The sequence below is a fragment of the Carcharodon carcharias genome, chromosome 8, assembly GCF_017639515.1.
Source record: "Carcharodon carcharias isolate sCarCar2 chromosome 8, sCarCar2.pri, whole genome shotgun sequence".
Lineage (NCBI taxonomy): Eukaryota > Metazoa > Chordata > Chondrichthyes > Lamniformes > Lamnidae > Carcharodon > Carcharodon carcharias.
Window position 1 is genome coordinate 18,429,659 of NC_054474.1, and position 144,179 is coordinate 18,573,837.

The following is a 144,179-nucleotide window of genomic DNA, read 5'->3' on the forward strand; positions in this document are numbered from 1 at the left end:
ACTGGCAGTGAGTGAGGGCCCTGTGGATGTGGCTTGTGTGTGTGTGGGAGTTGGGAGTGATGAAAAGAGTGACTTACCCTGGTGGAACGGAGGAGATCATTCATCCTTTTGCGGCACTGGATGGCTGTCCTCCTCTGCAGGGCATTAGTGCTGACCTCCACTGCCACCGTCTCCCAAGCCGGGTTGGTGACATTGCTGCCCATCCTGCGGCCAGAGCAGGGGTAGAGCACATCCTGGTGGGCCTCCACAGCATCCACCGCTCGCTCGAGGGACCCGTCGATGAAGGGGGGGGGGGGGGGGCGGAGGCTGCAGTCTTTTTTCCCCGCTGGCCATGCCTCCCAGGCAGCGGCGGTGAGCCGATGGCGATGTGCGCTTTGCTGGTGGCTGCCTTTTAAAGATGGCAGCAGTGAGGTGATGGGTGGCGAGCGGGCGAATGAGAGCCCACCCACCAGGGAAACGGCATGTTTTGTGGGAGTGAATGTATAATGAGGTCGGCTTGGAAAGATACGGCACTTAAACCCGCCATTTTCATCGGCAGGTAGGACTCCAGGCTGGACGTCCACTGCCGCACTTAGTGCAATTCTGAGAAAATCAGCCCGATATAGCATTTGTCTTCCTAATTGCTTTCCTTACCTTCATGTTACGTTACAGTGAATAGTGAACAAGAACACCAAAGTCCCTCTGCATGTCAACATTTTTCAATGTTTTGGAGGAGACGATAGTTTAGTGGTAATGTGACTGGGCTAGTAATCTAGAGGCCCAGGCTAATCCTCTGGGGACATGGGTTCAAATTCCCACCACAGCAGCTGGTGGCATCTGAATTCAAATAATAGAAATAATATCTGGAACTGAAAGCTAGTATCAGTAATAGTAATCATGAAGCAATTGTTGTAAAATGCCCAGCATGTTCAAAGCAATCTGCTGTCCTTCTATGGCCTGGCCTACATTTGACCCCAGATCCACCGTAATGTGGTTGACACTTAACTGCCCTTTGAAATGGCCTAGCAAGCCACTTAGTTTAAGGGTAATTAGGGATGGGCAGCCAATGCTGGCCTTGTGAGTGATGCCCACATTGCATAAAATAATAAATTACAAACTCTCACCTTTTAAAACGTATTCTGCTTTTCCAATGTGGTTAATTTCACACTTCCTCATATTATCCTTCATCAGTCACTCAGTTACCCAATAACTTCACCAGCCTACTTCCCTTTGCAGCTCCTTTACATTTGCCTCAAGGCTTACTTTCTCAGATCGTTTTGTATCATTAGCAAACTTGCATGAATTATGCTTGGTCCCCTCATCTAAGTCATTGATAAAGATGGTAAATAACTGACCTCCAAGCTCAGCTATTTACTGCAAGCTTACTGCATTCCGCTAATTACACCCCCCATCCCATAAATGATCTGTTTATTCCTCTTCGCCGATTTCTGCCCTTTAACAAATCCTCAATCTATTATCCCCATCCCAAGAGTCCTAATCTTGAATAACAGCCTTTTGTGTGGCACCTTTTTGAATGCTTGCTGAAAATCCAAGCATACACTACATCCACTGATTCTCCCTTTTCTACCTTAGTAATTGCACCCTGAGAAAACTGTAATAGATTTGTCAATTAGAACTCTTCTTTCATAAATATGTATCTGTTTAACAATTCTGCCATTTCCTTATTCCCCATTATAATTTTCCTGTCTCTGTGGCACCAACATTTACTTTCGCTAATCTCATCCTTTTACATACTTGTAAAGCTCTTACGACTGTTTTTTATGTTTCTTGCTAATTTAATCGAATATTCTATTTTCCCCATCTTTACCAAATTCTTCGTCATTTTTTGCTGATTGCCAGTCCTCAGGTGTACTAGCCATTTGGCAACATTGTAAACCTCTTTTTAAAAAAATGTAATACTTATCCTTAACTAATTTAGATAACCAGGACTGTAGCACTTTTCCAGTGGAGTTTTTATTCCTCAAGGGAATGTGCATTCATTGAGAATTATGAATTATTTCCTTAAACATTTGCCATTGCTTATCTAGCATCACATTTTTAAACTAATTTCTGAATCTACCTCAGGCATTTTGGTCCTCATAGCTCCATAATTGGCTTTGTTTAAAGTCATGACCTTATTTTTAGATGTGATCACATCATTCTCAAATTTAATATGAAATTCCATCATTTTATGATCACTCTTTCACAGAGTATCCCTTACTACATGCTAAGGAACTAATGCTACCTCATTACGCAACACTAGGTCTAAATTAGTTGTTACCCCACATATTGTTCTGGAAAATATCTTCAACGTATTCCATGATGAGTCCTCCAAGATACTTTTGCCAATTTGGTTTTCCCAATCTATATGAAAATTAAAATCCCCAATGATTATTGCATTAGGATCTGTCCAACATTGCGATTACAGTTAGGGGGCTGATAAACTACTCCTACCAGCTTTGTTGTCTTTTGTTACTTAGTAACTCCACCCAAACTGATTCTGCATCTTTGTTTTCTGGGCTAAGATTCTTTTTCCCTACTGCCTTCATCGCATCCTTTTTTTATGACAGCTACCCACCTCCCTTTCCATTCTGTTTATCTTTTCTAAAAGCCATGTACTGCACCCTGCAATATCTAGTTCCCAATCTTGGTCACCTTGCAATTACATTTCAGTAATGGCTACTAGATAAAACCCATTACCTCAGTTGGTGACATCAGTTCAACTTACCTTGTGACAAATGTTTTGTGCATTCAGGGATAGCATCTTTAATTATAACATTTTACTATTTTTCCTTCCTGTGGCCTTCGTTGCTAATGGCTTTTCACGGTTGCCAATCTTTCTAGTCTTTCTTGATGCAGCCTGTTTGATTTTACCTAAATCGTTACTTTGCTTGACGACTTGACTTTTCTCTTAGACTTTTAAATTTACCCTGACCTAAATCCTTGTTCAAGGTTGGAGTGACATTTCAGTATGTTCACATGTTTCCCAGGCTTTCTGAACCTCCTTGCCTGTTCAAGCAAGATAACACAGGGGCTGATTAAAACTCTACTGCAATAGGCACTCAGCACTCACAGCTGCTTTTGCTAAATGTTTACCTTCTATACTTTGTAAGTTTTACATATAAATTAGGAACAGGAATAGACCATTCGGCTCTTTGAGCTTGCTCTACCATTGAATAGCCATTCATGGCTGATCTGATTGTAACCTCAACTCCACATTCCTGTCTACCCCCGATAATCTTTCACCCCCTTGCTTATCAACAATCTGTCTACCTGTGCCTTAAAAAATATTCAAAGATTCTGCCTCCACTTGCTTTTGAGGAAGAGAGTTCCCAAGGCTCACAACCCTCTGAGAGAAAAAAATTCTCCTCATCTCTGTCTTAAATGCGTGACCCCTTATTTTAAACAATGACCACTAATTCTAGATTCTCCCACATGGGGAAATATCCTTTTCACATCCACCCTGTCAAGTCCCCTCAGGATCTTATATGTTTCAATCAAGTCGCTTTTTACTCTTCTAAACTTCAGTGAATACAGGCCTAGCCTGCCCAGACTTTCCTCATAAGACAATCCACCCGGTTCCAGGTATTAGTCTAGTCAACCTTCTCTGAATTGCTTCCAATGCATTTACATCCTTCCTTAAATAAAGAGATCAGTACTGTACACAGTACTGCAGATGTGGTCTCATCAATGCCCTGTCTGACTGAAGCATTACCTCCCCAATTTTGTATTTAATTACCCTCACAATAAACAATAACATTCTATGTGCTTTCCTAACTACTTGCTGTACCTGCATACTAACCTTTTGCAATTCATGCACCAGGACACCCAGATCCCTTTGCAACAGAGCTCGGCAATTTCTCACCATTTAGATAATATGCTTTTTTTATTCCTCCTGCACAAATGGACAATTTCACATTTTCTCACAATACACTCCATTTGCCAAGTTTTTGCCCACTCACCTAACCTATCTATATCGCTTTGTAGCCTCCTTATGTCCTCTTCACAACTTACTTTCCGACCTATCTTTGTGTCATCAGCAAATGTAGCAACCATCCCATCCATCCCTTCATCCAAGTCATTTATGTAAAATGTGAAGAGTTGAGGCCCCAGCACTGGTTCCTATGGCACACTGCTCAATACATCTTGCCAACCAGAAAATGACCCATTTATGCCTGCTCTCTGTTCCTGTTAACTAGCCAATCTTCTGCCCATGCCAATATGTTACCCCCTGCACTATGAGCTTTTATTTTCTGCAATAGCCTTTGATGAGGCGCTTTATCAAATGCCTTCTGAAAATTCAAGTATAGTACATTCACTGGTTCCCCTTTATCCACAGCACATGTTACTTCTTCAAAGAACTCCAATTGGTTAAATCTGATTTCCCTTTCACAGAACCATGTTGACTCTACCTGATTACCTTAAATTTGTCTAACTGCTGTTATAACGCTTTAATAATAGCTTCTAATATTGCTCCTATGACAAATGTTAAGCTAACTAGCCTATAACTTCCTGCTTTCTGTCTCCCTCCTTTTTTGAATAAAGGAGTTATAATAGCTATTTCTCACTATAATGGAACCTTTCCGAATCTAGAGAATTTTAGAAAATTAAAACCAACGCATCAACTATCTCCCTCACCACTTCTTTTAAGGCCCTAGGATGAAGTCCATCAGGACCCAGGGACTTGTCAACCCACAGTTCCAACAATTTACTAAGTACTACTTCCCTGGTGATTGTAATTTTCTTGAGTTCCTCCCTCCCTTCCAATTCTTAATATACAGTTATTTCTGGGAATGTTACTTGTATCTTCTATAGTGAAGACTGATGCATACATGAATATACATGAACGTTCATCTACCCTCACCTTATTTTCCATTATTAACCCCCCAAACTCACTTTCTATGGGACCAACACTCACTTTGTTAATTCTTATCTTGTTAAAATATCTGTAGAAACTCTTATCTGTCTTTATATATCTAGTTAACTTTCTCTTTTAGTCACTTTTTGCTGTTTTTGTATTTGGTCCAGTCTTCTGACCTGCCACCCATCTTTGCGCAATTATATGCTTTTTCTTTAAGTTTGTTACTTTTTTTAGTCAACCACCGATGTTGGATCCTCCCCTTGAATTTTTTCTTTCTTGTTGAAATGTATATATTCTGTGTATTCTGAAATGTCTCCTTAAATGTCCACTACTGCATCTCTATTGATCTATCCCTTAACCTAAATTGCCAGTTCACTATCGCTAGCTCTGCTTTCATGCCCTCATAATTGCCTTTATTTAAGTTTAAAGTATTAATCTTAAACTTACTCTTCTCTCCCTCAAACAATGTAAAATTCAATAATATCATAATCACTGCTACCCAGGGGCACCTTCACTATGAGGTCATTAATTAATCCTAACTCATTGGGCAACACAGGATCTAGTATAGCCTGCTCTCTCGTTGGTTCCAGGAACATGCTGTTCTAAGAAACTATCCCAAAAACATTCTTTGAATTCCTCATCTATGCTACCTTTTCCCATCTGATTTTTCTAGCCTATGTGTGGAATGTGTTATGGCGTGGCAGATGATGTGCACCAGGCAGGCCAAATCCACAAGTGAAACTTGGCCACGCTGTCACAACGGTTTTGCAATTTGTACTTATTATGAGAAAGTGTGTGCACTGAATTCAGAAGTAATGAGCCCAATAAGACCTTAAGAGATTTAAAAAAATTAAATTTAAATATTTATTAACAAAAGAAAAGATTTTAAGTACATATATAAGACTACTATCACTTAATGTTGTAACAAATCCTAAAAATCCTAATTAATCTGACTCCCAATTACACAACCCCCTTTAAGGCAACAGTCCAAAATAGGTTTAAATTTTAAAAGCAAACCAGCAAGTTACCATGGTACCCATTTGACAGTGGAATTCCCAAAGGCTTTTCTCCAACTTTAGTTACTGGACAAGCAGACTATGCACAAATGGCTGGAGGTTTCCCAAAGGCTGTTTCACACACTCCTGTTAGATCTTACATGACCACTAACATAGCCTTTCATTCTCTTTTATGAATGTTTCTCTCTATTTAATCTGTAAATTCCATTATTCCATATGTCTTTGGAAATATTCTTTTCCCATAATATAAAAACTTTTATGTTGCTAATATTGTCAGTAACCTTTGGGAAAAATAAATACACTGCTTGGTCTTGCTTACCTGGCAAGTCGTAAACATCCTAACATCCCTTTGAAACCCAAACAACCCGTTCACTTATTCACCTGGCAGCTGCTTACTTGGATGTTCCAAATGACATGCTAAAACAACTCTGAAGAAGTCATATGGACTCAAAATATTAACTCTATTTTGTTCTCCACAGATGCTGTTAGGCTTGTTGAGTTTTTCCAGCATTTCCTGTTTATGCTGAAACTGCATATGCTCGGAGCAATGCACAGCATTGGCAGGAAATGCAACCACATCAGAGAGGGGAGCTGCAGGGAGCAGAGTAGAGAAGGCAGCAGCAGAGTGTGGCATCAGAGCAAAGGAGCCCACAGGGGACACTATCCATGATGGTATACAGGCAGAGGCTGAACTTAAAAGACCTGCATTTATAAAGCACCTTTCATAATCACCAGACAACCCAAAGTGCTTTACAGTCAATTAAATACTTTTGAAGTGTGGTCACTGTGGTAATGTAATAAAAGCAGCTGCTAATTTGTGCACAGCAAACTCTCACAAACAGCAATGTGATAATGGCCAGACCTGTTTTTTGTAACATTGATTGCAAGAAAATATTAGTTAGGACACCAGGGATAACTCCCTTGGTCTTTTTCAAAATAGCGCCATGGAATCTTTTATATCCATCTGAGAGGGCAGACAGCACCTTTGTTAAACACCTCAGTCAAAAGACAGTACCTCCAACATTGCACAGCTCCCTCAGTACTGCCCTTGGAGCGGCAGCTTAGATTATTGTGCTCAAATCCTGGAGTGGGACTTGAATCCACAAACTTTCCAACTCAGAATGCTACCATTGCACCACAGTTGATACACTGAATTTCCTTGACATGTTGGAACAATTATGTCTCAGGAGACTCAGGGTTGGCACATCAGGAGATGGCAGACAACTGCAGCCTCTTATGAAGAAGACCGACTCCTCCCTGGGCCTGGTGATGAGCCGTTACCAGTGACTGTCAAGGTGACCACTGCCATCATCATTTTTTGCCTCCAGACCCTTTGAAGGCTTTGTTGGAGACTTATTCTAGGATCTCCCTGTCAGTGGCCCACAAATCCATAAGACTGGTGATTAACAAATTGTTTGCCAGGGCTGGCAATTATGTAAACTTCGCCTGTAATGACACCAGTCAGAATGGGTAGCTGCTTGGGTTTGCATCTCTCGTTGGATTTCCACAAGTGCAGGGTGTCTTCGACTGCACAAACTCAACAATGCTGGCACCACCACCCACCCCCCATGAATCAGGAGTATTTGTCAACTACAAAGTCTCCCACTCCTTAAATGTGCAGCTGGTGCACAACCACACAAAGCTATTTCTGCAGCTGTGTGCAAAATCGTGCTGGGGAGCTGGTTTGTTTTAACCTAGTTCAATCAGTTCCCTGGTTTTCCTGGCAGGTGTGGCATGAAAACTAAAACTCGCCAACAGGCCCAACCTGTCCAAAGGCCCAGCTCTCACCCCCACACACCACCCCCCAGGCCCGACTCGCACCCCCACCCCACGCTGACCCTCTCCACCCCAAGGCCCAGCTCAACACCCACCCCATCCCCAACTGACCTCAACCACCCACTTCGTGGCCCAACCCAAAACCTCCCCCTCCCCCAAGGCCCGTACCAAGCGCCCCACCCAAGCCTGAACCGATTCCACCATCCCCAGGCCCCACCTGACCGACCCCCCCCCAAATCCCCCCCCCCACCCCCCCCGGTGCAAACACAACAGTCCCCCAAATGACAATGCTCAACTAACAACCACCCCAGTCCAACCCAACCCCCTCCACATGTGGACTCTCACCCCCACCACCCCCGCCCACAGGCCTGACTCTAACCATCACCAACCCCCACAGGCCTGACTCTCACCCCTCGCACCAGGCTGGATTCTAACTTTTCTGGTTCACAGCATCTAGTTCCACATAAACGGGGGTCTGGCCTCTCTCCCTTCAACAGTTGCCCTCGATGCTGGGACTCGGGGACGTGCTGCGCTCTCTGGATCTTGCGCTGCCCGAGTCGGAAGATTGGGTGAGACAGCATCGAATAAAATTTCGGGTAAGAAAGTAGGTATGGAGCGGCAATCCGACTCTGATCGCTTCTCCGAGGGAGTTCAGGCCCACTGTGTCCAAACTGTGCAATCAAGAGCTAGCGTGTGCTCCCACTTTCCAACTCTTGGCCTGTAGTCCCCTAGGGGACAGCACGTCAAGGTATTAATCCAAGTCAGGCATATCCATATCCTAGTCTTTAAACAGGATGAGGGTTTCTGGCTCTACCGTCCTTTCAGTGAGTTCCAGACCCCCAGCATCCTCAGGATGAGAAGAAAGTTACCCCTCAGCTCCCCTTTTAATCCTTCTACCAATCTCTCTAAATCTAAGATAGAAGCAAAATACTGCAGACGCTGGAAGTCTAGAACAAAAACAAAAATACCTGAAAAAACTCAGCAGGCCTGATGGCATCTGCGGAGAGGGATACAGTTGATGTTTCGAGTCCTTACAACCCTTCATCAGAACTAAGACACACAGAAATGAGATGAAATATAAGCTGGTAGAAGCGGGTGGGACAGGAGAGCTCGATAGGGGGCCAGTGATGGTGGAAACCAAGAAGAGATTGCCAAAGATGTCATAGACAAAAGGGTGTTGACTGTGGTGATATTATCTAAAGGATGTGCTAATGCGGACATAAAGGGTAGAAAGCAGGATGAGCAAGTGGCAGATGGCCCTAGTGGAGGTGGGGTCGTGGTTGGGGGAAGGGATCGAAATGGGCTAAAACAAGACCAAGAGTTTTTCCAGATACTTTCGTCTTTGTTCCCTAAATCCCATCTGCTGACCGAAATCAATATTCAGCTCACTCGGCCGGCCACTCGCTTCAACCTGGCGGAGAAACCCCGCAGTGCAAGCAATGACATTGGAAGTCCCTTCGCCGATCTGGTAATGTTTGAAGGCAGAAATTATACTTCCGGGTTCGCCCTCTGCCCCGCGACCAAATGAAACGTACAGGAAATATAAGCGCACTTTGAGATCGGTACACAAGATTGGGAGGCGACGAGTCGCGGATTCATTAGAACAAGGGGTGCGGTCTTTCTCGGTTTCTTGAAATTGAGATAAGCACGTCCGGCTGGCATTAGTCACTACTTGGAGCTCTTCTGTACGCTGCAATTCCACTGCTGCTTCGGCTCCCGGAATGGACCTGAAAGGGAAAGTTGCGTTGGTGACTGGAGCTGCCCAAGGAATTGGGAAAGCAATCGCTGAAATATTGTTGAAGAACGGGGCGAAGGTAACTCTTTTATGTTTTCCGAAGATAAAAAGCGCAAAAAAAGGGAAAAAAAAAACCAACAACAACTGCTGATGCTGGAAATCCAAAAACAACGGAGAGGAACAGCACAGTTAACGCTTCGAGTGCGTCCGACTCCTTCAACAGACGGGCTGGAAACGTCAACTGTGTCCCTCTCCGCAGAAGTTGTCCGACCTGCTTGAGTTTTTCCCCAGGTATTTTTGATTTTCTTTAGTTTTCCGGTCTGAAATTGGCCGTTTCTGGTCGGGAGACTCGGTGCCTGCCCGCGCGGTTTGTGTCCGGAAATGCGCATTTATGATAATTGTCATGTTTTCCTCTGGAGCTATAGTCGAGCGTGGCACTAAGTTGATCCTGGTTTTTTGGAAATTTACCGATTCGAGTTGTGGATCAAATCTGCCCACGTCCAAGGAATCATGTGGAGTAAATATCACAGAATCAGAGAGTGCAGAAGAGGCCCATCCAGTCTGCACCGACACCTGACCTACCTGCCTAATCCCATTTACCAGCACTTGGCCCATAGCCTTGACTGTTATGATGTGCCAAGTGCTCATCCAGGCACTTTTTAAAGGATGTGAGGCAACCCGCCTCAACCACCCTCCCAGGCAGCGCATTCCAGACCCTCACCACCCTCTGGGTAAAAAAGGTTTTTCCTCACACCCCCCCTAAACCTCCTGCCCCTCACCTTGAACTTGTGCCTCCTTGTGACTGACCCTTCAACTAAGGGGAACAACTCCCTATCCACCCTGTCCATGCCCTTCATAATCCTGTACACCTCGATCAGGTCGCCCCTCAGTCTTCTCTGCTCCAACAAAAACAACCCAAGTCTATCCAACCCCTCTTCATAACTTAAATGTTTCATCCCAGGCAATATCCTAGTGAATCTCCTCTGCTCCCCTTCCAGTGCAATCACATCCTTCCTATAATGTGGTGACCAGAACTGCACACAGTACTCCAGCTGTGGCCTCACCAAGGTTCTGTACAACTCCAACATGACCTCCCTCCTTTTGCAATCCATGCCTCGATTGATAAAGGCAAATGTCCCATATGCCTTTTTCACCACCCCACTAACGTGCCTCTCTGACTTCAGAGATCTATGGAGACACATGCCAAGGTTCCTTTGTTCCTCAGAACCTCTTAGTATCATGCTGTTCATTGAATACTTCCTTGTCAAATTACTCCTTCCAAAGTGTATCACCTCACACTTTTCAGGGTTAAATTCCATCTGCCACTTATCTGCCCATTTGACCATCTCGTCTATATCTTCCTGTAGTCCAAGACACTCGACCTCACTGTTAACCACCCGGCCAATCTTTGTGTCATCCGCAAACTTACTAATCCTACCCCCAAATAGTCATCTATGTTGTTTATATAAATGACAAATAATAGGGGACCCAGCACAGATCCCTGTGGTATGCCACTGGACACTGGCTGGCTTATAGTGGTAAACTTTTAATTTTAACTATAAAGTAAGACAAAATTGCTTAATTAGAATATTAAAACTAAAACCAGTTTGATCATTTATTGTACAGTTAAATCAGTGTTCAATCATTTAATTGACCTAAGGGATAAAGTTTAAACTGAAAACAATTGATAGTAACTCTAAAGGGTTCTGAATTTTTCTGTAAACTACAATCTGAGATATATTCATAATAACAGGTAATAGTAATACCCACCTTCCATGGGTAGGTTCCAGACGATACCTGAGACTGCGAGATTAAGGCCAATGTAGGGGACCCCCGGCCATTCTAGGAGGGTTGGCGACCCTAGTTTGTCCACTTTGTCCCATTCGCTTCTGAGGAGGCCTTATATTTGTGCCATCTCTAAAACCATCCCTTACTATGTCTGCAACATCATTTGACTTTAACCCCATCTCAGCTTTTCTGCTGCTGAAGCCCTCATCCATGCCTTCATTACCTCCAGACTTGACTATACCAACACATTCCTGTGGTCTCCCATGTTCTACCCTTCATAAACTTGAGGTCATCCAAAACTCTGCTATCTGTGTCTTAACTCACAGCAAGTTCTGTTCCCCTATCAACCCTGAGTTCATTGCCCTGCATTGATTTCTGGTTTTGATTTTAAAATCCTTATCCTTGTTTTTGAAACCCTCTATGGCCTCGCCCCTCCTGACTGACCTGAGTTCCCTTTGGTCACATGAACTGACCCAAGCTCCCCTCGGCCAGGTTGACTGAGCTGAGCTCCTGTCGGCCACCATTAGACGTAGGAGCAGAGGTAGGCCATTTGGCCCATCATGTTTGCTCTGCCATTCAATGAGATCATGGCTGATCTGATAATCCTCAATTCCACTTTCCTGTCTTTTCCCCATGACCCTTGATTCCCTTACTGATTAAAAGTCTGTCTATCTCAGCTTTGCATAAACTTAACGACCCAGCCTCTACAGCCCTCTGTGGTAAAGAATTCCACAGATTGACTATCCTTTGAAAGAAGAAATCCTTCCTCATCTCTGTTTTAAATGGGTGAACCCATAGTCTAAGATTATGCCCTCTGGTCCTAGATTCTCCAAAAAGGGGAAACAATCTCTCAGCATTTACCCTGTCAAGCTCCCTAAGAATCTTATATGTTTCAATAACGTCACCTCTCATTCTTCTAAACCCCATTGAGTACAGGCCCAATCTACTCAACTTCTCCTTATAAGAAAATCCCTCCATATCTGGGATCAACCAAGTGAACCTTCTCTGGACTGTCTCCAATACCAGTAGATCTTTCCTTAGATAAAGGGACCAAAACTATTCATAGTATTTTAGGTGTGGTCTAACTAGTGCCTTTTATGGTTTTAGCAAGATTTCCCTATTTTTATACTCCATTCCCTTTGAAATAAAGGCCAACATTTCATTTGCCTTCCCTATTACCTGTTGAACTTGTACGCCAGCTTTTTGTGATTTATGCACGAGGACCCCCCCAAACTCCTCTGTGTGCAGCTTTCTGCAGTCTTTCTCCATTTAAATAATATTCAGCTCCTCTATTCCTGCCAAAGTGCATAACCTCACATTTTCCCACATTATATTCCATCTGCCAAGTTTTTGCCCACTCACTTAACCTATCTATATCCCCCTGTAGACTTTGTGCGTCATCTTCACCACTTGCTTCCCCACCTATTTTTGTGTCAACACTTGACGATAGTGCATTCACTTCCTCATCCAAGTCATAAATATATATTATAAATAATTGTGGCCCTAGCACTGATCTCGTGGCACTCCACTAGTTACAGGTTGCCATCCTGAAAATGCTCCCCTTATCCCAACTCTCTGTCTTCTATTAGTTAGCCAATCCTCTATCCATGCTAATATGTACAACTCCCAACACCATGGGCTCTTATTCAGTGGCCTTATGTGCAGTACCTTTTTGAACACCTTTTGGAAATTAAATTTATTACATCTACTCGTTTCCCTTTATCTATCCTGCTTGTTAACTTCTCAAAGAATTTTAATAAATTTGGTCAGACATGATTTCCCCTTCATGAAGCCATGCTGACTTTGCTTGATTATATTATGCATTTCTAAATGCTCTGCTATTACAGGCTTTATAATAGACTAACATTTTCTCAGTGACAGATTTTAAGCCAACTGGCCTATAGTTACCTGTTTTCTTTTTAAATAAGGGTGTTACTTTTGCAGTTTTCCAATCCTCTGGGACTTTTCCAGAATCTAAGGATTCTTAGAAGATAGCTACTAGTGTATCCACTATCTCTGTAGCTACTCCCTCTAATGTCCTAGGATGCAACATATCAGCTCCAGGGACTTATCGGCCTCTAGCCCCATTAGTTTCCCTAGTACTTTTTCTCTAGTGATAGTTACTTGTATTTATTTCCAAACCCCTGTCCCCCCCCTTCCCCCTTGATTATTTAGTATTTTGGAATGCTATTAGTGTCTTCTACCATGAAGACTGATGCAAAGTATCTATTGACCTCCTCTGCCATTTCTTGGTTCCCTATTAGTATTTCCCCAGCCTCATTCTCTAAGGGGCCTATGTTTACTTTGGCCTCTCTCTTCCTTTTCATATATTTAAAGAAGCTCTTACTGACTTTTTTTTAACTTACCAGTTTACCCTCAAAGTTTACTTTCTCCCTCTTTATTTTTTTGGTCATCTTTTATTGGTCTTTAAAACCTTCCCAATCCTCTGGCTCACCACTAATCTTTGCCACATTGTATGTTTTTTCTTTCAATTTGATAATATCCTTAACTTCCTTGGTTAACCATGGTTGGTTTATCCCCTTTATAGAATCCTTCACTGGGATATATCTTTGTCGTGAGTCATGAACTATTTTCTTAAATATCTGCCATTGTTCATCAACTGTCTTTTCTGCTAAACCCCTTCCCCAGTCCACTCAGCCTGCAACTCCAGCATTCTATTATAAGTTGCACTCAAGTGCTAAGCCGCACTAAGTTGGCAATTTATATATGCGCTTAAGACAAAAGGCCTAGCTGAATCACTTAATGAGGCTCGTGTGTCGGCTATGTTTGTAATTAAGCTGCTCTTTCGTTGGAACCCTTGAGAAAACCCTGCTTAAGGCTGGCAACTATAGAATTTAAACTGTAGATTTCAATTTAATGCCAACTACATACTAAGTTAGGTTTGTACAAAATAAAAATTTAGACTTTCTTACCAAACAACTACACGCATTCAGTCCTAGCATATTGACCAGCCCGAGCTGCCCCCGGCCGCAGTCGGCCGGCCCGAGCTGCCCCCGGCCATGTGGAACTGAGATTTTTCTCTTCACTCATTTCAGATTTCCAGCAAATTTTTTTTTTTGAGTCCTTTGGATTGAAACCTTGTTTTGACCTCCTTTAGGTAAGTCTGTTAGATACCAATGTACAAGTTGGTGAAGCAACTAAAGCTGCCTTTGAACAGACCTATGGAGCTGAGAACATTTTGTTTCTTCCGTGTGATGTGACGTCTGAAAATCAGTTGAAAGGTACAGATCCAAACTTTTATTTTAACAATATTACCCGGAATCGTTGAACCTGATTGACTGGTTTCTAAACACACAATCTTGTTTACCAAGGGTGTTATAATCACCTGGTATTGGTGAGCAGTTGGCATTGGGAAATACAGTCTTATATAAAATATCCTTATCTTATTATCAACAAAGAGCATATTATCACGCCTCCACTGGTTTACTAGTTAGATGGGAGAATAAGGAAGAAATTGTTTTTGTAACCAATCAGTTAGAACAAGAGTTAATTTACAACCTGGTGTGGATCAATTAATTGGGAGTGAGATTTCAGCATTCCACCCCCAGTCTGTGATCAGGCACCAGTTGATGCTGCTTCAGGGTCTCTGAGTCTTGCTCTTCCTGGTTTAGGGTCTCAGTGCGCCTGGTTTAAGGTCTGAGGGTCTCAGGATGTTGGTGCTCCTGGATTAGGGTCTCAGGGTCTCGGTCTTCATTGTTTGGGGTCTCGGTCCTCCAGGGTTAGGGTCTTAGGGTCTCAGGGTACCGGCGCTCCTGGCTAGGGTCTAAGGGTGCCATTGCTCCTGGTTTAGGGTATCGGGATGTTGGTGTCGCTGGTATGGGTCCCAGGGTGTTGGTGCTCCTGACCTAAGGTCTCGGGGTGTCGGCGCTCCTGGTTTAAGGTCTCGGGGTGTCGGTGCTCCTGGTTTAGGCTCTCAGGGGTTCGGCGCTCCTGGTTTAGGGTCTCAGGGCCGCAGTGCTCCTGGTTTAAGGTGTTGGGGCATTGGCACTCCTGGTTTAGCATCTTGGGGTGTTCGCGCTCCTGGTTTAGGGTCTTGGGGCATCGATGCTCCTGGTTTAAGGTCTTGGGGCGTCGACACTCCTGGTTTAAGGTCTCGGGGTGTCGGCGCTCCTGGCTTAGGTCTCAGGGTGTCAGCGCTCCTGGTTTAGGGTCTTGGGGCATCAACGCTCCTGGTTTAAGGTCTCGGGGTGTCGGCGCTCCTGGTTTAGGGTCTCAGGGTGTCAGCGCTCCTGGTTTAGGGTCTCAGGATGTCGGCGCTCCTGGTTGAGGGTCTCAGGGTTTCGGCGCTCATGGTTTAGGGTCTCAGGGTTTCGGCGCTCCTGGTTTAAGGTCTCGGGGTGTCGGTGCTCCTGGTTTAGGGCCGCAGGGTTTTGGCGCTCCTCGTGTTGGGTCTCGGGGTGTCAGCGCACCTGGTTTAGGGTCTCGTGGTGTTGGCGCTCCTGGTTTAGGGTCTCGGGGTCTTAGCACTCCTGGTTTAGGGTCTCAGGGTGTCGGCACTCCTGGCTTAGGGTCTTGGGGTCTCAGCACTCCTGGTTTAGGGTCTCAGGGTTTCGGCGCTCCTGGTTTAGGGTTGTGGGTTGTTGGTGCTCCTGGTTTAGGGCCTTGGGGCCTCAGCACTCCTGGTTTAGGGTCTCAGGGTGTCGGCACTCCTGGTTTAGGGTCTCAGGGTGTCGGCACTCCTGGTTTAGGGTCTCGGGTGTCGGCACTCCTGGTTTAGGGTCTCAGGGTGTCGGCACTCCTGGTTTAGGGTCTCAGGGTGTCGGCAATCCTGGTTTAGGGTCTCGGGGCGTCGTGCTCCTGGTTTAGGGTCTCAAGGTTTCGGCGCTCCGGGTTTAGGTTCTCAGGGTTTCGGCGCTCCTGGTTTAGGGTCTCAGGGTGTCGGCACTCCTGGTTTAGGGTCTCAGGGTTTTGACGCTCCTGGTTTAGGGTCTCAGGGTTTTGACGCTCCTGGTTTAGGGTCTCAGGGTATCAGCGCTCCTGGTTTAGGGTCTCGGACTGTCGGCGCTCCTCGTTTAGGGTCTCGGGGTGTCGGCATTCCTGGTTTAGGGTCTCGGGGTGTCGGCGCTCCTGGTTTAGGATCTCGGACTGTCGGCGCTCCTGGTTTAGGATCTCGGACTGTCGGCGCTCCTGGTTTAGGATTTCGGACTGTCGGCGCTCCTGGTTTAGGATCTCGGACTGTCGGCGCTCCTGGTTTAGGATCTCGGACTGTCGGCGCTCCTGGTTTAGGATCTCGGACTGTCGGCGCTCCTGGTTTACGGTCTCGGACTGTCGGCGCTCCTGGTTTACGGTCTCGGACTGTCGGCGCTCCTGGTTTACGGTCTCGGACTGTCGGCGCTCCTGGTTTACGGTCTCGGACTGTCGGCGCTCCTGGTTTAGGGTCTCGGACTGTCGGCGCTCCTGGTTTAGGGTCTCGGACTGTCGGCGCTCCTGGTTTAGGGTCTCGGGGTCTCGGCATTCCTGGTTTAGGGTCTCGGGGTGTCGGTGCTCCTGGTTTAAGGTCTCAGGGTTTCGGCGCTCCTGGTTTAGGGTTTCAGGGTTTCGGCGCTCCTGGTTTAGGGTCTCGGAGTGTTGGCGCTCGTGGTTTAGAGTCTTGGGGCCTCAGCAATCCTGGTTTAGGGTCTCGGGTTGTTGGCACTCCTGGTTTAGGGTCTCAGGTTTCGGCGATCCTGGTTTAAAGTCTCAGGGTGTCGGTGCTCCTGGCTTAGGGTCTCAGGGTGTCGGTGCTCCTGGTTTAGGGTCTTGGGGTCTCACCACTCCTGGTTTAGGGTCTCAGGATGTCGGCACTCCTGGTTGAGGGTCTCAGGGTTTCGGCGCTCATGGTTTAGGGTCTCAGGGTTTCGGCGCTCCTGGTTTAAGGTCTCGGGGTGTCGGTGCTCCTGGTTTAGGGCCGCAGGGTTTTGGCGCTCCTCGTGTTGGGTCTCGGGGTGTCAGCGCACCTGGTTTAGGGTCTCGTGGTGTTGGCGCTCCTGGTTTAGGGTCTCGGGGTCTTAGCACTCCTGGTTTAGGGTCTCAGGGTTTCGGCGCTCCTGGTTTAGGGTCTCAGGGTGTCGGCACTCCTGGCTTAGGGTCTTGGGGTCTCAGCACTCCTGGTTTAGGGTCTCAGGGTTTCGGCGCTCCTGGTTTAGGGTTGTGGGGTGTTGGTGCTCCTGGTTTAGGGCCTTGGGGCCTCAGCACTCCTGGTTTAGGGTCTCAGGGTGTCGGCACTCCTGGTTTAGGGTCTCAGGGTGTCGGCAATCCTGGTTTAGGGTCTCGGGTGTCGGCACTCCTGGTTTAGGGTCTCAGGGTGTCGGCAATCCTGGTTTAGGGTCTCGGGGCGTCGCGCTCCTGGTTTAGGGTCTCAAGGTTTCGGCGCTCCGGGTTTAGGTTCTCAGGGTTTCGGCGCTCCTGGTTTAGGGTCTCAGGGTGTCGGCACTCCTGGTTTAGGGTCTCAGGGTTTTGACGCTCCTGGTTTAGGGTCTCAGGGTTTTGACGCTCCTGGTTTAGGGTCTCAGGGTATCAGCGCTCCTGGTTTAGGGTCTCGGACTGTCGGCGCTCCTCGTTTAGGGTCTCGGGGTGTCGGCATTCCTGGTTTAGGGTCTCGGGGTGTCGGCGCTCCTGGTTTAGGATCTCGGACTGTCGGCGCTCCTGGTTTAGGATCTCGGACTGTCGGCGCTCCTGGTTTAGGATCTCGGACTGTCGGCGCTCCTGGTTTAGGATCTCGGACTGTCGGCGCTCCTGGTTTAGGATCTCGGACTGTCGGCGCTCCTGGTTTACGGTCTCGGACTGTCGGCGCTCCTGGTTTAGGGTCTCGGACTGTCGGCGCTCCTGGTTTAGGGTCTCGGACTGTCGGCGCTCCTGGTTTAGGGTCTCGGACTGTCGGCGCTCCTGGTTTAGGGTCTCGGACTGTCGGCGCTCCTGGTTTAGGGTCTCGGACTGTCGGCGCTCCTGGTTTAGGGTCTCGGACTGTCGGCGCTCCTGGTTTAGGGTCTCGGACTGTCGGCGCTCCTGGTTTAGGGTCTCGGACTGTCGGCGCTCCTGGTTTAGGGTCTCGGACTGTCGGCGCTCCTGGTTTAGGGTCTCGGACTGTCGGCGCTCCTGGTTTAGGGTCTCGGGGTCTCGGCATTCCTGGTTTAGGGTCTCGGGGTGTCGGTGCTCCTGGTTTAAGGTCTCAGGGTTTCGGCGCTCCTGGTTTAGGGTTTCAGGGTTTCGGCGCTCGTGGTTTAGAGTCTTGGGGCCTCAGCAATCCTGGTTTAGGGTCTCGGGTTGTTGGCACTCCTGGTTTAGGGTCTCAGGTTTCGGCGATCCTGGTTTAAAGTCTCAGGGTGTCGGTGCTCCTGGCTTAGGGTCTCAGGGTGTCGGTGCTCCTGGTTTAGGGTCTTGGGGTCTCACCACTCCTGGTTTAGGGTCTTGGGGTGTCGGCACTCCTGGTTTAGGGTCTCAGGGTGTTGGCGCTCCTGGTTTAGGGTCTCAGGGTTTCGGTGCTCCTGGTTTAGGGCCTTGGGCTCTCAGCACTTCTGGTTTAGGGTCTTGGGGTGTTGGCGCTCCTGGTTTAGGGTCGCAGGTTTCAGCGCTCCTCGTGTTGGGTCTCGGGGTGTTGGTGCTCCTGGTTTAGGGTCTCGGGGTGTCAGCGCTCCTGGTTTAGGGTCTCGGGCTGTCGGCGCTCCTGGTTTAGGGTCTCGGGTGTCGGCACTCCTGGTTTAGGGTCTCAGGGTTTCGGCGCTCCTGGTTTAGGGTCTCAGGGTGTCGGCATTCCTAGCTTAGGGTCTTGGGGTGTCGGATCTCCTGTTTTAGGGCCTTGGGGCCTCAGCACTCCTGGTTTAGGTTCTCAGGGTCTCAGCACTCCTGGTTCAGGGTCTTGGGGTGTCGGAGCTCCTGGTTTAGGGTCTCGGGTGTCGGCACTCCTGGTTTAGGGTCTCAGGGTCTCAGCACTCCTGGTTTAGGGTCTCAGGGTTTCGGCGCTCCTGGTTTAGGGTCTCGGGGTGTCGGCGCTCCTGGTTTAGGGTCTCGGGGTGTCGGCGCATCTGGTTTAGGGTCTCAGGGTTTCAGCGCTCTTGGTTTAGGCTCTCAGGGTTTCAGCGCTCTTGGTTTAGGGTCTCGGGGGGTCAGCGATCCTGGTTTAATGTCTCGGGGTGTCGGTGCTCCTGGTTTAACGTCTCGGGGTGTCGGTGCTCCTGGTTTAACGTCTCGGGGTGTCGGCACTCCTGGTTTAGGGTCTCAGGGTTTCGGCGCTCCTGGTTTAGGGTCGCAGGGTTTCAGCGCTATGTTATAGGGTCGCAGGTTTCGGCGCTCCTCGTGTTGGGTCTCGGGGTGTCGGCGCTCCTGGCTTAGGGTCTCGGGGTGTAAGCGCACCTGGTTTAGGGTCTCAGGGTGTCGGCACTCCTGGTTTAGGGTCTTGGGGTGTTGGTGCTCCTGGTTTAGGGTCTCAGGGTTTTGGCACTGCTGGTTTAGGGTCTCAGGGTTTCGGCGCTCCTCGTTTAGGGTCTCAGGGTTTCGGCGCTCCTCGTTTAGGGTCTCAGGGTTTCGGCGCACCTGGTTTAGGGTCGCAGGGTTTCAGCGCTATGGTATAGGGTCGCAGGTTTCGGCGCTACTCGTGTTGGGTCTCGGGGTGTCGGCGCTCCTGGCTTAGGGTCTCGGGGTGTAAGCGCACCTAGTTTAGGGTCTCCTGGTTTAGGGTCTCAGGGTTTCGGCGCTCCTGGTTTAGGGTCGCAGGGTTTCAGCACTATGGTATAGGGTCGCAGGTTTCGGCGCTCCTCGTGTTGGGTCTCGGGGTGTCGGCGCTCCTGGTTTAGGGTCTCGGGGTGTAAGCGCACCTAGTTTAGGGTCTCAGGGTGTCGGCACTCCTGGTTTAAGGTCTCGGGGTGTCGGTGCTCCTGGTTTAAGGTCTCGGGGTGTCGGTGCTCCTGGTTTAAGGTCTCGGGGTGTCGGTGCTCCTGGTTTAAGGTCTCGGGGTGTCGGTGCTCCTGGTTTAAGGTCTCGGGGTGTCGGTGCTCCTGGTTTAAGGTCTCGGGGTGTCGGTGCTCCTGGTTTAGGGCCGCAGGGTTTTGGCGCTCCTCGTGTTGGGTCTCGGGGTGTCAGCGCACCTGGTTTAGGGTCTCGTGGTGTTGGCGCTCCTGGTTTAGGGTCTCGGGGTCTTAGCACTCCTGGTTTAGGGTCTCAGGGTTTCGGCGCTCCTGGTTTAGGGTCTCAGGGTGTCGGCACTCCTGGCTTAGGGTCTTGGGGTCTCAGCACTCCTGGTTTAGGGTCTCAGGGTTTCGGCGCTCCTGGTTTAGGGTTGTGGGGTGTTGGTGCTCCTGGTTTAGGGCCTTGGGGCCTCAGCACTCCTGGTTTAGGGTCTCAGGGTGTCGGCACTCCTGGTTTAGGGTCTCAGGGTTTTGGCACTGCTGGTTTAGGGTCTCAGGGTTTCGGCGCTCCTCGTTTAGGGTCTCAGGGTTTCGGCGCTCCTCGTTTAGGGTCTCAGGGTTTCGGCGCACCTGGTTTAGGGTCGCAGGGTTTCAGCGCTATGGTATAGGGTCGCAGGTTTCGGCGCTACTCGTGTTGGGTCTCGGGGTGTCGGCGCTCCTGGCTTAGGGTCTCGGGGTGTAAGCGCACCTGGTTTAGGGTCTCAGGGTGTCGGCACTCCTGGTTTAGGGTCTTGGGGTCTCAGCACTTCTGGTTTAGGGTCTCAGGGTTTTGGCGCTCCTGGTTTAGGGTCTCAGGGTTTTGGCGCTCCTGGTTTAGGGTCTCAGGGTTTCGGCGCTCCTGGTTTAGGGTCGCAGGGTTTCAGCACTATGGTATAGGGTCGCAGGTTTCGGCGCTCCTCGTGTTGGGTCTCGGGGTGTCGGCGCTCCTGGTTTAGGGTCTCGGGGTGTAAGCGCACCTAGTTTAGGGTCTCAGGGTGTCGGCACTCCTGGTTTAAGGTCTCGGGGTGTCGGTGCTCCTGGTTTAAGGTCTCGGGGTGTCGGTGCTCCTGGTTTAAGGTCTCGGGGTGTCGGTGCTCCTGGTTTAAGGTCTCGGGGTGTCGGTGCTCCTGGTTTAAGGTCTCGGGGTGTCGGTGCTCCTGGTTTAAGGTCTCGGGGTGTCGGTGCTCCTGGTTTAGGGCCGCAGGGTTTTGGCGCTCCTCGTGTTGGGTCTCGGGGTGTCAGCGCACCTGGTTTAGGGTCTCGTGGTGTTGGCGCTCCTGGTTTAGGGTCTCGGGGTCTTAGCACTCCTGGTTTAGGGTCTCAGGGTTTCGGCGCTCCTGGTTTAGGGTCTCAGGGTGTCGGCACTCCTGGCTTAGGGTCTTGGGGTCTCAGCACTCCTGGTTTAGGGTCTCAGGGTTTCGGCGCTCCTGGTTTAGGGTTGTGGGGTGTTGGTGCTCCTGGTTTAGGGCCTTGGGGCCTCAGCACTCCTGGTTTAGGGTCTCAGGGTGTCGGCACTCCTGGTTTAGGGTCTCAGGGTGTCGGCAATCCTGGTTTAGGGTCTCGGGTGTCGGCACTCCTGGTTTAGGGTCTCAGGGTGTCGGCAATCCTGGTTTAGGGTCTCGGGTGTCGGCACTCCTGGTTTAGGGTCTCAGGGTGTCGGCAATCCTGGTTTAGGGTCTCGGGGCGTCGCGCTCCTGGTTTAGGGTCTCAAGGTTTCGGCGCTCCTGGTTTAGGGTCTCAGGGTTTCGGCGCTCCTGGTTTAGGGTCTCAGGGTGTCGGCACTCCTGGTTTAGGGTCTCAGGGTGTCGGCACTCCTGGTTTAGGGTCTCAGGGTGTCGGCAATCCTGGTTTAGGGTCTCGGGGCGTCGCGCTCCTGGTTTAGGGTCTCAGGGTTTCGGCGCTCCGGGTTTAGGGTCTCAGGGTTTCGGCGCTCCTGGTTTAGGATCTCAGGGTTTTGACGCTCCTGGTTTAGGGTCTCAGGGTATCAGCGCTCCTGGTTTAGGGTCTCGGACTGTCGGCGCTCCTGGTTTACGGTCTCGGACTGTCGGCGCTCCTGGTTTACGGTCTCGGACTGTCGGCGCTCCTGGTTTACGGTCTCGGACTGTCGGCGCTCCTGGTTTAGGGTCTCGGGGTCTCGGCGCTCCTGGTTTAGGGTCTCGGGGTCTCGGCGTTCCTGGTTTAGGGTCTCGGGGTGTCGGTGCTCCTGGTTTAAGGTCTCAGGGTTTCGGCGCTCCTGGTTTAGGGTTTCAGGGTTTCGGCGCTCCTGGTTTAGGGTCTCGGAGTGTTGGCGCTCGTGGTTTAGAGTCTTGGGGCCTCAGCAATCCTGGTTTAGGGTCTCGGGTTGTTGGCACTCCTGGTTTAGGGTCTCAGGTTTCGGCGATCCTGGTTTAAAGTCTCAGGGTGTCGGTGCTCCTGGCTTAGGGTCTCAGGGTGTCGGTGCTCCTGGTTTAGGGTCTTGGGGTCTCACCACTCCTGGTTTAGGGTCTTGGGGTGTCGGCACTCCTGGTTGAGGGTCTCAGGGTGTTGGCGCTCCTGGTTTAGGGTCTCAGGGTTTCGGTGCTCCTGGTTTAGGGCCTTGGGCTCTCAGCACTTCTGGTTTAGGGTCTTGGGGTGTTGGCGCTCCTGGTTTAGGGTCGCAGGTTTCAGCGCTCCTCGTGTTGGGTCTCGGGGTGTTGGTGCTCCTGGTTTAGGGTCTCGGGCTGTCAGCGCTCCTGGTTTAGGGTCTCGGGCTGTCAGCGCTCCTGGTTTAGGGTCTCGGGCTGTCGGCGCTCCTTGTTTAGGGTCTCGGGTGTCGGCACTCCTGGTTTAGGGTCTCAAGGTTTCGGCGCTCCTGGTTTAGGGTCTCAGGGTGTCGGCATTCCTAGCTTAGGGTCTTGGGGTGTCGGATCTCCTGGTTTAGGGCCTTGGGGCCTCAGCACTCCTGGTTTAGGGTCTCAGGGTCTCAGCACTCCTGGTTCAGGGTCTTGGGGTGTCGGAGCTCCTGGTTTAGGGTCTCGGGTGTCGGCACTCCTGGTTTAGGGTCTCAGGGTTTCGGCGCTCCTGGTTTAGGGTCTCGGGGTGTCGGCGCTCCTGGTTTAGGGTCTCGGGGTGTCGGCGCTCCTGGTTTAGGGTCTCGGGGTGTCGGCGCTCCTCGGTGTCGGCGCTCCTGGTTTAGGGTCTCGGGGTGTCGGCGCTCCTGGTTTAGGGTCTCGGGGTGTCGGCGCTCCTGGTTTAGGGTCTCGGGGTGTCGGCGCTCCTGGTTTAGGGTCTCGGGGTGTCGGCGCTCCTGGTTTAGGGTCTCGGGGTGTCGGCGCTCCTGGTTTAGGGTCTCGGGGTGTCGGCACACCTGGTTTAGGGTCTCAGGGTTTCAGCGCTCTTGGTTTAGGGTCTCTGGGTTTCAGCGCTCTTGGTTTAGGGTCTCGGGGGGTCAGCGATCCTGGTTTAACGTCTCGGGGTGTCGGTGCTCCTGGTTTAACGTCTCGGGGTGTCGGTGCTCCTGGTTTAACGTCTCGGGGTGTCGGCGCTCCTGGTTTAGGGTCTCAGGGTGTCGGCACTCCTGGTTTAGGGTCTCAGGGTTTCGGCGCTCCTGGTTTAGGGTCGCAGGGTTTCAGCGCTATGTTATAGGGTCGCAGGTTTCGGCGCTCCTCGTGTTGGGTCTCGGGGTGTCGGCGCTCCTGGCTTAGGGTCTCGGGGTGTAAGCGCACCTGGCTTAGGGTCTCAGGGTGTCGGCACTCCTGGTTTAGGGTCTTGGGGTGTTGGTGCTCCTGGTTTAGGGTCTCAGGGTTTCGGCGCTGCTGGTTTAGGGTCTCAGGGTTTCGGCGCTCCTCGTTTAGGGTCTCAGGGTTTCGGCGCACCTGGTTTAGGGTCGCAGGGTTTCAGCGCTATGGTATAGGGTCGCAGGTTTCGGCGCTCCTCGTGTTGGGTCTCGGGGTGTCGGCGCTCCTGGCTTAGGGTCTCGGGGTGTAAGCGCACCTGGTTTAGGGTCTCAGGGTGTCGGCACTCCTGGTTTAGGGTCTTGGGGTCTCAGCACTTCTGGTTTAGGGTCTCAGGGTTTTGGCGCTCCTGGTTTAGGGTCTCAGGGTTTTGGCGCTCCTGGTTTAGGGTCTCAGGGTTTCGGCGCTCCTGGTTTAGGGTCGCAGGGTTTCAGCGCTATGGTATAGGGTCGCAGGTTTCGGCGCTCCTCGTGTTGGGTCTCGGGGTGTCGGCGCTCCTGGTTTAGGGTCTCGGGGTGTAAGCGTACCTAGTTTAGGGTCTCAGGGTGTCGGCACTCCTGGTTTAGGGTCTTGGGGTCTCAGCACTTCTGGTTTAGGGTCTCAGGGTTTTTGTGCTCCTGGTTTAGGGCCTTGGGGCCTCAGCACTTCTGGATTTGGGTCTCAGGATGTCGGCACTCCCGGTTTAGGGTCTTGGGGTTTCGGCGCTCCTGGCTTAGGGTCTCGGGGCGTCGGCGCACCTGGGTTAGGGTCTCGGGCTGTCGGCGCTCCTGGTTTAGCGTCTCGGGGCGTCAGTGCTCCTGGTTTAGGGTCTCGGGGCGTCGGCGCTCCTGGGTTAGGGTCTCGGGGCGTCGGCGCTCCTGGTTTAGGATCTCGGGTGTCGGCACTCCTGGTTTAGGGTCTCAGGGTTTTGGCACTCCTGGTTTAGGGTCTCAGGGTGTTGGCGCTCCTGGTGTAGGGTCTCAGGGTTTCGGTGCCTCTAGTTTAGGGTCTCAGGGTTTCGGCGCTCCTGGTTTAAGGTCTCAGGGTGTCGGTGCTCCTGGCTTAGGGTCTCAAGGTGTCGGCGCTCCTGGTTTAGTGTCTCGGGGTGTTGGTGCTCCTGTTTTAGGGACTTGGGGCCTCAGCACTCCTGGTTTAGGGTCTCAGGGTGTCGGCACTCCTGGTTTAGGGTCTCAGGGTGTCGGCACTCCTGGTTTAGGGTCTCAGGGTTTCGGTGCTCCTGGTTTAGGGTCTCAGGGTTTCGGTGCTCCTGGTTTAGGGCCTTGGGGTCTCAGCACTCCTGGTTTAGGGTCTTGGGGGGTCGGCACTCCTGGTTTAGGGTCGCAGGTTTCGGCGCTTCTTGTGTTGGGTCTCGGGGTGTCGGTGCTCCTGGTTTAGGGTCTCGGGGTGTCGGCACTCCTGGTTTAGGGTCGCAGGTTTCGGCAGCCCTCGTGTTGGGTCTTGGGGTGTCGGTGCTCCTGGTTTAGGGTCTCGGGTGTCGGCACTCCTGGTTTAGGGTCTCAGGGTTTCGGCGTCCTGGTTTAGGGTCTCAGGTTTCGGCAATCCTGGTTTAGGGTCTCAGGGTGTCGGCGCTCCTGGCTTAGGGTCTCAGGGTGTCGGCGCTCCTGGCTTAGGGTCTCAGGGTGTCGGCGCTCCTGGTTTAGCGTCGCAGGGTTTCAGCGCTATGGTATAGGGTCGCAGGTTTCGGCGCTCCTCGTGTTGGGTCTCGGGGTGTCGGCACTCCTGGCTTAGGGTCTCGGGGTGTAAGCGCACCTGGTTTAGGGTCTCAGGGTGTCGGCACTCCTGGTTTAGGGTCTTGGGGTCTCAGCACTTCTGGTTTAGGGTCTCAGGGTTTTGGCGCTCCTGGTTTAGGGTCTCAGGGTTTTGGCGCTCCTGGTTTAGGGTCTCAGGGTTTCGGCGCTCCTGGTTTAGGGTCGCAGGTTTCGGCGCTCCTCGTGTTGGGTCTCGGGGTGTCGGCGCTCCTGGTTTAGGGTCTCGGGGTGTAAGCGCACCTGGTTTAGGGTCTCAGGGTGTCGGCACTCCTGGTTTAGGGTCTTGGGGTCTCAGCACTTCTGGTTTAGGGTCTCAGGGTTTTGGTCCTCCTGGTTTAGGGTCGTGGGGTGTTGGTGCTCCTGGTTTAGGGCCTTGGGGCCTCAGCACTCCTGGTTTTGGGTCTCAGGATGTCGGCACTCCCGGTTTAGGGTCTTGGGGTTTCGGCGCTCCTGGTTTAGGGTCTCAGGGTTTCGGCGCTCCTGGTTTAGGGTCTCAGGGTTTCGGCACTCCTGGTTTAGGGTCTCAGGGTTTCGGCGCTCCTGGTTTAGGGTCGCAGGGTTTCAGCGCTATGGTTTAGGGTCACAGGTTTCTGCGCTCCTCGTGTTGGTTCTTGGTATGTCGGCGCTCCTGGTTTAGGGTCTCGGGGTGTAAGCGCACCTGGTTTAGGGTCTCAGGGTGTCGGCACTCCTGGTTTAGGGTCTTGGGGTCTCAGCACTTCTGGTTTAGGGTCTCAGGGTTTCGGCGCTCCTGGTTTAGGGTCTTGGGGTGTTGGTGCTCCTGGTTTAGGGCCTTGGGGCCTCAGCACTCCTGGTTTCGGGTCTCAGGATGTCGGCACTCCCGGTTTAGGGTCTCAGGGTTTCAGCGATCCTGGTTTAGGTTTTCGGGGTGTTGGTGCTCCTGGTTTAAGGTTTCAGGGTGTCGGAGCTCCTGGCTTAGGGCCTAGGGGTGTCAGCGCTCCTGGTCTAGGGTCTCGGGGTGTTGGAGTTCCTGGTTTAGGGTCTCGGGTGTCGGAAACCTGATTTGGGGTCTCGGGGTGTTGGCGCTCCTGGTTTAGGGTCTCGGGGTGTCGGTGCTCCTGGTTTAGGGTCTCAGGGTGTTGGCGTGCCTGGTTTAGGGTTTTGGGGCCTCAGCACTCCTGGTTTAGGGTCTCAGGGTGTCGGCACTCCTGGTTTAGGGTCTCAGGGTGTCGGCACTGCTGGTTTAGGGTCGCAGGTTTCGGCGCTCCTCGTGTTGGGTCTCGGGGTGTCGGTGCTCCTGGTTTAGGGTCTCGGGGTGTCGGCACTCCTGGTTTAGGGTCTCGGGGTGTCGGCACTCCTGGTTTAGGGTCTCGGGGTGTCGGCACTCCTGGTTTAGGGTCGCAGGTTTCGGCGCTCCTCGTGTTGGGTCTCGGGGTGTCGGTGCTCCTGGTTTAGGGTCTCGGGTGTCGGCACACCTGGTTTAGGGTCTCAGGGTTTCGGCGCTCCTGGTTTAGGGTCTCAGGGTGTCGGCATTCCTGGTTTAGGGTCTCGGGGCATCGGCGCTCCTGGTTTAGGGTCTCGGGGTGTCGGCATTCCTGGTTTAGGGTCTCGGGGTGTCGGCGCTCCTGGTTTAAGGTCTCGGGGTGTCGGCATTCTTGGTTTAGGGTCTCGGGGTGTCGGCGCTCCTGGTTTAGGGTCTCGGTTGTCAGCGCTCCTCGTTCAGTGTCTCAGGGTTTCGGCGCTCCTGGATTAAGTTCTCAGGGTTTTGGCGCTCCTGGTTTAAGGTCTCAGGGTTTCGGCGCTCCTGGTTTAAGGTCTCAGGTTTTCGGCGCTCCTGGTTTAGGGTGTCGGGGTGTTGGCGCTTGTGGTTTAGGGTCTTGTGGCCTCAGCACTCCTGGTTTAGGGTCCTGGAGTCTCAGCACTCCTGGTTTGGGGTCTCAGCACTACTGGTTTGGGGTCTCAGCACTCCTGGTTTAGGGTCTCAGGGTGTCAGCACTCCTGGTTTAGGGTCTCAGGGAGTCGGCACTCCTGCTTTAGGGTCTTGGGGTCTCAGCACTCCTGGTTTAGGGTTTCAGGGTTTCGGCGCTCCTGGTTTAGGGTCTTGGGGCCTCAGCACTCCTGGTTTTGGGTCTCTGGGTTTCGGCGCTCCTGGTTTAGGGTCTCGGGCTGTCGGCGCTCCTGGTTTAGGGTCTCGGGCTGTCGGCGCTCCTGGTTTAGGGTCTCGGGCTGTCGGCGCTCCTGGTTTAGGGTCTCGGGCTGTCGGCGCTCCTGGTTTAGGGTCTCGGGCTGTCGGCGCTCCTGGTTTAGGGTCTCGGGTGTCGGTGCACCTCGTTTAGGGTCTCAGGGTGTCGGCATTTCTGGTTTAGGGTCTGAGGGTTTCGGTGCTCCTGGTTTAGGGTCTTGGGGTGTTGGCGCTCCTGGATTAGGCTCGCAGGATGTTGGCGCTCCTGGTTTAGGGTCTCAGGGTTTCGGTGCCTCTAGTTTAGGGTCTCAGGGTTTCGGCGTTCCTGGTTTAGGGTCTCGGGGCATCGGCGCTCCTGGTTTAGGGTCTCGGGGTGTCGGCGCTCCTGGTTTAGGGTCTCAGCGTGTCGGCGCTCCTGGTTTGGGGTATCGGGGTGTCGGCATTCCTGGTTTAGGGTCTCAGCGTGTTGGCACTCCAGTTTTGGGGTCTCGGGGTGTCGGCGCTCCTGGTTTCGGGTCTCGGGGTGTCGGAGCTCCTGGTTTAGGGCCTCGGGGTGTCAGCGCTCCTGGTTTAGGGTCTCGGGGTGTTGGAGTTCCTGGTTTAGGGTCTCGGGTGTCGGAAACCCTGGTTTGGGGTCTCGGGGTGTCGGCGCTCCTGGTTTAGGGTCTCGGGGTGTCGGTGCTCCTGGTTTAGGGTCTCAGGGTGTTGGCGTGTCTGGTTTAGGATCTTGGGGCCTCAGCACTCCTGGTTTAGGGTCTCAGGGTGTCGGCACTGGTTTAGGGTCTCAGGGTGTCGGCACTGCTGGTTTAGGGTCGCAGGTTTCGGCGCTCCTCATGTTGGGTCTCGGGGTGTCGGTGCTCCTGGTTTAGGGTCTCGGGGTGTCGGCGCTCCTGGTTTAGGGTCTCGGGGTGTTGGAGCTCCTGGTTTAGGGTCTCGGGGCATCGGCACTCCTGGTTTAAGGTCTCGGGGTGTCGGCGCTCCTGGTTTAGGGTCTCAGCGTGTCGGCGCTCCTGGTTTGGGGTATCGGGGTGTCGGCATTCCTGGTTTAGGGTCTCAGCGTGTTGGCATTCCAGTTTTGGGGTCTCGGGGTGTCGGCGCTCCTGGTTTCGGGTCTCGGGGTGTCGGAGCTCCTGGTTTAGGGCCTCGGGGTGTCAGCGCTCCTGGTTTAGGGTCTCGGGGTGTTGGAGTTCCTGGTTTAGGGTCTCGGGTGTCGGAAACCCTGGTTTGGGGTCTCGGGGTGTCGGCGCTCCTGGTTTAGGGTCTCGGGGTGTCGGTGCTCCTGGTTTAGGGTCTCAGGGTGTTGGCGTGCCTGGTTTAGGATCTTGGGGCCTCAGCACTCCTGGTTTAGGGTCTCAGGGTGTCGGCACTCCTGGTTTAGGGTCTCAGGGTGTCGGCACTGCTGGTTTAGGGTCGCAGGTTTCGGCGCTCCTCGTGTTGGGTCTCGGGGTGTCGGTGCTCCCTGGTTTAGGGTCTCAGGGTGTCGGCACTCCTGGTTTAGGGTCTCAGGGTTTCAGCGCTCCTGGTTTAGGGTCTCGGGGTGTTGGTGCTCCTGGTTTAGCGCCTTGGGGCCTCAGCACTCCTGGTTTGGGGTCTTGGGGTGTCGGCACTCCTGGTTTAGGGTCTCAGAGTTTCCGCACTCCTGGTTTAGGGTCTCAGGGTTTCGGCGCTCCTGGTTTAGGGTCTTGGGGCCTCATCTCTCCTGGTTTAGGATCTTGGGGTGTCGGCGCTCCTGGTTTAGGGTCTCGGGGTGTCAGCGTACCTGATTTAGCGTCTCGGGCTGTCGGCACTCCTGGTTTAGGGTCTCAGGATGTCGGTGTTCCTGGATTAGGGTCTCAGGGTGTCAGCGTGCCTGGTTTACGGTCTTGGGGCCTCAGCACTCCTGATTTAAGGTCTTGGGCTGTCGGCGCTCCTGGTTTAGAGTCTCGGGGTGTCAGCGCACCTGATTTAGCGTCTCAGGGTGTCGGCGCTCCTGGTTTAGGGTCTCGGGGTGTTGGAGCTCCTGGTTTAGGGTCTCGGTTGTCGGAACCCTTGGTTTAGGGTCACGGGGTGTCGGTGCTCCTGGTTTAGGGTCTCGGGTGTCGGAACCCCTGGTTTGGGCTCTCGGGGTTTTGGCGTTCCTGGTTAAGGGTCTCGGGGTCTCAGCGCTCCTGGTTTAGGGTCTCGGGGTGTAGGAGCTCCTGGTTTAGGGTCTCAGGGTGTTGACATACCTGGTTTTGGGTCTCGGGGTGTCGGCGCTCCTGGTTTAGGGTCTCAGGTGTCGGAACCCTTGGTTTAGGGTCTCGGGGTGTTGGAGCTCCTGGGTTAGGGTCTTGGGGTGTCGGTGCTCCCCCTTAAGGGTCTCAGAGTCTCTTCATTTTTTGGGGTAAGTCTCAGGCCTGTTTCCTAGGGCAGGAGAACAGGGCAATGACTTGGGTTTCCTTAATGGCTTGGTGTTGAATTCCCTCTGACCACCCAGGTTTACTTGTGGGGTAGGGGAGGATGCTCTTCCTGTTTCCAAGTGTCACTGATCGACTTCCTGTGAGCAAACTCCAAAATTCAGGGTCAGCGAACAAGGTGATTTGATGGCATGGTTCCACATCGGTCCTGGCCAACCACATTTTTTAGGGAAATGATCAGGGGAATTCACTCAATTACTCACATGTATAGAGCGGCCTTGAGATTGAAGCGACTGACGTTGTGAGTTCCACTGAGTAAAGTGTTTGGTGTTGGAACACAGAATTTGCAAATAAGCTCCATTCACTATCTTTTCCAGATTCTTTCAGCAAGACTCTTGAAAAATTTCAGAGATTGGATGTGGTTTGTAACAATGCAGGGATCGTTGATGAGTTAAATTTGGAGAAATGCCTCAATGTAAATCTGGTACGTGTGAATTGTATATCAATTAAGCTTAATTCTATGTAGGTAATAGACATTAATTGACATTTCACTTGAGCACATATAAAGAGACTTTTATTGAGACTGTGGTGTGGTTGAGTTTGGAGGTGAGTGATTCGTAATGTTTCACTCTGTAAGTAAATGTCAGACCAAGTAAAGATTGGCTCCAGTAATATCCTTGACCTACTGATTTTCTGGATTAGAAAAGTGTATATTCCTGTGTAGGTTGCTGAGGTTCAGGGTAGGTAGGCTATTTACTTATTCCCTCACCACCTGATGTACCTTGATCTGACAGGATCTGAGTCCTTCAGGACTCAGTCAGCTCAGCCATGGGCCTAACCACTGCTGACGGACATTGAGATCCTCACACAGAGTATGTTCTGTGCTCTTGCTTTCCTCAGGACAAGTGACCTTCAATATGGAGATATTCTGATCTGAGGTTGCTGGGGATGCTTGTGGAAAATGGAGGGATGGAAGATCTATGGAGTGACCTGCAAGAATTTCCCCTGATCTCGTTGATCTGACAGTGTGACACTGGTGTAAAAGATTAACTGCGATCTTACTGAGTGGCAGAACAGGCTTGATGAGCCCATGGCTTACTCCTGCTATTTCTTATGTTCTTATGACGCTTCATGCAATATGCAATGAATGTTGAGGCCTAGTCTGATGCTCACTTACCATATGTAGAGATCTGTTCTGCCAGTGGGACAGGAAATGCCCATGAATGGTGATGGGGCACTTTGGCATGTTGACTTATAGTTATGATTCAGTTATTATATATCCCCTGGCACCCTCCTGGTCAATTTAACCTTGATAGGAATCTTAATAGGTCCTAGGCTCTTAAAGAAGTGGCTGCAGAGATGTATTCGTTATACTCTTCCAAAATTCCTTAGATTCTGGAAGGGTCCAAGTGGATTGGAAAATAGCTAATGTAACCCCTTTAATTAAGAAAGGAGGGAGACTGAAGGCAGGAAACTGCAGGCCAGTTAGCTTAACATCTGCCATAGGGAAATTGCTATTATTATTATTGAGGAGATTATTGCAGAATAATTAGAAAATCATAATTTGATCAGGCAGAGTCAACATGGGTTTGTGAAAGGGAAACCTTGTTTAACTAATTTATTAGAGTTTTTTGAGGAAGCGACAAGCAAGAAGGATAAAGGGGAACCTATGAATGTGCTGTTCTTGGATTTCCAGAAGGCATTTGATAAGGTGCCAGAACAAAGGTTACTACACAAAATAAGAGCTCATGGTGTAGGAGGTAACATATTATCATGGACAAAGGATTGGTTAGCTAACAGGAAGCAGAGAGTAGGGATAAATGAGCCTTTTTCGGGTTGTTTATGAAGGGACCGAATGTATGGTAACTCAATTTGCCAATGAAACCGAGATAGGTAGGAAAGTAAATTGTTAAAAGGAGGTAGAGAGTCTGCAAAGAAACAGAAACAGGTCAAGAGAATGAGCAAAAATTTATCAGATGGTGTATAATGTGGGAAAATGTGAATTTGTCCACTTTGACAGGAGGAATAGAAAAGCAGCACACTATTTAAATGGAGGGAGATTTCAGAACGCTAAGGTACAGAGGGATCTGGGTGTCCTGGTATATGAATCATAAAAGTTATCATTATGCAGGTAAGGCAAGATTAATAAAGCAAATGGAATGTTGGCATTTATTGCAAAGGGAATGGAATATAAAAGTAAGGAAGTTTTATTGCAGCTGTACAGGGCCTTGCTGAGACCACATCTGGAATACTGTGAACAGCTTTGGTCTCCTTATTTGAGTAAGGATATAATTGTGGTAGAAACAGTTCAGAGAAGGTTTACTCAACTCATTCCTGGTATGAGGAACTTATGAATAAAGGTTGAACATGTTGGACCTATACCCATTGTAGTTTAGAAGAATGAAAGGTGATCTTATTGAAACATCTAAGATCCTGAGGGGATTTGATAGGGTAGGTGCCAGGAGGTTGTTTCAACTTGTGGGAGAGACTAGAACCATGGAACACAGTTTACGAATCAAACGTCTACCAGTTAAAACAGAGATGAGGAGAATTTTTTTCCTCTCAAAGGGTTGTTAGTATTTGGAATTCACTTCCAGAAAGCAGTAGAGGCTGGGTCATTGAACTTATTCAAGGCAGAGTTAGACAGATTTTTGATAGGGGAGTCGAGGGTTGTGAGATCAGACAGGAAAGTGGAGCGGAGACACACCCAGTTCAGCTATGTTCTTATTGAATGGAGGAGCAGTCTTGAAAGGCTGAATGGCTTACTCCTCCCAAGTCCTGTGTTCCTATAATAGGTTTAACTTCCTATCTATACAGGAGCATCCAAAATTATACCCAAGAAGCAGGAGGAAGCTATTCAGTCCCTTGGGCCTAATGTACAAGAACAGGATCTCAAACTTGCTTTGCTATTCAGTTAGATCATTGCTGATCTCTGCCTCAGCTCCATTTATCTGCTTTTGCTCCCTATCCATGGATACCCTTACTCAACAACAAATTATTTATTGCTGTCTTTAAAGATCCAATTGTTCTTCAGTATCCATAATTTTTTGGAGGAAGGAGTTCTAATTTTCAACTGCCATTTATGTGAAGAAGTGCTTTCTGATTCTACCCCTAAATGATCTAGCTCTCATCTTAAGTTTTTCCCATCAGAGGAAATTGTTTCTCCATATTGACTCTATCAAATCCTTTTTAAAACTTGAAACTTTGGGGGAATGGTAGCATAGTGGTAATGTTATTGGACGAGAAATGCAATGGCCCAGATTAATGTTTTGGAGTCATGCATACAAATATCACCATGGTAGCTGGGCAAATTCAGTGGATGATAATCATGAAACTACCAGATTATTATAAAATCCCATCTGGTTTATTGATGTTCATCAGGGAAGGAAATCTGGCGATCTTATCCAGTCTGATCTATATTTGATTCCAGGTTCTGAGTTTTCTCAGAACATAATGTTAAATGTTAGATGTGATTCCACGATTGGACAGCACTTGCTGCACAGTCCCGAGTATTTTAAGAATTACACTAACAACTAGTTTGAAATTATCAGTTGAGTTCACAATGTAGCTCACTTAACATGCCTTCATGCTTAACCTGTCCTCTGGAGGCAAAAGGAACATGTCCAAGCATTGCATTTTTTTTGAATTAAACAAAAGCATGGGGTTCAATAGTTCCCTGGTGCATTCTCCATGGCAACACATGGACCAATTACAGCCTACTTGCCAACCAATTAGCCCCCTTTTCTCATGCAATATAAATTGTTGCTCCCTTTGAAATTTGGCATTCTTGTGTCTGTCCTGATAAGCATAAGACGAAAAGCTCAAGTAGCATGTCTCCTTTTTCAGCAGTACTACTAAGTGACTATTTGTAAAACAATCTTTATATAAAAAAAATAAACAAACCAAGCACCACTAACTTAATATTATAGTTTGTCAAGACTCAGAGTATAAACCCAATTCCCCTTTTACTTCTGAATTCCACCCAAGAGTTCCCTTATACATTACAAGGTCTTGAGGGCTCATTTACTTCTCCTTTTGGAACCAAAACAAGTTTACTACAGCTCTCACAATTTCTGCTCAGTATTTCATTTATATTCTGAGGTATGAGATTTCATGAGGATCCTTCTATTAGCTTTTGGCTCAGTGACCTTCCAACTTTCCTTCAAAACCTCACCACTGTTTTCTGTTTGCAAAGGACAGAGCCCTGCAAATGAACATAGGTAGCTTCTTGCAAGCGTAAGTGAGCTGTATTGTGAGCCGTGATTGGACAACACTTCCAGAGTATGCTAAGAATTACACTAACAATCAGTTTAAGATTATCAGTTGGGCTGACAATAAAGCTCACTTATGTTTGCTAGAAACTACATACATTTATACACAGGGCCCTGTCCTTTGCAAGCAGAAAGAGCCTGTTTAAGTTTTCTTACCTTAAGCCTGACCTTATTAAATAAACACAGGTTACCCTTTAAACTGTAGTCACCGCAGGTCTGTATACCAGTTTCATAACCAAGTGTCTCCATTTACCTGCCGTTTACAATTCAATTCCTAAACTAAAATTTATTTTGTAAAACACATAAATTATGAAATCAGATATTTGTAACAGCTGGAGACCAACTCTGCTTCAATGAGGAGAGCATGTCAGGTGCAGCACCACGCATAACAACTTGGTGAAGCAAAATCAGAGGACTACATGCATACTAAACAATGGAAGCAGCATGTTATAGACCAACAAGCAATGGATCAGACAAAAGCTCTGCAGTTCTGCCACATCCAGTCATGAATGGCGATAGACAATTATACATGTAAAGTGGAGAAGGCTCCGCAAACATCCTCATTCCCAATGATTGGGGGTGCCCAGCTCATCACTGCAAAAGGCAAGGCTGAAGTATTTGCAGCCATCTTCAGCCAGGAGTATGGAGTAGATGATCAATCTCAGCCTCCTCCTGAGGTCACCAGCGTCACAGGTGTCAGTCTTTAGCAAATTTAATTCTCTCCATGTGATAGCAAGAAACAGCTGAGTGTACTGGATAAGACAAAGGCTATGGGCCCTCACAGCATCCCAACGGGAGCATTGGAGATTTGTGCTTCAGCAATAGCTGGGCCCCGAGAAAAGCTGTTCCAGTAGAACTACAACATTGGCATCAATGTAACAATGTGGAAAATTACCCAGATATGTTCACTCCACAAAAAGCAGGACACATCCAATCTGGCCAATCAGCCTATTCATCTACTTTCAATCATCAGCAAAGTGATGGAAGGTGTAATCAACAGAGCTATCAAGTGACACTTAACTCAGAATAACCTGCTCACCGATATTCAACTTGGGTTCTGCCAGGGCCATTTGGCTCCAAGCCTCATTACAGCCTTGGTCTAAACATGGACAAAAGAGCTGAACTCCAGAGGTCAGGTGAGAGTGACTGTCATGAGATCATGGCAGCAGTGTGGCGTCAAGGGCCCTAGAAAATTTGAAGTAAATGAGAATTGGAGGGAAAACTTTCCATGAGCTGGAGTCAAACCTAACACAAAGGACGATTCTTGTGGTTGTTGGAGGCCAATCCTCTCACCCCCAGAATATTGCTGCAGGAGTTCCTCAGGTTAGGATCTTGAGACCAACAATCTTCAGCTGCTTCGTAAGGGACTTCTCCTCTATCATAAGGTCAAGGTGGGAATGTTCACTGATTGCACAGTATTGTGTATCATTTGCAGCTCCTCAGATACTGAAACAGTTTATACCCGCATGCAACAAGACTTGGACAACAATCACTTGGGCTGATAAGTGGCAAATAAAAATTTGCACCATGCAAGTGCTAGGCAATGGCCATCTCCAACAAGAGAGAATCTAACCATCACCCCTTGATGGCATTACTTTCACTGAAGTCCCTTTTGTCAATATCCTGGGGGTGGTTACCATTGACCAGAAACTGAACTGGACCAGCCATATAGATACTGTGGCTACAAGAGCAGATTAGAGGTTGGGAATTCTGCAGAGAGTAACTCACTTCCTGACTCCCAAAGCCTGTCCATCAGCTACAAGGCATAAGTCACGAGTGTGATGGAATACTCTCCACTTGCCTGGAGGACTGCAGCTCCCATAACACTCAAAGCTCAACACTATGCAAGGCAAAGCAGCCCGCTTGATTCGCACCCCATCCACCACCTTCTACATTCACTTCCTCCACCACAGATGCGCAGTGGCAGCAGTGTGTACTATGTACAAGATTCACTGCAGTAACTCACCAAGGCTCCTTCGACAGCACCTTCCAAATCCTCAACTTCTACCACCAACAAGGACAAGGGCAGCAGATGCATGGGAACACCACCACCAGGAAGTTTCCCTCCAAGTCACACAGTATCCTGATGTGGATCTATATCGCCATTCCTTCACTTTCATTGGGTCAAAATCCTGGAACTCCGTTCCTAACAGTACCTACAGCACTTGGACTGCAGCAGTTCAAGAAGGTGGCTCACCACCACCTTGTCAAGGGCGATTAGAGATGGGTAATGAATGTTGGCCTAGCCAGCGATGGTCACATCGCATGAAAGAACAAAAACTTGCCAAGCCTCCTTCAAGAGGACCTTCCAAACCCTGTGACCTCTACTACCTACAAGAACAAAAGATAGCAGGCATATGGGAACACCACAATTTGAAAGTTCCCCTCCAAGTCACATACCATCTTGACTTGGAGGCTCCTTCATAGTTTGTTTGGTCAAAAGTCTGGAACTCTGTACCTAACAGTACCTTCACCAAATAGATTGCAATGGTTCAAGAAGTCAGCTCATCACCACCTACTCGAAGGCAATGAGGGATGAGCAATAAATGCTGGCCTTGCCAATGATGCCCACTTTCCAAAGACGAATTTTAAAAAATCAGTCATTGATAAATATGGTGAAAATTGGGGCCCCAGAACAAATCTCTTGGAAGCACCACTGGTCACATCCTGCCAATAATTTATTCTTACTGTCTGTCTCCTGCCTCCTAATCAATCGCCTGTGCATGTCAATGAGCTACCACCAATTCCAGATTGATTCCACACTACTATTGCCTTATACCTACTTATCATCAGCATTTTGCCATTTTCCTTTAGGTTCCTATTTTTAAATGTTGTTGATCTTTGTTATTTTATTTGTCTGCATGTTATCAGGAAATTATGTCAATCCACGGGTCTGTCTGTCCATCACCCTCTTCAGCATCTTTCCATTGAGGATAAATTCCCATTCTTCCAATTTCCTCCTAAATATATTACTCCAAACCTCAACACATTAACTTAGGTCTGCACCAGTAAGTCCATCCCACTAACCAGTCTGTCTGATTCCACTAACCTGCAGATCTATCCAACTAACCAGTCTGTCCATCCCATTAACCAATCTGTCCATCAAATTCAACAGTCTGTCCCATTCTATTGACCTGTTAATCCATCCACTAACCAGTCTGCCCATCGTACTAACCACTTTGTCCATTCCATCGAACAGTCTGTTTATTCCACTGACAAGCCTGCCCACCCGAGTAACCAGTTTGTCCATCCCATTTATCAGAATGCCCATTTCACTAATCTATCTGCACCCTCCCACAGCATTTTACAGTTTATAGCTCTGCTATTGCCTGAATAAATCTCTGCTCTGCTACTGCTTGAATGTACTCTTGCTGGTAGGACTTGCATATAGTTACATGTATATACCTCTGTTGTCACAAAACTATCATTTTTTCTTAATATTGTTGTAGGCTTACGGGTGTGGATGGTTCTGTCTGTGTGACTGATTTAATTAGAATAGAGACGCTTAGACTACAAAATTGGAAATATCAAAAGAGTTAGGTGTAAAGCAGACTTTTGAAATGGAGATTGATAAGCTAGAGTATAAGGGACAGTAGCTAAGTAGATAACTAACAAGGTAATGAGGGCAAGGTTATTATGTTTATTTTTCCCAAAAGGAGAAAAGGGCCATATTGACAACATGGAAGATTTTTATATTATGAGAAAAGTAAATTTCCAAAGACATGTAGAACAATGGCAATTTATACCTTAAAGAGAGAGAAATATATATGAAGAAGGATGGAAGGCTCTGTGGGTGTGGCCATGTTGCATCTTGAAAGGTACACCATGTAAAGCAGCCTTGGGGAAAAGCCTCTAGCCATTTTAGCAGAAGTCTGCTGGGTCCAGTGACTAAAGTTGTGTTAAAAAGCCTTTGGAATTCCACTGTCGAGTGGGTGTGTGAGGTAACCTTGTTGGATTACCTATTTAAATTTAAAATCTATTTTGGACTGTTGCCTTAAAGGAGGCATGTAGGTGGGAGTCAGGTTAATTAGGAATTTTGGAATTTGCTATATCAAGTAACTGTAATCTCATGTCTGTATTTGAATTCTTTTGCTAATAAGTGTTTTAATTTATTTTGTAAAATCTCTAAAGGTGTTAGTGGACTCATTACTTCTGAATTCAATGCATAAATCTTTTCATAATAAATACAAATTGCAAAACCGTTGTGATAGTATGGCCAAGTTTCCCTTGTGGATTTGGTCTGGCTGGCACATCATCATCTACCACATCATAACAGTGTACTTTACCTCTACCTGTGCATTTTTGTTCTGTTATCTGAATTTGCCTGTTCTTTGGTGATTCCTGTACTTACTGTTTGTATTGCAGGTTAGTGTGATCAAAGGAACCCACCTGGGCATAGAGCACATGAGTAAAGAGACTGGAGGTGCAGGAGGAGTGATTGTTAATATCGCCTCCATGGCAGGTAATCAATAAAGGAACAATTGTTTATCAATGGGCTTTGTTGTAAGTGTTTCATGTGGATACTGGAAAACATCCACTTGGGACAAATTAAGTTTTTAACAAAATAAGTTTTACATAGGATTTACAGCAAGGAAACAGGCATTTATGCTCCATATGAGCCTCCACTCACCTGCTACATCTCACACTGTCATTCAGTTTATCTAGCTACTCTTTAATTATTTTTAGCCTTAGCCATTCTGTGTGGTAGCAAGTTCACATTTGAACCATTATAAGTAAAGAAGCTTTTCCTGAATTGCTTATTGGATTTATTAGTGCCTGACTAATAATTGGCCCCTAGTTTTGGACTCTAACAGAAGTGGAACAATTTTTTTCAAGCCTCCCATATCATAACCCCTTCATCTATCAAGTTAATTCCTCAGTCTTCTCTTTCCTAGAGATAAGGGCCCCAGCCTAAGACTGGATCACAAAAATTTAGGCTGACACTCCCATTGTAGTACTAAGAGTACACTGCCATCTTTCAGATGAGACATTAATCTGGGGTCCCGTCAGCCCTCTCAGGTGGACACAAAAGTTCCCATGGCACTATTTCAAAGAAAGGCAGGGGAGTTATCCTCAGTGTCCTAACCAATATTTGTCCCTTAATCAACAACACAGAAGATACATAGTATCTGGTTTTATTATCACATTGCAATATTTGGGATCTTGCTGTGTACAAATTGGCTGCCTTGCTTTCTAAGTTACAACAGTGACACATCATAAAAGTATTTCATTGGCTGTAAAGTGCTTTGTGACGTCCTGGGTCATGAAAGGCATTATGTAAATGCAATCATCTTTTCTTTCTGCAAGAGAAAGAGTGAAGATGCATTCCCATGTGAACTCCTTCTCTGCATGGGTCTGCTCTGACTGCTGCTGATCTGTGAAATTCTTTTTCTTTCTTGTGATGTGGCTGTCGCTGACAAGGCCAGCATTTGTTGCCCATCTCTAATTGCCCTTGGATTGAATGGCCTGCTCTGCCATTTCAGGGGTCAGCTAAGGGTCAACCACATTGCTGTGGATCTGGAGCCACACATTGGCCAGAGCCCAGGTAAGGGTGGCAGATTTCCTTCTGTAAAGGACATTAGTGAACCAGATGGGTTTTTACAAAATCCATGGCAGCATTGTGGTCACCACTGAGACCAGCTTTCTATTCATTTATTAATTAAACGTAAATTCGACTTGCTGCCATGGTGGGATTTGAACCCTTGCACCCCAGAGCATTAGCCTGATCCTCTGGAATACTAGTCCAATGACATTTCCATGACACCACTGTCTTCCCTTATGAGTGTTCCATTTCGATTGCTAAATAGAGTTTCATAGAATTTTGAATCAGTTAAGCAAACGTGTATTTTATTGATGTACGGTGTCTTTGTATAATGTGGCCTTTCTGTAATGCGATAATAATGGCAACAGGGTGTTTCATGAACACAGGTGAGATGGTACAGCCACTTCAAGCATCGTGCCAACATTCCACTGCCTACAAGAGGCTGGAGCAACACTGCAATCCTCAGTGCATTCGCGGCATTTTGCCTGTATTGTGACAAGGTGCCTCATGGAGGTCAATTTTCACAGTGGATATTGCCTTCATGTGGGAGGTCAATTCTGATTCCGTGCTGCAGTTTTTCCACACAGCCAATCGTTCATGCAAGACAAGTGTTGAGGCCTCTTCATCATACTCAGTCCTCAGTGTCACATACATCCTCATGGCACAGGCATCTGTAACTCTCACTGAAGGATGCAAGGCGGCAGTTCAACTTATCTTTCAATGGACCTCAAACTTCATGAGTACCTTAAGCTGAAATCTGCCTGCCATTCATGAATATGCCTCCGTTTGGAGTCTCTCAGCTTCTCCTGATGCCTAGCATTGTGCTCCCAAAAATGCTGACACTCCATCTAGCCCTTAAGGACCCAGATCGTTAATAATAAAGAGCAAACATCAGGTGAATTGCAGCCTCGCTCTGACCGCATTTCCGGGATATACATTTTCATCCCAACAGAATTATATATGCGCCCAGAAACCGGGCACACCGATGTCATTGTTAATTGCAAATAAGCATTTCGATTGGCCATCTGAGACCTGGCAGAGGGTTAATGGCTGGAGACGCTAGCCAGACCTTATAACCCAGCATTGCATCCTCCCATGTTCACGTCAGCCATAGGGGGCCTCTACACACAACTCCTAGGTCGCACACTTTTAACCACCCAGCAGGAAACGCAAGGACCAACATGTGTCAGCGAGTTCGAAAGCTTAAAAACATGGAGGTGGGAAGGTGGGCACTAATCTTGGGGGTGATGTACAGATGTATGCATGGGCATGAGATAACGCTGTAGGCAGACAGGAGCGCATAAGAGCTCAGAGTTTGAGATTGGAGGTAAAGCACACTTAAGACTGATGGAAAGTACATGCAGGACAATGAAATGTGCGCATCCACATTTCATCATCGAGGATCCACATTGAGCACTCTACAGTGCAGAAGCATCGGGGGACTAAAGCAGCCTCCAGGTTCCACACTCATGACTCAACATCAGATGAACCTCTGGTGCAGGTCTCAGAGATGCCTTGGCCAACCACAAAGTTCCTTGAGGCTGACGCTTCCCTCATGTTGATAGTGAGCACAGAATGGACAGAGACTGTTATGAGATGGTTCTACACACCATAGAGCTGATGCACATGATGGGACATCGGCAAGGGTGAGGGGAAAGGAATTTGTGACACTTGAATGACCATGAGGAATATCAACAGATAGAAGAGGCATACACAACATGAGAAGTGGAATGAGTGGAAATCTATTTACATTTGTGCAACACCATGCAGGTTGTGAACACACATGCAACCTTTGTACTCCTAGTATTAATTTTTCTAATCCTACCACTATGTCTTGGTGCATCCTCGACATTCACAGCTGAGGTGGAGGCAGCTTGCTGACTGCTCTGCCCTGTTGTCTATGATGACCTTGGCGGGCATCCTCTGATAAGACCGAGACTGAAGGGCCCTGGCTTGCTTTGGGTCTCTTGTTGTGGGCAGGTGCACCCTCCTCGGCCTGCGGAGCTGTAGCTGACGGGGTCACAGGCAGAGGGGATTGGGATCAGCTGGACACTGAGTCACCTGGGTGGATGTCCCCAGGGTGTCGAGCTACTGGCCCTCACCCCTATGATTGCCTGAGAGCCCCTGGCTGACTCCTTGAGGAGAAGGTGCATCTGGAGTGAGGTTGAGGTGCCCTGATCCCCTCTCGTTTAGCCACTGATGGATCCCATTTCTGCATAGAGCGATGGATTGCAAATCCTGGTACACATCAGGCCCTATGTCCTGGAAATGTTGCAGGTCTGACGTTTGTTTCGTCCCTGAAGATAATGAAGGTTGGAAGCTTCTGGCAATGAACTTACTGTGGCTCAGTCCAAGCAGGTTTAAAAGCCGATTTCTGGCTTTTCCATTGAAAGTTGTGGTTGAGCCCCCGTAGTGGAGATATAATTCCATAGGTAAAGCAAATTAGCCCCACTGAAGTGAATTATCCCATGGGTGACTTTCTAGTTGGTGTTCTTACTTTTGTTGGGTGAGATGGCTTCTCTCTGTGGTCCTTCTTCTAGATTGTTTGCTCTGGGCTATCCTTGTGAATTAACAAGGTATTTCCTATCATGAGCCAGTTTCTGTTGTGTGACCACAGTATTGATGTTCACAAAAATAGTTTGATGGATTGAGCAAGTGTCATGCTATGGGGATGAATGTTGGCCATTTGTAACTTCTTGTGATAAAGTGGTTTCCTTCATACCCATCTCTGTGTAATTCAATTTGCACACACTAAGGGTGGGAATTTCTGCTCCGACTAAGTGTGGTGGCTGGCAGGCAAAACGGCCCATTTCCCACCAGCTGCGATGGCGGGTTTCCACGCCAGATTGTCTGCTTTTCAGCTCATTAGATATGCATGAACAGGAAGCATGTTGGATCTCGTGGCAGGGCAGGCTGTGATGCATCCACCTCACCCGTGACCCCTTTGGATCATCTCACACACTACCAGCACACTGACTCTCCCACATACTTTGACATCTTTATCTCTTCTCACGTACTGTGCAGCTGGCATTCTCAGCCCTTACACGGGTCCATTTAGCATGCACAGAAGGCAGGCAATGTTATCATCTGCCTTGGTATCCATCCTGTTCACAGTCTCTTCATCTGCCTTGATGCAGGAGAAGATTGCCCACAACAAAATGGAGAGATCCCAACTACCATCTTGATGACTGATAAAAGAAGTGAAATTTTTGATCCTGTAAGAAATCTAAGTGAAAGCAACGTCTCATGTAATCATCTTCTGTCATGTATGTGTGTCTTGTGTGAATGTTGTTGCATTTATATTTCGGGTGTTGAGAAAATAAACGTTTATTCTTTTAACTTAAACGTACGGGAAAACATGTTTTGTGTCTGTTCTTAAAAGTGACAGCATGCAAGGAGTTAAATCACTTCTTTAAAATGCTCCACAAAGGACTCAGTTTTATCCCCTTATGCCCTTATCTCAATGCATTTTGGTTTCCGCACGATGCTGAACTCTTATTTTTCCATAGCTGTCATCTCTGTGCTCACTTCTTTGGGCTGGAGATCTCACCCCATTTGACAGATCCTGTCTCCCACCTCCAGTATTCTCCCTCTACCTGGACCCCTCCCTCGGGCCTCTTACCTGCTCTTGATCTTTTCATTGAGAACTGTAGGCATGACATCAGCTGTCTTAATTGCTCTCACCTACTCTAACCTATCTCTTTCTGAACTTGCTGCACTCTGTTCTCTCAGGTGCAACCCTGACTTTATCAAACCTGCCGACAAGGGTGGTGCTGTTGTTGTCTGGCGTACTGACCTCTACCTTGCAGAGACTAAGCATCAACTCTCAGACACTTCTTCCTACCTCCCTCTGGACCATGATCCCACCACTGAACATCAAGCCATTGTTTCCAGGACTGTCACTGACCTCATCTCCTCTGGAGATCTTCCCTCCACAGATTCTGACCTCATAGTCCTCCAACCCCACATACCCCGCTTCTACCTCCTTCCCAACATCCACAAATAGGACTGTCTTGGTAGACCCTTCATTTTAACCTGTTCCTGCCCTACAGAACTCATTTCTTCCTATCTTGACTCTATTCTATCTCCCTTTGTCTGGTCTGTTCCCACCTACATTTATGATTCCTCTGATACCCAAATCATTTTAACAATTTCCAGTTTCTTGGCCCTAACTGTCTCCTCTTCACAATGTATGTTCAATCCCTCTATCTCCTTCCATTCCCCACCAGGACAGTCTGAGGGCTCTTCACTTCTTCCTTGAATAGAGGCCCAAACAATCCCCATCTGCCAGCACCCTCCTCTGCCTGGCTGAACTTGTTCCCTCATTGAACAATTTTTCCTTTAACTTGTCTCAGTTCCTCCAAATAAAAGGTGTAGCTATGGGTGCCCACATGGGCCCCAGTTGTGCCTGTCTTTTTGTGGGGTATGTGCATCATTCCTTGTTCCAGATCTCCTCCCACGACTCTGCTTTATGTACATTGATGACTGTTTTGGTGCCGCTTCATGCTCTCACCCGGACCTGGAAAAATTGATCGATTTTGCTTCCAATTTCCACCTCTCTCTCACCTTCACACGGTCCATCACCGACACTTCCCTTCCCTTCCTTGACTTCTCTGCCTCCATTTCTGGTGATAGACTGTTATTGCAAGTCCACCGACTCCCACAGTTACCTCGACCACACCATTTTTTTATTCGTTGTACAGGATGTGGGCTTCGCTGGCTAGGCCAGCGTTCATTGCCCATTCCTAATTACCCTTACTAGCGTGGTGGTGAGCTGCCTTCTTGAACCTCCTCATACCCTGCTTCCTGTAAGGACTCCATTCCATTCTCCCAGTTCCTCTGCCTCTGTCCTGATGATACTACCTTCCAAAGTGGTGTTTCTGACATGTCTTCCCTTTTCCTGAGCTGAGGTTTCCCCCACATTGTCGTTTACAGGGCCCTCAACTGTGTGCAACCCATCTCCCACACTTCTGCCCACACCACTTCCCCTCCCCAGAACCATGATAAGGTTCCTCTTGTCCTCACTTTCCACTCCACCAACCTCTGCATTCAAAGGATCATCCTCTGCCATTTCCACCAATTCCAGCATGATGCCACCACCAAACACATCTTCCCCTCACCTCCATTGTTAGCATTCTGTAGGGAACATTCCCACTGTGACATCCTGGTCCACTCCTCCATCACCTCATCCCCTTCCTACGGTACCCTCTCATCAATTGCAGGATGTGTAACACCAGTCCTTTATTGCCTCCCTCCTCACCATTCAAGGCCACAAACACTCCTTCCAGTGAAGCAGCAATTCACTTACACTTTCAATTGAGTCTACTGCATTCGCTGCTCACAATGTGGTCACATCTACACTGGGGAGACAAAACTTCAGCTGAGTGACTGCTTTGTGGAACACCTTCGCTCAGTCCATAAGCATGACCCCGACCTTCCTGCTGCTGGCCATTTCAGTTCACCATCTTGCTTTCATGCCCACATTTCTGTCCTTGGCCTGCTAAAATATTCCAGTGAAGCCCAATGCAAACTTGAGGAAAAGTACCTCATCTCAGATTAGGCACTTAACAGCCTTCTAGACATAACAATGAGTTCAAAACTTCACACCGTGAATGCTGTCCTTCATTTTGATATTATTTTCCCCCAACCTCTACCCCCACAGGGCCAGTCTTTAACTGGTTCTCGTGTTTTACTTTCAGAGAGTGCTGACCCTTGTTCTGCAATCGACACATACTGCTACCTAACCTTTATGCAACTAATGGCACCTGCCTTAGTCTTTAACAATATTATTACCACTCCATTTGTCTTGTGTCCATGACATCCTTGTCAAAGCTTAGCTGAGCTCCTGCCTATCCCTGGTCTCTCTTGCTCCACCCCTCTCTTCAACAGTATAAAACCCATCATATTTTTACCTCTCTTCAGCTCTGGAGAAGCATCATAAGGACTCAACATATTAGTCCTATTTCTCCATGGATGCTGCCAGAACTGCTGAGTTTTTTTTAGCATTTTCTGTTTTTACTTCTTTAAAACACATCTTGTTGCGGTTAGTCGAGAGGTGGAGAAAAGTGGAACTATCTCATGTATCTTCCCTGTCTGTAACAGACCAAAGAAAATGTTGTTAAGGTTGGGCAGTAGGTTTAAAGATAATAGATGGAATTCATTGTCAGTAAGTAATTGTACTTTAAAAATCAAGAGGTAAAGATGAGCCTTTAGAGACCTCAATATAACCCAAGTTAGATAATGTGTGCAGTGTTAAGCTCCACACTGTAGGAAGGATGTTAAAGATTTACAGGGTGAACCGCCCAGATTCACTGGGAATCTGCCTGGTTTAACAAAATACAAATATAAAGAAAGATTGGGAAATGAGACATTTTAATTAAAACAGTGCACAATGTGGCCAATGTGATAGAAATTTTTGACAATATGGAAGGATGGGCCTGGGTATGCAGAAACAGACTGTGTTTCCGATAATTTGAGGGATCATTGATACAAGATTAAACACAAGATTTAGAAGAGGGCAGGAGCAACCTCCAGGTATGTGGCTATAGCATTATCTTCCAGAGTTGGTGGATGGGGCAGAAACTTGCAATATTAAAGCTTAGATTGGAGAGGTCGAGGATAAGGGGTTGAAGAAATTTGAGAAAAGCACAAGTAAATGTGATTAGAACTATTTGTTTGTGTGGAGAGTAAATGTTGACATGGACTACATAGGCCGAATGACCTGTTTCCATGCTGTAATTTCTATGCATTTTCACTCAGTCACTTGTTCTATCTGATGGATTGTTTAATGTTTTTTCTTTGCTGCCTTGTGGTGAACAGGTCTGATTCCCTTTAGCATTGGACCAGTTTATTCAGCCTCGAAGCATGGAGTGGTGGGATTCACTAAATCACTGGCTGTAAGTGTTCTATCATATTGCAAAGATTAATGGCTTCCTGTATAACTAGTGCTGAATTTTCCACTCTCATTGGCAGCGGGCATGTTTGGAGGTGGGAGTGGACCATATGGTGAGAAGGCCAAAAGTTGGTTTTACACGTTGTGAAACCAGTTTGCGATCGTCCACTTCACCTGCCAATGGCGGGTTGCATTTCCTGCTGCCGCACATCGGTAACCTAATTTCAATATTTTAGCATCTCATTATAAGGACTAGTCCTGAGAACCATCCCCCCGCCCCCCCACACTAGATCATTCAGATATCACGCCAACGTGTTTCACAATTGTACATAAGCGACGTGCACCTGGCGAGATTCACTTTGCTCAGGACTTCGAGGTCTGTATGGTTACCTTGCTTCCCTAAAGGGCATTAATGAACCAGATGGGCTTTTACTACAATTGGTAATGGTTTCAAGGTCATCGTTAGACTTTTAATTCCAGATTTTTATTGAATTCAAATTCCGCCATCTGATGTGGTGGGAATTGAAACCCAGGTCCCCAGAGCATTACCCTGGGTCTCTGGATTACTAGTCCAGTGACAATACCCCTATGCCACTGTCCCCACCCACCAGGCCTGACAAGGCCGCCCTCTTCCTGACTGCAGTGTCCGTTATCTTCATGCCCACTCTTTTATACAGTCTGGCTGTAGACTTCGTCAGCTAGCATGTGTCTACAAGGTGTCATTACTTTAGCTGACATAGTTAACACTATCTTGTGACTCCGCCGTGGTTGCTCCACACCTTTATCTTGACATCGCCTTGGACAAAATGGTGTTTTGAGCCAAAGGTCAAACTCCTGGTGATTGTTCTCCTCGAATGCAACTGCTTGAATTAATGAAAGTTTATCACCTTTCCCTTCTCCTGTCAAAGGACCCTTCCTTACTGCACACTGCTGAACTGTTCAATAATCAATTTATCACTTCTACAGTCCTTGTGCAACAAGGATGTGCAGCCAAAGGTCACCCATTAACCTTTTTCAGAACCAGTTCACTTTTATAATATTGTCAAATTTTCCCATCTTGTTTAGCAGCATTTTTCAGTCTGTCATCTTCTATCATCCTTTGCAAATTCTGTACATGAAACTACTAAGTTCCCCATTCACATCCATAGCAAGAATGCTTCGCAATTTGACAAAACAGTTAAACCACAAACTTGAGCAAAACTGCAACAACCAAATAGCAGAGAATAGCTGAAAAAACTTTGCATAAGAATACCTTCCCCACCACCCACCCCAACCTTACATTCCTTTGAGGCACAAAAATCCAACAGGAAAAGTAATTCAACTGTACATAACAAGAGAAGTTAAAGATTCTATTAGAGCAAAGGAAGAGACTTATAAGGGTGCCAAAAAAATAGTAAGCCTGACGATTGGGAGACTTTTAGAATTTAGCAAAGGAGGAGGACCAAAAAACTGATAAAGAAAGAGAAATTAGAAAATGAGAGTAAACTAGTGAGAAACATAAAAACAGACTGTAAAAGCTTCTAAAGGTATATAAAAAGGAAAAGGTTTGCAAAGACAAATGTAGACTCATTGTAGACAGAGACAGGAGAATTTATAATGGGTAATAAGGAAATGGCAGAGAAACTAAACAAATACTTCCTGTCTGTTTTCAAGGAGGAAGATACAAAAATCTATCCAGAACCAAGGGACTAGTGGGAATAAGGAACTGAACAAAATTAGTATTAGTAAAAAAAGTAGAAATTAGTGGGACTGAAAGTTGATAAATACCCTGGCCCTGATAATCTACATCCCAGAATGTTGCAAGAGCTGGCTGTAAAAATAGTGGATGTATTGGTGGTCATCTTCCAAAATTCTACGGATCCTGGAATGGGTCCTGCAGATTGGAAGGTAGCAAATGTAACCCCTCTGATCAAGAAAGGAGGGAAAGAGAATATGGGGAACTACAAACCGGTTAGCCTGGCATCAGCAGTAGAGAAAATGCTAGAATCCATTATAAAGGATGAGATGACTGAACACTTAGAAAATAACGGTAGGACTGGGCAGAGTCAACATGGACTTATGAAAGGGAAATCATGTTTGACCAATCTGTTAGAGCTTTTTGAGGATGTAGCTTGCAGAATAGATAAGCAGAAAAAAATGGATGTGGTATTTTTGGATTTTCAGAAAGCTTTTGACATGGCCTTGCGTAAGGGATTAGTAAGCAAAATTAGAGCACATGCGATTGTGGGTAACATACTAACATGGATTGAGAATTGGTTAATGGGCAGAAAACAGAGTAGGAATAAATATAAAAACAAAAAACTGCGGATGCTGGAAATCCAAAACAAAAGCGGAATTACCTGGAAAAACTCAGCAGGTCTGGCAGCATCGGCGGAGAAGAAAAGAGTTGACGTTTCGAGTCCTCATGATCCTTCAACAGAACTGAGTAAAATTAGGAGAGGGGTGAAATATAAGCTGGTTTAAGGTGGAGGGGGTGGGGGGGTGGTTGTAGGGACCCCCTTTCCATTTCTTCCCCCTGCCTTTTGTCTTTTCCAATAATTTATATAGGTTTTTCTTTTCCCACCTATTTCCATTATTTTTAAATCTATACCTCTTATGCCCTGTTAGCCTCATTTCACCCCACCCCCACTAGAGCTGTACCTTGTGTGTCCTGCCATCCATTCTTAATTAGCACATTCGTTTAGATAATATCACCACCTTCAACACCTCTTTGTTCTTTTGTCTGTGACATCTTTTGATTATCTGCTCCTATCACTGCTTGCTTGTCCCTACAACCACAACCCCAACTTCTCTCCCCCCAGCGCCCCCCCCAACCCACCTTAAACCAGTTTATATTTCACTCCTCTCCTAATTTTACTCAGTTCTGTTGAAGGGTCATGAGAATTTGAAACATCAACATTTTTCTTCTCCGCCGATGCTGCCAGACCTGTTGAGTTTTTCCAGGTAATTCTGTTTTTGTGTAGGAATAAATAGGTCATTCTGAGGTTGGCAGGTGGTGACAAGTGAGGTATTGCAAGGATCAGAACTTGGGCCACAGCCATTCACAATCTATATCAACGATTTGGATATGGAGACCAAATGTAATATTTTCAAGCTGGCTTATGACTCAAAACTAGTTAGCCATGTGAATTGTGAGGAGCATGTAAAGAGACTTCAAGAGGATTTAGAAAGGTAAGTGAGTGCGCAAGGACATAGCAGATGTACTCTTGGTGGGGGACTTCAATATCTGTCACCAAGAAGGCTCGGTAGCACCACAACTGACTGAGCTGGCCAAGTCCTGAAGGACATAGCTGCTAGACTGGGTCTGCTGCAGGTGGTGAGGGAACCAACAAGAGGGAAAAACATACAGGACCTCATCCTCACCAACCTGTTTGTGCAGATGCATCTGTCCATGGCAGTATTGGTGTGAGTGACCACCGCACAGTCCTTCTGGAGACTATGTCCTGTCTTCACATTGAGGATACCCTCCATCGTGTTGTGTGGCACTACCACTGTGCTAAATGGGAAAGATTTCAAATAGATCCAGCAACTCAAGACTGGGTAACCATGAGGTGCTGTGGGCCAGCAGCAGAAGCAGAATTGTACTCAACCACAATCTATAACCTCATGGCCTGGCATATTCCTACTGTACCATTACCTTCAAGCCAGGGGATCAACCCTGGTTCAATGAAGAGTACAGGAGAGCATACCAGGAGCAGCACCAGGCATACTTAAAAATAAAGTGTCAACCTGGTGAAGTTACAACACAGGACTACTTGCATGCCAAGCAGCATAAGCAGCAAATGATAGACAGAGCTAAGTGATTCCATATCCGATGGATCAGATCTAAGCTCTGCAATCCTGCCACATCCAGTCGTGAATGTGGTGGACAATTAAACAACTCGCTGGAGGAGACTCCACAAATATCCCCATCCCAACTGATGGGGGAGCCCAGCACATCAGTGCAAAAGATAAGGCAACAATCTTCAGCCAGAGGTGCTGAGTGGATGATCCATCTCAGTCTCCTCTAGAGGTCCCCAGCATCACAGATGCCAGTCTTCAGCCAATTCGATTCACTCCACGTGATATCAAGAAATGGCTGAAGGCACTGGATACTGCAAAGACTCTGGGCCCTGACAGTATTCTGGCAATAGTACTGAAGACTTGTGCTCCAGAACTTGCCATGTCCCTAGCCAAGCTGTTCCAGCACAGTTACAGCACTGACAAGTACGTGGCAATGTGGAAAATTGCCCAGATATGTCCCATACACAAAGCAGGACAAATTCAACGCGGCCAATTAACGCCCCATCAGTCGACTCTTGATTATCAGTAAAGTGATGGAAGAGGTCATCAACAGTGCTATCAAGAACACTTGCTTAGCAATAGCTAGCTCATTGTCCTCAGTTTGGATTCCGCCAGGGCCACTCAGCTCCTGACCTCATTACAACCTTGGTTCAACCGCAGACAAAAGAGGTGAATTCCGGAGGTGAGGCGAGAATGACTGCACTTGACAGCAAGGTAGCATTTGACCGAATGTGGCAACAAGGAGCCCTAGCAAAATTGGAGTCATATGAACATATATACAAAATAAGAGCAGGGGTAGGCCATTCAGTCTCTCAAGCCTGCTTGGCCATTCGATAAGTTCATGGCTGATCTGTTTGTGTTTCGAGTTCCACATTCCCATCTACCCCCGATAACCTTAGATTCCCTTGCCTAACAAGAATCTAACTGTCTCTGCCTTAAAGTTCAGTGACCCCACCTCCACCACCCTCTGAGGCAGAGTCTTGAAGTTGCACAATCCTCTGTGAGGAAAAAATTGTTCCTCATGTCTGTCCTATAAGGGCGATCCCTAATTTTAAAACAGTGTCCCCTAGACCTGGGCTCTCCTACAAAAGGAATCATCCTTTCAATGTCCATCTTGTCAAGACTATTCAATATCTTATATAATTCAATCAAATCATCTCTTGCTCTTCTAAACTCCAGTGGAAACAAGCCCAGTCTGTCCAACCTATCTTCATAAGACAAGCCCGCTCATTCCGGGTATCAATCTAGTAAATATCCACTGAGCTACTTCCGACCCATTGACATCCTTCCTTAAAAAAGGAGACCAAAACTGCACACAGTATTCGAGATGCGGTCTCACCAATGACCTGTATAACTGAAGCATAACACCCTTACTTTTATGTTCAATTCCTCTCATAATAAAGGATAGCATTTCATTAGCCTTTTTGATTACTTGCTGTACCTGCTTACTAACTTTTTGTGACTCAGGCATGAGAACATCGAGATCTCTCTGCACCTCAGAATTCTGCATTCATTCTCTGTTTAAGTAATACTCTTTTTTATTCTTCCTACCAAAGTGGACAACTTCACATTTTCCCACATTATACTCCATATGCCAGATTTTTGCCCACTCATTCAACTTATCTATCTGCAAACTCCTTATGTCTTCTTCAAAACATACTTTCCTACCTATCTTTGTGTCATCTGCAAATTTAGCTACCATGCCTTCGCTCCCCTCATCTAAGTCGTTGATGTAAATTATAATAAGTTGAGACCCCAGCACAGATCCCTGCGGGACTCCACTCGCCACATCCTGCCAATCAGAAAAAGACCCATTTATGAATACTCTGTTTCTGCCAGCCAGCCAGCCAATCTTCTATCCAGGCTAACATGTTATCCCCCTACACTGAGCTTTTATTTTCCACAATAACCTTTGATGTGGTATCTTATTAAATGCTTTCTGGAAATCCAAGTACCAGTACATCTACAGGCTCCCCTCTGTCCATCACACATCCTATTCCTTCAAAGAACTCCATTAAATTGGTTAAACATGATTTCCCTCTCATAAAACCATGCTGACTCTTCCCAATCACCTTGAGTTTCTCTAAGTGCCCAGCTATAACCTCCTTAATGATCGATTGTAACACCTTCCCCACGACAGACATCAAGCTAACTGGCCTATAACTTCCTGTTTTCTGCCCCCCCTCCCTTCTTGAATAGAGGGGTTATACTTGCTCTGGTCTGATGGAGCCTTTCCAGAATCTAGCAAATTTTGGAAAATTAACACCAACGCATCTACCATCTCATTAGCCACCTCTTTTAAGACCCTTGGATGAAGTCCATCTGGACGTGGAGACTTGTCAGCCTGCAGCTCCATCAGTTTGCTCAGTATCGCTTACCTAGTGATTGTGATTTCACCAAGCTTTCTCTCCCCTCCACATTCTGATTTACAGCTATTACCGGAATGTTTTTTGTAGCCCCTATAGTGAAGACAGAAGCAAAATATTTGTTAATTTCATCCGCAGTTTCCTTATTATCTACTATTAACTCCCCATTCTCACAAACCTAATTTGCAATTGCAGAGGCTCACACTTCTGCCTTCTGGCTCCCCTTCCCTTTCTCAATCGCAGTCACACCCTCCTGTCCCTGACCACTGACCAAATCAGAAGACCCTATCCTATTCTATCCTAAGTGGTGTGACTGCCTCTTGGTATGAAGAATCCAGGTAATTGGATTCCCCTCCCTGATGTGTTGTAAAGTCTGCAGCTCCGCATCCAGCTCAGTGACTCTGAGCCGATGTTCCTCAAGCCGTAAACATTTACTGCAGACGTGTTTACCCTGGATCACAATGTTATCCAGGAGCTCCCACATGCTGCAGCCTTGACACATCACCTGTCCTGCCAGCCTTAATGTGTTTTAAATAATTACTGAAATATGTTAATCACTTATTTATGTTGCTACTTTATATATTTTATTAACTTTACCACAAATTTGTGTACTATTTTAAACCTTAGGGATAGAATAGAACTTACCAGATACCCACCTAGCTCCTTCCCCTGTGGTAGAGCAAGAACCCCTCCTCCTCCCTACACTAAAGAGACCTGAATTTATAGTAAACTGAACTGGGGCTACAGTAACCAGATTCTACCAGTTAGCTAATTAACTACTCAGGTCCTACAGCTGAGAGTGAGTTTATCCTGTCTCAACTGCAAGAGAGAAAGAACTTAGTCTGCTTTCACAGTAATTTCCAGTTACTGCTAATTACAGACTAGATTAGGTTTTAAAAGCAAAATTTGAGAACAAAATTAATGCTTACAACTCCCCCTCTCACCAAACTCCAAGTCTTCCACTCGGTTACCTCAACTGCACTCCGTTTGCCCAATGGGAATCAGAGGGAAAGCTCTCCGTTGGTTGGAGTCATACCTAGCACAAAGGAAGATGGCTGTGGTTGTTGGAGGTCAGTCATCTCAGTTCCAGGACATCACTGCAGGAGTTCCTCAGGGTAGTGTCACAGGCCCAACTATCTTCAGCTGCTTCATCAATGTCAGAAATGGGGATGTTCGCTAATGACTAACACTGTTCAGCATCATAGCAACTCCGCAGATACTGAAAAAGTCCAAATCCAAATGCAACAAGACCTGGACAATATCAGGCTTGGGCTGATAAATGGCAAGTAACATTCACACCACAGAAGTGCCAAGCAATGACCATCTCCAACAAGAGAGAATCTAACTATCGCCCCTTGACAGTCAATGGCATTACTATTGCTAAATCTCCCACTAGCAACATCCTGGGGGTTACCATTGAAAATCAACTGGACTAGCCAAATAAATACTGTGGCTGCAGGTCTGAAGCTAGGAACCCTGTGACTCACCTGCTGACTCCCCAGAGCCTGTCCAGCATCTAAAAGGCACAAGTCAGTAGTGTGATGGAATACTCTCCACTTGCCCAGATGAGTACAGCTCCAACAGTACTGCAGAAGCTCAACACTATACAGGGCAGAGCAGCCCACTTGATTGGCACCAGATTCACAAATGTTCACTCCCTCCACCACCTACACACAGCAGCAGCAGTGTGTACCATCTACAAGATGCACTGCAGGAATTCAGCAAGGATCCTTAGAAAGCACCTTCCAAACTCACGACTGTTACCATCTAGAAGGTCAAGGGCAGCAGACACATGGGAATACCACCACCTGGAAGTTCCCCTCCAAGACACTCACCATCCTGACTTGGAAATACAACACTGTTCCTTCACTGTTGCTGGGTCAAGATCCTGGAACTCCTTCCCTAACAGCACTGTGAGTGTACCTGACCACATGGACCGCAATGGTTCAAGAAGGCAGCTCACCATCACCTTCCCAAGGGCAATTAGCGATGGGGAATAAATGCTGGCCTTGCCAACGATGCTCACACCCCATGAATGAATTCAAAAAAGGATGGAATATAATATGAAAAAATGTGAAGCTACCCACTTTGGTAGGACAAACAGAAATGCAGAATATTTCTTAAATGGTGAGAGCTTGGGAAGTTTAGATGCTCAAAGGGATTTGGGTGTCCTTGATCATATGTCACTGAAAGCTAGCATGCAGCTGCAGCAAAAAATTAGGAAGGCAAATGGTGTGTTAGCCTTTATTACAAGAGGATTTGAGTACAGGAATAAAAATGTCTTGCTGCAATTGTATAGAACCCTGCATCTGGAGTATTTCGTGCAGTTTTGGTCTTGATAGCTAAGGAAGGATATAGTTGTCATTGAGGGAGTGCAATGAAGGTTCACCAGGTTGATTCCTGGAATGCAGAATTGTCCAACGAGGAGAGATTGAGATGACTGGGCCTGTCTAAAGTTTAGAAGAATAAGAGGTGATCTTATTGAAGCATCCAAAATTCTTACAGGGCTTGACAGGATAAATGCAGGAAGGATGTTTCCCCTGGCTGAGGGTCTAGAACCAGGGGACACAGTCTCAGAATAAGAGCTATGCCATTTCGGACTGAGATGAGAAACGTAGAAACTAGGAGCAGGAGTAGGCCATTCGGCCCTTCGAGCCTGCTCCGCCATTCATTAAGATCATGGATGACCATCCAACTCAATTGCCTGCTCCTGCTTTCTCCCCATACCCTTTGATCCCTTTTGCTCCAAGAGCTATATCTAACTCCTTCTTGAAAACATACAATGTTTTGGCCTCAACTACTTTCTATGTTAGCGATTTCCACAGGCTCACCACTCCCTGGGTGAAGAAATTTCTCTTCATCTCAGTCCTAAATGGTCTACCCTGTATTCTCAGACTGTGACCTCTGGTTCTGGATTCCCCCACCATTGGGAACATCCTTCCTGCATCTACCCTGTCTGGTCCTGTTAGAATTTTATATGGGTTTCTATGAGATCCCCCCTCATTCTTCTGAACTCCAGCGAATATAATCCTAATCAACTCAATCTCTCCTCATAGGTCAGTCCCGCCATCCCAGGAATCAGTCTGGTAAACCTTTGCTGCACTCCCTCTATAGCAAGAACATCCTTCCTCAGAAAAGGAGACTAAAACTGCACACAATATTCTAGGTGTGGTCTCGTCAGGGCCCTGTACAATTGCAGCAAGACATTCGTGTTCCTATACTCGAATCCTCTCGCTGTGAAGGCCAACATACCATTTGCCTTGTTTATCGGCTGCTGCACCTGCATGCTTATCTTCAGCGACGAGTGTACAAGGACACCCAGGTTTCGTTGCACATTCCCCTCTCTCAATTTATAGCCATTCAGATAATAATCTGCCTTCCTGTTTTTGCTACCAAAGTGGATAACCTCACATTTATCCACATTATACTGCATCCGCCGTGCATTTGCCCATTCACTCAGCTTGTCCAAATCACACTGACGCATCTCTGCAACCTCCTCACAGCTCACCCTCCCACCCAGCTTTGTGTCATCTGCAAATTTGGAGACATTACATTTAGTACCCTCATCTAAATCATTAATATATATTGTGAATAGTGGGGTCCCAGCACCGATCCCTGAGGTATCCCACCAGTCACTGCCTGAAGGAGAAGAAGAAAAAGAAAAAGAGTCTCTTCACTCAGAGGGTGGTGAAAATTTGGAATTCTCTACTCCTGAGGGCTGTGGGGGCTCAATCTTTAAGTATGTTCAAGGTAGGAATCGACAGATTTCTGGGTAGTAAAGATATCAAGAGGTATGGGGATAGTGCGGAAAAATGGCATTGTGTTAGAAGATCAGCCATGATCTAATTGAATGGCAGAGCAGGCTCAAGGGGTCAAATGGCCTATTCCTGCTCCAGTATCCTATGTTCCTATGGTAGTTGGGCCCCGAACAGCAAACCCTGCTTAGGCTAGGACCTGGGACCTTCTCATCGGAATGTTGAAAAATCCGACTAATATCGGAGAGTTTGTAACACGGCAGAATTTCTGTTTTCAGTTGACCTGCTTTGGGAAGCATGGAGTTAAATTACATGTACTGTGTCCTGGTTTTGCTGAAACCGTCCTTTTGGAAAGTCTGCAATCGTCGAAGGTTCCAGGACAGAAGGAGAAACTGCAGGCAATGGTTGCGATGATTGGAATTGCGACGTGAGTATAACAACAGTCAGAAAGAGGGATTGGTCAGGGTGACCACAGTTCAAACGTCTACATGGAATGTGCGTACAAATAATGTCCACCAGGCATATCTGTGGTCGTGTCCTTGAAGTGACTATGGTTACACAGAATGATAGCTGCAATCTCTGGCATTTGTCCCGGAATCTAGATATTTGTTTTGACGAGTGTACAGGTCCGTTTTGTCAATGATGTGAGAGCAGCTGTGCCAACAACCCCAGGAATACCCACAGTGCTAAGCTGCTTTAACCAGCTGGAATGATTTCTGCTGTTTGTAGGGCATTTAAAACGAATTGGATAGATGTTCAGGAATCCCAGCTTTTTTTTTTAGGACATCCCAGATTGCAGAGGGATTCTTGCACCTTGTCATGGATCAGAGCAGGACTGGAGCATCGATGAAGGTGTATGGCGAAGGCAAGTTTGAGTATGAGGCCCAACCTCTGGATGCTGATCCAGGAACTTGGAAACCTACTGAGTGACCTAATGAATATGAGCCACCGAAGATAATGAAAAGTTCAGATCCGGTCAGAAATAAAATGTTTTACCCTTTAATTGCTGGTGTTGGTGCTTTTGCTGTTTTCATATTGAAGTGTTGGTTATAAATCAAAACTGGTCAATAAACTTCAACATATTATCATTTTGCAGATACTTATAGCAGCAAGGGTGTGCATTAATGATGTGGGGTGAGATATAAATGTTGGCCAGGGCACTGGGAGATCTCAGCAGCCAGAGCAAGTTGTGGGCTGGGCATTTCCCACGGCTCTCCACAGCTAGATGGGGGTTTGGACTGAGAATCAGGGAAGCAGCACCCAACACAGTGTAAGTGTCTGCAATGCATCATCAGACCCCAATTTAAATATAGTCATTAGGCCTAGCCCCTTAAATTGAGGCCTCTTTACACCAGAAGAGTCAGCAAATATTTCATGTGATTTTTTACCCTGTCTACCTCATCGCAACCTTTCAGCACATCTTTCCTATTCCCTTTTCTCCCACGTGCTTGGCTAGTCTCCTTTTTGAAGCATCTAAGCTATTTTCCTGAATCCTATCTTACTTGGCAGTGAGTGTCCACTCTCTTATTAGAGAATTTTCCGCTTTTTACCCTATTGGATTTATTATTAATATCTTGCATTTGTGGCTCATAGTTTTGGACTCTCCCACAAATAGTCGTTTGGTAGCACAGAACTTGAGCATTGCTTAAAAAAAGCGACACGTCAAAGCTTTTCGTCTTGCAGTCATCAGGACACTTCACAAGAATACCAATATAAGGAGAAAACAACAATTTATCCTGTATGAGAAGACAGTGCTGATTGGTTGTCAAACGGATTCTGATTGATAGAGGCATTGCCATGAAGAATGCACCAGTGATGGTGTCTGACAGCTAACTGCTAAGTATTGTTTGAAATTTAATTCAGGCAGCTTGACCTTGATTGGTCAAGGTATTGCATTGAGGAATGAGTCAGCCAATGACTGTCAGTTATTTTGTTTAGCTGAAACAGGTGCAATGTGTGTATATGTTCTTTCTGTCTGCAAAGAACAGGGCCCTGTGTGTACATATAAATGTAGCTTCTAGTACACACACATGCGCCACACTGCAAGCCCAACTGACAATCTTAAAATGGTTGTCAGCGTAATCCTTAGCACACTCAGGATTATTCAGCAAATGTTGTCCGATCACGGAATCACATCTAATATTGAACACTGTTTTAAGTTTTGCAAGCGCAGGCTGGTTGGGTACAATCTGTACCTTGCCTAGTGTGAACAACAGCTGAGACATGCTATTTGATACGCTCCGCTAGTCTTTGGAACAGATGGCCTCCATACCTAGCATCACACAAGCACTAAAATTCATACACCACATTACTCATTTGGGTGATAGGCAGAATGTCTTTTTTGGCTTGATGGCACCCACAGCTCCCTCTGCTCTTGCACCCCGCCAAAATAGCACCGTTTAGATTATGTTGTCTCTCCAACATTGTTTCCCTGAATGGAATTTAATCTGGCTCCCAGAAGTAAGTTGGGTGCTGGGGTCGGGATCCCAAGGACATACAATTGGTAGGGAAGGAAGGGGTGGAGTGCCTGCCTTTTGCGACTCCCTGCAATTCAATCAGGGGCATGGAAGTTTGAGGATGGCCTTCCCGCCTGGAGGCCAATTGAGGCCCTTGAGCCTAATTAAGGGCCACTTAAGGACTTCATCCACCGCCACTGGTAGAATACCCGCTGATTGGCCCTTTGCCACATGAGGCCACCCAGTAAAAGCTGGCGGCATTCCTGTGGGTTGGGGAGAGCCTTCCTGTGGATGAAGCAAGGGCTACCCCCACTGAAACAAGCCCCCCCTTGGTCTCATCAACGATCCAATCCCCCTTGCCGGGGTCTGCCTGACTGGCCTCAGCCAACCCGAACTCCACTTACCTGGGTTCCGGAGACTGGTCCATCTCGCCGGTCCTGGCCGGGTGCCATTCCAGTTGTGGCCACAGCTCCTGGTGACACTGCCAGGACTGAAGAGATGCCAGCCCTCCAATTGGCCGGCAAATCTTTGCCCTTAAAGGGATGGAAGCCCCAATGCCAGGCCGTTAATTGCCTGATGGGCATGGCATCATGTCATGGCTCCCAGAAATGGCTGCGAGTGGGTTGCCCTCTGCTTTCTGGCCTGCCGCCGTGGTCACTGCCACCACCTATAAATTTAGCCCCCTTGGTTGCATCACTTCACACTTATGGCATGTGTAATTTAATGTGGATATGTCTACCAATTCGACCAGCCTGTCTATGGCCTCCTGAAATCTGTTACTATTGTGCTCACTGTTTACTATGTTGCCAAATTTCATATCATCCGCAATTTTGGAAATTGCGCACCCATGTTAAAAGTAAAGCAAGAGAAGCAATGGTCCTAATAGTAACCTTAGGGTATCAACTGCATACTTCTTTCCAGTCTGAAAAACATGTCTTCACTGCTACTCCGTGCCTCCTCTCCCTTAACCAGTTTGAAGCCCATTAACCAACGTCCTTTTAATAGCTTGTCCTTTGACCTCCACAATGAGTCTGTCTGAGATACTTAATCAAATGCCTTCTTAAAGTCCATGCATGCCTTCAGCAGCCCTCTTTGTTACTTAATAAAGTAACTTAATCAGGTTAGTTAGACACAATTTGCCTTTAATAAATCTGTGCTGGCTGGCCCTTATTAACCCATGCTTCCCGCGTGAGAACTAATTTTGCCTTTGACGATGGCCACTAGGGGCAGGATTTCCCGGTTGTCGGACATGCAGGCCTGGGAGGGGCCGGGAAACAGCCCGCCGCCCGCGATCGGCCCCCGACTGCGATTTCACGTTGGCCGGGCCAATTAACGGGCAGCCAGCGTGAGAGGCGCGCTGAGAAGCTCGGCGATGTTGGGGTGGGGTACGGGAGGAGGGCGAGCGCTAAAGCCGGCGCATGCGCACTGAAACACCCCCTGAGGGCGCAGAGCTGTCTCAGGGAGCCGGAGAATCATAGAAACAAAAATAAAGATTTCAAAAATAGGAGAAAAATATCCCCACATGTGACTTAGTCGGATAGCAGGGACATATTAAAAATGATGTCCAAAAATTTCTTTAAAAAATTACTGTTGGAAATCTCATCCTGCCCGTGGATGAGGTCTCATAAAAAATCCAAAACCGGTCTGGCCAATTCGCCTGCCTGCCTGCCAACTGTAAGGTTGGATGGGCAGCGAAGAATGGGTTTCAATTATCTGATTAAGGGCCTTAATAGGCTTCTTAATTATCAGCGGGCGCGCTGCCGACTCTCGCACCCGCCCACCGCCCGAAACATCGCGTGAGTGCGTGATGACGTCGGGACACTCGCCTGACATCATCGCACGCTGTTTTGCGTCTGATCGGGCCAGGCGTGTGCCCGCCCGCGGGGCGTGAAACCCTGCCCTGGTAGTTGTCCCACCATTGACTTTAAATTGATTGGTTTGTAGTTACGGAGTTCGTCCCTCTCCATTTTTTTTTGAACAGGGGTGTAAAATCTGCAATTCTGCAGACCTCTGTCACCCATTCCCACATCCGGCAGGGGGGGGGGGGGGGGGTGGGGGGGGGGGGGTTGAAATATTGTGATCAGAGTTTCTGCCATGTCCACTTGAGCTTCCCTCAGACACATCCCATCTGAACCATCACTTTGAGTGATGCCAACCTATTTACCAACTCTTTTCTACCTAATTTCATCCTGTCCAATATCTCTACTCTCTCCTCTACACCAACCTTACCTTCATCCTAATCTTTTTTGAAGACAGATGCAAAATACTCAAGCAGTATCTTAGCCACGTCCTCTGCCTCCACCAGAAAATTTCCTTTTCTGCCCATAATCATCCCCACCTTTCCCTTCATTATCTTTAAACTTTTATGTTTATAGTTCCCTTCTGTGCTTTTCTCACTCTCTCTCTTTGTCCCTATATATTTTTCCAAGCTCGCCTTCTGTTCTGCCTGGCTTTCGACTATATTCTGTACCCGACTTTTGCCACAAGCCTCCCTTTTCTGTTTTAATTTAACCTCTCTTTCCTCTGTCACCCAGGAAGTGATAGCTTAGGATGCCCATTGGATATGTAGGAGTTTGTGGACAGAGAGACTGTCCCAGGCTGCCACATCTGCAGGAAATGCCTCTGCCTTGAGTCGCTCTGCCTCCGAGTCCTTAAGTTGAACTGTGAGTTAGAGACATTTTGACACATGAGAGGGAGGGAGGAATTTCGACATAATTTTCTCCAAGATACAACCATACCTCAGAGGAAAGCACAGTTGTAGAAAGGGGGGAGTTTGACTGTCAGTCAGCAAATAGAGGAGGTGGGCCTGCAGAAAATGATACTGTCCAACATATACAATATACTTGCTACCTGTGAAGATAAGAGGGACATCTGCGGGGAGGACAGCCATCACGGTAACTGAAGAACCATGGAGGAGGAGGCTGTCCAAAAGGAGGACCAGAGTAGAAATCTTCTTGTCATGCGGTATTCAATAATTAGGAGGATAGGGGGTGTCCTCTGCAGTCCCAAAGGGTATGTTACTTACCTGGTGCTAGGGTAAAAAAAGATCTTGGCATAATTGGAGAGAAACTTGGAAAGGAAGTTGGCGGTGGGTCAGGGGGTCGGTGGGAGGGGGAAGATTTGGTTGTCATGGTTCATAGTGGGACCAATAAGATAGGGCAGAACAGCTAAGGAACATTAGGAGTTAAGAACTAAATTGAAATGCAGGGCATCAATGATAATAATCTCAGTAATTATTACCTGAGCCACATACTAATTGGCAAACAGATCGGGAAGGTAAACACCTGGCTAAAGCAGTGCTGTGGGAAGGAGTAATTCCATTTCCCGGGCTGCTGACATCAGTAGCGGGAGCAGTATGTGTGGCACCTGAACTGGTTTGGGACCAGTGTCCTAGTGGAAAGGTTAAATAGGGTAATAAAAAGGGCTTTAAAGTAACAAATGAGGAGGCGGAAGGGGGTGGGGGAGGGGGGGGCGGGGGGGGGTGGGGCGGGGGGTTGGTGGGTGACGGCTCAGTGAGAAAGGATAAAAATTTTGATCCAAAGATAAAAGAAATTGAGTAAGCACTTACTGTACTTGTTCTGTTATCTATGCCAAGTGAACCAATGAAGGCTGGATTTAGTAATAACTGAGATTATTATCATTGATGCCCTGCATTTCAATTTAGTTCTTAACTCCTAATGTTCCTTAGCTGTTCTACCCTATCTTATTGGTCCCACTATGAACCATGACAACCAAATCTTCCCCCGACCCCCTGACCCACCGCCAACTTCCTTTCCAAGTTTCTCTCCAATTATGCCAAGATCTTTTTTTACCCTAACACCAGGTAAGTAACATATCCTTTGGGGCTGCAGTGGACCTTGTTTGGTTAACAGGAAACTTAATGAGGTAATCTATGTTATTTGTTTGCCAAATAGAAGAACCCGATGAGTGTGTCACATAGATATGCTGAAATGGTATTATGACAGGGAGGATAACCAACAATATCAACTTCAGAAAGTAAAGAAGGAAGAGAATAATGAAATACTTGAGGGTTCAGAAGGTGAGACGAATACTGAAAGCTGTGAAAGAAAACCCCCATTAATAAGATTAGCCAATACAGAGGTGTTAAAAAAAATTAAAAATTGGATAAAATATTAAACCATCTCCCAGCAGAATCTCGGGGTGACGTAATCAAATTTCTAAAAGAATATGAGCCGTGATGTTGAGATAGACCAGGACAACCTTCTTTATGCACAATTTGGATGTGGAAAGTACTCTGCTTATTAAACAAAACCATTTTAGACTGAACCCTGAGAAACTGGCACAAGTCAAAGAGGAACTCACCTTCATGTTGGTTAATGATATAATTGAACTAAGGCAAAGCAGTTGGAGTTCACCAGTTGTATTGGTACCAAAACCCAGAACCATAGAAGAGTAACAGAAGGAGGCCATTCAGCCTATCATTTCTGCACATCACTGGTACTAACAATCAATTTTAGATTTTATTAATTGAGTCTAAATTTCACCAGCTGCCATGCATGGGATATGAACCCCTGTCCCCTAGGATTACTAGTGCAGTGACATTACTACTATGCCACCATCCCCCTTCATAAAACTTGATGGAACTCAGTGATATTGTGTTGATTATCATAAAGTGAGTCACTTAACAAAAACTTATTATCTTATACCACAAATTGAAGATTGCATCACTAGAGTTGGAAACTCTGAGTTTATTGACAAGAATGAATTATTAGAATGATAATGGCAAATGCCACTAACAGATCAAGCCAGGAAAATCTCTGCCTTTGCAACCTCAGACATCCCATAACAATGTAAAGTTATGTCATTCGAAATGAAGAATGTGTCACCAACTTTTCAAAGGCTAGCACATCAAGTTATTAATGGACTGTTGAGCTGTGTTGATGATATCGATGATTTATTGGTCTACTGTGACACTTGGGAAGACCATGTGAAAGACCTCAGTGTATTATCCGAGAGACAACAGAAAGTTGACTCAGTGATACATTTGGTGAAAAATGAATTTGCCAAAGCCAAGGTCACTTATTTGGGACATATCATGGGGCAAGGTTGTGCATTGCCCAGAGAAACTAAAGTTCAAGCAATTATGTACTTTACCGTTTCTAAGACCAAACAAGAGATACTGCAGTTTCGCAGGATGTGTGGCTTTCATGGGACATTTGTCCCAGATTTCAGCACTGTAGGCATTCTATTAACCAGCTTATTGAAGAAGAAAGTCAAAACTGACTGGACAGATCTTCTCAGACTGTCTTCAAGAGATTCAAGGCTGCCTTAATCCATGAGCCTGTGTTGGTTGCTCTGATTTTAACAAACCATTCAAGATAGCAATTGATGCCAGTAATATGGGCATGGGAACCAAATTGTTATAAGATGATGAGGCTAACAGAGTGTCTAGTCAGTTACTTTTTGAGAAAACGTAATCCTTGTCAATGCAAGTACTCCACAGTTGAAAAGTTTAGTAATCTGATGTGTAATGTACCTTTAAGAAGAATGTTATAATGGAAGATCACATGATCTTGGTATCCAATAGCAGAGTAGCGCAGGCTACCTTAGTAGTCAGTAGTGAGTAGTCTAGAGTTAGAGTGTGTAATGTAGAGATGGGGTTTGAGTTGTAAACACACATGTGTAACTGCTGAGTTCCTTTGTAAATAAATAGAATGTATTCCACTTAAGAACTGTATGCTGATCTACTCAGTCTGTGGTACCAACTCGGCCATCCCGATATAAGAGTACAACCCGGATCCATTAGTCCAACTAATCTAGTGAGCAGGATCCAACAAAAAGGAAGCATTAAGCCTTGGTTTGGCTCTTCAGCAGTTTCAAACATACATTTCTGGAAATTCTTGAGAGACTGTGATCTACATGGACCATAATCTATTAGTTGTTATGAAAACCATACTTATCTCATTGGGGAGCGGAAGTTGGGATCTTCAAACTTATTTCAATCTCATTTGCAAATGTGAAATTGTACGTTTTGGTAGGAAGAATAAAAGCAGTATATTATTTAAATGGTGAGAGATTGCAGAGCTCTGAGATTCAGAGGGATCTGGGTGTCCTAGTGCATGAATCACAAGAGGCTAGTATGAAGGTACAGCAGGTAATTAGGAAAACTAATAGAATGTTATCATTTATTGTGAGGGGAATTGAATGCAAAAGAAGGAAGGTTATGCTTCAGTTGTACAGAGCACTGGTGAGACCACATCTGGAGTACTGTGTACAGTATTGGTCTCCTTATTTAACGAAAGATGTAAATGCCTTAAAAGCAGTTCAGAGAAGGTTTACTAGGCTAATACCAGGAACGGGTGGGTTGTCTTATGCAGAAAGGTTGGACAGGTTAGGTTTGTATCCACTGGAGTTTAGAAGAGTAAGAGGTGACTTGATCAAAACCTTTCAGATCCTGGAGGTCTTGACAGAGTAGATGTGGGGAGGATGGTTCCTCTTGGTGGGAGAATCTAGGACTCGGGATCATAGTTTGAAAATAAGGGGTTGCTCATTTAAGACAGAGATGAGGAGAATTTTTTTCTCTCAGAGGGTCATGAGCCTTTGGAACTCCCTGCCAGTGGAAACAGAGTCTTTGAACATTTTTAATGCACAGCTAGATAGATTCTTGATTACCAGAGGGGGTGAAAGGTAAGTATTATGACCAAATTGTACACAGTACTCCAGGTGCAGTCTCACCAATGCCCTGTACAGTTGTAACATGTCTTCCCTATTTTTATACTCCATCCCTCCTTGTAATAAAGGCCAACATTCCATTTGCCTTCCTAATTACTTGTACCTGCTACAATTTTTATGATTCATGTTCAAGGACACCCAGATCCCCCTGTACCGCAGCATTCTGCAGTCTCCCTACATTGAAATAATTTTTCTGTTCTTACTGCTAAAGTGGACAACCTCACATTCACCCACATTATGCTCCATCTGCCAAATTTTTGCCCACCCACTTAACCAATCAGTATCCCTTTGCAAACTCTTTGTATCCTCTTTACAACTTATGTTTGTGTCGTCAGCAAATGTATCAATAATACAGTTGGCTCCTTCAATATATTCATTAACATAGATTGTGAATAGCTGAGGCTCCAGCACTGATCCCTGCAGTGCTCCACTGGCTACAATTTGCCAACCTGAAAATGATCCATTTATCCCGACTCTACGTTTCCTGTTAGTTAGTCAATCCCCTATCCATGCTAATATATCACCCCCAACACCATGAACTCTTGTGCAGTAACCTTTTATGTGGTACCTTATCTAATGCCTGTTGGAAATCCAAATAAACTACATCTTTATCCATCTTGCTTGTTACATCCTCAAAGGACTCTATAATAAATAAATGGTAACACCATTTCTCTTTCACAAAACCATGTTGACTCAGTCTGATTGTATTATGATTTTCTAAATGACCTGCAACTACTTCCTTAATAATGGATTCTAGCATATTCCAAAATGTCAGATTAACTTTAGTTTCCTGTCTTCTGTCTCCCTCGTTTCTTGAATAAAGGTGTTACAGTTGCGGTTTTCCAATCTGCTGGGACCTTCCCAGAATCTAGGGAATTTTGGAAGATTACAACCAATGCATTCACTATCTCTGCAGCCATTTCTTTTAAGATGCTAGGATGCAGGCCATCAGGTATGGGGAACTTGACAGCCTTTGGTCCCATCAGTTTTCCCAGTACGTTTTCTCTAGTGATTGTGATTGTTTTAAGTTCCTTGCTCCCTCCCTACTATTTGGAATGCATTGCCTGATACAGTTATGGAAGCAGGATTAGTAGTAGCCTTCAAAAGGAAATTAGATAAATACTTGAAGAAGAAAAAAGAATCAGGAAGGTGTGGTGTTAATTGGACTGCTTTCCAAAAGAATTGGCACAGAACTGATGTGCTGTATTGCCATGCTTATGATTCCATGATAAAGGCTGAGCAGTTCTGCTTCACCGCCAGTAGGGGGTGCCAAATCCATTGGGATCTCCAGGTTATTGAAACTGATCACATGGCACTGGATCCTAAGCACCACCAAGTACTTTGTCCTGAGCACCACAAGGCAACGGTCCCGAGCACCAGCCAGCACTGGGACCTGAGCAGCACCCAGCACAGTCCTGAGCACAACCCAGCACAGTCATGAGCACTGCCCAGCACTGGGTCCTGAGCACCACCCAGCAATGCATCCTGAGCAACTTAATTTCTGAAGATGGGTCCTGAGCACCACCCAGCACTGGGTCCTGAGCACCACCCAGCAATGCATCCTGAGCAACTTAATTTCTGAAGATGGGTCCTGAGCACCACCCAGCACTGAGTCCTGAGCACCACCCAGCACTGGGTCCTGAGCACCACCCAGCACTGGGTCCTGAGCACCACCCAGCACTGGGTCCTGAGCACCACCCAGCACTGGGTCCTGAGCACCACCCAGCACTGAGTCCTGAGCACCACCCAGCACTGAGTCCTGAGCACCACCCAGCACTGGGTCCTGAGCACCACCCAGCACTGGGTCCTGAGCACCACCCAGCACTGAATCCTGAGCACCACCCAGCACTGAGTCCTGAGCACAATCCAGCACTGAGTCCTGAGCACTGCCCAGCACTGGGTCCTAAGCACAACCCAGCACTGGGTCCTGAGCACCCCCCAGCATTAGGTCCTGAGCACCGCCCAGCACAGGGTCCTGAGCACAACCCAGCACTGGGTCCTGAGCACAACCCAGCACTGGGTCCTGAGCACAGCCCAGCACTGGGTCCTGAGCACTGCCCAGCACTGGGTCCTGAGCACTGCCCGGCACTGGGTCCAGAGCACAACCCAGCACTGGCTCCTGAGCACCGCCCAGCACTGGGTCCTGAGCATGACCCAACACTGGATCCTGAGCACCACCCAGCACTGAGCCCTGAGCACCGCCCAGCATTGGGTGCTGAGCACAACCCAGCACAGACCTGAGCACTGCCCAGCACTGGGTCCTGAGCACCACCCAGCACTGCGTCCTGAGAATCACCCAGCACTGGGACCTAAGCACCACGTAGCACTGGGTCCTGAGTACCACCCAGCACTGGGTCCTGAGCACACCCCAGCACTGGGACCTAAGCACCACGTAGCACTGGGTCCTGAGCACTGCCCAACACTGGGTCCTGAGCATGACCCAACACTGGGTCCTGAGCACCGCCCAGCAATGCATCCTGAGCAACTTAATTTCAGAAGATGAGTCCTAAGCACAACCCAGCACTGGGTCCTGAGCACCACCCAGCACTGGGTCCTGAGAATCACCCAGCGTTGGGTCCTGAGCACCACCCAGCACTGGGTCCTGAGGGCCACCCAGCACTGGGTCCTGAGCACCACCCAGCACTGAGTCCTGAGCACCGCCCAGCACTGGGTCCTGAGAATCACCCAGCGTTGGGTCCTGAGCACCGCCCAGCACTGGGTCCTGAGAATCACCCAGCGTTGGGTCCTGAGCACCACCCAGCACTGGGTCCTGAGGGCCACCCAGCACTGGGTCCTGAGCACCACCCAGCACTGAGTCCTGAGCACCGCCCAGCACTGGGTCCTGAGAATCACCCAGCGTTGGGTCCTTAGCACCGCCCAGCACTGGGTCCTGAGGGCCACCCAGCACTGGGTCCTGAGCACAACCCAGCACTGGGTCCTGAGCACAACCCAGCACTGGGTCCTAAGCTCTACCTAGCACTGGGTCCTGAGCACCGCCCAGCACTGGGTCCTGAGCACCGCCCAGCACTGGGTCCTGAGTACCACCCAGCAATGCATCCTGAGCAACTTAATTTCTGAAGATGCTTCAAATGGCAACCTTCAATTTCATTTGGACAATGCACTGGGCGTTATTACAGGGGAGGGGGACTTTACTGATTACGAGGGAGATCACTGGGCAAGGAGGTTTTCATTGGGCCAGGGGGACCTCTGTGGGTATGAGGGACATTTCTGGATGTGGGGTACATCACTGAGCATGGTGGCAATTGCTGGGCACAGGTTTATAGGGAAGTGTCACAGGAGGGGAGGGAGTGAAGGATTTGCTCTTTGTTTACAAGTTGCTCCCTCTGAACTGACATGTGTTGTATTCCCTGTCACGCATTTCATTGGCTCTGTGGAAAGAGCAAAATTCACCCTGAAATATCAAGGGAATCCCCCCCATTAGGGGCAGAGGGGTTGGGGTTGGGGGTGGAATCTGGGCCAAGGAATTCGGCTGAAGTTTGTTTGCACCAATATTACAATATCCAGAATCATTTTACTTTTCCCGCATAGCTTAAACCACTGACAAAAGAAAGATGTAAGCTATTAGGCTGTGACCTGTGACCCACACACATTATTAAATCTGTTATAACAGGACTTTCCTTCCTCTGTTTTAAGCAGTGGCAGGACCACAGCCCCTAGATAAGAGCGAAAGTATGAGATACCCTGGCCCACGGCACTATCAGTCTCCATGGCCAGGGCTTCAGCACAGGACCAGAGATAAACGGGTGGCTTAATTGTTGAGCAAGCATCACAACAATGTGATCAGTCCGTTTGGAGCAGGAGTGAGTTGCTTGAGGACTGTCTGATTCCTCCACCTCTCATCTGTTTTGTCTTAGAGTGACGCAGTTACTCATGGACATGTTGCTTTAATGCGATTAGAATGACGGTAATGGTTTGCCTGAATTGATGTTTGTGTTTTTTATGAGGTGATGCTGAAGTCAGGGTCCAGCAGCGGGCTGTAAACCCTTAAAGGAATGTTAATTGGCTGAAGATGTGGCCAATCTGGAGCAGCATGAAGCGCCCGTTTCATTTCCATAATTTGAATGTTGCTTGTGTTCTCCAGTGTCAGGAGAGCCAGCTCCTTGTTTAGCTCCATTAGACATCAATTTGGAGAAAATGCTCCCTGGCCAGAATAAATCTGGGTTCCTGGGTTGTGTTTATATAACATTCATTAATATTTCTCCTCAATAAAATGCCAAGAGCTGTACACATTTTATGAATGAAAAGCAAATAACAGATAGTTAGGGAGGGGGCATGTTGTAACATTAAGGATATTCTGAACCTTTTGGAGACAAGCTAAGTCTGTTTTGGCTTCTAGTTGCTGCTGCTGAACACTCTAATATTGAACAGATTTCGGGCGTGTTTCATTATGGGATGGAATCTATATTGACATTTCAATATAGATGTGTGGGTAAAACAGCAAATGAGTAGTGGAAAGAGGGATCACAAAATGTTGCTATTCAGAAAACCTCAGGTAATTGAGTGCAATTTATTTGGTGTAATATTCAACAGTCAATGGATTTTTGAATCAGTGTTCTCTGTATATTTCTTTATATTACAGTCTCCATGGGGGTCTCCACCCACCTTTCAGGACACTTATAAATGACTGACAGGAAGACCACATAGCCCAGTGTCACCTAGTGAGATTATGATTGGATTCTGATACCAGAGCCAATGTGAGGTCTCAGGACAGATGGGCAACTCTTTTCTCCTCCCCTTCGCCCCTTCCCATTGTCCTCTTGTCTTTCCCTTCACCCCCACCACCCCCCCAATCTCCTCATTGCCCCACCCCCCCCCCCAACTTATCCCTGTCCCCCTCATCCCATCCTCTCATCCTTTTTCATTCACCCCCCATCTCCCTCTTAACCTCTCATGCCCGATTCGGGCCAGCAAACCGCATCCAAACCACACATCCTGACTCCCAACCTTGCCTGAGCCCGCCCCTCCCCACCCCCCACTTCCGGACCTTTGACCCCAGCCTTTTCAGCCGCAGACTGATGTTAACAAATGGTGATTTCCCCAATTTCTGACTTTCCACATGATCCGAATGAAGTTTTCTCCATTTTCCAGTCAGGTGTCTCTTGCATTTCAGGGTGTCTGGACACTGGAACTGTGCAAGGCTGCTATTGGTTCGTTAGAGAGATCAGTGAGAGCTGCTCCCTGTCAGTTCTTATCCCAGACACACTTCCTCGAACCCCCAGACACCCCCAACACTCCCCATGTACCTCCCCCAGGTACCTCCACAGGTACCCCCATCAGAAACATCCATTCACCTAACGAAAAGAACCCAAACACTTTGCCAGACATCTTTCCTCCCTGCAGAGGAGAGAACAGTGAAGAAGGATACCCACTAGGACGGACAGAGCAGGGAAGCTGTCATTGTTGCAGTCGGATGTCAGGAGCAGCACCTGCAGATGGTCCTGATGTTAGACTGCACTTTGAGCTCCCAGCTCTCTGCCCCATGGGGTAGATGCCTGAAGCAGGAAGTGATGCCATGTTCGTCTTTTAACATGAGATGACACTGACACAAAGTCCCGTATCGGCTGGACAGACAGAGAAACAGCACCGCCTATTTTAAATGGTTTCATGCACAGTGCACCGACCAGTGAAGTGATTGCTCGCCTTCGACTCCTCCCCATTCTCCCGTTGCAAGGTGCTGTTCGAGCTTCCTGCCTTTTGACTGCTCGCACATTCGCGTGTGGTTTTCTGAATGCTGTACTCAGTCTGTGCATCGACCGAGAGATGGGGGGGGGGGGGCCCTGCCGGTATTAACACTTTGAGTTACTTCAAAACCAATATCTCGTCGTTTGCAACAGCATGCAGCAAAAATATTAATCTTCAGCAACTGTGAATAGGTCAAATAACTTAACAATGCGGAGTCATGTTCCCACACACACTGCACTAATATTGTGTCATGTACTTTGACAGAGGGAAATGTTGGCTGGGTTTACAGGAAGTCAACGTCTGTCAAGCAATCTTAAAGCTTCAAATGTTTCAGATTTATTGATTTCAGTAATTAATTCAAACCCTTCAACAGCACCAATGAGAAGCTTTTAGGATCACAGTGCCTCTGCCATTGCTCACATTACTTTCCTTGCACAATCCACAGCGTGTCTGAACAGGACATTGCGCATGGAATGGAGAGCAATATCCATGAACAGCAGCTCGCGCACCTTCAGCTGCTTTAGGCTCAGTGTCATTTCCTCCCATTGAGACCTCAGTTTCCACATGTACACAGATGACACCCAGCTCTACCTCACCACCACCTCTCCAGACTCCCCCACTGTTGCTAAACCATCAGACTGCTCGTCCGACACCCAGGACTGGATGTGCTGCCATTTCCTCAACTTAATACTGGGAAGACGGAAGCCAAGTGCTTGGTGCCTGCCAGAAAACGCCATTTTCCAGCTACTGACTTCATCCCCCTCCCTGGCAACTGTCTGAGGGCTGAACCAGACTATTCCCAACCTTGCCATATGAGGTGCCCTGAGTTAAGCTTCTGACAACTTATCTGTGCCTTTACTATGACAGCAGCGGGAGTGGGACAGAGAGAGACAAAGCAAGTGACACAAATGGGAAAAGGGTACGAAAGACAAAGGACAATGTGATTCTTATAAAAAGTGGGATATATTAAGCAGGTCATCAAAAACAATATGCAGCTCAAAGTAAAATTACAACAATTATTTGTAGACAAGTGCTTGGAGAAGTAGTCTTAAAATGAAAGAGAACATATTAAAGTGCACAAAATTCATACAGGGCTCAACAGGGTGGTTGAAGGAAGGATGTTTCCCCTGTATGTAGGTCTAGAACCAGGATCATAGCTCTCAGCATAAGAGGTGGCAAGTTAGGATGAAATGAGGAGGAATTTCTTCAGTCAGAGGGTACTGAGTCTTTGGAATTCTCCACCAGAGGGCTGTGGAGGCTCAGTCATTGAGTATGTTCAAAGCAGAGGTCAATAGATTTCTAGACACCAATGAAGTCTAAGGATAAGGGGATCGTGTGGGAAGATGGCGTTGAGGTAGAAGATGAGCTATAATCTAGTTAAATGGCAGAGCAGGCTCGAGGGGCCGAATGGCCTACTCCTGCTTCTATGTTCCTATATTGCACCTGGAGCAAAGTACCAATCAGTGTTAATGGGCCATGGGAACTAGAGAGAGACAGGCTCCAAGATAAACTGTCAGGTTCTTCTCATTGCAAATCTAGATGTTAATTCGTGAGTAAACAAAAGCAACAATCAGTCAGTAAAGGTGGAATATAACAAGCAGGTCATGTGGCTCAAAGCCTGCAAACTCTTGCTACATGTAGGGATCCCATTAGTGTAAAATATTTGAAGGTAATGATCGTGAAAACACTTTACAGTGTCTGTCTTCAACCAACTCCCTATTGACTCACTCCACCCTAACTGAATCTGCAAGTTAAAGCTTGTTTAGCCTTTGCAAGAAATCAGTGAACAGATTAATCACCGATCAGTCTCTCCCTGCCCTCCTGGGTTAGTTATTTTGGGCCCATCAAGATGTAGAATTCTGCAGTCACACAACTGATCTAAGAAAAACTGACCAACAAGTTTCAGAATAGATAGGAACTCAAAACACAAGGTACAATTGAGAACAGACCTAAGATCAGATGCAAGGTCATCAACCTGAAACATGGAGTTGAATTAGCTGAGGTGGTGGTGTAGTGGTGATGTCATTAGCCTAGTAAACCAGGAGCCAAGGCTAATGCCCTGGTGACATGGGTTCAAATCCCACCATGATAGCTGGTGGCATTTAAAAGCCTGAAAGCTAATCATGAGACTACTACCAGTTGTTGTAAAAAGGGGGTTGCTTTAGGGAAGGAAATCTGATGTCCTTACCTGGTCTAGCCTACCACATAGCAATGTGGTTGACTCTTAATTGCCCTCTATAATGGCCTAGCAATCTATGCAGATGGGTAACAAATGCTAGCCTTGCCAGTTATGTCACATCCTGTGAAAGAGTGGAGTAATTTTCCTAACAATTAGGCAGATTCCCTGTTTTAAAGCCAATCCTCAGTCTCACCAGAATTAAAGATAAATCAAGTTTAGCTGCTGGAGTGGGAGAGGTGGCTTCCCAATGATGTGTAGAAGATGGTCACAGACAGTGGTCCACACATAACGTCCTTGAGGTCCTGGGGCAAAAGAACATGGTGCCCTTATCTTCTGCGTGGATCTACTGTCAGTTTGCAGACTGATGAAAATCTGTGACCAAATTAAATTCTGGTGAGATTGAGGGCCATTTTGTTCAGGAACTGGGCCAATTGATCCTTTGTCCCCTTTACTGTCAGGTCAAGCTACTGAGGGTATGGTTTGGAGGGACTGGGACATGTGCCAAAAACTGGAAGCAGTGTATAGTCACGGTGAACTAGAAATTGGGCATATGGGAGTAATGCTGCCTTTGCATTGCAAGTAAGAACCTGGTCATCAGGTGCAGGCACTCTTGGTGTTGATCTGTCTGGTGTAGGTCTGGCCCACACTGGGTTCCTGAGCCATGGTGGTCACTGAGCCATCTTCTGGTTTATCTGGAAATCAAAGATGGACTGAGACCTCAGGACACAAAGTATAAATCTCTTGATAAAGGGGGGTGGGGTTTTGTGGGGGGGAAGTGTACTCAACATCACTCTTCTCCTGGTGGCCATCTTTGTGTGTGGCTGCATTAAGCTGTGTGTAGATACAAACACCAAGAGTCACTATATGCTGAGGTTCTACCTATCCCTGGTGTTGTGTAGAATTGGTCTAGCCCTGTTGTTGTGGAACCCTCCATTCAGTTGGACTGTGTCTCATGGAAAAGCCTGTGCAGAAAATCACCTTTGTCAACAAGTCCATCAGGCAGTGGACCATACATTAACGTCCTTGAGGCCCTGGGGACAAAGGATATGGCGGATCCTGTCGGATGACTGTCAAAGCAGAATGCTTCATCACCACAGCTTTCAAACAAGCACCAAGACGTAGCTTGACTGGTGATGAAAAGGGCCTTACCCATCAGCCCTACCCTTCAAACACATCCGGAGTCTCAGGACTTCTGCACACTGCCCTATGTGATGTACTGTGGTTGTGAAAGGCTCTATAAAAACGCAAGTCTTTTATGTAAACAAATTTGGGAAAAATGCTGTGTGTGAGAGATTAACAGCTAATAGCTGGAGAGCGCTCATCAGTATTGAGCCCAGTCTTTCCTGATTACTTATGTTATCCAGGGAGTTGTGGCTTTGTTTACACCCCCTCTTCCCGCTTTTAAGAATGTACTTAGGTTATATCTGAACTATCTCCTCTTTAAAGACTAGCCCTCATTCTATTAATTTCTGCCAACCAGCCTTTGACTTTAATTTACCCAGGTCAGATCCCTCCTCAATTCAGTGAAACTATTCTAGTTTGCTTCTTATTCTCCATACTAATCTAAACTTTACAATGCTATGGTCCATATTTCCAAGATTCTTCATAATGTACCATTCTACACGTGATCCAATTGATTCCCCGGGACTAGGTTCAGCAATGCCTTCTTCCTTATTGGGCAAGAAACATACTAATCAAGAAAAACCTTCTGAACACACTTCAGAAATTCCCCCCCATCTCTGTCCTTAGCATAATCTTCCCCATTTAATATTGGAGTAATTAAAGTCTCTCGTTATCACTATTGTATACTTGCACCTCATAGTAAATCTTCTCTTCTATCTTCTTCTCACTATTTGATGACCTAGAAAATACACCAAGTAACATAATAGCTCCTATATGGTTTCATAACTCCAGGCAAATAGTTTTTGTCTTTGAACCTCTTTGAATCCTTTGAACCTCTGTAACTAATACTTTCCTTAATCAAAGCTGCTGCTCCTATTTTTTTCCCTTCTTTATCTGTCCTGAATATTTTGTACCCTGGAATATTAAAAATCCAATCCTCCACTCTTTGGAGCCAGGTTCCACCATTGCGCCAAAATCATATTTCCACATATACTAATGCCTGTAGCTCACCAACCTTATTACACATACTTTGTATTTGCAAACATGCACTCCAACTCTAACTTTGACCTCTTTGTATTTTATACAATCTATTTCCTATTTAGGGGGATGGTAGTGACAATTTTATTGGATTTGTAATCCAGAGGCTGCAAAGTTAGTTCAAACCCCACCATGGTGTTGCAATATGCCTTTAAGGGATATCAGCATGATATTCCCCAGTTTGAATTAGGATGAAGCTGACCTGCTACCAGAATTCAAAATGTTTAAACAATGTACAGAGCTATGGTTTTTTTTTGATTTAGGTGAGTCTGAACTGGATAAGCAAGTCATAAAATTCACCTAAAAATTGGGATTGAAGGTCTACACAGGCTGAACACATCAGGATTAGCAGCAGGAAAGCTAAAGGTTCATCAAAAGATATGGACTACATTGGAAGACAGGTTCAGAATCAGGTTCAACTTCCGTATTCATCGACTAGAGTTCATGTCATTTCGAGAACAGACTGCAAAATCCATAGACCACTTTGTCAGCAAATGCAGAGGAAAGGCTACATGAGGAAAGGGAAGTGTGTCATTTGATCCAGTATTAGTTTCACTTTTTCTTTGAGCAGCGCACACACACACACACACACACACACAGACACACGCACACACACACACATACACACACACACACACACACACACAGACACACGCACGCACACATACACACACACAGACACACACACACACACACATACACACACACACACACACAGACACACACACACACATACACACACACAGACACACACACACACACATACACACACACACACACACACACACATACACACAGCTCTGATGCCTTCAAGCTTTATACCTATGTATAACTGTTCTCATGTGGCTAGCCTCAATAAATGAACCCACAACATGTTCGCCCAATCCCTTATAACTGATTGGTGCCTTGTGTCTTATACCGTAAATAGGCCCAAAGTATTATATCATTATAATAACACAATATGGTGATTAGTGGTGGTGAGACGGGGGCAGCAAAATTAAATACAAGCATGACATGGTGGACAGCCTTAGATCATGCTACATGGCATGAGTCGACCCTTGACATTTTGGTTAGACCGCAATGAAGTCACAGTGTTGGTGAGGTTAAAATGCAGTGTGCTGACTGTGAAGGAAAGCTCTGGAGGCAGAGCGCTGAGCTATTGCTCAAGTAAAGAGCTGGTCAGCAGACGGATCCCTTGTGCTGAGATTGCAATGCATAGCCTGTCAGTTCCATGAGTGGGACAGTGTGTTGAGAGGACAAGCAATGGGTAATCTCAGTCGGGAAAGGCGAGCGACCAGGGCGTGGGCCAGATCAATAGCAAACAAGGGGGAGTCAAACAAAAATAAAGTCATCAAAATCGGGCTACAGTAGCTTGTGATTATAGCAGGTGATTTCTGGCGTGGCTGAACAATAAACTGAATAAAAAGCAAGGATGCCATTACTCCATGGTGCGTTCCTGCCACAATTCGTCTTCATCGACAGAGCTTCAGAAGAACACACGAAAGCGGCTGCAGCAACATTCATCCCAGATACTACAGAAGGAGGAAGGTCAAATGGATATTGTCTGAATGTCCATAAAATTCCCCAGTTTGAATTAGGATGAAGCTGACCTGCTACCAGAATTCAAAATGTTTAAACAATGTACAGAGCTATGTTTTTTTTTATTTAGGTGAGTCTGAACTGGATAAGCAAATCATAAAATTCACCTAACAATTGGGATTGAAGGTCCTACATAGGCTGAACACATCAGGATTAGCAGCAGGAAAGCTAAAGGTTCATCAAAAGATATGGACTACATTGGAAGACAGGTTCAGAATCAGGTTCAACTTCCGTATTCATCGACTAGAGTTCATGTCATTTCGAGAACAGACTGCAAAATCCATAGACCACTTTGTCAGCAGATGCAGAGGAAAGGGTACATACTGTGATTTTTCAAATACAGAGCTAGCAGGCAGAATTGTTGAGTTGATGATCACCTCCACTCCGATGGAAGCATTTCAGAAAGATCTGCTAGATAAGCTCAAAACATATATCATCAAAAAGCTACTCAAGGATGGACATAAGTATGAAGTAATCTTCGCAGGTTTACAAAACTTACAGGTCCTAAGTAAACCCAATTGTTGATGCACTCACTAGCGCACCCAAACCCAGCAGGATATGTGGAAGGTGTGGACTTCCGCATGCAGCAAGGAAATGCCCAGCTTTTCGTCAATTCTGCAAGGCTTGTGGCAGAAAAGGCCATTGACAGCAGCAGTGCACTAGAGCAAAGCATGATGCAGTTACAAAGAGCCATGCACTGATCCAAACAGACCATACAAAATGGGTAACTTCAAACAATAAGAATGACCATCCAGTACCCTGTCAGAATTATACACATGAGGTGATTGACAAACCATAAAATGACGATGATGTGCATGATGAGATGAAGAATGGTGAACACATGTTTCACACTGCCAATCTTGTGGCCAACATAGATACATCACTCCAAGATTCAAATTATCTGCCCTAAGAAAGTTGGTAACAATTTGTTATTGGCCAAGACTGATACAGCAGCAAGTGCCAACATGCTACCTCTGCGAATTCTAAAAGACATGTATCCACAGAAGTGGAAGGCCATGGCAAAACCTACTGCTGAGAAAATTTCAGCATACGATGGTTAACTAATTGCATGTGCAAGATCCATAGTATTGGAGTGCAAGTATAATCAATCCTCCTGGGTGTCACAGGTATTCTATGTTGTGGAAACTAAAGGCCCAGTAACTGCAAATCTACCATCTTGTCTTGATCTCACACTAGTGACAATCTGTGGAATCAGTGAGACCTCACAAGGCAGATCAACCTCAGAAACTACTCCAATCACCTCAGTTCATGACCTAACATTGAAATATGCAGAACTTTTTTTCAAAATTGGTAGTTTCAAGGCAGCTGCAACATTACACTTGTAGGAGAATGCAAGTCCATCAATTGATCCACCATGTAAGTGCAGCATCTACATACAAGAAAAATTGAAGGTCAAACTAGACAAAATGGAGAAAGACAGCATCATTAGAAGAGTGCAAGAGCACACAGACTGCTGTAGGTCAATCACGTGTCATAAAGAAGGATGGATCATTGAGAGTATGCCTCAATCCATGATGTTTAAACGCATCTTTGATACATTGTCCTTACAAAATTCCCACAATAGAATAGCTAAATCTGAGATTTCCAGGTGAAAAATTCTTCTTGACCCCTAGTGCCAAGCCTGGTCACTGGCCAGTACATCTCGTGGAGAAGTCCCAAGAGTTTACTACATTTCATACCTCATTCGGATGATAATGCTTTCAACAACTTCCTTTTGGATGATTTGTTAGCCAGGATCTCTTTCAAGCTCACGTAGATTGCATTAGACATACTCTACCAGGATGCATCTGTATCATGGATGATATAGCTATTGTGGGAAAACAAAGCAAGAGCATGACCACAATCTGCATTTACTGATGCAAGTGGCATGTAATAAAGGACTGGTATTTTACAGTCTGAAATGTGACATCAACTTGCAGCAGATCAATTTCTTCAGCTCTGTTTATTCCAGTGCTTGCATATGTCCTATCCAAGTGAAATAGAGGATATGAAAGCTATGCCAGCTCTTCAAGATAAAGACAATCTTCCAAGATGTCTAGGGCCCTTTAATTTCCTGTCTCCAAACATTCCCAACTTTGCTCTAAAATCTCCATTGCTAAGGGAATTGTTGAGAAAGGACGTGCCTTTCCTGTGGCATGAAGATACCAATACCTCTTCGAAGCACTGAAACAGTCATTGTCAGAAACATCAATATTGCAATTTTACAATCCTAGGGACAACTACATTGGAGATAGATGCCTCACTGAAAGGTCTGGGAGTGTGCATATTTCAAAAAGGCAAACCGATTAAATTTGCTTCAAATATCTGTCCATAACACAATCCAACTACTCCATCATCGAGTAGGAAACATTAGCTTTAGTGTTTGGAATCATGTGTTTTCATACCTATCTATTTGGCAAAAGATTTATGGTAGAGACTGACCATAAGTCACTGGCAATGATTTGGCAAAACCTATTGACCTTGCACCGCCAAGATTGCAAAGTCTCTTGTTAAAGATTCAAGGTTACGACTGTGAGATTGGGTTCAAGACAGATAACATAATGGTCACTTCAGATACAATTAGCAGATTGCCTAGCCCAGCGAAAACAGAAAATATTTTCTTTGATCTACAAGTTTCCTTAATTGACATAGGACTTGAAGATGTTCTCCAAATTGACCTGGTACATTTTGTGCAACACCAATTCAAGAAGAAATGCTGAAAGATTCTACATTACAGAAACTGTGGAAAATCATCATCGAAGGATGGCCTGATTCAATTGAGCATGTCCATAAACACGCAAGACTATTTTTGCCTTATAAGGATGATCTAGGCATCTCCTCGGAAGTCATTTTTAAAGACAGGCAGGTCATCATGTCAGAATCTTTATGACATGATATTCTGCAAAACTTCATCACCCACACACGGGCATAGATCGGGTGAGAAGACTCACAAGAGAGACAGTCTATTGGCTGGGTATAAAGTTGTTGTCAAGAAGTGTGAGACATGTCAAGAGCATATGCCAATTCAGCACAAAGGACCATTGATTCCACATGAAGGTCCTACCCATTCTTGGTCCAAAATCACATCCAACCTCTTTCATGTCCTTGACACTGATTTCATCATCATCGTTAACTTTACCAACTACCCCATTATTTGACAATTAAGCAATTCATCAAGCACCACTGTTGTGCACACTCTATGTGCTATTTTCAGTTTATTTGGTGTGCCTAGAGAGGTCATTACAGATAACTGTCTGCAATTTATTGATAAGCCATTTGAGGATATGTGTGAGAAGTAAAATATCAATCACACTAATAATTGTCAAACACAGACAGACTAAGCAAGATCTACACATTGCAACGTTACATCCGAAAGTGACACCTTTAAATGCAACTATTCCATCACCAGCAGAGCTCATGTTTGGCAAACCAATATCACAGTATCTTTACAGTGCAGAAGGAGGCCATTCAGCCCATTGAGTCTGCACTGGCTCTCTGAAAGAGCTCTCCACCCAGCTCCACTCCGCCACCCCATCCCTGTAGCCCTGCACATTCTCTCTTTTCAGGTAGCAATCCAATTCCTTTTTGAACACCCCGATTGAACCTGCCTCCACCACCCTTTCAGGAAGTTTGTTCCAGACTCCAACCACCTCTGGATGAAATTTTCTTTCTGGCACTGACCCCTGAGGAACTCCACTACAAACCTTCCTCCAATCTGAAAAACAACCATTTATCACTACTCTGTTTCCTGTCACTCAGCCAATTTCTTATCCAAGTACCTACTTTCCCTTTTATTCCATGACCTAGAATTTTGCCCACAAGTCTGTTGTGTGGCACTGCATCAAATGCCTTTTGAAAATTCATATACACCACATCAACAGTGTTTTCTTTATCAACCTTCTCTGTTACCTCTTCAAAAAACTCCAGCAAGTTAGTTAAACGTGATTTTCCCTTGATGAATCCATGCTGGCTTTCCAAAATTTTCCGGCACTTTTCTAAGTGATTATTGATATTATCCCAGACAGTAGTTTCCAAAAGTTTCCCTACCACTGAGATCAAACTGACTGTCCTGTAGTTGCCAGTTTTATCTTTGCACCCATTTTTGAATGAGGGTGTAATATTCGCAATTCTCCAGTCCTCTGGCACCTCCCCTGTGTCTAAGGAAGACTGGAAGATTATCACTAGTGCCTCCGCAATTTCCACTCTTACTTCCCTCAGTATCCTTGGATGCATCTCATCTGGTCCTGGTACCTTATCTATTTTAAGTAAAAATAGCCTTTGCAACACCTCCTTCCTCTTGATTGTAAGTTCTTCCAGTGTACCAGTTACCGCCTCCCTCACCTCGGCCTGGGTAGCAAGTTCTTCCTTTGTAAAGACAGTACCAATTTACCTACTTTTACCCATTCTACACTCTCAGAAACTGGAGAGCAACTTTTAACACTGCAAGAAAAATGACCAATGTGCACGATAAAAATGCAGGTACAGAATTGCCAAATTTATGGGTTGGGGCAACAAGTTCACATTCAGGATCTCACAGAAGGTATGTAGCAGCCAGCCATATTGACAAGGAATTGTTCAGAACCAAGGTCCTATGAAGTCATTACACACAAAGGCACAATGGTGAGGCGTAACCGAGGACAAATCAGATCCAGATTCCTGCTTCTCAACCACCGTCCAGTCCTATTGCATCTAGGACAAGATCCCAAATGTAACCAGGAACAACATCCAACACTGTCATGCAATGGTCTAGCAATCCCACAGGTCACTGTGAGCCATTAAAGAAACGTCCGGACATGGTTACCATTACAAGATCTTGGTATACCAGCAGTTTACCTCTATGATTTAGAAACTCATAGATTAATCAGTTCTATATACTCATGTAATGGAAACTAAACATGAACATGTAAATAGTTATACTTCTTTGAAAGGTGGGGGAGGGGGGGAAGTGTCTTTAAAAAGAAAGATGTAAGATGTAATATGCCTTTAAGGGATAGCAGAATGACATCACTAGAAGGGAAATGCGTCATGTGATCCAGTCTTAGTTTCACTTTTCTTTTGAGCAGAGCACACACGCACACACACACACACACAGATCTGAAACCTTCAAGCGTTATACCTATGTATAACTAGTCTCATCTGCTTAGTCTTAATAACTGAGCCTAGAATGTGTTACTCAATCCTTTATGAGTGATTGGTACCTTGTGTCTTGTACAGTAAAGACACATGGCAGCTGGAGGAATTTAAATTCAATTAATTAATAAATCTGCAACAACATGACAGTCCCATTAATAATGATCATGAAACTATCAGACTGGCATAAAAATCCACCTGGTTCATTAATGTCCTTCAGGGGAGGAAATCTGCCATCCTTACCCAGTCCAATTTATATGTGACATGCTTACAGACTCACAGCAATGTGGCTGATTCTTAACTGCCCTCTGCAATGGTCTAGCAAGCCACTCAATTACAGATGGCTTACCACCACCTTCTCAAGGGCAATTAGGGATGGGCAATAAATGCTGGCCTTTCATCTCAATAATTAATTTTTGAAAAAAGATTCAACTTCATATTCACTCAGCGCCCTATTAACCCAACACTGTCATACGCAGTCTGCTCTCATCACAGCCCAATTATTCTTGTCAAATGACAAAAGATTGGCATGGAAACTGGTCACCCTCACATTTGACCATCAGTGATCTGCTTCCTTTGGGTGAGAGGAATAAATAAATTGAAGTTCTTAGCATCATGAAAGATCATGAGAATTCATTGAGGTCCGCAGAAGAGCAAATGTAGAGTCAATGATAATAGAGACACAACCCCAGATGCACTGATCACTTAGTGGGAGTGTCTGATATCTGTTGTATTGTGAGCTGAGGCTTGCTAAGCCTGTGGAGGTCAGTTCAGAAGATGATCACAGTGCCTGAAGACCAGTCAAAAAAATAAAGTGGCATATCAACTGAGACATGATGCTTGGGATAGGGAGAAGTGTTGAAAGGTGAGTCATGATGGCACAGCGATGTTGAAGGTATATCATGCCCAGCTTTCCTTACAGCTTCAAGGAAATCAAGGAAAGGTGTCCCTCGGTGGTGAAACACTCCTTGAGAAATTGGACTTCAGTCACAAGAACCTGTAATCTGTATTAATGGGAGATGAATGATTCACTGTCATATTGGCAATGAAGGACAAATCATTATCATTGTCATAGTAGCCGGCTTGAACTGTATTTTAGTCATGTGGCATCTCTCCCGCTGTCCAGAAACATAAATGCATTAATATGCTTTATACAATACACTTTGCAAAGTGGGTTTGCCTTTCAAAATGTGTTTATTGTCCCACCAATAAGTGGCCAACCATCCAACACACTTATTGGTACTTTGTAAAATTTATAATTGGTTACTTAATGGAATAATGGTCTTTGCAGGTAATGGGGAGGAATAAAATGTGAACGTCATGTTATTCATTACTGTAAGTAATAATGCTTTCAAATAGAGCTGTAATTAGCCTCCACTGAAATAATCAAACACAGATGCCATTGAGTTGAATTAATTGCCATCATGTTCAGCTTGACGCAGGGAGGTACAGAACAGACCTTTCGTTGGAACTAATTCAGTTTGACAGTAATTAAATCTACACTTCGTATGTAGTTAATGGTATTCTTCGAAATTAGTAGCTCCTGTGGATATGCAATTTGAATCCATTCGAATTTTTGAGATTTTATAATGTGTATCTATCTGATTAAACACAGACATTTCCCTTTGGAAAAGATTTATTGTACCAGTATCCAACGTTAACCATTTATAGGTGAACGATCAGTAATCCCTCACAGGTACAAACTGTGTCTGGGTGAACTTAAAGTTGTATGGACATTGAAGGTACAAACTAGATTTGAGCTCAGCACTGACTGTAGCTGCCTCTAAAAATCCTTCACTCCTTCTTTCATCGCCTTCAATCTATCTTCCTGCAAACAATGTTAAGAAGTTAGTTCACACATTTCAATGATTGAGGTTCAGATCGCTGAAATACAGTTTATTGTACAATCTTTATGAATCATTCAAAAAAGTAGTAGAGGATTGATTCAAACAAGTAATATTTGAGTAATTGAGCCGGCCCTTACAAATCCAGCCCAAATCCCTAACACTCAGCCCCGAACCCCTAAACCCAGTCTGAACCACCTAAGCTTAGTCCAAAGCCCTTACACCCAGTCTGAACCCCCTACACCCAGTCTGAACGCCCTAACCTAGTCTGAGCCGCCTAAGTCCAGGTCGAATCCCCTACACACAGTCTGAACACCCTACACCGAGTCTGAGCTGCCTAAACCCAGTTTGAATCCCCTACACACAGTCTGAACCTCCTGAGCCCAGTCTGAACCCCCTACGCCCAGTCTGAACCCCCTAAGCCCAGTTGGAACCCCCTACAGCCAATCTGAACTCCCTACATCCAAACTGAACCACTCCTACACCCAATCTAAATCCCCCACACCCAGTCTGAATCCCTTAAACCCAGTCTGAACCCCCTACACCCAGTCTGAACCCCCAAAATACAGTCTGAACTCCTCAAACCCAGTCTGAACCCACTTCAATCCCTTACACCCGGGCCAAACCCCCTACACCCAGCCTGAACCCCCTTACACCCAATTTGAACCCCTTACACCCAGTCTGAATCCCCCTACACACAGCCCAACCCCCCTGCACCCAAACTTAACTCCCCTACACCACGTCTGACCCCCTTACACCGAGCCTGAACCCCCTGAACCCAGTCTGAAGCACCTACACCCAGTTTGAACCCCCTTTACCCAGGCTGAACCCGTATGCTCAGTCTGAACCCCCCACGCCCAGTCTGAACCCCGTACATCCAGCATGAGCCCCGTACACCCAGGCTAAACCCCCTATACCCAGTCTGAACCCCCTACATCCAGTCTGAGCCCCTTACACCCAGTCTGAATCCCGCTACAACCAGTCCGACCCCCCTACATCAAGTCTGATCCCACTACACCCAGTTTGAATCTCCCTACACCCAGTTTGAATCCCTCAAACCCAGTTTGAATCCCCTACACCAGATCCGAACCCCCCAAACCCAGTCTGAACCCCATACATCCATTAAATTAACTATATCCATCTGGAGGCACTAATCTGGCCCACCAGGCCTAATGCTGCTTCGTTCAATTGATATCAGTGAGTCTACATGTGAGCGACTCTGTGCGTGAGCATGTTGGTGAGTGAGGGTGTCAGTGAGCGAGCGTGTCGGTGAGTGGGCATGTCGGTGAGTGAGCATCAGTGTGTGAGTGTCTGTGTGTGAGTGTGTCGGTGAGAGAGTGAGCCCATGAGTGAGCATATCCGTGAGTGAGCATGTCAGTAAGTGAGCGTGTCAATGTGTGACCATCAGTGTGTGAGCATCAGTGTGTGAGCATGTCGATGAGTAAGCGAGTCTGTGAGTGAGTGTGTTCGTGAATGAGCATGTCAATGCATGAGTGTGTTGGTGTGTGTGTATCAGTGTGTGAGCGTGTCTGTGAGTAAGCGTGCCCGTGATTAAGCATGTCCATGAGTGAGCGAGTCCATAAATGAGCATGTTCGTGAGTGAACGTGCCAGTGAGTAAGCGTATCAGTAAGTAAGTGCATCGGTGAGTGAGCGTGTCAGTGAGTGAGCATGTCAGTGTGTAAACGTGTGGGTGTGTGAATGTGTCAGTGCATGAGCATGCCCCTGGGTGCGCATGTCCGTGAGTGAGCGAGGCAGTGTGTGAGCGTGTCAGTGAGTGAGTGTATCAGTGAGTGAGCGTGTCAGTGAGTGAGCATGTTAGTGTGTAAACATGTTGGTGTGTGAACATGTCAGTGCATGAGCATTTCTGTAAGTGTGCATGTTGGTGAGTGAGTGGGGCAGTGTGTGAGCGTGTCAGTGAGTGACCGTTTCAGTGTAAGCATGTCGTTGTGTAAGCATGTTGGTGTGTAAGCACGTTGGTATGTAAGTATGTCCTTGAGTGAGCGTGTCAATGGCTGAGCATGTCGGTGTGTAAGCATGTCAGTGTGTGAATGTGTTGGTGTGTGAGTGTGTCTGTGAGTGGGTGTGTGAATGAGTGACTGTGTCTGTGAGTGGGCGTGTCAGTGAGCGAGTTTGTCTGCGAATGGGCGTGTTAGTGAGTGAGCGAGTCTGTGTGTGAACATGTTGGTGAGTGAGCATGTTGGTGTGAAAGCATATCTGTGAGTGAGTGTGTCCATGAGTGAACGAGTCTGTGAGTGAGCATGTCCATGAGTGAGTGTGGCAGTGAGTGACTATGTCAGTGAAGTGACCGTGTTGATGTGTGAGCATGTCGGTGTGTGAGCATGTCAGTGACTGAGCATGTCGGTGTGTTTTCAAGTCAGTGTGTGAGCCTGTTGATGAATAAGCATGGTAGTGAGTGAGGCAGTGTGGGAGCGTGTCAGTGAGTGAGTGCATCAGTGAGTGAGCGTGTCAGTGAGTGAGCATATTAGTGTGTAAACATGTTGGCGTGTGAACATGCCAGTGCATGAGCATTTCCGTAAGTGAGCATGTTGGTGAGTGAGCAAGGCAGTGTGTGAGCGTGTCAGTGAGTGACCATGTTGGTGTGTAAGCATGGTGGTGAATGAGCTTACCATGAGTGAGCGAGTCCATGAGTGAGCGAGCCCATGAGTGAGCGTGTGGGTGTGTGAGCATGCCTGTAAGTGAGCGTGTCAGTGGGTGAGCATGTCGGCATGTGAGCATGTCCATGAGTGAGCGAATCCACAAGTGAGCATGTCCGTGATGGAGCATATTGGTGTGTGAGCGTGTCAGTGCATGAGCATGAGTGACAGTGTTGGTGTGTACATGTGTCGGTGTGTGAGCATGTTGGTGTGTGAGCATGTTCCTGAATGAGCGTGTTATAGAGTCATAGAGTCATAGAGGTCTACAGCACAGAAAAAGGCTCTTCGGCCCATCGAGTCTGCACCGGTCAAACAAGTACCTAACTATTCTAATCCCATTTTCCAGCACTAGGCCCATAGCCTTGTATGCCATAGCATTGCAAGTGCACATCCAAATACTTCTTAAATGTTATGAGGGTATCTGCCTCTACCACCCTTTCAGGCAGTGAGTTCCAGATTCCCACCAACCTTTGGGTGAAAAATTTCTTCCTCACATCCCCTCTAAACCTCCTGCTCCTTACCTTAATTCTATGCCCCCTGGTTATTGATCCCTACACCAAGGGGAAAATTTCCTCCCTGTCTACCCTATCTATGCCCCTCATAATTTTATACACATCAATCACGTCCCCCCTCAATCTCCTTTGCTCCAGGGAAAATAACCCCAGTATATCCAATCTCTCCTCATAACTAAAACTCTCTGGCCCAGGCAACATCCTGGTAAATCTCCTCTGCACTCTCTCTAGTGCAATCACATCCTTCCTATAATCCAGAACTACACACAATAATCTATCTGTGGCCTAATCGGTGTTTTATACAGTTCCAGCAAAATCTCCCTGCTCTTATATTCTATGCCTTAGATAATAAAGGCAAGTATTTCATATGCCTTCTTAACCACCTTATCTATCTGTCCCACTACCTTATGCCCATCAAGGTCTTTGTGATGCTTGGTACTTCCCAGGGTCCTACCATTCGCCGTGTATTCCTGTGCCTTGTTTGTCCTGCCCAAGTGCATCACCTCACACTTATCTGGATTAAATTCCATTTTCCACTGATCAGCCCATCTGAACAGCCTGTCTATATCCTCCTGTAATCTAAGGCTATCCTCGCTATTTATCACCCCACCAATTTTCATGCCATCCGTGAACTTACTGATCAACTCTCCTATATTCAAGTCTAAATCGTTTATATATACCACAAATAGCAAGGGACTCAACACTGATCCTTGTGGAACCTCACTGGGTACAGGCATCCAGTCACAAAAACACCCCTCGACCATCACCCTCTGCTTCCTGCCACTCAGCCAATTCCGGATCCAATTTGCCAAATTGCCTTGGATCCCATGGGCTCTTACCTTTGTTATCAGTCTCCCATGCGGGACCTAATCAAAAGCCTTGCTGAAGTCCAAGTAGACTACGTCAAATGCATTGCTCTCATCTACATACCTGGTCATCTCTTCAAAAAATTCTATCAAATTGATCAGGCATGACCTCCCCTTAACAAAACCATGCTGACTGTCCTTGATTAATCCCTGCCTCTTCAAGTGTAGATTAATTCTGTCCCTCAGAATTGCTTCCAATAGGTTCCCACCATTGAGGTTAGACTGACTGGCTCATAGTTCCCTGGTTTATCCCTTCCTCCTTTCTTGAATAATGGTACCACATTGGCTGACCTCAAGTCCTCTGGTACCTCTCCTGTGGCCACAGAGGTATTGAATATTATTGCCATCACCCCTGCTATCTTCTCCCTTGCCTCACCCAACAGCCTGGGATACAATTCATCCAGGCCTGGAGATTTATCTACTTTTAAGCCTGCCGGACCACTTAAAAACTCTTCTCTTTCTATGCTAATTTCTTTAATTATATCACAGTTCTTCTGCCTGATTTCTATACTCACGTCATACCTCTCACTTGTGAACACTGACATAAAGTATTCATTTAGAACCCTACCCACATTTTCCAGTTCCACAAACAAATTACCATTATGGTCCTTAATGGGCCCTACTCTTTCCCTAGTTATCCTCTTACTCTTAATGTACTTGTAAAATAATTTTGGATTTTCCTTTATGTTACCTTCCAATGTTTTTTTATGCCATCTTTTTGCTTTCCAAATTTCCTTTTTAAGTTTCTCCCCTATACATTCTATACACCTCTAGGGCTTCTGCTGTTTTGAGCCCTTGGTATCTGCTATAAGCCTCCCGTTTTCTCTTTATCCAATCCTGTATATCCCTAGACATCCATCCCCCAATTTAGAACTCTGATTTCTGGCCCATCCTTGTCCTTTTCCATAACAACCTTGAATCTGGAGTTATGATCACTATCTGCAAAATGCTCCCCCACTGATACCTCTACAACTTGCCCGGCTTCATTCCCTAAAGTTAAGTCTTCTACATACTGGCTTAAAAAGCCCTCCTGGATGCATTTTAAGAATTCTGCTCCCTCTAAACATATCACACTATGACTAACCCAGTTAATGTTGGGGAAGTTGAAAATATTACCTGCCTATTATTTTTACACTTCTCTGAAATTTGCCTACATATCTGCTCTGACCAATAGTACACTCTCAGCAATGTGATTGCTCCTTTTTTGTTTTTCAGTTCTACCCATATGGCTTCATTTGAGGAGCCTTCGAAGATGTCTTCCCTCGTTATTGCTACACTTGATTCCTTGATCAATATTGCGATACTGCCCCCCCTTTTACCTCCTTCCCTGTCTTGCCTGAAGACCCTATATCCTGGAATATTGAGCTGCCAATCCTGCCCCTCTCTCAACCATGTCTCTGTGACAGCAACGACATCATACTTCCATGTGTTAATTTGCGCCCTCAACTCAAATGCCTTATTTGTCAGACTCCTTGCATTAAAATAAATGCTAACCAATCTTGCCAAGCTCCCTTGTGCCTTAACTGGCCTATAATTTCTATGCCTTCCAGACTCACTTGCTCTCTCTTCTAATTTTGGCTGTACATCTCCCCCTGCTGAACCTCCTTTCAGGATCCCATTCCCCTGTCAAGTTAGTTTAAACCCTCCCCAACAGCACGAGCAAGCCTCCCTGCAGGGATGTAGGTCTCATTCCGGTTCAGGTGCAACCCACTCACCTTGTATAGGTCCCACTGCCCCTAGAAATGGTCCCAATGTCCCAGAAATCTAAAGCCTTCCCTCCTGCACCATCTCTCCAGCGACACATTCATCAGGACTAACCTCCTATTTCTATACTCACTCGCTCTTGGCACCAGAAGTAATCTAGAGATTACTACCTTTGGTGTCCTGTTTTTTAATGTTTCCTAGCTCCCTAAATTCTGCTTGCAGGACATCATCCCTCTTTCTACCTATGTCGATGGTGTAAATATGTACCACGATCTCTGTCTGTTTGCCCTCCCCCTTTAGAATGCCCTGCAGCCATTCAGTGACATCCTTGTTTTGGTATGTCACCGTGTCAGCGAGAGACCATGTCAGTGTCTGTATTTTGGTGAGTGACCATGTCGGTGAGTGAGTGAGCCCATGAGTGAGTGTCTCCGTGAGTGAGTGTCTCCGTGAGTAAGCATGTCTGTGAGTGTGCTTGTCTGTATGTGAGCATGTCCGTGACTGAGTGTATAGTGAGTGAGCGTGTCAGTTAGTGACCTTGTTGGTGCGTGAGTGTGTCAGTGCGTGAGCGTGTCAGTGAGTGAGTGTGTCAGTGACTGAGCGATTCCATGAGACAACATGTCCGTGAGTGTGTGAGTCCATGAGTGACTGTGTCAGTGAGTGGACGTGTCTGTGATTGGGCATCTCAGTGTCTGAGCGTGTCAGTGAGTTAGCGTCTCAGTGAGTGAGCGAGCTTGTGTGTGAGCATGTTGGTGATTGAGCATGTTGCTGTGTGAGTATCAGTGTGTAAGCGTGTGTAATCTGTGAGTGAGTGTGTTATTGAGTGAGTGAGTCCGAGAGTCAGCATGTCTGTGAGTGAACGTGTCAGTGTGTGAGCGTGTTAGTGAGTGACCGTGTTGGTGTATGAGCATGTCGGTGTGTGTGTGTGTTGGTGTGTGAGCGTGTCAGTGAGTGAGTTTGTCGGTGCGTGAGCGTGTCTGAATGAGCATACCAGTGAGTGAACGTGCTAGTGAGTAAGCATAATAGTGAGTGAGCCTGCCATGAGTGAGCCAGTCTGTGAGTATGTGAGTCCATGAGTGAGCATGTCTGTGAGTCAGCTTGTTTGTGACTGAGGGTGTCAGTGTGTGAGCATGTCAGTGAGTGATCAAATTAATAAGTGAGCGTGTTCGTGAATGAGTGAGTCCATCAGTGATCAAGTCCGTGAGTGAGCGTGTCAGTGTGTGAGCATGTTGATGTGTCAGCAAGTCTGTGAATGAGCATGCTGGTGAGTGAGTATGTCAGTGAATGAGCGTGTCAGTGTGCACATGTGTCAGTGTGTGAGCGTGTCTGTGAGTGGGCATGTCGGTGTGTGAGCGTGTCAATGCGTGAGTGTGTCAGTGTGAATGTGTTGGTGAGTGAGCATGTCCATGAGTGAGCTTGTCTGTGAGTGAATATGTCAGTGAGTTAGTGAGTCCATGAGTGAGCGTGTCCGAGGTTGAGCAAGTCTGTGAGTGAATGAGTCCATGAGTGAACGTGTCGATATATGTGCATGTCTGTGAGTGTGTCAGTGAATGAGTGCGTCAGTGTGTGATCATTTCGATGCATGAGCGTGTCGGTCTGTGAATGTGTTGGTGAGTGAACGTGTCAGTGTGTGAGCATGTCCATGAGTGAGTGTGTCATTGTGTGAGCATGTCCGTGAGTGAACGTGTCTGTGTGAGCATGTCTGTGAGTGAACGTGTCAGCGAATGAGTACATCAGTGTGAGAGCGTGTCAGTGTGTGAGCAGATCAGTGTGTGAGCATGTCAGTATGTGAGCGTGTCGGTGTGTAAGCATGTCAGTGTGTGAGCACGTTGGTGTGTGAGCGCGTTGGTGTGTGGGTGATTCTGTGTGTAAGCATGTCGGTGAGTGACCGTGTCAGTGAATGATTGCCTCAGTGAGTGAACGTGTCAGCGAGAGAGCCTTTCAGAGAGTGAGCGTGTCAGTTGGTGACTGTGTTGGTGTGTGAGCATGTTGGTGTGTGTGTGTCGGTGTGTGAGCGTGCCAGTGTGTGAGAGATTTGGTGCATGACCCTGTTGGTGAGTAGGCAGTTAGAGTGACAGTGAGTGAGCCTCTCTGTGAATGAGCTAGTCCGTGAATGAGCGAGTCTATAAGTGAGTGTGTCCATGAGTGAGTATGTCCGTGAGTGAGTGTATCGGTATGTGAGTGTGTCGGTGTGTGAATGAGCATACCATTGAGTGAGCGTGTTAGTGAATGAGTATGTCAGTGAGTGAACATGTCAGTGTGTTAGTCTGTTGGTTTGTGAGATGTTGGTGAGTTAGTGTGACAGTGAGTGAGTGAGTCCATGAGTGAGTGTGTCAGTGTGTGAGCGTGTCCATGTCTGAGTGATTGTGTCAGCGAGTGAGCATATCAGTGCGTGTCAGTGTGTGAGCGTGTCAGTGTGTGTGTGTCAGTGTATGAGCGTGTCAGTGTGTGAGCCTGTCAGTGTGTGTGTGTCAGTGTATGAGCGTGTCAGTGAGTGACTGTCGGTGTATAAGCATGTTGGTGTGTGAGCATGTAGATGTGTGAGCTTGTCAGTGATTCAGTGTGTCAGTGTGTGAGCATGTTGGTGAGTGAGTATGCTGGTGTGTGAGTGAGTCTGTGTGTGAGCATGTTGGTGAGTGAACGTGTCAGTGAGACGGCATGTTGGTGCGTGAGTGTGTTGGTGTGTGAGTGTGTTGCTGAGTGAGTGTGTCCATGAGTGACTGTGTCCATGAGTGAATGCGTCAGTGAGTGAAAGTGTCAGCCAGTGAGCCTTTCAGTGTGTGAGAGTGGGTGAACCTGTTGGTGTGTGAGCATGTCAATGTGTGAGCGTGTCAGCAAGTGAGTGTGTCAGTGTGTGAGCATGTCCATGCATAAGCATGTCGGTGAGTGAGTGTGATCATATCCGTGAGTGAGCACGTCGGTGTGTGAACGTGTCCATGAGTGAACGTGTCAGCAAATGAGCGGTTAGTGTTTGAGTGAGTCTGTAGCAAGCGTGTCTGTGCGTGAGTGACTCCCTGAGTGAGCGTGTCTGTGAGTGAGCATGTCAGAGCATTTCCGAGAGTGAGTGAGTCCGTGAGCGAGTGTGTCGATATGTGACCATGTCGGTGTGTGAGCATGTCAATGTTGGTGTGTGAGCGTGTCTGAATGAGCAAGCCAGTGCGATAGTGTGTCAGTGAGTGAGTGTGTCAGTGAGTGAGCGTGTTGGTGAGTAAGCGTGTCAGTGAGTGAGCGTGTCTGTGAGTGAGCATGACAGCGAGTGAGCCTTTCAATGTGTGAGCATGTCGGTGAGTGACCGTGTCGGTGTTTAAGCATGTTGGTGTGTGAGCGTGTTGGTGTGTGAACATGTTTGTGAGTGACCATGTCCGTGAGTGAGCGTGTCCATGAGTGAACGTGTCAGCAAGTGAGCGTGTCAGTGTTTGAGTGAATCTGTAGTTAGTGTGTCTGTGAGTGAGTGACTCCTTGAGTGAGTGTGTGTGTGAGGGAGCAAGGCCGAGAGTGAGCATGTCAGTGAGTGAGCATGTCTGAGCATGTCTGAGAGTGAGCGAGTCTGTGAGCATTTCGATATATGAGCATGTCCATGAATGAGCATATCAGTGCATGAGTGTGTCAATGAGTGACCATGTCGATGTGTGAGCATGTCAGTGTGTGAGTGTGTTAGCGAGTGACTGTGTTGGTGTGTGAGCGTGTTGGTGCTTGAATGAGCATGGCAGTGAGTTAGCGTGTCAGTGTGTGAGTGTGTCAGTGTGTGAGCGTGTTGGTGAGTAACCGTGTCAGTGAGTGGCCGTGTTGGTGTGTGAGCGTGACAGTGAGTGAGCGTGTCCATGAGTGAGTATATCCATGAGTGAGTGTGTCCGTGAGTGAGCTTGTCAGTGTGTGAGCGTGTCAGTGTGTGAGTGCGACAGTGAGTGAGCGTGTCCGTGAGTATGTCCGTGAGTGAGCGTGTCGGTTTGTGAGCGTGTCTGTATGTGAGCGTGTCAGTGTGTGAGCGTGACAGTGAGTGAGTGTGTCTGTGAGTGAGCGTGTCGGTGTGTGAGCAGGATCCCCAGGCTGCAGTCACAGCACACCATCATTCCTACCATGTCTGTCTAACCTCAGTTATTTACTTCGTCAATTAGTTATTCATTTACTCAACTAAAGTCATAGCAAGTCTCCAAGCTTGCAGACAAGACGAGAGTGACTGGATACCAGCTACTGAAGGCTGTTAAAGGTAGAAAAAGCAGAACCACTTTCCCCCTCTGCACCCAATCCCAGGCTTAGCACTCATTTCTCATTCACTCAGACCTCAGCATCTCACTGTGTGCCCCCATGGTGTGCTGCCTCCTTAGTGTCACGGCAAAGGGCATCGCTGAGAGGGTGCAGAGTATTTTGGGAACTGGGAGAGTAGCGAGAGCAGGAAACAACCGGAAGTTGTGATCTATGTGGGAATAAAGGGCAGATAGAAAGGAGAAGGATTGAGGTTTGGAAGTCAGTTTCAGGAGCTTGGGAAGTGAAAAGGGATGAGTCAGTGAATTAACCTGTGGGGCAGTGTAAACCTGGGTGTACTGTTGGATACAGCGTCCCCTGGACAGGACAAAGTGCACACTGCTTGTCCTGTCTGGGGGGTGGTGTAATCGTGCGGCTGCTTGTCCTGGTTGGATGGATGCTCTGGTATTGACTCCTGCTGTGTCCTCTATTGCAGTTTCACTGGATGGGTACATTACGTAAAAATAATGATGATGTGTTGAAGGCGATTTCAGCACTGGTGCCACAGGGAGGGCCCGTGCTCTGTTGGGACAAGTTGGCCTCTAAAGCCAACCTGTTCGAGGAGGCTGTTCAGAAATATGGGATGGGAAGGGTCTTAGTGACATTCGACAAGTCCAAAGTTATAAGCAGTGTGTATCCAGGGAGAGACCCTTGTAGTCTGGGACCTGTAACTGTCTTACTGCCTAGGGTTGATTGGGTCCCTGAGAATCTTTGTGAGTGAGCCACCTGCTGCTCTAAGTATTGATATTCTAGCTCTGAATTCCTGGCTGGTATACTGGCTTAAAAACTGTCCTATCAAGGATTGGAAAGGTAATGTAGGGGGAGATTTTACTTTGCAGCAAATCCTTTGGAGTGTTTATGGGACAGTGTAAAGGGAGCTTTACTCTCTCTAATCCTTGATCTACTTACCTTGAAATTGCTTGATGGGACAGTGTAGATAGAGTAAGTGCAGTGCTCTCATGACTGTGTCTTACAACACTGAGGCAAGTCAGAGGCTCTGCCCATCATCTTTCAAGCATCCTTGGAAACTGGAATCTCAGGACTGAAGAGATGCCATTGTAATAGCTCCTTTTTTAAAAGGGAAAAGAGAGAGGCTGGGTTACTAAAGGTCAAACACAGCAACTTGCATTTATATAACGCCTTTATGGTGGTCTCAATCTGCTTCACAAGAGCATCATCAAACAAGATTTAACAGTCAGCCTTGGTAGCAGGTTTTGCCTGTGTTTCTACTTTTCAGCGGAGTTTTATAAGTCAGTTTGTGGTTTAGAGTGTTGTGCGGAATCATTACACTAGTTTACACTAGTTTAGAACTCTTCTATTAGGGGCACTGGAGGTGTTCTAAACCCCTGTGAGTTTGTCCTTTATAAAATTCTAAAGAATAGCACCAACAGTAAGGCTAAATGAGCAATGAACCCCTTACACTGCTTCCAATCTATGTATATCCTCCCTCAGGTCCAATCTCACCACTCCCCCAGGCAGCTGCAGCAAGACTTCCTTACTTAAATAATTACTTAAATAATTCAATCCCTCACAATAAAGGGCAGCATTCCATTTGCCTTCCTAACTACTTGCTATACCTGCATGCTAACTTTGAGAGATTCATGTACAAGGACACCAAGATTCCTCTGTAATGCAGCATTCTGCAGTCACTATCCATTTTAATATTCCACTTTCCTATTACTCTCTGCTGTACCATTTTATAAGGACCAGAGCACCCAGAATCAAATCAACCAATATTACTGAGCATCAGTTTGAGGGGGTGCCGGGGGCAGGGGGTGTGGTGTTTTGGTACCAATATGACAAGTAAGCCCAGCACCAACACCGAAGCAGCCAGACTACTGGCTCATCCCAATCTATGCTAGTTACTTTATAGTTGATGTTCAGAGTCGGAGAAGCTTTACTATCTACCTGTTCTACGTATCTGTCAGTTGTTTTCCACGTGTAATAGCATTCGATTCTACTGGTTAGCGATTTCCATGGGAGCTGCAACAGGCAATGAAAAGGTATTTAGAGTTCAGAATAACAAAACAATCCGGTGCATCCAAGACCACCCATCCACCAAGCACAGCTCACCAAGATCCCTACACTACATGGTACAGTGAAAGCATTAAATATAGCGGAGGCTGTATAGATGGCTCTGGAGGCCCAGGGAACCACCTCACTAAGTATCTCTTCCCCTTGTTACGGCAGCAACAATGGCCTTTCCTGTTAAGGCCACCATTTTGTGCACATAGGGCGAGAGGTGCACCAGCCTGCAGAGCAGTAGAAGTTCACACTGTTGGGCTCTATAGATTTTCCCCCAACAGCAAAGATGATCTTTGGCCACAAGAATGATCTCATAACCGAACCCTCCCGACTGACTGCACGCTCAGAAAAATCAGGCCGCTTGTGGGAGCTTCTTGAATTTTGAGCAAATTTATAAAGGCACACTTGCATTTAGATAGCGCCTACCCACATCCTCAGAATGTCCCAAAGTGCTTCCCAGCCAATCAAGTATTTTTATATAGGCAAATATGGTAACCGATTGGTGCACAGCAAGATTCCACAAACAAGATGAATGACCAGTTAATCTGTTCTTGGTGGTTTTGGTTCAGCAAACGTTGAACAAGACACTGTGAGAACTCCATGCCTCCCTTCAAAATCAATGCTGTCTTTCACGCCCAGCCCAGCACACAGATGCAGCCTCAGATTAACATCTCATTCAAAAGGCGGTACCTTGACAGTACGGCACTCCCTCAGCACTGCAGGCAAGTGTGGGCCTAGATTGTGTGCTCAAGTTCTGGAGTAGCAAACCCATAAATTCTGATTCAAGAGGTCAGTGCGCTCCCAGCACAGATCCTGCATGTTGGTGTGTGAGTGTGTCAGTGATTGAGCATGTCAATGTGTGTGTGTGTCAGTGTGTGAGCTTGTCGGTGCATAAGCATGTCAGTGATTGGGTGTGACGGTGAGTGAGCGTGTCCGTGAGTGAGCATGTCCGTGAGTGAGTGTGTCAGTGTGTGAACATATCCGTGTCCATGAGTGAGCGTGTCCATGAGTAATCATGTCTGTGAGTGGGCATGTTGGTGTGTGAGAGTATAGTGAGTATAGAGTATAGAGAGTATAGTGTGTGAGAGTATAGAGAGTATAGCGTGTCGGTTTGTGAGTGTGTCAGTGAGTGAGCGAGTTTGTGTGTAACTGCGTTCATGAGTGAATGCGTCAGTGAGTGAACGTGTCAGTGAGTGAGCCTTTCAGTGTGTGAGCGTGTCAGTGAGTGAACCTGTCAGTGTTTGAGCATCTCATTGTGTGAGCGTGTCAGAGTGTGAGCGAGTTGGTGCGTGAGCCTGTTGGTGAGTAAGCATGATAGTGAGTGGCCTTGTCCATGAGTGAACGATCCATAAGTGAGCAAGACCGTGAATGAGCAAGTCCACCACTGAGCGAGTCCGGCAGTGCACCCACTGACAATTAAAAGGCCTATTAAGGCCATTAAAGGATCAATTAAATTATGGTTGGTGGGCAGGCAAAGAGGCCAAGTGGCCTTTGCACTTTTTCATCAAGTAAAAATAAAAAAATTAAAATTCAATTAATAACATGCCGCTGCTCATGTGACTCTGTCCCATGAAGGGACGTGTTTTATTTTCTTCAATTCTTTATTATGTTTTTGGAAAACTCTTCACACTCACACAGAGCTGCCTCAGGGAGATTCTCAAGCGTGCACATGCATGAAGTTCACACCCGCCCTCCTCCCTCTGCCCGCACAGGCAGTGCTGAGTGCTGGCGCTCTCATTACATGCTGGGTGGCCCAACCCATCCCTGCCGAGCCCACCCAACAATGGTTAGATTCTGCCCCATGAGTGAGCGAATCAGGGAGTGAGCGTGTCCATGAATGAGCATGTCAGTGAGTGAGCGTGTCCATGAGTGAGCATGTCAGTGTGAGACCGTGTCCATGAGTGAGCGTGTCAGTGTGAGACCGTGTCCATGAGTGAGCGTGTCAGTGTGAGACCGTGTCCATGAGTGAGCGTGTCAGTGAGTGAGCGTGTCCATGAGTGAGCGTGTCAGTGTGAGACCGTATCCATGAGTGAACGTGTCAGTGTGAGACCGTGTCCACGAGTGAGCGTCTCTGAGTGAGCGTGTCCATGAGTGAGCGTGTCAGTGTGAGACTGTATCCACGAGTGAGCGTGTCAGTGTGAGACCGTGTCCACGAATGAGCGTGTCTGAGTGAGCGTGTCCATGATCCAGCGGGTCAGTGTGAGACCGTATCCATGAGTGAGCGTGTCAGTGTGAGACCGTGTCCACGAGTGAGCGTGTCTGAGTGAGCGTGTCCATGAGTGAGCGTGTCAGTGTGAGACCGTATCCACGAGTGAGCGTGTCAGTGTGAGACTGTGTCCATGAGTGAGCATGTCTGAGTGAGCGTGTCAGTGTGAGACCGTGTCCACAAGTGAGCGTGTCTGAGTGAGTGTGTCCATGAGCGAGCGTGTCAGTGTGAGACCGTATCCATGAGTGAGCGTGTCAGTGTGAGACCGTGTCCACGAATGAGCATGTCTGAGTGAGCATGTCCATGAGCGAGCATGTCAGTGTGAGACCGTATCCATGAGTGAGCGTGTCAGTGTGAGACCGTGTCCACGAGTGAGCGTGTCTGAGTGAGCGTGTTCATGAGTGAGCGTGTCAGTGTGAGACCGTATCCATGAGTGAGCGTGTCAGTGTGAGACCGTGTCCACGAGTGAGCGTGTCTGAGTGAGCGTGTCCATGAGTGAGCCTGTCAGTGCGAGACCGTGTCCATGAGTGAGCGTGTCAGTGTGAGACTGTGTCCATGAGTGAGCGTGTCAGTGTGAGACCGTGTCCATGAGTGAGTGTGTCAGTGTGAGACCGTGTCCATGAGTGAGCGTGTCAGTGTGAGACCGTGTCCATGAGTGAGCGTGTCAGTGTGAGACTGTGTCCATGAGTGAGCGTGTCAGTGTGAGACCATGTCCATGAGCGAGTGTGTCAGTGTGAGACCGTGTCCACGAGTGAGCATGTCAGTGTGAGACCGTGTCCATGAGTGAGCATGTCAGTGTGTGACTGTGTTCATGAGTGAGCATGTTTGTGAATGAGCGAATCCATGAGTGAGCATGTCAGTGTGAGACTGTGTCCATGAGCGAGTGTGTCAGTGTGAGACCGTGTCCACGAGCATGCATGTCAGTGTGTGACTGTGTTCATGAGTGAGCATGTTTGTGAATGAGCATGCCAGTGAGCAAGCATGTCAGTGTGTGACTGTGTTCATGAGTAAGCATGTTTGTGAATGAGTGTGTCCATAAGTGAGCATGTCAGTGTGTGACTGTGTTCATGAGTAAGCATGTTTGTGAATGAGCGTGTCCATAAGTGAGCATGTCAGTGTGTGACTGTGTTCATGAGTAAGCATGTTTGTGAATGAGCGTGTCCATAAGTGAGCATGTCAGTGTGTGACTGTGTTCATGAGTGAGTATGTTTGTGAATGAGCATGCCAGTGAGTAAGCATGTCGGTGAGCGAGTCTGTGACTGAGCATGTCTGTGAGTGAGCGAGCCCGTGAGTGAACAAGTTCATGAATGAGCGTGTCTGTGAGTATGTGTCCATGAGTGACCGTGTTGGTGCGTGAGCGCGTCATTGAATGTGTCAGCGAGTAAGCGTGTTGGTGTGTGAGCATATCATTGAGTGAGTGTGTCAGTCAGTAAGTGTGTCAATGATTGAGTGTGTCAGTAAGTGGGCATGTTGTGGGTGGGCGCATCATTGTGTGAGCATGTCGGAGAGTAAGCATGTTGGTGAGTGAGCATGTTAGTGTGTGAGCATGTCAGTGCGTGAGCTTGTTGGTGAGTGAGTGTGTCGGCGTGTAAGCATGATGGTGAGTGAGCGTTAGTGAGCGTGTCTGTGAGTGAGCGTGTCTGTGAGTGTGTGCGTCAGCGTGTGTGTGTCAGCAAGTGAGCAGGTCAGTGAATGAGTGTGTTGGTGAGTGAGCATTTCGGTCAGTGAGCATTTTGGGGAGTGTCGCTGAATGAGTGTGTTAGTGAGTGAGTGTGTCAGTGAGTGAGCGTGTCAGTGTGTAACCATGATGGTGAGTGAGCGTGTCAGTGTGTGTGTGTCAGCAAGTGAGCAGGTCAGTGAATGAGTGTGTTGGTGACTGAGCGTTTCGGTCAGGGAGCCTGTCGGTGAGTGTTGCTGAGTGAGTGTGTCAGTAAGTGAGTGTGTCAGTGAGTGAGTGTGTCAGTGAGTGACCGTGTCAGTGAGTGAGCGTGTCAGTGAGCAATTGTGTCAGTGTGCGATCATAAGCTGAATCAAACCAGCTGTTTTGTTGAAGGTTGTTATCTTCCTTTGTGAAATGGAGCAGAGAAGAGATTTGGTGAATACCTCACCAGTTCAGTTATTAACTGAACTGAACAGCCTTGCTGCTGAGTCGTCACATAGAGATTGAATTCATATCTGTGTTTCACATCTTACCAATCCATGTTATTAACCCTCTAAAAACCACTTACTATTTTATATTATCTCTAGTACATGCGTAAATTTGAACCAGCTTAATTATCATTTCATTTCCAGTAAAACGTAGGGCCCAAAACTGAAGCTTTGATCAGAGTCACCATGCCCCCCACTCCTTAGCCCCCACACAGTATGACGCCCCCCACCCCCCCCCACCACCCCCCCCCCCCCCCCCCCCCCCCCCCCCCCCCCAGCTTCCTTTTCCGAACTGCCTGGCTCCCTTACACCCTCTGGCCTGAGCCTCCAATCGGAGGTGATGCTGCCCTGCCAGAGAATTCCCTTTATACCCGATAATGTCTTTTAGGCTCGGGGTCATCTCAGGGTCACCCTGGGATGTTTAGGATTTACAGGACTGCACAGATGAGATGGAGGCCTCACATAACCCTTCCCTATCCCTCTCTCCCTCTCTCTCTCTCTCTCTCTCGTGTCTCAAACCTCCATGTTTCTCCAGCACTGTACACTTTGGCTGATACATCGTGGACCCTGGCCACTGATCCCACAGCACACGGGCTTGACGTTCTCAGTTCCAAACTCAGCCACTATATCTGGATCTTTCTTCTCTGCCCAATTTTGGTTGTTTCACAATTTCAGTGTTTATCTCTAAGTTAGATTGTTCTCATGTAGCTGTTACTGTACTTTACTGCTTCATGCATGAGACATGTGCCCTTTAAGCAAACTCTATGCTCCAGAACTTTCCCCTCAGAGACCTTTGAACTGAATGATTTAGGAGTTGTCGAGATTTTCCCATTCTGTGCAGAAATCAAAGCAACTAATTTAAATGGGTCTCTCAGCCTGGTCTGCAGTTCTGAGGTGTTATAAGTGACATTATCAGAGAGCCTCAGGCAAAAAAATAAACAATTCCTCCTTTACAGCTTAATTGCCAACTATCAGCCCAGTGCAGGGCCCTCCCCAGTTTAGACGGTGCCCTGCTCCTCTGGAGTGGCCTGTCATTTGTGGCCACTTCCCAGGCTCTGACAGAACAGCAGACTGCTCCGATCATTTTAACTGCCATCTTTTACACAAAGTGCCAACTGAAGGCTTCCTTTCAAGACCGAGGCAGTCAGAACTCAGGCTGTGTGGATCACAAGCCCCAGGCCTCAGGCTGTGGTCTCTATGGATCACAGGCCTCAGACTGAGGCCTCTGGATCACAGGTCTCAGGCTGTAACCTTCATGGATCACAAGATTCAGGCTCTGGGTCCTGTGTATCCCAGGCCTCAGGCTGTGAGCTCAATGTGGAAGCCTTAGACCACAACTGGGGTACATGGCCCTGAGGGCCTCCCTGTTTGGGTTATTTTATTGGGTTCCTTTTGTTTCTGCAACAACTTGTAGGCAACAAACATAGCTAAATGCAAATAAGGACAACTGATGTAGAACATGACCAGATTTGTTTTGGCAGGAGGTGTGTGTGGAAACAATTAAATTTAAGAAAGGGTAAAAATCCTATGATATTAATTCATTTTGAAGGATGTGATGCTATGGGTGCATTGTGGGCAGTGATGGAGGAACAGCTAAGAATAAAATCTGGGATATCTTGGAGAAATGCAAGACCAGTTCTGACCAGTATTCTTATTTCCCAGTTTTTAATGTTTTTTTTTTTCCCTTCTGGGAAGTAGATATCCGGTCGGTATATTTTGCGAAATGTCAGTATTATTTGCCAGTGTTTCCCAGGGATCTGTGGCAAACATTTTCATGATTTGGACAGGAATTTTGGGGAAAAAAAATGTAAACTTAGTTGGTGGTGCCAAATTAGGGAGCTGGGAATTGGAGAAATGAACAAGAGACTGGGGGCTATGTAATGCCAATACATCACATTGTGGAGGTGCTGTGGGGAGGCGATGATGTACGTGTATTGTTGCTGGTCTAGTAATCCAGAGACCCAGCCTAATGCTCTGGGGACCCGAGTTCGAATCCCACCACAGCAGATGGTGGGATCTGCAATTGAATTCAATTCAATAAAAATCTGGAGTTAAAAGTCTGATGGTGACCATTTGCTGATTGTTGTAAAAACCCATCTGGTTCACTAATGCCCTTTAAGGAAGAAAATCTGCTGTCCTTACCTGGCCTGACCTCTTCAATACCCTCTGAACAAGGGCAATTAGGGATGGGCAATAAATGCTGCCCTAGCTAGTGGTGCCCACATCCTGTGAATGAATTTAAAAAAATATGCATTTAACATAGTAACACATTCCATGGCCTGAGCCACGTAAGATATTAGGACATGTAATCACATGATCAATCAAAAGTTTGGTTCAAGAGCAAGGTTTTAAGGAGTGCCTTCAAAGGAGGGGAGAGACAGGTGGAGGGGTTTTGGGAAGGAATTCCAGAGCATAGGGCCGAGGCAGCTGAAGGCATGGCCGCCAATGGTGGAGCGGTTAAAATTGGGGATTCTCAAAGAGGCCAGAATTGGAGGAGTGTAGAGATCTGGAGAGTCGTAGAGCTGGAGGAGATTACAGAGATAGGGGGAAGCCAGGCCATGGAGGGATCCGAACATGTGGATGAGAAACTTAAAATCGAGGCGACGTATGCCAGCGAGAATAGGTGGGTGAGCAGAACGTGATGTCCGTCAGGATACAGGCAGCAGAGTTTTGGATGGGCTCAAGTTTACAGAGGGCTGGAGAAGTAATGCTGGCTGGGAGAGCAGGGAAATAGTCAATCTAGAGGTGGCAAAAGTGTGGAAAAAGATTTTAGCAGCAGATGAACTGAGGCAGAAAGGAATTGGATAATGTTACTTTGGTCTCAGTAAGGGAGACCAAGGTCCAAGGTGGGAGTTGGGGTGCGGGTGGGGTGCAGAACACCAGGGCCCATGCACTAGTGGGGCCTGGGCTCACGATACCCAAGGCAGTCAAAGAGACAAACGGAAAATCCCATCAGGAAAGGGTCATGTGCCGTGCCGACGGGCGGTGATTGGCCATGAGGGGGTCACATGCTAGGCAACTTGCGGGCATCAGTTGACAGTCAGTGGTGACGGCGGGGTCATGTATTGGGCAGTGGGGGAGGGGCAGGGGTGGGGGAGGGGTTAACATGTTGTGGGACTATGGTCAGTTATTGGTGGCGACAGGGTTACGCGTAGAGTGCCTCACAGGCAGTGGAGTGCTGGTGGGGTTCAAAAGTTGGATGGGATGAGGCCTCAGGAACTGCCAAGGTTTGAGGAGAGGGGAGGCAGCTGTAGGCCAGTGAATAGCAATGGAGCGGTTGCTGGAAGAACAGGTAGGAATCAGACTGGGTGATATCAGTCACCCCAAAACACGACCAAATTGTGTGAATGGATTCCTGGTTTAGCCTGCTCCGGGCTCACACCATTGCTCCTCCTGCTCTTCACTCACCCTCAATAATTAAAGGGGGCGGGAGGGGCACTGATTAAATGGCCCGGAAACAGGAGAAGGACCAGAGCCCAAGCTGGACCCTGAAGGAGTCGATGGACTAACAATGCTCTTACGTTGGGCTCAGTAGGAGACATGGGGTTAACAATGTTTGTAAATCCAGCCCAATAAAGCAGGATACAACAGGGTAACGATGCTCGTACATTGGACTTACGCCGGGTATAGTGGGGCTAATGATGCTCTTACTTTGGGCTCAGAACTTGTGCTTGATTTGTGAATAAGGGAAAAGGATGTAATCATCCAATCAGCAGCTGTGATTGACTCAGCAGGATGATGGCAAGGGTTCAATTAGTTTTCCTTTAAATTACTGTTCTTTTAAAATCTAATTGTTAGTTTCACATGGGATAAAGAAATAGAGAGGTTTAGGGGTGTGGTGCATTGATTTTGTGTATCTTGTGTTTGCAGTCTCCCACACTCACTGCCTCCTGCACTCGGAATCAATCTCAGTGAGTGTCAATCCATCCCAGGCCTCTCCTCCTGTCTCATGGCTCACTGCTTGGTTTCAGAGATGCTGCTGTTGTTTGCTGGTCTGTGTCAGGATTGAAGCAGACTCGAAACTGGGACAGGATTGCTTCGCTTGGGCCTAAATGGAGAGGTAGCAGAGCGTTCTGTGCAAGAGCAGACAGTCTGACACCAGTCTGATTTCCAGACTAAACACCTCAAACTGACCATTCCCTACTCCCACAAGTCAAAGTGACAGCAGCCAGTATCTGAGGCATGATCAGTATTGTGTGATTCTGCACTTTGTACAAAGAGAGGCCTTTCAGTAACAGACTGTGCTCCTTAAAACATGGGCAGCATCAAATGAGCCTATTAGATGTGGATTGCATTGTGGGGCAAGCACAGAAATTCCAATCATAGTATCTCCATTAGCTGCAGATAACAAGATAGAATTCACTGGGTTTCCTCTGTCCCCTTTCTTTCATTTTCCTTATTACTTATGGGCAGGGACAACAATGAGGGGCTGTGGGTCTTTGGCTTGTGCAGGATTTGTAATCTCCTGCCCTGGCATATCGCTCACTCTGCCTAGTTCAAAGAGTTGTGCATGAGGGGCAGGTCTAAAATTGAGGGTGCCAAACTGCTGAAGCTAGAACACAGGACCGTCTGTGTGCTAAACAGCGCAAACAGGGTGCAACAGTGAATCGATCCCACAACCAGCAGCTCAGGTGCTGCCACATCCAGTCGTGAATGGTAGTGGACAATGAAACAAGGAGCAGGCTCCACCTGTATCCACGGGTGGGAGTGAGAAAGGTTCTGCTGTCATTCCCAGGCGAAGTATATCACCAGCCAGGCCTCCGGCTTTTCCAACAAACCGGAATTCCCAGTGGGGATCAATTCTGGGAGCAACCTGAAAGGTTTATAGAGAATGGCAGTTGTTTAAGTGATTTGCAGATGCCAGCAATTGAATATTTCTTGCAAAACTGTTAAATTAATTATCATGCAAAGCTTTGAAGTAGCTGCGTTTGGGATCCTTAACATTATTCCCAACTTTTACTCAGCAGCTACCAGTCAGCAGTTTCTGGCATACACTAGGCACCAAAATCTTGTTCCATATTTACCACCTCAGTTCAAAACACCTGGATATGTTGCCAACTATTGGAAATAATTGGGATGAAATGGGGTGGTGCTAACTGCGCTGGTGTCTCCTGGGTCACTCACCACTTAAACCCGCTCAAAAACTACCCATATATCAGGGGATAACAATCTTCTAACCCCCTAAACCCTTCACTGCTCTAGAAACTGAAGTTCCTTCCAATAAAGTCCACCATTTATTTGTCTCCAGTAAGAATTTTCTACATCAGAACATTCCCGGGTCTCTGCACTCAGAATGTTTCGACAGCAACCGTTGTTCCCAATGATTGACAGATGCAGTGCGAGTGTTGCTGTATGCTAGTGATCCACTTAGACATTGCCAGAGACAGACCTGGCAAATCTCAGTTCTTTGGAGTCAGGTTCACACTTTGGGTTTAAAGTGTCGCCTATTCTGATGCATCTGTAAAAGGTCAACAAATTTGGTCTAAGTTTGTTTGTAACCAGCTTTATTCTGACGGTATATCTGATCCCTAATATCGTCTCTGCTCTTCCGTGATTGTGTTTAAGCCATAAATAATATAAATGCAGCAAATTCTGATTTCTTGGAGTCATAGGTAATACAGCACAAGAAGAGACCATTCTGTGACAGTCTGTGCTGGCTCTTCAAAAAAGCTCTCCAATTAGTCCCAATTCCTTGCTTTTTTTCCTCTAATGATCCTCCTTCACTTACTTATCCAATTTATTTTGAAAGTTATCATTGAATCTGCTTCCATCACCCGTCAGAGAGTGAATTCCAGATTATAACAACTCACTGCATAAAACAAAATATCTCACCATCTCCCTCTCTGGCTCTTTTGCCAATTACCTTAAATCTGTGTCATCTGGGTACCGACCTTCCATCAAAACCCTCGGTGATTTTATTATTCTATTAAATAACACCCCCCCCCCACCCCACCCCTATCCCCTTCCATGTGTTAGGCGAATAACCCCAATCTTTCTAATTTATCTTAAGCCAACATGTTTGCAAATGGTGAAAAGCTAGGAATAGTGGAGGCCCAGAGAGAGAGTGGTGCCAGTAAACAGAGCTCTGAGGTGTAGTGGACAGGGGAAAAAAAACGAATCAAAGAGGCCAATGGAATGTTGGCCTTTATAACTGAAAGGCTAGAATATGTAAAAAGAGCAAGTTTTCTACAGCTATAGAAAGCCCTGGCAACAATGATCTCTACTAAGAGAGAGTTTAACCACCAATCATTGATATCCAATGGCGTTACCATAATTGAATCTCCCACTATCAGCATCCTGTGGGTTACCATTAACCAAAAAACTGAACTGGGCCAGCCACGAAAATACTGTGGCCACGAGAGCAGGTCAGGGGCTGGGAATTCTGTTGTGGGCAGCGGGATGGTGTTGGGGGGGGGGGGGGTGTTTGAGGGGAGGTGGGTGGGCGAAGGGTGGGGCGCTGCAGACCCCAGCTCACCCCCAAACCTAGCAGAGAATTTTGGGAAAGGAAATGCACTTTAAACTTGTTGTTTGAAGCAATATGCACATCCTCTTTTAAGTGAAGGTGGCTATGTGCATGGTTCCTGGAGGGAGACACATAGCTGGGTAAGCTGCAGAATATCAAACCTCTGTCATCAGGGTTTATTCCAGGGCTTTGAGAGTAACAATTGACACTCAGCCCAGCACTCCCTCCAGCTCATCAGATACTGAGGGGTTTATTGCTTTAACACATTATCAGGTGCAACACATTCCTGTGCCTGTCAATAGCTTAGAGTGTGAGATGTGTAATATTCAGCTCTTGAGAGGCTCGAATTCCTGCTTTATCAGAGCAGCTGCGTCAATGTGTAGGAATTAGCTGCGGCCAATTCCCACTTGGTATTGCAGCATTTCTCCTCTACATTAGAGACGCCCAGGAAGAGCGAGAATAAGATTTATTAACAGGACTGCACCAGTGAATCCAGACAGTATATTAAACAGGCTGCCTCTGCCTAAACTGCTACCAGTAAAATAGTTGCAGAAATAAGAAATTGCACCCTGTCAGTGAATGGATCCTATGTTTAAATGGATGGTTCCACCATCAAATGTCACCTTGTTTTAACTGGAGTCATTTTCGGCTTGAGGTCAGCTGGTAATGGCCTTATGGCACAAACTCCAGGACGTTGGCTGCCATCCAGAGACACAGTCATTCACTTCTGAAATTAAAGCAAGGCCCCTTCTCAATTTAGCTGGATGGGAGAGATTGTTTGGCTCTCGTTAGGTTAAACAAGGGTTTTTTTTTCACCCAGTGTCCTAACCATTGGTGCAAATGACCAGCATTGCTCTCAAAGAGCTCCTGTTGTTGCTTTTTCTTTCAACACAATGGCATAGAATCTCTGTTATCAAATTAACATTAGTTGCTATTTATGTGCAAATGCCACAGCAATTTTAGTCGAGGAACAGGTTCTCGATTAAACATGGAAATCCAGAAGTTGTTGTCCAAGATGCACCTTTCTGTCCTTGGCTTCACCAAACTGACATCTCACTGTCTGTCTCCCCATTGAAACACATTGAGTTGTGTGATGTTGCTGTGTTTACATGGTAGATATGAAGCAAATGGGCCTTAGAAATTTAAGTCGATTATTTCAAATCTTAGGATGTGATGATTGTTAATTACTTTCAAACAATCTCCCTGGCACTGAAAATCGACCTTCTCAAGTGTGGAGTCTCATTCCTTCAGCTTTTAAACATTGTTGAAGATTTCAGACGAAAACTTTAAAATTAGTTTACTTTTTCCCTTTTCTTCCTGATTCTTTTTCCATCTTACTCTCTTAATGCAATCTTTCTTTCATTCACTCTCTATACATCTCTCTCTGTACCTGATTTGATGCTGAATTGATTATTCTAACTTACTTTATCTGGTTTCAACCCTGCACTGTTCATTTCACAATCCTTCTATCTGATTGCTTAAGGAGATGCCCAAATGTTTGCCCTGTAGCAGGCGCTGTATTGTTTCCCTCCCCTACTTACAATTTGCCAGGCAAAATATTGTCAATATTAAATGGTCAAGGACCAAATCTAACTATCAGCAGACACTGTTCATTGGACAGTTAAGGAATATTGGTCCAAAAGTTCAGAAATTCCTCTATTTTGATAACAGTGTAAAATCAGATCGATGCCAAAGTGGGGGAATATTCCCAGGGCTGGTTTTGGAACTGCCTAGGAGATGATTTTAGGGCTACCCCAGGGGGAGGTTTCAGGACTGCCCTGGGGTAGGTTTCAGGATCCTCATTGTGTCTAATTTATAGTAATGGCTTGGTGGTCAAAATTCCCACTGACAATGAGCATTAAAGGGGTGACAAACTGAGATAGTGATCCAATTAGTTTGCATCAGCCCTGAGTGTTGCTGTCCTTTGGTTGGGACTAGTTCTGCTCTCTTTGTCATTGAATGCAGTTGTTGGGGTACCGGGGGTTCTGTTGTTACATCTTTATTGTGTTTTTATCAAAGGGCACCCTGGAATCAGACTTCCTGCTGGCAGCTGTTAAAGACCCTCGGGTTTTGACTCCAGGATTGAACCAATTTTCTTCTCCATTTTGTCATAATTTCCCTGTGATATTCTGTTGTCAGGTTCCCTCTGTTATTTTCAAGTGGAGCATTAATTTTGGGGATGGGGATTGGGGGGAATGTCCCTTTCTCCACTTGAACCAATCAGCCTGCTGACCTGATGGGCAAATTCCTTAAGCCCAGGTTCCAAGCTTTCCAAAGGAGAACTGCTTGAGATGTGGAGAATGAGGAAACTTCATTGTTGTATAGGGAGGTTTGCCTATGTCAGAGCAGAACAGAGTAGGCACGGTCCAATTCTATAAGCCTGCACACAGTTATCTTACAGGACATGAGTGTACAGCACTACTTATGGATATATTGCAGGACATGTGTGCACACACCTGCACATGGATACATCCCAACACATGCATGTACTTGTCTACATTCGGCATGTGTGTACCCAAATCCACTGTCTCCCTCAGCACTCCCCGGCCTCCATCCCAAATCACTCATCTCTTCCCAAACCCCATTTCCCCTCCCTCCTCCCCCCCCCGCAGAAACTTTCCGCATTTCTTAACCCCATTCTCTGTTGTCACGGTGTGGGATGGGGATGGTGCATATCCAGTAACCACATCGATCTGGAGTGGGGGCAGTATCTGGAAAGGGGTGCTGTGGAGGGTGTCTGTGTAAGGAGTGGGGGGTCCTCGGTCAGTGATCAGAGGGAGTTCAGCGTCCAGGGGGAGTGTCAATGTCTGGGGACGGCTCTGTGAGGGTTGGGTATGTGTCCAGCAGGAGGGGCAGTTTCTGGTGAAGGGGAGAGCGGTCAGAGAGAGCCTGGGACTGTCCAGGGGAGGGTCAGTATCTGGGGGGAAGGGGGAGGGTCAGCATCCGGAGGTACATCAATGAACAGTCTCCATGGCAGATTCTTCCACATTGCTAAAACTTTGGACAGAAGTGAATTTCATGCATCGAGTTTCTGACACTGAATCCACTTTAGATTGAGTTGAGTTTCAGGAGCACGAGGTTAGGCTGTGATGTGGCTGCACAATAAGAGAGAGGCTGACAGTAAGCAAGGTGTGAGAGGATTTATTGCTTGTGAAACCAATCGATGTTGCTGACTCATTATTATCAGTGCTTCCTGCATCTACTTCCCATTTTAATCAGGTACAATTGTTTAGCTAGGAATTATTCATTCGTTTCAGTGTCTGGTTTGATGCTTAGAGTTTTAAACCATCAAAAATACTGGCTGGAATAAATAGAATGCTGAATCCCTTTGGGGCTCGCAATGGCTCTGGGGTCGAGGGTTCCTAGTTCCTCAGAGCAGGTCCCAGTCACGGTTATTGGGGGTTTCTGCACTCACAACCTCAGGAATGCCCCCATCCCAAGTACTGACCTCTCCATCTGGTGCCTGGAGCCAGTGACCTGGGTGTCCCCTCACTGCTAAACGTCGGATGATTGACTGCCTCTTGTCAGGCATTCCCGGCTCCTAATGGGGCAAGTGAGGGCCAATGAGATCCAGTGGGGAACGGGTGGGAAGACGTCTTCAACCACTAACCCCGTTCCTTAGTTACCAACTCTGTCCCTCTCCCTAGCAAATGCCTGAAACTGAATCGGGCTGTCTGAAACCTTGACGTACTATCTGACCCCGAGAAATCTTCTGACCCCCATATCATCTCCCTCAAGACTTTCACCTTTGTAACATTACCCATTTCCGTCTTTGCCTCAATCCATCTGCTGCCGAACCCCTCATTCCTGCTGTTGTGACCTTTCGACTCGACTATAAAATCATAGAACGATAGGGCACAGAAGGAGACCAAACACAGGCCTATCATGCCTGCGCTGGCTCTTTGAAAGAAATTTTTAATTAATCTCTCCGGCGCAATTTTACACCAGCAGGACTTTGCTGTCCCGCCGAAATCAATGCAGCTTCGAATGGCTTGCATTTTAAGGCCCCATCACGGCTTTTTCTGCATATCCCTGCAAATTTTTCTTCATCAAGTACAAGGCTAACATTCCATATACCATTTGCAACATGTCAGCTATGTCTCAGTTAGTTGTACTCCTATCCCTAAATCATGAGGCTGTGAGCTCAAGTCCCACTTCAGAGACTTCGGGTGGAATCTTCCATTTTCAGCGGGTGTCTTGCACGATGCCTGAACAAGTGGCGAGATATCCATGCTGACTCGCTGTATCTTCTGCCCATCAGGCAGTTAGGTGGACAACGTCGGACTTTCCTCCCAACTGAGGACCCTGGAGTACGATGCACCGCCCATAAAAGAGCTGCCAGGGGGCCGGGGCAGGGAGTGAGTCTCATGGGGAGAGGGGGTGGGGGGGCCAAGGGGTCGGCAGCAAGGGCAGGGGGATAGCTGTCATTGGCCAGCCCCTGTCCAAGCCCTCAATCAGCCAAGGGTCCCTCCATATCCAGCTGACATACAGCCGACACAGTTTTACCAGTCGTGCAGGCCAAATGTTGGCAGGCCCACCTGGAGCTGGGAAGATTGCAGTGGAGGTAGGAAGAGGCCCGTAAGTAGTTGTTGATTGACCACTTAAGGGACTCAAATGGAGGCGGGGCCGGAGGTCAGCCATGGGCCTTCCCATCCAGAACTTCCTTCCGGTGGAAGCAGGAAGACGCCAGGTATCAGACTAGATGCCAACCCGCCGAATTCTCAGACCCTCTCACCTCCTTCCTCACCACCTGAGGGGGCAGAAGATTCCACCCTTCGGCAGAAAAATCTAGGCTGACATTCCAGTGCGGCACTGAGGGGTGCTGCACTGTTGGAGGTGCCGGCTTTTAGATTGAGACATTAAACTGAGGCCCCATCTGCTCTCTCAGGTGAATGTAAAAGATCCCACAGAGTTATTTCGAAGAAGAACAGGGGAGCTCTGTCTATTGTCCTGGCCAATATTTACCCCTCAATCAATATTAGAGAAATAGGTTATCTGGTTATTATTGCATTGCTGCTTGTGGGAGCTTGCTGTGAGCAAATTGGCTGATTCATTTCCTACCTTACAAAGTGACTACACTTCAAAGGTATGACTTTGGCTATAAAGCACTGTAAAGCTACTTAAGTGTAAGTTTTTCTTTTTCATTTCTGGTTGCTTGCTATACCCACACATTCATTTTCTGTGATCTGTATACAAGGACTCCCAGCTCCCTCTGAATATCAACATTCCCCAGACACTCACCATTTAAAAAGTGCTCACTTCTCTAATCTTCCTTCCAAAGTGAATAGATTCACGCTTCTTCACATTTATATTCCATCTAACACCATTCTTGCCCACTTATTTAAACTGTCCATCTCTCTTTGCAGCCGCTTTGTGTCCTTCTTATGGGTTCCTTTTTCTTTATGCTCCCCTCTTGGCCTCGCTGTTTTCTAGCACTCTACACTTGGCCTCGCCCTTTCCTGTTGCTCCTCTTTCAGCCACGTCCTTTTCAATACTCTCTCCCATCCACCTCACCCTTTCCTAGTTCTCATTTCTTGACCTTGCCCTTTTCACCTCCCTCTTCTCAGTCTCACCCTTGGTGATCTAGATTCTATCTCCAATAGCTTAACAGTCCACTATTGTTCCTAATTCCAACAGAGTTGGTTCTCTTTATGACCCATCATCTTTCTCCAGTGCAACAATAGTTTTTTTGTCATTTGATAGTATAGAATGTAACTATTACTGAAACAAAGAGACATGCCTAAGCTTTTCATCTTGCACTCATCAGGACATTTGCAAGAATACCAATATAAGGAGGAAAACAACAATTTATACTGTATGTGAAGAGACTGCTGATTGGTTGGCAAGTGGAGTTGCCATGTAGAATGCACCCCAGATGGTTACTGACAGTTAACTTCCAAGTGTTGTTTGAAATTTAAACCTGACAGCTTGACTCTTATTGGTCAAAGCACTGCCCTGAGTAATGAGTCAGTGAATGGCTGTCACTTATTTTGCTTAGCTGAAGGGCAAGGTATCAAAAATTTGAACAATAGGTAAAGCTAGCTGTTTCATGCTGCTACTATGCAGTAGCAGCAGGAGTGGTATTCACCACTAACAAGTTGCTGCCGTCAAGCCAAGAAAGCACTTTGCCTATCACACAAATGAGTAATGTGGTATGTGAATTTCAGTGCCAGTGTGATGCTAGGTATGTAGGCCGTACGTCTCAAAGACAGGCGGATTGTATCAAACAGCATGTCCCAGCTGCTGTTCACAACCGGCAGGGTACGGACAGTACCCAACCAGCACCTTGCTTGAAAAACTCAAAACACAGTGTCCAATATTAGATGTGATTCCGTGATTGGACAACATTTGCTAAGTAATCCTCAGTGTGCTAAGATTTACGCTGACAATGAATTTAAGATTGTCAGTCAGGCTTGCAGTGTGGTGCATTTGCATGTACTGGAAGCTACATATATTAATACACGGGGCCCTGTTCTTTGCAGACAGAAAGAACATGTACATAGATTACACCTATTTCAACTAAACAAAATAAGTGACATTCGCTGACTCATTCCTCAGAGCAATGCCTTGACCAATCATGGTCAAGATGCCTGGTTTAAATTTCAAGCAATGCTTGGCAGTTTACTGTCAGTCACCATCTGTGGTGAATTCTCCATGGCAACACCACTTGCCAACCAATTAGCACTCTCTTCACATACAGTAAAAATTGCTGTTTTCCCCCTTATATTGGTATTCTTACGTGTGTCCTGATGAGTGCAAGATGAAAAATTTAGACATGTCTCTTTTTCTCAGCAATAATAGTTTCTCACCTGTTTTTTTTTATCCTTTCTGTCTTTCTTGAATATCTATAGCCAGGAATATTAGCCCAATAGTGACAGATGCTGAGGAGTTTGCCTTTTTTTTGTTATTTGTTCATAGGATGTGGGTGTCACTGGCTAGGCCAGCATTTATTGCCCACACTTAATAGCCCTTGTTCAGAGGACATTTAAGAGTCAATCACAATGCTGTGGGTCTGGAGTCACATGTAGTCCAGACCAGGTAAGGGCAGCAGATTTCCTTCCCTAAAGGGCATTTGTGAATCAGATGGGTTTTTACAACAATCGGCAATGGTTTCATGATCATCATCAGACTTTTAATTCCAGATTTTAATTGAGCCTAAATTTCACCATCTGCTGCAGTGGGATTTGAACCCAGGTCCCCAGAGTATGTCCTGGGTCTCTGGAGTGCTCGTCCAGTGAAAATACCACTCTGCTACCGCCTCCCCCATTGAGGGCTGCAATAACACTACAGCCTTGAGCGAGCCGCTTACATGCAACTCCGGAAAGTTGTGGTGTGGCTGAATGGTCTCCGGGAAAGCCCCCACATCAAGTGTTATTTCTGACATTGGCAGGACTGAGAAACCAGGGTAGAGAGGAGAGGGGATGCCAGCAAGGTGACAGGGGTGTGCTGGGGTCAGGGGTGCTGGGAGGGATAGGGTAGGAAACAGTGTGGAAAACGTGTTCCAAACTCACGACCTCTACCACCTGGAGGTACAAGGACAGCAGAGAGATAGAAACACCACCACCTGCAGTTTCCCCTCCAAGCCACTCACCATACTAATTTGGAAATATATCGCCGTTCCTTCACTGAATCAAAATCCAGGAACTCCCTCTGAAACAGCTCTGTGGCTGTACCTACATCGCGTGGACTGCAGCGATTCAGGAAGGCGGCTCACCACCACTTGTGTTTTTGATTCTTTCCTGGTCTGACATTCCTCTTACCCTGTCTTAAGAGGGCAGCTTTAATGCCCAGGTCAGTGGTGGGGATGTGGCATGGATGTGGGAGGATTTTAAAAGCTTGAAATCAGATAACGCATCCCCTCACAAGGGCCATTACCGATTTTATAGTGGGCATGCGTCCAGTCTTGCAGAAGTCATTATTTTATTTAAATCTCAGTTGAATTCTGCAGCTGGGAACCTGATTTAAATTTTACAGCTGGCTGCGATTTCTAGGCTCTGGAAACCTACAACAAACTAGAGATAGCTGAAGCAACAGGTGGAGTGCTTTGCAATGCACATCTTATAAGCCAGGAATATCCCTTCCCTCTACCACCTCCCACTCAGGCAAATCCATTAATACTGCCCCTCCAATAATGCAACACTCCCTCAGTACTGCCCCTCTGACAGGACAGCACTCCCTCAATTACATCCCTCAAACAGTGCAGTGCTCCATCACTACTGCCCCTCTGATAATGCAGTATCTACTCAGCACTACTCCTCTGACAGTTCACTGGAGCATCAACATGGATTATATAGTCAAGTCTCCCTGAGTGGGACTTGAACCTATCATCTACTAACTCAAAGGAAAGAGCACTACCCCCCAAGCCACAAATGACACCACAGAAGTGCAACAGAAACACCATCACTTCTAAGGCACACAGTAACCTGGCTTGGACATATATCGCCCTTCCTGTATCAGCATGTACCACCTCTTAGTGGAAGTACATTCACCACAATAATAACAACGGTTCAAGAAGGTGACTCACCACAACCTTTTCCGGGAAATCAGGGATAAGCCATCAATGCTGGACTTAATAAGTATCTGTGATATTATTATTTGTATTCGAAAACTTAGGAAAAGGGACAAAATCAACAGGAATGTTTTCCTGCCATCCTGTGAAGCAAGTAACAGGTAAGACGTTTCTTCGATTGTGAATGTCACCTGTCTGTTCCAAATCGCCCGCCCCTCCAAATGTAGCTTCCCCTTTCACTAAAATGTGGAATGAATTGTTTGCTATTTCTCTTCTCGAACCCCTGCGTCAAGTTAATAACCTCGGTAATATCCCCAACCATAACTAGCACACTTTGTAGTTCGTCACAGTACGAACATTTCATTTGTGTGACACTCATTCCTGGTCAATCTTCAGACTGCTTTCTATCTCTCAAATACTTCTCACCATCAGGTATCCAGAAATATAACATTCCCACTGTCTGGTGCATGATCCATATACTTCCTCCCTGTGGTATTCCTGCCTCTCTGAATAAAGCGTAGCATCCCGTTTGCTTTCCTAACGGCACTCTCACATTTCAAAGTCTATCTAGGATGTTCAGCCCACACCCCAGACCAGCCTGTCTGTATCATCTCCAACCCACGTGTCTCACCATTACTTGGCATTGGATTTTTCCTCCTTTTTTTTCCCCCCCTGGGAAGCAGTTATTCTTTGCCTGAGATCAGGAATTGCCCATATGGCAATCGCAGCACATCTGAATATCTGAGCGTTTTGTAGCGCAGCATACAATCCTGCAAGCGCAGAGCAGATGTTCCTGTTACAGCCCCTGTGTTGTCAATGAGCCTGATAATGTGAGGGCTCTGCTGGATTTCTGAAGAAAACCTTTAAGGGATTAAGATTAAAAATGAAGGAGGAATGTTCAGGTTTTGCAGAGACGATTTATGAATCCTTTTATACAATCTGATGTTCCAGATCAGGCCAGAACCCAAGGATCACAAGAAGCCAGCAACAAGAGTAAGGTTTGTGAATGATGATGGATGACTCAATGCACCTATTGATCTAAAACTGCAAAATGTGCTGTATGTTCTCTGTGGAGCCACTTCAAAGAGCAGCCCTTTCAGAACGCTGTCTATACAGCGCCAAATTAAATTAGCACTGTATGAACCAGACTTTAAATAAAGTTTCCTTTTGATAAGAAGAGACGAGCACTCTCCTGGTTATTGCCCCTCAGAGTCTGAATCTTAATGTGAACAAGAAATACGTAGATATGCCTACAGGATGCTTATAGGCATTTACAGCATAGAAGCAGGACATTCAGCCCATCGTGTCTGTGCCAGCCTTTTGCAAGAACCATCAACAACTAATGCCACAGCTCCACTCTCCCAATAATCATCAATTCTAAACTAATCCCACTCTCTCCCCAGAGCTCTGTATCAATTCAAAACTAATCCCTTTGCCCAGCACTGTCTCCACAGTCCTGTATCAATTCAAAATTAATCCCACAAACCCTGCTCTCTCCCCCATTGTCCTGTATCAATCCCAGACTAATACTATTGTCTGCCCTCTTCCATAGCCCTTTATCAATCCCAAACTAGTCCAAGTGCTCAAACTTTCCCCATTTCTCTGTCTCAGTCCAAGACTAATTCCACAACCCTGCTCTCTCTCCTTACCCCTATATTAACCCCAGCCTAATCCTACTGTCCTGCTCTCTCTCCATAACCCTGTATCAATCCCATATTAGTCCTATTGCCCTGCTCGCTTCCCATATCCGTTTCAATCCCAAACTAATCCCAGAGCACTGCCCTCCTCGCATAACCCTGTATCAATTACAGACTAATCCCATTGTTGCCTCTTTTTCCAGAGACATGTATCAATCCCAATCTAATTCCACAACTCTACTCACCCCCCACAGCCTTGTATCAATTTCAAACTAATCTCATTCTCTCCCCATGGCCCCAAACTAGATCTATTGCCCACTCTTGCCCCATGATCCTGTATCAATTTCAAACTACTCATCCTGGTTTTCCAATACTGAACATTTCCTATGAGTTTAGTGTCATTTCTAGAAAGAGGCCTGTTTAACTGGGACCCAATTAATGCCTGTGTGATTGGTCAGTATTCCTGTTGGTTTGAGATGCGCTGTGGTTCTGATGTAGCTAGTTTGGAGCTGGATCTGAGGCGAATGTAGTATAAGGGTTTGGCATAGAAAGGGTGAACATGGAACTGGGTACAGTACCACCAACACCGTGATGAAAAGAAACACGTGACCCATGACATGTCTAGAAGGCAGTCATGTACTCGACAGAGATGTGTGTCGAGGCAAGCATGGAGACAGCTCCTAGCTTAGACTTTATACAGTATATAAGTAGTTAATAGTCATTTACTGTTAAACTATACAAGACTCAGAACCTCTTCATGAGACCTACCGAACTACACACATCTTACAACAGCCAACTATGTACCGGAGTTTTCCATTTCTCAAAGCCTGCAGTTTGTACAAGGGAAAACCTTGTCAGGAAATGGCCTGATGCTTCTGACTGCCTTAGCTTCAACCGAGGCCATCGTCCCTGAAGGGAAAGAAGAACTCTGGCACTGGAGTTTTGGCAGGATACAGGGAGAGAGGAACAGGTTTCAAACATAATGTGATAACTTGGCCAGAACTGGAACAAACCTGAAACTTGGCCCAAGCCATTCAAACAAACTAATTAATCATCAGTCAGGTTCTGCACAGAGCCCGTGTTAGAGAAAGGATTTCAGGTCTGCTTAATGCAAATGGTCTATGTGTATTACAGACTGGAAATGTTTTACTCTGAATCAACTGGTTTAAGGTCTTGCCAGAAAACTTTTACATGTTTACAGTGTAGTTACATATATGTGATGAATAAGGTGACATCTCCTCTGTTTGCAACAAGATGGACAATGGACCACGTTACTTCACCAAACACTCAATACAACGTTCCAATCTGCTAGAAGTACAACTTGACATTGTTTTGCGTTTAAAAAACCCAAGGTGAAAGTCAGGTTAAAGGTAATATTTCCCTCATTAGCAGATGGCTCATCTCATTGCTGAACAGGAGACGATTCTACAATTACTGAAATCATAAAAACAGATAATGCTGGCACTGCTGTCTGCTACTGCCTTGGCCTCAAAGCACCAAACACAAGACATAACCTGTGAAATAAACAACGGGCTCTACAAGGCAGCAGCTAAAGTTCATTTATATGCACCATGAGATAAAGAGCAAAGGCATATCTATACTTAGTGTGGCATTGTGTTCACAGATTATATAGCAATGTACATTGTGATGGCATATTTACACAAGTGTGCAGGGGTGTGGCAGAGGACAAGGGACAAAGGGCACGGGCAAAGGGCAAGGGCAGAAACCAGGACGAGGGCAGGGCAGGATGTCAGACATTGGGAGGGGCTAAAGGTGGGGCATTGTGGGGATGGGCAGGGGAATGGTAAAAGGAAGAGAGGCAGTGAAGATTGGAGGGGAGTTCCATAGCTTAGGACCTGAAAACATGATCACCAATAATAGAGTAATGGAAATCAGGGACTCTCAAGGCACCAGAATTGAATAATGTAGAGTTCTAAGAGGGTTATAGAACTGGAGGAAGTGACAGAGAGGGAGAGAGACACAGAGAGAGAAAGAGAGAGGAGTGAGGCCATGATGGATTTGAAAATAAAGATAAGAACTTGAAAATGGGGGAATGTTGCTTAATCAGGAGCTAATGAACACTTCAGTTCAATGGGACTTGGTGTGAGCTAGGATACAGGCAGCAGGGTTTTGGATGAGTTCAAGTTTACATAGGGGGCAAGAGGCCAGCTGGGAGAGTAGGGTGAGAGTGGAGCCTGGCCATAAGAAATACATGAATGTTTCAGCAGCAGGTGGGCTGAGGCTGGGTGGGGATGGGTGATGTTACAGAAGTTGGACTAGGCAGTCGTGATGGAGAAGCTCAGCTCAGGTTCAAATAGCACATCAAGGTTGCACTCAGTCTGCTTCAACCTCAGACAGTGACCAGGGGGTGGAATGGAATCCAATGCTTAGGAATGGAAGGAATGAAATTGCATGGACCAGAGGCAATAGCTTGGATCTTCCCAATATTTAATTGGAAAGGTGCTCATAGCATGAAAAAAAAAGTTATTTGATTTTCATTTAAATGGAAATGCCAGTTTCATGGGCTGTGTAACACAATATCGTCTATCTAATAACAGTGTGCTGCATATCCCAATATCACAGACCTCACTGCCACCAGCATTATAAAACATCATGTGCATTACATATCACAATAAATCAGTGTATCTTACTTTATATTATAACAGTGAATCAGAAATCTGATATCACAATAGAACGGTGTATTAGATGTCACATTCAAGCAGTGCATTGACAACGTGGCAAGACAACATTGCATCCAATATCTCAAAACAATAGATATCACTGCATCTGACATCAGAGGATAGAATACAAGGCAACTTGAATTTCATGACTGGTGGACCACAGCACGTTAGATTTAGCTTATTTACCTATCTGACTGCAATTAGAAAACCTGCCAATATGAGATATAATGCAGAAAGGTGGAAAATTTATCGTAAAAATAGAGGCCACACAAAACACTTCCAACAAGCTTAATGGTAAGTATCCAAGGGGGATATTTGTTTAGTAGAAGACTCCACTCAAGCCACTTTCTTCCCACTTCTGGCGATTTGAAAATGAATTTATTGGCGGCTGATATAAGCCTGAGCTCCGGGCCCCTCAGCCGTCACTTCCCAACACTACAGCCATCAATTGCTCTGCAGTCAGCTGGGAGACAACGTTTCCACATCTGCCTCTTACGCAGCACTGGCTGCTGATTTAGTAGAGTTTCCAGGTTCGGAATGTAAACCATTTTCCACAGGAATTCATAAGCAAGACATAAAAAAGGGATTTTGCCGAGTGATAGGACAGCCTGTTGTAAACCTCATGCCTGATCTCCAACTCACAGATGCTGGAAGATCCCAAAACGATTGGAGTTTGTGCATTTTTACAAACTATGTAATCTGCAGCTATAGATCTCAAGTGGCATGTTTGAAGTTGGAAAATGGTTTATTTATATTATAATATATTACAGATTGAGAGGACGTTTGGCAAGTAACTGAAATACAAACGGGAGATTATATATAGGGACTCTAAGTGGCAATAACTTGAAATCCTTTAACTTGTATGTATTGCTCTAGAGTGATTGTTAGTGAAAGGACTTAATGTATAAAAACCAAGAGGCCAACAAAAAATTTAAATTCGGAAGGACAAAGCCCAGAAACAGGTGCCTTGGTAGGAATGAAAGTAAACCTTGGTTAAACCCTCCACCAAAGCATGAGATAACCTTCCTGCAAGGTCATTGGCACCATTTCTGGGGTAGGAGGGGCATCCTTAAGTGGGATAGGTTGTGTCTCAACAATTCTGTAACTAAAGTCCTCACGGGAAGGAAAATGAGGGCTGTGGAGGGGTTTAAACACATTTGGAGGGGGGGAGGATGAAACATTAGAAAAACCATAAGGACATTAGGAAGCAAAAGTGAGCCTGCTACACCATTCAAGATCATGGCCCATGTTCCACTTTCCTGCCTGATCGCTATATCCCTTGATTCCCTTTGAGTTCACCAACCTCAGCCCTGAATATACTCAATGCCTGAGCATTACCTCTCTGGGGTAGAGAATTCCAAAGATTCACAACTCTCTTAATGAAGAAATTTCTCCTCATCTTGGTCCTGAATTGCTGACCCCTTATCCTTAGAAACAGTTGTGCACCAAGAACTGGGAGAGTCAAAAAGCACCGGAGTAAAGAATAGTTCAGAAATAGGAGGGATCAGGCAGGGGGCAAATATGAGGCAGTCTTTGAAGTGCATGTGTGAAAATGCATAGCCTGGTGAGCAAGGGTGGTGAGCTGCAGGCAAAATTGCTGGATGGGACTATGATAGAGTGCCAAGAACAGAACCTGGCTCAAAGAAGGGGAGGATATTCCTGGTCATAAGGCATTCAGGAAAGATAGGAACAAAATAAATGAAGCGGGGTGATCAAAGATACTGTTAAGAGTACTGGAGATGTATGATGTCATTGAGGAGCCAAAAAATAGAATCTATTTGATTAGAATTAAGGAACAATAGAGGGTGCTATTGGATTGACCACTAAATTGTGGGAAGGAGATGGAGGAGCAAATTTGCATACAAGTTACAGAAAGATGCAAGAGCTACAGAGTAGTGATAATGGGGGAATTTCAATTATCCTAATATTGACTGGGATTGTAACAGTTTAAAGGACAAAGAGGGAGAAACTCCTGAAATGTGTTCAAGGGAACTTCCTTGATCAGTGTGTTTGCAGCTCAACAAGAAAGGAAGCAGTGCTGGATTTGTTCTGGGGAATGAAGTGGGGCAAGTAGAGTATATTTCAGTAGGGGAGCATTGGAGAGAGATGGATCATAATGTCATCAGATTTGATATAGTTGTGCAAAAGAACAAAAATCAATCATAAAAATACTTCACTGGGAGAGGCTAATTTCGATGAGTTGAAAAGTGATCTGGCTTGGTTGGATTAGAATCAAAAATTGGCAAGTAAAATAGTAATTCAACAATGGGAAGCCTTCAAAGAGGGAATGGTGTGGGTACATTTCCATGAGGGGGAAAGGAGGGACATCTAAAGCTCGGGTTCCCTGGATGACAAAAAGATTACAGCTTAAAATATGACAGAACAAGCAAGTTTAAGACAAATAATAATAAATGCTAATTACTAATACTCATAAAAATACTGACACAAATAATAGTTATAATAATAATTCACCTTAGAGAAACTAGCTGAATACAGGAAGTACAGCGGAGATCTAAAAACAGAATAAGAGGGTGAAGAAAGGGTCCAGGAATAGATAAACAGTTAACATTAAATGGAACCCAAGCATCTTTTATAAACACATGAATAGTAAAAGGATTGTCAAAGGGAGGATGGGGTCAATTAGGGGCAAAATAAAATCTTCTTGGAGAAGTGGAGGACATGGACTGAGGTACTAGCTTTGCATCTGTCTTCACTAGAGAGGAGGATGATGGCAAAATCACAGTTAGGGAGGAGGCAGAAGGAATATTGATTAGGATAAAAATACATAAAGAGGTACAGAAAAAGGGTTTCAGTTTGCAAAGTAGAAAAGTTACCCTGTCCAGAAGTGCTGAATTCTAAGTTACTGAGCAAGTAATTGTGGAAGGTGGTAATTGTGGAAGCTTTGACCACAGTCTTCCAATCCTCCTTAGATATGGAGGTGGTGGCGGAGGACTGGCAAATTGTAAATTGTTACCCCACTGTTTAAAAAAGGGAAGAATGATAAAGCAATTATAAGTCAGTTAACCTAACAGTCATGGTGGGGAAACATTTAGAGACAATAATCTGGGACAAAATTAATTGGCATTGGAAAAAGTGTGGGCTAATTAACGAAAGCCAGCATGGACTTGCAATAGGCAAGACATGCTTGACTAATTTGAATGAGTTCTTTGACAAAAAAAGGAGGATTGATGAGGACAGTATGGTTGATATTGTGTAGATGGGCCATGATTATTAGGATGGTGGGGTTTGCCCTCCTGCCAACTGAGAAGTCGGTGGAGAACACATCACCGGTGATACTGCCTGCCCTGTAGCCACTTAACACTCTAATAAATGTTAATTGGCGGGAGGTATGACTCCTGCCTCTCGCTCCGGAGGGAGTGGCTTCCCATCTCGGGGAGTTGCTGGCCAATCTCTAGACCCTGCAATGCCAGAGGTAGCAGTGGACAGGGACTGGGACTGTAGCTATCCTCAGAGTCTAGGTTCTGGGATTCCAGGACCATGTAAGTTTTGAGGGGTCTCAGGGCAGGATAGGGAGGTAAAGCCCAGCGGGGGTGGGAAGAGAGGGGTAGGGTGTTGGGGGAGAGGCCGGGGGAAGGGGAAACCTGCAGGGTCCATTCCTTTGGTTGCGGCTGGGGGGTGGGGGTGGGGAAGTGGTTCCGATGTTAAAAGGAGGCTGCATGGAGGCGTCTCTACTTGCCACTCAAGGATTGATCAGGGTTACTTTTTCGGGCTTAGACCATAGCCCCGGAAATCCTCCCACCAACCTGAAAATTGAGGATGAGTGGGAAATGGCCCTTAAGTGGTCAATAAATGGGCATTCAAGGGCCTCAATTGGGGCAAGTGTGGGCGAGTCAGCCTAGGCCTTGCCTATCCCAGCGTAAAGCTGCCAAGTGGTTGACGTGGGTGGGAGCCTGGCGGGAAGACCATCTGACAAATTTTACGGCCAGCACCCCTCCACTCCAAACCGGCCAGCTGGGGATCATTTCATTCTGCCAATGGACAAAAGACATTTGACAAAGTACCACAAAATAGATTGATTAGAAAACTTCAAATTATTGTCACTCTTTTTGATATATTTAAGAACATAAGAAATATTAGCTAGAGTTGGCCTCTGGTCCTTCATGTCGGCTGATCCCACTTGTACCCACTGTAAGATTGTGCCATTTGGTTTATATTGTTTCTCTTCATTCTTCCATCCAAAATGCATCACTTTACATTTCACTGAAGTAAATGTTATCCGCCATGTGTTTCCCCACTTCACCAGTCTAAGTCCTGTTGAAGTGTGTTACTATCGGCTTAACTGTTTACAATACTTCTGAGCTTCATGTCATCGGCAAACTTTGACATTATTCATAGATAAAAACAAAAAAACTGCGGATGTTGGAAATCCAAAACAAAAACAGAATTACCTGGAAAAACTCAGCAGGTCTGGCAGCATCGGCGGAGAAGAAAAGAGTTGACGTTTCAAGTCCTCATGACCCTTCGACAGAACTGTTCTGTCGAAGGGTCATGAGGACTCGAAACGTCAACTCTTTTCTTCTCCGCCGATGCTGCCAGACCTGCTGAGTTTTTCCAGGTAATTCTGTTTTTGTTTTTGACATTATTCTCTGTATACACAAGTCCAGACCATTAATGTACATCAAAAAGAGCAGCAGTCCTAATATTGACTCCTGGGGAACACTACCATATGCTTCCCTCTAGTCTGGAAACCAACTATTCTCCACTGCTCCCTGCTTTCTGTCCCTTAACCAATTTCATATCCAATTGTCCCCTTATTCCCAAGGGCTTCAATTTTGTCAACAAGTCTATTATGTGGTACTTTATCAATGCCTTTTGAAGGTCCATATATCAACATCAACTACACCGCCCTTATCAATCTTCTCATTACTTCATTAAAGAACTTAAGCAAATTGTTGTGGACTCTCATAGTCTGAAGAGGCAGCTTTTCATGATCATTGGTACCAGCCACAAATTAACAAGTTAATTACGTTCATGGTTACATAAAAAAAATTGGACCTGGAATAGGACATCTGGTCTTTCCAGCCTATTCTATCATTCAATAAGATCATGGCTAATCTTCTACCTCAATTTCACTTTGCCACGTTATCTCCATATCACTTAGTTCCCTTAGTATCCAAAAATCTATCAGCCTTATTCTTGCATTTAATCAGCAAATGTTCACCAATTGTGATGGTGAAACTTAAATTCAGAATCGGTGGATTGGAAATCAACCGCACTAGCAATCACATTCTTCCCTTTTCGTTTCTTTACCTTTTCTGAATATTCTGATGCCAAAAACCTTAAATTTCCAACAGGGAAGATGAAGAGGATGAAGATGATGAGGTCAATGCAGCTTCAGCTGCTCACATTGCTGTCCAAGTTTTCAAGGATGCCTTTATTAATGCAAGGTTCACTGAGGATGCTCCTGTGAACCCATGTCACAAGCAGATGCAATGACCACTCTTGCCTCCACCACTGCCAATGTCACTGACAAAAAACAGTCCTGTAACAACGCCCTGTACACCCTCTTTTCCACTGCCTTCCTCATGTGCTTAAAGGAAAACACGTGGTCCTCCTCCAGAAGGGCCTATAAGCAACTGCTGTCTTTTGAGGTTCCAGCTATTCCACCATCATCACCAAAAATTCACTGGTTCCACAGTTGGCTTTGGTTTGTAACCGTGAGAATGGGACATTCACCCTAGCTGGAGGTGACAGCCCCACCCACACTGAGATCTCAAATGACCCTGATACGCGACCCTGCACAGCCCCCTTTCCTGAGTCCAGGCAACATGCTTAGATTCCACATGAGTCACGCCAAAGACAGTTCAGGAACCTTTCAGCCAAACGTCGCCTGCACTCCCTGTCATTCTGCCTCCAGGAAGGTGAAGGAAACTGGAGAAGAGCCAGGAATTGAGTGTCACCATCACACAACATGTTGCTTGTGCAAAGGATGATTATTGTTTACTCAACAGCAGAACACTTGGGGTGATTTGGAGGATGAATGCAACAGGAGGAAGTTCATATTATCAGGCATTATACAATGAGTTTTGTTATTCAGTCTGGCCCATTTTAATCCCTCCTGCTGTCCAGCAAAGTGGAAATTGTTCTTAATCTCATGCTTAATATCTTTACTTCTGCTATTTCCCCGTTTTAACACTGCTAATGATTTATACTCCGTGTCATGTGGATCAATCAACACTCTTTCGTATTTTTTCCTATTCTGAAATATTCAAATCATCTCGTGATTAAAGCATCACAAAGGTCATGTCTCAAAGGTCATGTCTCACTAAGTCTGCAGTTAGCATCGCAAAAAAATGGGTGTACATCTGGTCTTTCTCACATCCAGAGTCTGCGAGTGAAAGAGACAGAGAGGCCGGAGAATGGGGGAGCGATGCGGAGACTGGCTGGCTGGTGAGTCAGTGGCTCCAGTTTGCCGATTGTATGGGCTGACTGATAGTAATCACTTCAGATCGGTCTCTTCAAAGCCTCGTGCTTTACATAAGTGTTAATGCTGAATTAACCAGCAGAGTATTAAATGTGATTTTGTATCATGGTCTCTGTCAGCGGGATCTTCTGTAACTGGTTGTGAATATGGCAACCAGTTAGAAAAAAAATAAAGTTTTTCAGACATTTCCCAAATTACAATAAACTGTGGCAAAACAGGAAAATTTGGATGAATCAATGTAGTCACATAACTGAAGCTAAGTTTTACCCATTCCCGTCTGGTACCATAAATCTGCAGTAATGTGCCGTGGTTGTGGATAGTAAATTTAAAGTTAGTCCAGTTTACAGAATGGTTTTACTGGGGGAGCTCAGAGCTGAGGAGGATGATTGAGACTGCAACTGGGACTTTTACAGCAACTATGAACCAGATAATTGCAGTTTCTTGGTAGATCAGAACATGTATATTGCTGACAGAGACATGTTGGGACATATGGCCTAGGTAGCTGACATCGTAGCAGCACTGAAATTCATACACGACATTGGCAGGCAGAATGTCTTTTTGGACTGACAACAGCATCCTGTTAGTGGAAAATACCACTCATGGAGCCACTGCACAGTAGCACTGTGGGACGGCTTGCTTAACTTGTTGTTCAAATTTTTTTTTAGGTACTCTGCCTTTCCAGGATAATTTGAGGTAGACAGGGCACTTTTCAGGTTCAAAAGTGGTGGCCTTAGGCTCATTTGCAAGTTTGCGTAATAAATAGCAAATAATAATCTGATCAGATACTTGGTGACTCACGGAATGGCTGATTGAATCGAACAGCATGTCCTTTCAGTTGTTCTTAATAGGCAGGGTACAGGTCGTACTCAACTAGCCCGCGCTTGCAAAAGCTAAATCAAAACATTTAATTTTAGCTGTGATTCTACAATTGGGCAGCACTTGCTGAACAATCCCGAGTGTGCTAATAGCTACACTAACAATGAATTTAAAATAATCAGAAAGCTCATTTAGGCTTGCTAGAAGCTACACACATTCATATACAAGGACATGTTCTCTGCAAGCAAAAGGAATATGTTCAGGCCTTGCTCCAGTTTTGAATTACCTGGGAACTTGGTGAGCCTACAGTCCCCCATTGCTTTCTCCATGGCAATGCCTCAGCCAATCAGTGCCAACTTGCCACCCTTTTCTACTATCCTGATGAGTGCAAGAAGCAAGGGTTTCAGCAACCCTTGTCCCTCTTTTCAGCAATAACCAAATAATTAATAACAAAAGCTGTTTTCGTATCATCTGTCGAGTAGAGCACCTTCTTTCTGCTGGGATGTATTGATACCAATTCTTTCCTGTAATTTGGAGGTGGTTTTACATAGATGGACAAATGGCTACAATCAGGACATAGCTTACATTGTTTGGGCTTGCTGTAAAATCCATTAACCTGCAGAGAATATTGCACCACAGCTTCACTGAAATTTAATTTAAGTTGAACAAATTAATATTTCACAAACATAAGAATACATCTGAATTCCCTGTTATGATTAGGTACCTTGTTGCTTGCATTTTCTCTCATTCGCTCACTCCAACAGATGATGTTATAAGGACATAAGAACTAAGAGCAGGAATGGGCAATTTGGCACTTTGAGCCTGTTCCACTATTCAAGATGATCATGGCTGGTGTTCAACCTCAGCTCTACTTTCTCACCATGATTTCCTTCATATTCAAAAATCTAATGATGTCTGACTTGAACATACTCAAGAACTAAGCATCCACAGCTTTCTGGATATAGGCTTCCAAAGAATCACAATTGTCAGAGCAAAGAAACTTCTCACCTCAGTCCGAAATGGCCAACCCCTTATCCTGAATCTATGCTACCTAGTTTTTGACTCTCAAACCAGGCCGAAAGAGCACTTCAGCATCTATCCTGGCAATACTGTCTGTACCTTGTATGTTTCATTGAGATCAACTTTCATTCTTCTAAACTCCAAAGAGTATAGGTCCATTCAGCTCAATCTATCTTCACAGGACACACCTCTCATCGCAGGAACCAATCTAGTGAACCTTTGTTGCCACTGCCTCTAAGGCAAGTAGAACCTTCTTTAGATTAGAGACTAAAGCTGTACACAGTACGCCAGGCGCAGTCTCAGTAAATTCCTGTGCAAATCCAGCAGGACTTCCTTACTCCTATACACCAGCACAATTCCTAAAAATGTAATCTTATTTGCCCTTGCAAGGCAATTTCAACATCCTATAGGGGACCATTAATATCACATACATCTGGATAAAGTGCAATGCCTCTGAATATTTCTCCCCAGATAAAAAATTGATTCATGTTCAGGAAACTTTCTTCCCATTCCTCCTGGAAGGTCCAAGTGCCATTGAGACGAGGTTCACGAGCCCAGGAGTTCTCAATACCTCAACCTAGTCAGGAGTGTGATGGAATATCTCTACTTGCCTGGATGAGTGCAGCTCCAGCAACCTGAAGACGCTCAACATCATCCAGGACAAAGCAACTCGCCTGACTGGAACCCCATCCACCATCCAAAACATTCACTCCCTCCACCACCGACACACAGTGGTAGCAGTGTACAGTTTACAAGATGCTCTGCAACAACTCAACAAGGCTCCTTTGACAGCGCCTTCCAAATCCACGATCTCTACGACCCAAAAGGACAGGGGCAGCAGATGCATGGGAACACCAGCACCTGCAAGTTCCCCTCCAAGTCACACACCACCCTGACTTGGTTGGAAATATATCCTTCAATGTTGCTGGGTTAAAATCTTGGAACTCCCTTAGAGTGATACAGCATAGAAACAGGCCCTTTGGCACATCATGTCAGTGCTGGCCATCAAGCACCTAACTATTTTAATCCCAATTTCCAGCAGTTGGCCCATAGCCCTGTATGCTATGGCATTTCAAGTGCTCATCTAAATACTTCTTAAATGTTGTGAGGGTTCCTGCCTCTACCAAACCCTCAGGCAGTGTGTTCCAGATTCCAACCACCCTCTGGGTGAAAAGTTTTTCCTTAAATCCCCTCTAAACCTCCTGCCCCTTATCTTAAATCTATGCCCCTTGGTTATTGACACTTTGGCTAGGGGGAAAAGTTTCTTCCTATCTACCCTATCTCTGCCCCTCATAATTTTGTACACCCCTATCAGGATCCCTCTCAGTCTCCTCTGCTCTGAGGAAAACAACCCCAGCCTATCCAGCCTCTCTTCATAGCTGAAACTCTCCAGCCCAGGCAACATCCTGGTGAATCTCCTCTGCACCCTCTCCAGTGCAATCACACTCTTCCTATAGTGTGGTGTCCGAACTGCACACAATACTCCAGCTGTGGCCTAAGTAGCATTTTATACAGCTCCAACATAACCTCCCTGCTCTTATATTCTATGCCTCGGCTAATGAAGGCAAGTATCCCATATACCTTCTTAATCATCTTCTTACTTACCTGTGCTGCTACCTTCAGGGATCTATGGACATGTACACCAAGGTCCCTCTGATCCTCTATACTTCCTAGGGTCCTACTATTCATTGTGTATTCCCTTGCCATGTTAGTCCTCCCAAAATGCTTTACCTCACACTTCTCAGGATTAAATGCCATTTGCCACTGCTCTGCCCATCTTACCAGCCCATCTATATCATCCTGTAATCTAAGGCTTTCCTCCTCACTATTTATGACATCACCAATTTTCGTGTCATCTGTGAACTTGCTGATCATACCTCCTTTATTCACGTCTAAATCATTAATGTACATGACAAGCAACAAAGGTCCCAGCACTGATCCCTGCGGTACACCACTCATCACAGGCTTCCAATCGCAAAACCAACCTATAACCATCACCCTCTGCCTCCTGCCACTAAGCCAATTTTGGATTGAATTTGCCAAATTTCCCTGGATCCCATGGGCTCCTACCTTCTTGACCATTCTCCCACATGAGACCTTGTCAAAAGCCTTACTGAAGTCCATGTAGTCTACATCAACTGTGCTACCCTCATCTACATCCTAACAGTACTGTGGGTGCACCTACACCACATGGACTGCAGTGGTCCATGAAGGCAGCTCACCACCTCCTTCTCAAGCACAATTAGTGAGGGTCAATAAATGCTGACTGAGCCTGCAATTCCCATGCACAAACACAAAACATGCCACATATATACAAACATGCCAATCCCACACAAATAGAAACATGCCACACACAAATATAAACACTATATACACATAAAAATATAAACACCACACACACACAAATATAAACACCAAACATTCAAAATTGCCATGCACACACAAATACACCATGCTCACGCAAATTACACATATCATGCAAACATACAAACATGCCATGCACACACGTATAAATACACCACACACAAAAACATATCACATAAACAAACACATCACACATGCACAAACAGACTATGCACACACAAACATACCACATACACAGCCAAACACACCACTCATACACACACAAAAATATCACGCACATGCACAAACACACTGTGTGGACATACAAGCACACACGGCATGTAGATACAGAAACATGCAGTGTACTGTACACACAAATATAAACATGTCACACACACAAGTATTAACTTGTCACACTCTGAAACACATTACACACAATCCATGCACAAAACAAACACACCACATGCAGAAACATACCATGGACATACATGAACAGGCCACATACACAAGTATGCCACATGCATACATGACCATGCAACACCCAGAAACACACCTTTCACACAGAAACACACCATACACACAAACAAGTCATGCACACACAAACAAGTCATGCCCACACAAACATGCAACACACAGGAAATCACACAATACATACAGATAAGCACACCATTCACTTACAAACACGCCACACACATAAAAACATGCCATGTACACACAAACCCACCACACAATTAAATATGCCACATACACACAAACAGAAACATGTCACACACACATGCAGAAATGGACCATGAACATACACAACACACACAATAAAACACAATCTTGCTGCATACAGGCATATACAACCTACACATAAAACACAGCATACACATACATAATATTTTCCCTTCTAAGGCCAGAGAAATGAAACAAATTATTGTCTCAGTATATCAGCCATCTCAGGCAGGAACCTGGACTTTAGGTCTGTGCATGTTTCCCACTGCACAACTATACTTAACGTTTACCCACCAGGCTGTTACAGACCCTTCAATAATAAATCTGTGGGTTTGCGAATGGGAAAATTTCTGATCTAAACAATGAGGATGAGTCAGCGAGTAGCACAGGAGAGTTTGATGCAGCAGAGAGTTGTAGCTTTTGAGAACTGTCATAATTCTCAGGTTTTATGTTCCTGATGCACATAAACTTGGTGAAACCCACCTTCCTGCAAAGACCAGCCAGTGAATTTTCATTACCCCTAATTATTTTGCAATCTTGGGACGACTTCCTTCAGCTGGATCTCATCCTCTTCCCTGAGCAGGCTAACCAAAACCTTCAGCTACGTAACCCACATCCTCTAACACCCAGATTGCTTAATTCCACCAATTCCACTCCCACCTCAAGCTAGCTGTTCACACTCCTGTGCATCTGCTCATCAGTTCCAGTGATCTCCAGCCCTAACACTTTGATTGATCATCAACTGCAACTGGATTGATCGACAGCTGACACCACCTCCCCTCACCCTCCTCAGCTGAGTTGCCACACGCCCATCACTCCTTCTTAGAGGTTTAGTGCCTGATTAAGGACCTTGGGACATTTTATAATGCTGAAAGCACTATAAGACTGGAAGCTGTTGTTGTTGATGTTTAAATGTAAACTGTTGCTATTAAAAAAAAACTTGCATTTCTATAGTGCATTTAATGGCCTCAGGAGGCCCCACAGCCCTTCATAATGAATATGTGTCTTCAAAAAATAGTCACTGTAGTAGTAGTAGTAAGGAAATGTGGCAGCCAATTTATGAGCGGAGAATATGGTGGGAAGGCCAAAAATCGGTTTCACAACATTGTGAAACCAATTTGCGATAGTCCACTCAGCCCGTTGATGGTGAGTCACGTTTCCTGCCATCAGATGTCAGAACCTCATTGTAATACATCAGCATATCTTAAGGCCAGCCCGCCGGACTCATGATAACTATGAGGTGCTGAAGTTGGGACTCACCATCAGGGCCTTGCTCACACTGGGGGCATCTGAACAGCAGAAGACGCTGAAGCCCGACAGCAATGGGATCCTGGAGGAACGCACATGCTGGGTAGATTCTCATGGACATGGCTCTGCTGAAAAACAGCTCACGGAAGCTGGAAAGTCACCGTTCATGCTCACAACGGATGACGGTCGAGGGGGTGGGTGAGGGAGGTCTAGGATCGACTGGGAAAGGGAGGTGTGTTGGGGACGTGAGGTTGGCAGAGAGGGAATGAAGGTGTCAAGGGGGGTGAGTTTGGGAGGGGGGGAATGAAACTGTCAGGGGGTTAGGTTGGGGGGGAGGGAGTACGGGGGGAGGAGAGGGGTAACGGGAGAGAAAATGGCAACTGGGGAGGTAGGTGTAAGGGGGCTGGAAGGTGTAAGGGAAGAAGTTCGGAGAGGCGGGGGAGGGGTGCGAAGAGGGGAAGGAGTGCGGAGAGGGGAAGAAGTCCACAGGGAGAAAGGAGTCCGGAGAGGGGAGAGAGTAAGGGTGGAGGAAGAAGTAAGGGTGGAGGAAGGAGTGAGGAATAAGGAGGGAATACAGCTGGAGGAGGAAGTTAGGGTGTCGGAGGGAGTCAGGAAGGAGAAAGGAGTAAGGCTGGAGGAAGAGGTAAGGCTGGAGGAAGAGGTAAGGTGGGAGTAAGGAGTCAGGAGGTGGGGAAGGACTAAGGGTGGTGGAAGAAGTAAGGGTGTCTGAGAGAGTTAGGAAGGGGGAGGGAATAAGCAGGGTTGGGTAAGGGCGAGTCTGGGAGGTGGTGGGAGGGCTAAGGAGGGGGAAGGGGTCTGGAGGTGGAGATGTCCAGGTGAACATGCAAGGGAAGGGTACGATGGGTCCATGACTGCCTCCTGGGGAGTGAACTGAGGGGTGTGGTATGAGGGAATGGTGAGAATGACCGAGGGCAGAGTGAGGTGGTAGTGGGGGGAGGGTGAGTGTTCAATGGTAGTGATAGAAGAGACGGTGAGGGTGATTGCTGGGGACTCAGAGGCAGACACGGACCCTAGGGGTGTGAAGGAGGAGGTCGGGGAGGTTAATGTGAAAGAGGGTGGGATTTTCAGGAAGGAAGTGAATGTGCACGTTCATCTGGACATCCCCAAAAGAAAAAGTTTGTGGCTAGTAGGTCATGGAGGGGAGGTGAAAGGTGATGCCAGGGGGTCAACTGTGATGGGGGAAAGGAAATGGTTGACTGGGGGAGGGTAAAGGACGGGGGAGCAAAAGGAAAACCAAATTAGGACCATGCTGTCCAAATCGAAAGTGAAATGAGAGTCGTGGTGCGTGGATCAGGTGCTGCATGGGGATGTGATCAGAGGCTGGGCGGAGATGCAGGTCAGCTCAGATGGACAACTGAAAGCGAACCCCAGCAGGCAGCATTCAAAATGCTCAGGATATTGAGGTGGGTATGATAGGTGAAGGATCTGTACGCGTGGGAGAGAGTTTGCACGAGGCTCCGAAAGGCCTTGCCACACCCACACACTTCTCCCTCCAGGATCACTTGCTGGGCAGCTGCTCCCTCAGTGGTGACGGAGGACGAGGTTGAAGGGAGGGGGGTCACAGGCAAATGGGACTCGGTAGGAGACGATAGCCTCTGAGATTCCTGAGTGGATGATGCCGCTCCTCCTACTTTCGGGTACCTGGGGGCCCTGGACTGACTCCTTGAGGGAAAGTAGCATCTGGAGGGACGTTGAGGTGCCCCATTTCCATCTCACATTGCCACCGCAGGGACTCACAGATGACTTCCATGATGGAGCGCAGGACTGCACATATGTCCGCTTTCTGCTGGACCAGGGTCTCCATGGAGCCCACCATCCTCCCCGTGGAGACCTCCATATACATACATGTGGGCACCAGTTCATCAGAGAGCAGGCGAACTCACTCCTCCGACGCGTGTGCCACTCTACTGAGGGCTTCCAATAGCTCTGCGTGATGTTCCCCGCCTTCTGTTGACTCTCCAGGATGAGTTGGAAGGCCGAATCTAGAGGTTCATCATCTGACTCGGACGTCACAGATGCCTGATCTTCAGCAGTCCTCCGAGTGCCGGGGAGGCTGCCTCCTCCTGCTGCGGACATGCGCCTGAGTGGTGATCGCCAGATTGAGAACCCGAGCCTGCCCTAGATCTAGGTTCCACTGAGGTGTGTGTCTATGCACTGGTGCAGGGTGTGGGTAAGCACTGTGACGGGTCTTCCAGGCTGCTTATTTCCAGCTCTTCAATGGAGGAGGTGTCCTCTTTGCTGGAGGTGAGGAGCTGAGGGACTGGCTGGCTGAGGGTGTCGATCGCTTGGCAGAGCTCTCTGTGAATTAAAATAGAGATCTTTAGTGCATGGCAGCAGTGTCAAAAGCAGGAGAGGGAGCACTCACATTTGTGTGAGGGAGGGATGATGTGGTGCAGAACCCTCAGGTGGTTGTTCACCACCGACCTCACTGTCACCACAGGCAGGGTCCACGTCCTCACCAGTCAGTGCGATGGCACGCTCCTCATAGTGAGTGAGGGGCCTAATGTGGGCCACTCCACCCCTGGTCTGGGACCTCGCCCTGCTGATGTGAGCAGGCTTCTCCTGCATGGAAACGGATGGAGAGAGTGTGAGAAGGACACACGGCACTGCGTGGAATGTTTATGTGGCGAGTGGAGCCATGGACGGGATGAAGCCGCGAGCTCCAGAGGATATGAGCCTGATGGAGATGTGAGGGTTTGTGTGAGAGTTAGCGGCGTTGTCCCTTCAGTGGATGTGTGATGGGTTTGTGAGTGTGAGAGTTGAGAGGGACGAGAAGAGTGACTTACCTTGGTGGAACGGATGAGACCATTTGTCCTGGAGTGGCACTGAGTGGCTGTCCTCTTTTGCAGTGCGTTGGCGCTGACCACCACTGCCAACACCTCCCATGCTGGATTGGTGATGCCGCTGCCGCTCCTGTGGCCAGAGCGGGGGTAGAGGACATCAGAGCAAGCCTCCATGGCACCCAAAAGGTGCTCGGGAGAAGCGTCATTAAACCTGGGGACTGCAGTCTTTTTGCCTTTTGGGGCCATCTGTCTTCCTTTCAGGAGTCGTGGGCTGGAAGCACTGAGAGGTGTGCACATGACTGGATCTTAAATATGGCTGCCGGCGTGATGAGGTGATGGCATGGTGGGCGAATGAGAGCCTTCCTGCCATGGAAACGGAACATTTCCAAGGAATGCATTATTAATGTGGTGGGTTTGGGATGATACAGCATGAGAAGCGATGCCATGGCATACAAGGCTTTGGGCCTAGTGCTGGAAAATGGGTTTAGAATAGTTAGGTACTTGTTTGACTGGCACAGACTCGATGGGCCAAGGGGCCTTTTTCCGTGCTGTAGACCTCTATGACTCCATTGTGGCTGGTGGGCAAAACCTGCTACCACCCTTTAGTGCAAATCAGGGATGATTCCGCTCACTGGCTCTGCACGACGCACAGCCATGTTATGCCATGGTTGCAGTCTACATATAACACTGGTACCGTGCACTGTTGCAGTCTAAAGGAATCAGAGCAGCTGCTTGGTTAATGAGTATGGTTTATTCGCAGAATCACAAAATTTTAACAGCACAGAAGGAGGCCATTCGGCCCATTGTGTCTGCACCAGCTCTCCAAATGAGCATTATGACCTAGTGCCATTGCCCTGCCTTTTCCCCGTATCCTTGTTTCTATTCAAATAATCATCTAATGCCCTCTTGAATGCCTCGATTGAACCTGCCTCCACCACACTTCCAGACAGCGCATTCCAGACACGAACCACTCGTGTATGAAAACTTTTTTTCTCACATCACATTTGCATCTTTTGCAAATCACTTTAAATCTGTGCCCCCTCATTCTTGATCCTTTTACAAGTGGGAACAGCTTCTCCCTATCTGCTTTGTTCAGCCCCCTCATGATTTTGAACATCTCTGTCAAATCTCCTCTTAGCCTTCTTCTCTCCAAGGAGAACAATCCCAACCTCTCCAATCTATCCTCATATCTGAAGTTTCTCATCCCTGGGACCATTCTTGTAAACCTCTTCTGCACTCTCTTCAATGTGTTCCCATCCTTCCTATAATATGGTGCCCACAACTGTACACAATATTCCAGCTTAGGTCTATCGAGGATCTTATATAAATTCAGCATAACCTCCCTGCTCTTGTACTCTATGCCCCTATTAATAATGCCCAGGATGCTATATGCTTTATTAACTGCTCTCTCCTGCCACCTTCAATGATCTATGCACATATACTCCCAAATCTTTCTGCTCCTGCACCCCATTCAAAATTTCACCCCTTATTTTATATTGCCTGCCCACTTTCTTCCTACCAAAATGTATCACCTCACACTTCTCCACATTGAACTTCATCTGCCACCTATTTGCCCACTCCACCAACTTGTCTATGTCCTCTTGAAGTTCCACACTGTCCTCCTCGCAGTTTACAACACTCCCAAGCTTCATATCAACTGCAAACTTTGAAATTGTCACCTGTACACCAAGATCCAGATCATTAATATATATCAGGAAAAGCAAGGGTCCCAATGCTGACCCCCAGGGAACGCCACTACTAACCTTCCTCCAGCCTGAAAAATACTCATTGACCATTACTCTCTGGTTCTTATTTTTCAGCCAATTTTGTAAACACATTGCTACTGTCCCTTTTATTCCATGAGCAATAATTTTTCTCACAAGTCGGTTGTGTGGCACTGTGTCAAATGCCTTTTCAAAGTCCATGTACACCACATCAACAGCATTACCCTCATTGAATTTTACTGTTACCTTTTCAACGAACTCCAGCAAGTTAGTCAAATATGATTTCCCCTTTAGAAATCCATGCTGGCTCTTCTTATCAACTCATATTTTTCTATGTGACTACTAATTTTAATCCCAAATAATCGTTTCTAGAATCTTGCCCACCACTGAAGTTAAACTGACTGGTCTATAATTGCTGGACTTATCCTTACAACCGTTTTTGGACAAGGGCGTAATGTTTGCAATTCTCCGGTCCTCTGGCACCATCCTTGAATCTAGGGAAGACTGAAAGATTATGGCCAGTGCCCCTGTAGTTTCTGCTCTCACTTCCTTCAATATCCTTGGATGCATCTCATCTGGTCCCGGTGCCTTGTCAACTTTAAGTATCGACTGTCTATTCAACACTTCCTCCTTATCAATTTTGAACCCTTCTAGTGACAGAGTGTCACCGTGGCCTGGGTAACATCTACCTCCTTGGTAAAGATGGATGCAAAGTATTCATTTAATAACTCAGCCATGGTCCCTTCATCCATGTGTAAATTCCCTTTTAGGTCCCTAACTGGCCCTACTCCTCCTTTTACCACCCTTTTACTATTTATATGCCTTTAGAAGACTTTGGGATTCCCCTTTATGTTGGCTGCCAGTCTTTTCTCATAATCCCTCTTCACTTTTCTAATATGCTTTTTTGTTTTCCCTCTGAATCTTCTGTCGTCCTCTTGGTTCTCAATTGCATTTTCTACCTGATACCTGTCATAAGCACACATTTTCTTCTTTATCTTAATTTCAATCTCCTTTTTCATTCAGGGAGCTCTGGATTTGTTTGCCCTACCTTTCCCTTTCAATGGAATATGCCTCAATCTGGAATTTAGGCTGGGCTAACCTATAAAGACCCCCGATCTGTCCATGCAATCACAGTTCCATGATGCGGTTGCAAACTAACTGCTTAATGATACAGAGGTGGCCCTTTCTGATAACGAATGACATAGTTTTGCATTGATTGTATGCCCTGTCACATTAATGAATGAAACCACTGCTTCTGTGAATGGCTGGGTTCTGCTTGATGCAAGGGTTGAGGAACATACGACAAAACATTTGCCCATCTAAAACTCACGCCTTGAGTACACCATAAACCCTAGCATGGGTCTGCTGGGCTGAGAAACCCGTGTCTGTGCTGTAAATACTACTGCATAACACTGCTGTCCCAGTGCAGGAGTTAGGGCAATTTATGCAGCAGTTATGATATCCTTGCCAAACCTTAGTGGAAACAGGTAGATGTTCAAGCAGAGCAGTTATCAGATTCTATCACAGCACATGTGAGTGTCAGCTAAGAATATAGAAGCTTGACACCATCCAAGAAAATGGATCCCGCTTGATTGGCACTCTGTCCAACACTGTAAATATTCACTTCCTCCACCACCGACACACAGTGGCAGCGGTGTGTACTGTCTAGAAGATGCACTCCAGCAACTCACCAAGTTGCACTCCAGCATCCTCCCAAACTCCCGACCTCTGCCACCTAGAAGGACAAGGACAGTGGACACATGGGAACACCACTAACTGCAAGTTCCCCTCCAAGCCACACACCACCCTGACTTGAAACTATATTGCTGATTCTTCACTGTGATTGGGTCAATATTCTGGAACTCCCATCCTAATAACACTGTGGGTGTAGCTACACCACATGGCCTGCAGCAGTTCATGAAGGCAGCTCACCACCAACTTCTAAAGGGCAATTAGGGGTGGGTGACAAATGCTGGCCTAACCAATGACACCCACATCCCATGAATGAATTAAGAAAATACATTATAATGGTCTTTCTGAAGTCTGATCACATTTATCTAATTTGGTGCCTTTGATTCTTCTCTTGAAGAAGCTGCAAGGAAGGAGCCTTACAGTCCTGACCCTGGCTTAACAACACAGAGTTCATGAGTTCAAATCCCACCCTGGCAAGTTGAATTCAATAAATCTGGCAAGTCTTAGGCTGCACCAGAATACTAGCTCACTTATGTCCTCGGGGAGTGTCAGCCTCCATGTCTTTGGAAAATAGGCTTTGAACCCACCACCCCATCTACACATGGCGAGTGTAGCCACATAGTCTCAGCATTAGAATGGTCCGTAAAAACCATTTTGCTGCGTTGCCTATGTCAAAGAACAAATATAAAAAAAAACATACCCAGAAATGCATGGAAGTGAGATCACTAGTAGCTTCAGCTGTGCAGGCAAACACTGATAAGCAAAGCAGGGCAGCTTTAAATCATTGGCAGAAAGGTTGCAAAAAGATTCCCTAGCCTCCCCCATCTGTGCGAAAACTGTGTGCTACAATGAGATGCAGCAAGAACAATAAATCTTCAAAAACAAGAAGCAAACTGAAGCTGATCAGAGAGCCAGCAAAGATCTGTAAAGGGTAGGTCATACCTGATGAATTTGACAGAATTTTTTGATGAGGCGTTTAAAAGTTGTGGACAGGGGAATGTTTCTGGATGTTAATTGTGTTTTTTATTTCCAGAAAGCATTTGGTATAAAGTCTCTCATGGGCGAGTGTTAGCTAAATTTGAAGCGCATGGAATTGAAGGCAAATGATTGACCTTCTTAGGAAATTGGCTGAGCAGCAGAAGACAGAAAGTGGGTATAATGGGCAGGTACTCTAATTGGCAGAATGTGACTGTGTGTTGAGGCCTCAATAATTCACTATTTATTAATAACTTAGGTAATGAGATAGAAATACACATATCCAAATTTGCTGATGACAGAAAAATAGGCAGCATTGTAAGCAATGTAGAATGGAGTATGAATGCAGAAAATTACTAAGAGATGTTGACAAATTATGTGAATGGACAGAATTGTGGCAAATGAATTTTGGTTTGACTAATGTGAGGTCATCTGCTGTGGACCTAAAAAGGATAGGACAGAGTACTTCCTGAATGGTTAAAGGCTAAAAACCGTGAAGGTCCAAATGTTATGAACGGATACAGAAAAATCAAAAAGGCAAATGGAATGCTGGTCTTCATTTCCAGATTAGTGTACAAGGGGGTAGAAGTCATCCTCCAGCTATACAAAGCCCTTTCATTAGACCACATTTAGAGAGCAGTTCTGAGCACCACACCTTAGGACGAATGTATTAGCCTTTGAGGGAGTGCAGCATATACTTACCAGAACGCCGACTGGACTCCAAGGGTTAAATTATGATGGAAGATTACACAAAGTAGGATTGTATTTCCTAGAATTTAGAAGGTTCAATGGTGATTTGATCAAAGTTTAGAAGGTATTAAAGGGAACAGATTGGGTAGGTAGAGAGGAACTATTTCTGCTGGTTATAGAGTTTAGGACTGGCAGAAGAGTCTAAAAAATAAATAAAGCTTTCAGAGTGAAATTAGAAAACACTTCAACGCAAATGGAGTGATAGAAGTTTGGAACTCTCTTCCCAAGTAATAACTGATGTTGGATCAACTGTTAAATTTAAAAATGAGATTGCTAGATTTTTGTTAACCACACATGTTAAGGGACATGGGACAAACACAGATACATGAAAATAGGTTGCAGGTCAACTATGGAATTGGCTCAGCTAATCAGACACAGTTCTGAACTCCAGTCATGTTACGTAAACCTCTTGTATGCAGTCTGTCAGCAGCTTCCAGCTGCTTAAGAACTTCAAGCACCGTTCGATTGCAAACGGGGCACGGAGCTGGTCTGACAAAGGTTTCCACCACTGCCGGAATTTATGGAAATTTCCTCAAATTGAGATTTGCTTTCCTGGAAACTGTTAGCAACACAGGAGAAAGGTACTTGGCATTCACAGAACTGTGCTACTTTGGGCAAAGTTACAACAATGAGCAAGACAGCAACAACATTCTTAAAGCGCCTTTAATACAGTAAAATTTCACAAGGTGCCTCATAGGACTGATTATCAGACAAAGTCTAACACCAAACCACATAAGGAGATATTAGGGCAGGTGACCAAAGGATTGGTCAAAGAGGGGTTTAAGGAGAAAAGAAAGGTAGAGATACAGAGAGGCTTAGGAAGGGAATTCCACAGCTTAGAGCCTGGTTGGCTGAAGACACAGTCACCAATGCTGGAGCGATTAAAATCTGGGATGCTCAAGAGGCCAGAATTGGAGGAGCCCATAAAACTCATGTGGTTGTAGGCTGGAGGAGGTTGTAGAGATAAGGAGCGGGCAAGGCCATAAGGGGATTTGAAAACAGGGGTGTAAATTTTAAAAATGAGGTGTTGCTGGACCGGGAGCTAAGGTAGGTAAATGAGCATAGGGATGATGGGTGAATGGGGCTTGTTGTGAGTAAGGACAGGGGCAGCAAACTTTTCATTGACCTCAAATTCATGGAGAGCAGGATTTGGAGAAATGAATTGGAATAGTCAAGTCTAGAAGTAGCAACTACATAGATGAGGGTTTCAACAGCAGGCCAGCATTTGTTACGGTCAGAAGCTCACCTCAGGGTCAAATCCGACGTGAACAGTAAGGTACTTTATCGGACATTTACCAGGGAGAGGTATGGAGTCAGTGGCTAGGGAGCAGACTTATGGTGGGGTCCATAGACCATGGTGTCAGACTTCTCTATGTTTAGTTGGAGGAAATTCCTGCTTGTCCTGTTCTGGATATCAAACAATTCTGACGATTTAAATGGACAGGTCAAAGGAGATGGTGGTGAGGTAGTTTTGAGTGTTGTCAGTGTGCCAGGAATGGTTGCATATTGGTTATGTTTTTGGGCTAGTATTCCAATGGTCTAGCCAAATGGGCTGAAGACATGAGGTGAAATCTGACCATGGCAACATGGAAATTTAAATTCAGGAAATTAAATAAATCTAGAATAAAAAAAATTACTCGTGTGAGTGTGTAACTACCAGATTGTCATAAAAATCCATTTGGATCACTGACATCCTTTAGTGAAAAAAATCTGCTATCCTTATTGGTCTGGCCGATATGTGATTCCAGGCCTACAGCAATGTGGTTGACTCTTAACTGCCCACTGAAGCAGGCTAGCAAGCCATACAGTTGTATCAAATTGTTATGAAAATGTCTAATGAGAATGAAGCCAGATGGAACACATGGCATCAACCTAAGCACCAAATTTGGATATCACAAAGGCACGCAACCCAGTCAACTCTGCAAAGTCCTTCTTGCTAATGTTTGGAGACTTGTACTTAAATTGGGAGAGCTGTCCCATAGATTATTTAAGCCTGGTGGTGAGGGAACCAACGCGATGAACAGCCTAATGGACCTCACCCTCCCCAATCTACCTATTACAGAGGAATCTGCCCATGACAGTATGGGTAGGAGTGACCCCCAACCCTGTCTTTGAGGGGACAAAGTCCTGCCTTCACACCAAGGATGTACTTCATTATGTTATGTGGCACCGTGTTAAATGGGATAGATTCAGAACACATCCTGCAGCTCAAAACTGGGGCATCCACAAGACACTGTGGTACATCAGCTGCACCAGAATTATATTCAAACAAATCTGTAACTGCACTGCTGGAACTCACCAAGCCCCCTTTGACACCGCCTTCCAAACACATGAACACTACCATCTAGAAGGACAAGGGCAGCAGACAGATGGGAATACCAACACTTGCAAAACCTTGATCTGATCCATTGGCTGAGATCAGTTTGGTCTGTTTATTGCATGCTGCTTCCACTGTATGCAGTCCTGTGTTATAGCTTCACAGATTGGCACCTCATTTTTAGGAATGCCCGACATGCTTTTCTACACTGCTCATTGAACTAGAGTTGATCCCATGGCTTGATGGTAATGGTAGGGTGAGGGATGTTCCTTGAAGTTCCCCTCCAAGCCACTGACCATCCTGACTTGGAAATATATCACTGTTCCTTCACTGTCTCTGGGTCAAAATCCTGGAATTCTCTCCCTAACAGCACATGGACTGCAGCAGTTCAAGAAGGCAGCTTGCCACCACCTTCTCAAGGGCAATTAGAGATAAGCAATAAATGCTGGCCCAGCCAGCAATGCTCACATGCCATGAAAGAATAAAAAAAACCTTTTGGCCCAACACATCCCTCACTCTACCATTACCATCAAGCCATGGGATCAACTCTGGTTCAATGAGGAGTATAGAAAAGCATGCCAGGCATTCCTAAAAATTAGGTGCCAATCTGTGAAGTTATAACACAGGACTAAATATAGTGTAAGCAGCATGTGATAGACAGAGTAAACTGACCTCACAACCAATGGATCAGATCATGTTTCTGCAGTCCTCCCACATCCAGTCACAAATAGTAATGGACAGTTAAACAACCCTAAGAGGAGGAGATTGTTCCACGAACATTCACATCCTCAATGATGGGGGAACCTAGCACATCAATACAAAAGACAAGGTGGAAGTGTTTGCAATCATCTTTAGCCAGAAACGCTGAATGGATTACCTATCTCACCCTCCTCCCTATCACTAGTCTTTGGCCAATTTGATTCATTCCATGTGATGTCAAGAATTGCTTGAAGGCACTGGATACTGCAAAGGCTATAAGGGTCTTGACAACATTCCAGCTGCAGTACTGAAGACTTGTGCTCCAGAACCAGCCACACCCCTAGCCCAGCTGTTCCAGTACAGTAACAACATAGTCACCTACCTGACAAAGTGGAAAGTTATTCTGTCAACAAAATGCAGGACATCCAATCCAGCCAGTTACTGCCCGATCAGCCTGCTCTCACATTGAAGCAAAGTGATGGAATGGGTCATTGACAGTGCTATCAAAGGTACTTACTCAGCAATAGCGGTCTTGGGGCACAGTGGGTAGTAAACCTACCACCGAGTCAGAAGCTCAGGGTTCAAGTCCCACTCCAGGACTTGATGACCAAGGAAAGTGTGT

The 144,179-nt window shown here is 46.3% G+C and overlaps 2 protein-coding genes and 1 long non-coding RNA gene across 3 annotated transcripts; 2 read left to right on the plus strand and 1 right to left on the minus strand.

Annotated features, from left to right (window-relative positions):
• The first annotated feature begins 9,149 nt into the window (after positions 1–9,149).
• LOC121280920 (15-hydroxyprostaglandin dehydrogenase [NAD(+)]-like) lies at positions 9,150–57,601 on the plus strand. Its single transcript, XM_041193340.1, has 7 exons — positions 9,150–9,446; positions 14,274–14,397; positions 30,367–30,473; positions 38,626–38,722; positions 46,622–46,698; positions 56,877–57,025; positions 57,381–57,601. Exons 1-7 carry the CDS (start codon positions 9,354–9,356, stop codon positions 57,526–57,528), a joined length of 795 nt encoding a protein of 264 aa, XP_041049274.1. The 5' UTR covers positions 9,150–9,353; the 3' UTR covers positions 57,529–57,601.
• Positions 57,602–67,331: 9,730 nt separating this feature from the next.
• On the plus strand, positions 67,332–67,988 carry LOC121281408 (proline-rich protein 2-like). The gene has a single exon (XM_041194351.1). The coding sequence runs from the start codon at positions 67,332–67,334 to the stop codon at positions 67,986–67,988; it is 657 nt and encodes a 218-aa protein (XP_041050285.1).
• Positions 67,989–84,255: 16,267 nt separating this feature from the next.
• LOC121281587 lies at positions 84,256–96,319 on the minus strand. Its single transcript, XR_005943872.1, has 3 exons — positions 96,247–96,319; positions 95,248–95,406; positions 84,256–84,346 (listed from the first exon to the last, which is right to left on the minus strand). It is a non-coding gene; the product is annotated as an uncharacterized LOC121281587 (long non-coding RNA).
• Between the last annotated feature and the right edge of the window lie 47,860 nt (positions 96,320–144,179).

Bases quoted from the DNA above. Each gene is read 5' to 3' on its own strand.
- LOC121281408 (XM_041194351.1), top strand. From the start codon at position 67,332: ATGGGTCCTGAGCACCACCCAGCACTGAGTCCTGAGCACCACCCAGCA.
- LOC121280920 (XM_041193340.1), top strand. From the start codon at position 9,354: ATGGACCTGAAAGGGAAAGTTGCGTTGGTGACTGGAGCTGCCCAAGGA. The intron at 9,447-14,273 runs GTAACTCTTTTA...GACCTCCTTTAG, and splicing joins TGTTGAAGAACGGGGCGAAG to GTAAGTCTGTTAGATACCAA. The intron at 57,026-57,380 runs GTGAGTATAACA...TTTTTTTTTTAG, and splicing joins GCGATGATTGGAATTGCGAC to GACATCCCAGATTGCAGAGG.